Below are 111,161 nucleotides of genomic sequence, written 5' to 3' on the forward strand. Positions count from 1 at the left end.
AAACCTAAAATGGCAGAAGGCGGAAATCCCGCTACATTTCAACAGATGTTTATTCAAATTTACAATCTCCAGTCATATATTTTTTTGAAATTGCTCTCTATTTAAAGTAAAGTTCGAATTTTCTTGAGTGGCAGCTGGCATTGTCCATGACTACAACAGATCCAGCAGAAACAGGATCTAGCAGTTGCTGGAAGTAGTCTTCAAAAACATTCATTCATTTTTCACTTCAGACATTATTTTGTGCAAAGTAGGTATTTCTTTTTTTTAAGTAAAACAAGTCTATTATTCTTCTTTTCAACTTCTTTTCTTCTTGACTGGATGGCTGTCCAACTCCAGAATAATTGTTAAATACTCTAAAACATCTCACTAACTACTAAAGACTTCTAATAAGAGGACCTTTTTCACCGAAAAATTTGACTTTGACAAAAAACTTCCAAGTATTTAAAAATAAAACTTTGACAACCTGTTAAATTAAATTAAATTAAATTAAATAACATATATGCGTACTATCTTGCTAGCAAGGCACTTTTTTATACTGATTCGTCTAACAGACCGGGGAGGCAGCCGCTAATGAATAAACAACAAAGTAAACATTAATTTATTTAAGCAACATTTAAATAAAAATGTCGATTTTTCTTTACAATTATTAACAAGTGTAAAAAAGATAAGGAATCATTAAAAAAACAAATCGATCCGGTGTTCCGCGGCGATCCTTCGGCTTCATTTCGATCGCCGTCTAAATGGCCTTATCGAAATCGACTTATTTTTTTTATACACGCAAATTGTGTAACGGCAAACTTCGCAATTTTTCATGTTTTGATAATGTGTTTTCAAACGGGAGACGAATGATGCCCCTTTTGACGCTACTGGATGTTTAAAAAATTTATTTAATATTTTGGACATTTTACACAGTGCCGATCCGAAAGTACTGCCGGAAACATTCGTTTCCTAGGGACAACTTCCGAAGTCCGCATTCTTTCTTTCCCATAATGTACAAAAATCATCCCTTTTTTAAAAGGGTATGTACGAACTTTCATATGCTGTTCATCAGTTTTTTTTTTCACTCACTGTTCTATAGAGTCCATTTCTCATACAAACGGTGCTCATCTCCGATAGATTTTTTTTGTGCAAACGAATAAAACCTATATACCGGGTGGTTCACGGTGGGATATTAAATTACACAGACGAAGAGACAAAGAACATGCTATGTTGTTTCAACCGGTTTTTTACCCTTACCAAAACAAAAGTTCTTTACATTAATAGAAAACCGAACATACATGAAGGACGTTTCTTACATAATATTTTTGGAAATTCTAAGGGGGCTATTTAGTTAGTTTTCTTAAATAACAGATCCTGCATTTTCTTTGATTTTCGAATTTTGCGAAACAAATTATCCTTTACCGTTTGTGGGCAAAAATCTTTTCATAAATTTCTAATAATCTCACTACCTTTTGATTTTAATTTGCCTGGAATATTCTCACCATTATTTGGTCCCCTATTTGTTAATTAGTTTAGTTTTGTCAATTTTTAAAAAAAACTTCCACAAAAGTAACCAAAACTTCCACAAGCTACTATAATACTATTTACAAATTTTCTGGATTTCTCCTGCATTGGTTAGTTATATATCGAACTTGCTGACGTTTCGCCAATCATGCTGTTGGCTTAGGGCTTATTGGAAGCTGTTGAAGAGTGTGTTAAGCTCTAAAGAAGCCAACACTATTATTGGCGAAACGTCTGCAAGTTCGATTCATCAATAACCGACGCAGGAGGAATCCAGAAGATTTATAAATTAAATTATTACCTTATTCGGAAGGTTTCGCAGTTCTATACTCAAAAGTCCACATTTAAATACTACGTGTTTTGTTTCTACTTTAAACTTTGAAATTCAATTGAATGTTTAAATTAAGTTGTGCTCTTAAAACTGCTCTATGACATAATGGACTAAGTATTAATAAAACTTTAAGTAAATAATTAATTTAAATTTATTAAAGCACGAAAATAATTGTTGAAGCATGTAGTTATTTAAACTATATTCTTGTTTTGAGTTCCATTTCCTTTATTTCATTAATGTAATAATTCTTAATTATTATTATATTGTAATTATTAAGTGATATAGTTTAAGGAAACACTTGGATAAGATTTAAGATTTAATAATAATAATCATTTATTAACCATATCAAATATGGTCATAAATGAAAAATTAAAAAAAATTATTAGTAATATTAAAAAACAACGTTAACGTGATTAATGAACATGTATCCCAAAAAAAACATCCACAAACATCTTTGATTGGGTCATAAAAGTTGCTGATGACAAAATTTAAGTTTAGAAATTAGGATATTTTTACTTCATAGTTGTTTCTGAACCAACCATTATTCCCTGAGATATACTGCGTCCTTAGCATGAATATTGCATAAAATAATTTATAACTCCAAAACAAGAATACTTTTGCCTTCAAACAAGGGTATCTCTTTTTATGAAAAACTGTTTAGAAAATTTTATATCTACACACACTCAAAGGTATTTGTGGTGTAATTTCTTGTCTTAAGCCCATTTCAGAAATATTGAGACACATGTTTATTAACCAAACTAACGTTAATTAGAAAACAACCGAGCGTTTTTGAAACACCCAGTATAGAGGAAGTCCTACCTTTAAAAAAGTATTGCTAGAACTCCCCTAAAATCTTCCACTTTTCAAATACCTCGCGATAAATTATCTAAAATGCAATCTCCACAAACTGTCTTCGGAGATGTTCGGTTTTCCATTAAATTTAAAATTTTTAATTTTTTCAAGGGTTCGAAACGACCCTTGTGAAAAAACAGTAACAATACAGTAGAGTCGGAATTTGTGATACGTCATTTTTGTTTAACTGGCATTGACGATAGTTATGTTAAATTTCAATCTCAACATTATTTGGAAAAGTTTTCAATAATGCTGGGAAAAAAATACAAAATGAACAACAATAATTTTACTTTTAAAAATGATATGTATGCATGCTATGTGCACCATTGAAACTGTTTGACAAAATAATTGAAAAGAGACTACGATCAAAAGTAGAACCAACTTTAACTGAAACAAAAGAAATCATTTCGAGAAAATTGGCAAGACATAAACCGGTATACGTAGTGCCATACTTAGATATGGAAAAAGCGTTTGATAGAGTTCACCGAATAAAAACCTGGAAAAGCCTACAAGCTAGAAAGGTTGACAATGCTTATACAATTAAACAAGAAATTGTGTAATAAGTAAGAACATGAATTTATAACCCAAGACGTGAGGCAGGGAGGTAGTTTAAGCCCTTTAATATTCATAATTTATATGGACAGAACTGCGATCAAAAACTCTTTACGTTGGATACCGACAACTAGAATGTGTCATATCGGAATGGACATAGCAGGCATCTCAAAAGATATAGAGGAAAATCTAAATAACTGGGATCAGATATTGACACAAAACGGCAAAAAAATAAACATAAATAAAACCAAAGTTATGGCAGTATCAAACGAAAAAGAGAAATCAGAACAAGTGGGACACTAATAGAACAAGTTAGTAGGTTCCAGTTCTTGGGAATTATGTTCAAAGAAATAGGAGGCCCGAATACAGAATTAAATAATAAAATAGAAAAATAAAAAACAAATTTTCAAGGAAACTAAGATGAAAGTTTGCAAATCAATTTACAGACCAATCGTTGCATATGACTCTGAGTCGTGGGTATTGTCAGATAGGGACAAAAGCAAAATTGGACCAGCAGGGATGAAATACTTGAGGAGAATAAAAGGAATAACCAGAAGAGACAAAATAAGAAAAGAGTTAAAAGTAGAATCCATAGAAGAATTCATAGAAAAGAAACAATTTGGCTGGTGGGACCATTTACAGAGCCGCACTGTACCGGTTAAAAGAGTTTGGCAGAGTTAAAAGGATGGGAAAAAGGAAAAGAGGAATAATACCCAGAGAAACGTGGGACAGCATTTGGGAAAGATTGTGAAGAAGAGAACGAGGACATGGGTAAAAGCTAAAAATTTGGCCCTAAATAGAAAAGACTGGAAATAGATAGTTAGCTAGACGGCATGTAATGTTTATATATGTTTATAAAATAAATGATATTAAAACGCTACGCACGGAATGTTGCCTTAATATTCTCAAAGTAACATATTTTTGTCGAAGTATAGTGAAAGTGTCCCTGTCAATTAGCAACCTGTAATTTGTGTTTAACAAATGGGTATAATTCCGACTAAACTTCAATCAATTCGCCGTTGTGAGCCACCCGGTACAACGTACAACCACTAAAACTCTTAACACGCCGATACAGTTAAAAAGAATTGCAACGACCCCCCGTTTAGTACCCCGACGTCTCCTTAGGCCTCACACCTCCTACGTCTGTCTGTATGGGTAAAATTTGTCGCTGCTTGGGGCACATATATAACGAAGAATAGGGGGGGGGGGGATAAAATCAGACCTCCCGTCGGAAGCCGATGAGCGACCGCCCCGCACCCCACTATTCGGCGTCCGACGACATCGCCACGTCACCGTTGGTGCTAATCACCAACGCGTCGTCCTCGTTGAAGTCTATACTCAACACTGACGACCTCCGAACCCGCTTGGCGTGCGTCCTCTCCAACTCGGAGTCGGAATCGGTCCGGTCTTGTTCACAAACACTATTCGAGTCACCGTTCGCTCGTCCGTTCGCCATTTTCAAAGTACTGTTCTCCTTTTGCAACACCTGCGTCGCGTCCTTCGCTTTTTTCAATTCCGTCTGCAGGAAAAGGATGGTGCTCTGCATGCCCTCCACGTCCTCGTCGAGATCGGCGAGGAAAGCGTCCAGCTCGTTCTGCGACTGCCTCACCTCCTCCGAGAAGCTCTTCTGCAACGCGAGATCGCTTTCTAGCTTCGCGATCCTGCCCGAGCTAGTGATTTTGCCCAACTCCTCGTTTTCTTGGTACAGCAAGCGACACTTCGCCATCAGCCGTTTGCCGGTGTTGCTATCCGGCGTAAACTTCCACGCTGCCAGTTCGTTTTGCGTGCTCTCGAGTTTGTTTTTCGTCTCTTGGAGCTCTTGCCGTAGCTGGTGAACGAGGCTGTTCACGGCCGGGTCCAAGAGGGCCGTTCGTAACGACGACGACGAAGACGGAACCTGAGAGTTCTTCAATTCGTTGAGCTGACACTGCAGAAAACGAAATCGTCCTTACTTTGGATGCACGCCTATTTGTACAGTGAGCTTGAGGGGTGTGTCCGAAGATAGAGCATTGCGTTTTTGCAGACATTTGACATTTTTTTGTGAAACAAACGATGGCGTTAATTTTCATTACTTGCTTAGTTTTTAAACTACAGGGTCATTTTGGAAATTTCAAGTTTTGTGGCACCCCTCGTATCTCGGGTATCCTATGAAATGTCGTAACGTAGAATTCAGTAGCGTACTCAGTTTTTTTTCTAAATGGTTTCGTTTTTTTTTTTAATATTAAAGAACTTTTTTCATTTTAATGGCACACCCTATATATTGGGCAATTTGATTCCGCTTGGTATGAACTTCTAAAAAATCTATAACAGTATTTGCATAAATGGCTTCACAAAAATTTGTGGTAGGCCTTGGAAAAAGCATTTATTAAATATCTAAAAAAGTTATAATACGGACAATACTTATACAGAAACTTTCGTAATTTGCATGAGGCCAACTTAGTTTGCAGCTTTTCAAAGTTTGCGAATGCAACCTCTTGTTATTCTGAAAACTTTGGAGAGGATCGAAACTGTGTGTAGGTTGTTGTATTTTGAAAAGTACTTTTAACTTTGCAAATACTCGCTACTGTTATACATTTCTCAGAAGCTTATACCAAACGGAAACAAATCAAATCAAATGAAAAAAAAAAGACGAAACCGTTTAGAAAAAACTGACTATGCCACCGAATTCTACATAAAAATCTATATCGAATGCAACCTTTCCGACAGTTCAAAGGATACCAGTGATACGAGGCGTGCCCCTAAAGCTTCCAATTTCCAAAATCACCCCGTATTTTAAAAACTAAGCAAGTCATGAACATTTTGTTAACATCATCTTTCGTTGCACAAAAAAGAATCAAAGATTTGCGAAAACGCAAGGCTCTATCTTCATTAACAACGACCAACCTCTCAGTCGCGACCGAAATGGAACACAGTGTACAGTATGAGTAAAGCTAGCGGGTTGCTGTTTCTTTATGAAACGAAAGGTGACACAAATAGATATGCGTGTTGGTATTTTAGATTTTGAAAATTTTGCATTTGAAGGCACTCTTTGTGGTTCAGTTGTGCATTAACTTATAGAAGTTTAGGATGGGTTATGGGGCTGTCAGTTTTCTTCTGAATGTCCCCACTTGTGATATATAAACCTTTATAATATAATATAAACGAAAGATTTGTTCACTCAGAATATCTTTTATAATACCAGTGAATACTTCGAGATACTTAGGCAACTTTCAAATGAAATATCGTGGTTTGTCTATTCGTTGATTGTATTTGTTACTTCCCTATAGTATTGTCTCAACGTGATTTTGAAAGTACCGTTTGTTCTTATATAGCTTAGGTATCTGATTTCTGGTTAATTCTTTATTCTATTCTATAAAAAATGCTTCAAATACAAGCACATTCTTTTTTTATTACTAGGCAATGGAAAATAGTTGTATTGTGCGTGTGTGCAATATTAAACGCGAAATGATAAAATACCCCAATATCGAAACTCTCATTCATATTTTTTGTTAACATGAGCCATCGCAGAAGGAACAGGATGCAGAAATCAAAACAATAATTACGGAATATCATTACTGTTTGACGGCTCAAGCATATTCGAAAAAGGAAAAAAATAGACCCATGATTTTGATTTAAAATGTTATTTTTAAAAAGTTTAAAAAGTTCATAACATAAATAAAAATTATGTTCCATAAATAAAACACAAATTTAGTTTTAAAATCACCCTGTATCATTGCTCTTTGTGTTCCCTTTCAATTCGGAAAAAAGCACGCTTTATTATCAAAGGAGATAAAATGAAAAAAACATCAAAAATGGAATACACTGGAACTTAATAATGATAACAAGAATTTTAATAATGAGGTTTTTGTTTGGTGCCAAAAATGACGATGAAGTTCACCTACAGCCTTAAAATTTTAAACTTGTTACCTACTTCCGACACCAATACACGATTGCTACTACATTTTTCTGAGTAAGTTCCCCATAACACTTTTATTAATTACTTATAATTTTTTTTATTTTCTATGAAAATCCCCTTCAATAATCGAATATTTATAAAGAAATACTATAATGAAAATAAATTAAAATAAAAAACAGTAAATGAAATGAATAATTTTATGATTTTAGCGGGATAAACTTTTTTCTAAACAAAAAAAATACCAATTTTTAAGTATTGCTGGAACCTAGTGTTGGGGCTGGTCAATTCGTTAATTGACTGGTCAAATTCGATCAAAGTGTTTTAAATTACGTCTTGCAATTGTAGAGTATTAACTATCACTATTTAATAAAAATATGTATTTTATAATAAATTATTGTGCCTTTGTGGCGTCCTATTTACCAAGAAATACCCGAATAGGATACTTTGGGACTAGGGGAATCCCAATAAAAATATCCACTTTCAGAATGAAGTGACGGCGAGGTAAGGCACAATATAAATAAATAAACGTAAATTCCATGGTGTTTTTAAAATTATTTCGGTCAATTGACACAAAAAAATTGACCCGTCAATTCCACAACCCTACTGGTACCCTCAATTCCGAAAAGTTCCCACTAAATGTTTTCTTCTTAAATTGCACCAGCGATGCATAAAAATATTTTAAAAAACATATATCAAAAATCTCTGAAGATTATGGGGAACATTTGACGCCTATAATATGCCTTATACATTCATACAAATGACAAAGTCTCCGGATTCATTTTCGATTTTTAACGCTTTTAATTTCTTTTATTGGAAAGAATTTGGAAGTAATCTGTGTAATTGTATATCATCTATTTGGACAATACCGAAAAATAAATAAATAAAACAAAGTATCATAAACTCCACTCCAACTTAGTTGCAACATATTAAATCATATTTATATTGCTTAGATCAAATATTTTACTTGGGATTAAAAAAATTACCCAGGAAATAAAAGCGCTCTGTACTCTTGCCAAGGAACTGGATAACTCCATTTAGATGAAGGTGTTACTTAGCTTGATAACGCAGATTGTTTAATTAAAAACTTCCCCTAATTGGGTTCTATGCTCAGAGCATCCAATTGCAATAACAAAATTTTGCCTACATCAATAAATTAGGCGAAAAATAATTACATTAATAAATGTCATTTGGTTTTATTACACGTCCAACTTTGAATATTGATAATTTTTTAATTATTTCAAACAAATACCTACCACAAATAATTTATTGATAAAATAAAGTATGTACACATATCACAGATAAATATTAACCTAAGAAACCATCACACCACTCAAATGTTCTTAACTATGTCCAAATTCTGTGTTTTTATTAAACATTGGTCTAGAGTCACAGCATTTTGCGAGGTCTTTCCATTTTGGAACATCAGCATAGACTATCCTTTCTTCTTTCTTGACAGGCAGTTTATAGCTTAAACTTTATCAGTTTTTTACACTCTTGGTATGTCATCAATAATATCCACGGCATTGAATCCAAAAAACTTTGTCATTCATTTCTTATAACAAAAATAAAGTTTGAAACAAGAGAAAGTAAATTGTGCCCGACACCCACTTTACATTATTGATGACATGAAATATACAAAGTGAATCCATCGAATTTAACCTTAATTTATAAGAAAAGGGTAAAAAACTATGTAAAATGTGCACACACCCTTAGGTAGACTTACACAATTACCTAAAATAACACAGCATAATTATTCAGCTTTTACATAGCTTTTTGTTTTTAGTTTGATTAATCTCATTGGAATAGTTAGAATGTGTGTAAAAGACAAACAAGATGGCGGTATCCATTTTAGTTTGATGAGTCTCTTAATAAAAGTTAACTTTGACCAGCGAGATAAACTGGTTCATTGCCAATATTTAATGATACCATACCAATATAAATTATAAAACCAACACACAAATTATTAAACAGTGCTCCAAAATTGACAACTTCTGGCGCAACAATAAATAAATTCTACCTTTTGGATACCATTAGGGCAATGCAACCGATCCGATAATGGAAAACATTCAGTACATTGGTGGACTAGAATAACACTTTCCACTTGGATTAGTGATGAGGGGAACTTGAAAAAATTTGGAAATAACTAGTGGAACTCTTGAAGAACTGGGCACATAATCACTGTTCAAACAAATCGCACAACCGATCTTACTTTCTCCACCGATTGTTAAATTTTAGCTGTTACTTTGTAGACCAAATCATAACTCAGTTGTTTCACTAAAACGCCACATGTCATTCTGAAGCACATAGTTAAGAACATTTGACGACGTTGCTGGCCGATACTGACCACATAATCTTGCGTTTCCTGTTCCTTAGCAGTCAAACGTCGCATCAACACTTTTTCCCGTTGTTGAGCATCGAGAAGCTGCGGCTTCAGGCGGTCTGTTGACTGCCGCAATTCAACAATTTCGCCTGTAATTACACCATGGTTTACTTAAAAAACTAACACTTCACTTTCACTATACACTGCACCCTCTTATACAACGTGGGGCACAACACCAAAACCACAATAATAAGAAACTAACAAGTACCTTCTTGAATGGATAATTTTTTTTCCAAACTCGTTACATATGATTCTTGTTGATGCCATCGGTTCACCCATTCCGTTGGACTTAGGGATGAAATTTCTGATTCTGGAATTACCACCCTCGAAGGAACTTTATCTCGCTCGGCAGGACTGCTGGGTTGTTGAACATCGCCTTGCTCCGACATTTCTGGAAATAATTTAGCTTGAAACCCCAAAGTCGGCCATATTACTTTAGACGGTTTTTAACATTTTTCCGAAATACTCACTTTAACCAGCTTTTACACCGTAAAAAGTTATTTTCACAACTAAACTGTCTTACAGAGACATACAGTAGGTTTATATTTACTAAAATCACCATCAAAACGCAACACCACCGATAGTCTTTTAACGTAAAGAACACCAATCCACCACCATTTCCACCTTTATTGCAAACCATCCAAATCGTTTAGGTCGGTTAGTAAAATGCAAACTGTGTTCTGTGATACATTGACAAGGCATAATTGTTGAGGTAAAAGCCGATGGTGGGCGAATGATCTAGTTATAGGGTCCACATGAAGCCAAATATTTTTCTCTGTTCAAGGGTGATAAATGCGTGAGTGGGTTAGCATTGTGACGCCATTTTTGAAAGTAAGGTTTCCGTTTGCCTGCGAGTTTTATTCATTACTATTCATTACTTACTAGTGTAAGTCCAAGAAGTTTTAAACAAGGGAAAGATGTAGGTGTAGTCGTTAAAGTCATCAGGATTCAATTGATTTATGGATTGCGATTTTTAGGGCTAAGCCAGATGCAGACATAGAGTCGGCACAGAAAGATAAGAAAAAGGAACGGGGTCGAGAACGTAAGAAAAAGTCAGAATCTGGAAGCAGTAGCAGTGACGATAGCCGAAGCAGGTGAGATATTTTCCACTTAAATATTTAGCAACCCTTGCCATAAAATTTTATTTTTAGTTCTTCTGAAAGTAGCTCTTCCAGTTCCCATTCTTCTAGCAGTTCAAGTTCAGCATCAAGTTCTAGAAGCAGCAGTTCTTCATCAGATTCAAGCTCTTCAAGTGATAATAACCGCACAAGACCTAAAAGAAGGTGGCCAATAAACAACAAAAATTGACTGTATGAGTTACTTGTTTTTGTTTATTAGATCCCGTTCAGCTACTAAGAAGGCAAAAAGTAGGAGCAAAAGTCACGACAAAAAAGAAAAATCCAAAGATACCCGAGAAAGAAAAGAAAAAGAAAAGCCTGAAGTAAAAAAGGAAGAAAAGGAAGTCATTAAAAGGAACTCTCCTCCAAAGGAAGAAAAGAGTCATATCAGAAATAGATCAAGGTATACCTTAATGAATCATATAAAAAGTTATTTATTATTGACTTATTTAGATCCCGATCCCCAAGAAGGAAGCGAAGGCGGTCTCCTACACCACGTCCAACAAAAATTCATATTGGTCGATTAACGCGTACAGTAAACAAAGATCACATACTGGAAATTTTCGGAACCTATGGTACAATAAAAAATGTAGAGTTTCCTAAAGATCACACTCACGTCTATTTGGGACGAGGTTACTGTTACGTTGAGTACTCAACTCCTGATGAAGCCGAAAATGCCATGAAACACATGGACGGGGGGCAAATTGACGGGCAGGAAATCACAACAGCTCCAGTTTTAATTCCAAAACCCAAGTATGTATTGCTTATTGTTTATTCATTTACAGGATTTGATAATGTCTCCTATAGGCCACCCCCGCCGAGGCGCTCTCCCCTGCCTATGCATAGAAGGCCCCCAATGCATCGACGTACCCCTCCAAGATTTCGAAGGAGATCCCCACCAAGAATGAGAAGAAGCCCTATAAGGAGACGTCCTCATTCAAGAAGCCCACCTCCAAGACGAAGGAAACCACGTTCTCGTTCGAGTTCCAGCAGTTCCAGATGATTTTTATTATGTTAAGTGTTCATTAAACTGAATTTGTGTATGTATAATCAGCCCCCTGTTAATACCTGGGATTATAATAAAAGTTTATTTGGATTTTCATTTCCAATCTATAAATTTAGTTTGGGTGACAACTTGGAAAGGAGGACAAGGAATTGTAAAAACAACTGCAAATATTCTCAAATATAAAGAATGAGTGTATGTACAATATAATTTAATCGTTATATACATAAAACAACGTAAAATGAAACAGTCAAAAATTGAACAGATACTTTTAGATGGAGTCATTCTTTAAAATCTAAATGCAAAATTTCTTATTCAGTTCCCAGAAAATTATGACACAAAAATGTATGGTGATTCTGTAACAATAAAATGGCGTGATAAATTGTAGATGTATAAAGTTAATATATGTATATATATCATTTTGGCAAAATAACAATTCAAAGAAAAACTTTGATGAGTAGCTTCACTTTGTAAAAAAAAAAGTTTTGACTTAATATACAATTAAATAATCATCGCTACGGGATCTTCCAGGCATTCTTTGAAGGCTTTCAACCAGTTGGCACCTACAGCGCCGTCTACCGTCCTGTGGTCGCAACTTAAACTCACATTCAAAAACTGGGCCTCTTTGAAACTGAAAAGTACAGTAGAAACATGTATTCTGCCTTTATTAAAAATAATTTACCCCTTTTCGGAATCATCCGCAACTAGTCTAGTCGTCGTTGTCCCTATAGCTAAAATACAGCTTTGGGGAGGATTAATTATAGCCGCGAACTGACTTATGCCAAACATTCCCAAGTTAGAAACGCTTATAGTACCACCTTAAATACAAATTCTCTATTAAGAGCACATTGGATCAATACTTTAATTTTGTGGTACCTTGGAACTCATGTGGTTGCAATTTGCCATCCCTTGCCTTAGCTGCCAAGTCCTTCACTAATTTACTAATCTCAGCAACACCTTTGTTGTTAACCTCAAAGATGATTGGAGTTATTAGACCCTTATCAGTAGAAACTGCTACACTGACATCCACATTTTTATATTGTCTTACAAAACTATCCTGCCACGATGAGTTGGCCTCCGGAACCTACAATATGGCCCTCCAGTTAATCCATCAATTCCTGCACTAAATCCAGGATATACACTTACTTTCTGAGAGGCGACAGCAGTGGCTTTAATAATAAAATCATTGACACTCATCTTCACCCCTTGTTTCTCTAATTTCTTGTTGTATTTGGCTCGAACTTTAAGCAAATTTTCAACATTAATTTCAACAGATAGATAATAATGAGGTATGTTTTGCTTTGATTCCAACAGTCTCTTCGCTATGGTGCGCCTAATGTTACTCACAGGAACATCTACATATGGACTGGCAGATGCAGGGGCAGCAATTGGAGCTCCAGGTACTACTTGAGAGGCAATAGGTCCTGCACCTAATATCAAAAATCCGTAACACACATCCAAAAGGAGCTAACTGAATAAGCATTTAGTGCAATGGAAAGGAATAGGCCTATGGCAATTGATAAACAATCCAAATGAGGAAAAAGGATACTTGAATCAGAAAATATATATTAAAATTATAAATTACCTGCTACAGGTAAGTCAGCAGAAGTAATTGACCCGAACAATCCCGTACCTTTGCCTTGAAGCCTGATATTTCTTTGCTCAGCCAATCTCTTAGCCATGGGACTTGCATATACTCTTGATCCAGCTGCCTCAACTTTGGGAACAGTAGGTGCCCCTTGAGCAGGTGGTGGAGATGGAGGATCAGCCTGTGGGATGCTTGGAGCCTCTACAGATGGAGCTGGTGATGCAGCACTGGAAGCGCCATCGTCCTTGAAGTCTTTGAAGGCAGCTATGTCAGATTCATTTTCTACTATTATACAGACCTAGAAAAATCCTTTGTGTCAAATTAGCTTAGATAGGTGACTAAACATTTACAAAAAATTAGCAACACATGAAGTATCCACGAAAGCAAGATCCATTGCAAATATACTATGCTATGAAGGAGAGGCATATTATATGATACCTACCAGTTTCCCAATAGGAACATCTTTTGAACCAGCTGGGATCAAAATTTTTGCCAAGTAACCTTCTTCTGGTGTTTCAAAGCCCATAGTGGCCTTATCAGTTTCAATTTCAGCCAAAAGATCACCCTCATTTAATTTGTCACCCTCCTTCTTTTCCCAACTGATAATACTGCCCATTTCCATAGTGGGAGATAGTGCTGGTAAAGCTACCCTCGTATGAGCTGGAAGACCGCTTGAATAATACTTTACCAAAGCTTTGTCTGTTGTTTTCCATGGCTTTATTATTTGCTTGCTATTAAGTAAAAATCTAAAAATCACAAAAACATTATAACTATGAATTAATTCCTACCATAAAATACATATATAAAATTAAATAACAAGTGGACATTAAGATCAATCATTAAAACTCAAATTAGGTATCACGCCGGTTATGTAAGAGGAAAAAATAATACTTTATAACTTAAATTTGGTAAATCACTTGACTACCTGTGATAATGTTTCGTTCTTATACACTGAATCGAAATATTTCTCAAATTTTGACCGCGTAACGCTCTTTTAACCAAAATTTTGGCCACATCGTTCCTTAAAATTATGTTACGGAACATGACTTAATTTGCTGTCTTTGATTTAGTTAATAAAAGCAGATTTTTTTTTAAAAAATCGAGGGCCAACCACTCACTATCTCCTTAAGGTCATTTAAAAGACTTTTACGATCAAACTGAACGACGATTGCGACTCTATGACGTTAACAAATTGAAAATTGATAGGAATTAAGGAAAATTTTGATAATTTTTGACAGTGATGTCAGGAAGCACTTTTCTATGCGTAATGGTTAATTTAATTCGAGAGACTAAAAATTATTCTATGAAAAATTTTGAATTATATTTTGTTTTAAAATATTGCTTAAATGACTATTTTATTTATGTTAATTTATATTATAAATATATCTAATTAATCCATATTTAAATTCTTACTTTAATAGTTATTTCTCTCATGCGATTTCTTCTAGTATTAGGTAAAACAGTAGATTTTAAAATACTATTTTCTTTTTTTCATCGTCGCAAAAGAAAACAGTCAATTTGGAGTTGAAAGAAAATCATGTCAAATGCGTTTGTGTGGTCTAATTGATCTGAATAAGAATGCTATAAAACAATTAAAATTCCAAGTCATCTCCTTCCTTTCACAAATAATTTGTGATTTCACCTTTGCCATGTCGTCATAAATGTCGTGTAATCTATGGAATTTGAATACGACTTTTTTGTACGCAAGTTTTTAATGATAAAATTACATAAGTTAAAAAGGTAAAGATTTATTATGTTACATTTATACATTGATAATGTTGATCAACAATAAGACAATGATTGATAAATGTGAAGAAAATATATCTGTTAAGGAAAACTGGCAACGTCGAACTGTGTTTACTTTTTTTTTAAGGTAGCTATGCGGGTGGTCTCTAACCTCTCCATTTTTGTTTGTAGTATTTGTTTAGTTGTATTGTTTTCGTCTTATTTAAGAACTTTTGTTACAGCCAAATATAAAAATGAAGTTATATTTTGTTTTTGCGTGGTTGCTTTATTATAACACTTCAGAATCAAAGGTTTTGCCAGAAGAAATAAACCACAAAACTAAACCAAATCAAGATTTGAATAGGGTATCCGATTTTAGAATAGATTCATCTCCATATATAAGGCATAAGGAACGCATTAAACCAAAGGGGGAAAGATTTATGGATACTTCCTTCAACATGAATATGCAATACTGCCAAAGATCTGCAAAATGTCAGACATTAAACCACACAAACTGTATGGGAGCTAGATTGCCCTATTATTCAACTTCTCTGGATCTTACAGATTTAGATAGCCAGTATAAAGTTTATGAAAAACTGCAGTTATACGAGCAGTATTTGAAATATTTACCAAAGTGCTGGGCTGTTATACAGCCATTTCTTTGTGCTTTGTACATGCCTAAATGTGAGGATGGAAAGGTGGACCTCCCTAGTAGAGAGATGTGCAGGATAACTCTACAACCTTGTCAAATAGTTTACAACAGCTCATCATTTCCAGAGTTTTTTAACTGTGAAGATGATAGGTTTTTCCCGCCAATGTGCAAAAATGATATCCATGAAATGAAATTTAACACTACAGGGTATTGTATGGATCCTTTAATAAAGACTGATAAACCTGAATGGTGGTTTAAAGGTAATAATTATGTGGCTATATGTTGTAATTATATAATGACTGTTTTCAGATGTTGAAGGCTGTGGCTTAAAATGTAAAGATTCTCTTTACACAGAGAATGAACATTACCAAATCCATAAACTAGTAACTTACTGTGCCTTAGTATGTATATTACTAAACTTGTTTGCAGTTGCAACATTTATTATAGACTGGAGGAGTGCCAATAAATACCCAGCAAAAGCTATTTTTTATGTCAATATATGTTTTCTTATATCGCATGGTGGATGGTTGGTCCAATTTTTGGGTTAGTTTTTTATTTGCTTTAGTTTAGTTTTAGTGCGGGGTTTACTCTGGTAAAAATTGTGTTGTACAAATCAATGCTTTCCATGTGATGGTGGGGAATATTGCATAATTGTGTGAGATTTGACAAGATTCGGCATGATTTCACATGATTGCACAGCCAAATCATGTTAATTAGCTATCATATTTTTACAGTTACTAAGACTCGTAAGAGCGAAGGATGAACTCCTTGTATATCAAGGCATTTTTGAATTTCTCAGAACTTTACATATTTATATACATATATAGTATCCTATATTTAAATCTTACCTTTGATCTTGCCCTTTCTCAGATATTTTGAATTTAAACATATCTATCGATTTCTCCAGCTGAAAGGCTTTGTTAAAGATTGTTCAGTGACCTAAAATAGCAACACCCCATTTATATAAATTTTTAAAGTTTTTCTTCTAAAAAAATAGTCAAATAATACCCATGTTAGAAGTGTGCATTTTGAATTGTTCACAAGATACTTAAAAAAGACAACGAGAAAGAGAATGAAAAATTTTGGATGCACTGCACATTTGAAAAACATTTCTACCAATATTACCTGTCAAATTATTTTTTTATTATTTAGCACAAATCTAAAATGATAGGTTTCTTCTATTGACTTTCACAATCTACTAACTCTGGTTTCAAAATTCAAATAATTTGTTTGGTCACTCGGGTAGCAGTAGCAGTAGTAGTAGTATTCAAAACTAAAACAAGAAATTTAATGGGCATCATGATGATGTCAGCCGTCCTTTGAAATTTCTCTAGATTCCGCAAATTGCGCCTGATTTTGTATATTTCTGGGATTCCCTCAGTGCCGATTGTGTATGTTTTGCGAAGTGGTTAACCCATCGGATTTACGGTTCGCCTAAGCATAATTATTTTAGGGTATGATACTAAAGAAGACATTGTTTGTAAAAAAGACGGCACTTTAAGAAAATTCGAACCAAGTGCCACGGAAAATTTGTCTTGTGTCATTGTTTTCTTTATGGTATACTATTATTTCATAGCTGGAATTGTGTGGTTTATGATATTCTGTTACGCTTGGTATATGAGCTCTTTACAAGCACTAGGTAAACAGAATTTGGAGACGAAATTGGTTGATCTTTAACTAATTTTCAAAATTTAGGTAAGATTCAAGAACGAGTTGACAAGAAAAGGGCATATTTTCATTTGGTAGCATGGAGTTTACCACTAATCTTAACTATAACTACCATGGCTATTGGGGAAATTGATGGAGACTATGTGACCGGAATTTGTTTTGTTGGGTTTGTGGACACAGCAGCTAGCACGGGACTGCTGTTGGTGCCATTGCTTGGTACAATGACAGTTTCAGTGTATATCATTATAAGAGGTAACATTATGAAAGCCAATAATGAAGTGTGGTCAAAATTAAGTTTTTAAACTTGTTATAGGCCTCATACTTTTGATAAAAGTAAAAATTGACGGGAAAGAAGTGATGTCTCAACATTCAAGCAGACAAATTCAAAAGAACATTGTTAGAATGAGTGTTGTTATGATACTAATGGTGATATTTTCTATTGTTACAGTAAGCTATCATATTTATTTTGCTAGCAATAAGGATTCTTGGAATATAAGTTTGCAAAACTATATTCTGTGAGTATTTGTTCAACTTGGCCAAAGAAAGTGTACAGCTAATGCTTGTATTATTTAAAGGTGTAAGTTGACAACATTTAGTTCAGACTATTCCCATTGTAAACAAACACAAAGGCCCAGTGTTGCGATGTTGCAGTTGTCACTGTTGGCTATATTCGGAAAGGGTATAGCCATGGCATCTTGGGTTTGGTGCGAACCAACCCTCCATGCCTGGAGAAGATATATACGAAAGTTGGTATTTGCAGTTGTGGCTGGAAGATTTTAAGTACTGCGGTTTCTTTGCAGAAAATTTCATTGTGAAGTTGAAGAGCCAATGAAAATTCAGAAACACAAAATCATCGCCCGGGCGTTTGCCAAACGAAAAATATTCAACGAGGGTGGCAAAATCTCGATTTTCAGTCAGAATCACACCGACCCTGTGGGTTTGCAGTTTGAATTAAACAGCGAAGCCAGTAACGAACTGTCCACGACTTGGGCAAAAAATTTACCCCGCTTAGTGAATCGAAGGCACGCGGTCCCCAATGAAATATCTTATTCCGCGACCAGTGATAATCAGTCAATTGATTCGGAGGTTAGTTTGAATGTCCGTCATGTCAGTATCGAATCGCGGAGAAATTCGGGTGATAGTCAAGTGTCGGTGCAAATTGCCGAACTTAAGGCTACAAGGAAAGTTAATTCTAGAAGACACCGTAGACATAATAAGCACCATTTCAGAAGCACCTCGCGAAATATTGGTAATATCTTGCATTGCTTGCTAAAAATGCAGTTTCCGATTTCAATCTTTGACAGGCACCTCATCTAGAAGGCTTTCGGGATGTGCTCCCAAACGGGATAGCACAACCAGTCTCGACTCGTATTTACAAATTCTGGCATTGACCAGCAGTAAAAACATAAAAAATTTTGCGCCGAATTTGAACAGGAGAACTGCCAATGCCGGGCTGGAGCTATCAAACGGGATGATAGCTAGACCCCACAATATTCACAGTGGGTCAGAAGATGAAAATGTCTCCACAAGGATATCAGAAGGTGATTTCATTAGATGCCTGCTTTTTATAAATCCATGTGAATGCACACACCTGCAAAACAAAACATTAATTTAACATCATTACTAAAAAACTGAAAAATTATTTCCACCAAAATAACAATTCAAGTCACCAACATCTACAAAGTACTACTTATTATGCATGCGCTACTAATGAGTCACTTTACTGACCGACTCTTGATCTTGGGTCGCTGGTAATAGAGTAATCCACTAACCCTTCTGTGATCAATTACGCTTGATTAGCTCGTTTATTATTAATTATTTAATTTAATGTCACTACAGTAAATATCCCATATAGTGTGAACTCATAGCAATTACATTTTTTTAGATATGCCTCCATATTTACCCTCTTTTAATCGCTTTTACAATTTTAATTGTTTTGTTTTAAATTCGTGTTCCAATATTATCGGTTACTTAAAAATTATAATGAGTCTATAGTATTTTTCTACTCCCGTCTGTAAAATACCTAATTACACACCAATCTAGCGTGCGGGAAGCGTCGCTTTACCACGTCAGTTTCGTTTCCCACGAATCCGAGGCACTTCGGACATTTCCGGCATTTTACCGCACGGGTTTGGGAGCGGTCGGATGTTTTCGGGGATATTTCCCACGCTTTGAATTTTTAACGTTTGTCAATTCTGACGGTGAAGTCAGTGAATGTATTCGTGTTTTGCGAAAATGTACCCAAAAACTAACGGTCGTAGAAAAAGTATAGTATGCAACACGTTCGGTAAACTTTTTAACTCACTCGTTTATTAAACACTCGCTCCGCTCGTGTCAAATAAACTCGTGAGTCAAATGCTGTTTACCGCACTTGTTGCATACATTACATTACATTACATCGTTATATTGATTTTAGTCATTAATACTTGGCTTTATTTCGATGTACTCTGTACTCTTGTAATTAGTTTATTGAACAGTTAATTTCCAGTGGATATGAGATGCCACAATCGACATTTGGATTTCACCGATCAAATTGCCATGAGACAGTTGACCGATGGTTTGAATTTCCACAAGCTTCCTAACACGGAAAGTGACGAGGATAAAACCAGTAACAAAGACAATCGTCCAGAAAAGCACTATTCCAAGTCGGGCAGAGATTCCCATTCCAGTAGGAAATCCAAGAAGTCGAGGAGATCTAGGTAAAATTTACGGCATTTCCTTTCAGTTTGCTCATATTGTCTACAAAAACAAATATTTGCAAAGATTAGTTACACCAAACTATAAACCAATTATACAGCCAAACAAGAAAACAATCAACTTAAAATTTATAGTTCATTTAGCACCAAAATAACTACAATAAGGTGTAGTTAATAATGCTGAGAGATTTTTGGATTGACGCGACATTTGATAAGAGATAGTAAAGTGGACGCTAATCTGTGTTTCTCCGCTCACTCCTAGCGTCAATTGATTTTTATTTCTCCTCTGTGTAGATTCTTTTTTAAATTGGCAATTGTATATATATCACCAGTATAGCTTAAATGATAATGTTTGTTTCTGCGACCACGTACAGATGTCTGTTACATCGAGGTGGAGCTCGTTTATTATGGGATAGCATTTTTCAGAATCTGTTGAAAATATCAAAATAACTTTGAGGTAAAAGTTGCTTTTAGTTTACAGTTTCTGAAGAAGCCATCAGGATGATTCCTGAAGTATTTTGAATTTTATATCAAAAGTGAGGTTTGAAGTCTTTTTTTCTTCTTATTAAAGTGAAAATATTGTAAATTGGTAATAAAAAATTTTGTCATTTTAAAAATTAAAATGACAACGAACCATGTTGCAAACAAGACTATCGGACACTACATGCAACTTAACCGTTTTATATTGAATAAAAAAATTATATGAAGTCTATAACGCGTCTAACAAAAAACTAAATAATAGAGAAAATGTGAATAAAACATAAATTAATAAATTTTTTGAAATTTATTTAATTTAAATAATTTATTTTTTTAAATAAAAATATTTATGTTAAATAATATAAAATAAAAAAATATTTTTTTTGTTATTCGTTTAAAACGGTGTTTCATGTAGATTTTTAATCACCATATTTTTCGGCAAACGTCTAATTGTTCCATTTTTATGTCTCAATTTTTTAAAATGCCAAATATGACAAAACTATACAAATAAGGCGTTTCCATTTATTTATTTTTAAACCATCAATAAATATCACTATCCCAAATATGTAACAAAGGCTTTGAATCGGAGAAATCGATAGATATGCTTAGACCTGCAAATATAACTTTTGACATAAAATTAAAAATATGTTAGAAACGGTAAGATTTTTGCATACTTTACTATTTATATAAAATATGTCTAGAAAATTCCAAATAATTAAAAAATGCCTGAATGTGTCTAATTGAAAAAATGTTTCTTATCAACGAGAATGCTCTGTATATATATAAATGTAATATGTTAAAAGACAACTGTTGTGTTTAAATTTTGTATTTTTTTTTTTTTTACTGATTCTGAGATAAAGTATTATCCCATAAGAAACGTGCACCCCTGCATGGTTGTAAATAAAACTTAAATTGTAATGACATAAATAAATTAAATTGTGGTCTCTTGGTGTCAATGACTTCCGAAAAATATATTAAAAATTTTCGCCGGCCCTGGTTATTCGGTTAATTTTGGCCGACATTTTAGCTGCTGAGAGCTGCTCAGAATTTCTATGTTATTCTGCTTAAAAAAATATATCCCCTTTTAAACCGCTTGAGTTTTATAATTATTATTTAGAATTTTTTTAAAAATAAAGCTCATGTTCGGAGTCGGACAACAAAAAGCGCCAGAGCGACAGTTCCAGTTGCCTCGAAATCAAGCAATTGGTTAGTTCATTGAATTCAAACGCGAGCGTGGGGCGTGAAAAGATTAACTGCGGCTCGCGGCAGTCGAAGACGTCGATGGACGTGGCGGTACAAGCGAACGGTTACGATTTGGACTTGGAAATACAAAACAAGAGCAACGAAATTGACAGATCCAAAACGAAGCAAACGAAAACGAACGAAAATAAAAGGTACCGCAGACAAAGTCGGTACAGCGACGCGGACAACAAAGGTAGAGAAAAAATTAAACGATCGAAAGAGAAATATAGGATGGAGGGGAGTCAGGAAGAAAGGAAATGCCTCCGCAAAAGTTCTAGCAAAAGGTGTTCCGATGGCAGCGACGACGAGTCTCTTATTATCGATAATCTGTGCAGGTAGGGTACCCAAGACGGATGACAAATTTGAAAGTTCTACCAGTAAGAAGTTTAGTTTTTAATTTTTAAGTGAGGGATTTTTTTGGCAAGTTACCATTGATTTGACATCGGTAATAGACCCGTTAGAGCCCCTCTGCAAAATAATTCAAAAATGAAAGAGTAGATGGTTAACCCAGTGCCGAAACGATTTTCAACAATTTGTTATAACATAATTCAAGAATTGCACAATTTTCTGCTTGATCATTTGCATTTAATTTGAAATACATTTTTATATAACGTCAGTTATCAACCTATTAGACCAAACGGCAGGCTAAAATATGGCATTGCAAAAGTGGCATCTCATGTTTGTCCCAATTAGACAGATTCCTTCTTTATCAAACGAACGAGTTTATCCGAATCTGGTTCTAAAATTAAATTAAAAGAGAGTTATAAATGGGAAAGTCGCAACGTTTTTCGGTTGATTGCAATAGATAAACAAAATATATTTTTTAATTTCACAAAAAGCATGTACTATTTTGCTACAAACAGAATGTAGAAGGTTACTTTCTACTGCTACATGGACAAAGACTTATAGCAAGAAGTGTAAATATTATTCTCTTTGCAGAAGTTTGACAAAATGTATTGGTTTTATGAAAGATTTGGATATCAGAAGTTGAAAACCTGAAAAATAAGTAGATATGTACTTAATAATATTATCCTGGCAAATATAAGTTAAATATTACAATCTCTTTAATGAAATAACACTAACATACTGGATTTTGCAAACAGGGAACTTCTGTTGGTTAAATCCCTTGCAATAAAATGAGAATCACTAACGACGTATGTTCTGTCCACCCTGTTACAACTTTGTTTAACTATTTCTACCTATAATTTGAATAAGTTATTTATTTTTTATTTAAGGAATATCGATTAACCAAAAATAAAATGGGGCAAACATTGAGGATAAAACTGGTTTTTGTTAACCCCTTAATGCACATTTTTTTAATTAATTTAGGTACAACAAAAATCATTTATTTTTTTCGCAAATAATTATTTATACTTATTTTAACTAATTTTTGCAAAAAACTTTTTTATATTAATATTTTAATTGTGTATGGTAAATTTTAAAACATGGTACTACGCAGAGTCCACGTCACACTCACTGCACCAATATCTTGTTTCTTTTCTGATTTTTTTGCCCATGCTGTCTTTTCTTGAACCTGCTGCAAATTCCGAGAATAGCAATAATCTACCACCCAACCTGACAGACATAGGCTTAAAATATTTGGAAAATTATATTTCTATATTAGCCGTCACCCATACAAAGCTGTAATATTTTGAGACATATAAAATTACAGTGACGTAACATTTATGGAGTTTCATAATTCTGCCAGTAAACGTTGCCCCTATATCTCACGGAGGTGTGCATTAAGCGGTTAATACGCTCTGTACATGCCTAAAGCTTAAATTTAAATAAAAAACTTTTTGTAACATCGTTTCCGAAAAGTTAAGGTACAATTTAAAAATATATATATCCAAATGGAGTCAGCAGTTCTCGAAAAAATTAACTTAAATTAACCCAAGTTTTAATACAATTACCGTATACTTTTATTACATTGCAAAATCGTATTTTCTCGAATTAAGGATACCTTTGTAATTGTAATTTTTTATGTTAGTTTCATTTATGTTTAAAGTCATTGGAAGAGCGTCTTTAATAAGCTTTACTCAGTAAAAAAGTAAGCAAAGAAAAATGTAGACACGCACTTTTTGCGTAAATACTGACTGTATGAATACTCATTTCGAACGGCTGTGGCAATCTAATTAATATTATTAAACGACAAAAAAGGTACAAGAAGTAAATTTTGATTGATTTTTCTTGTTATATCCCAGTTTAGAATTAAGAAAATTTGCAGCACCAAATTCGGGGCAATATACTTAAAATTGCGCTCTGCGGCAATAGAACCATTTTAGTATTTTTATTGGTTAGGCCTATTGGCTCAGTAATATTGAGCTCCGGCCGAAGCATAATTTAAAGTGGTCATTAAAATAAGAAAATATATTTTGTTCTTTGTTTTATACATTGTGTACCTCCTGTTCCATTAAGAATAGCTCTCTGCTCTGGGGAAGCATTAATCATATGGGATGCCAAAGAGGCCGTAAGAAATTGTTGGAAATTATTTTCGAGTTATTAAATAGGACTCACAAGAAAGTTTCTTATTTTAGATTCTAACTTATAAAAAAAATATGTATTTCACACTAACAGCCGCTAGGTGGAATTGTCTTACAACTTAACGAACGTTGAGCTTTTTCTTAAAATTTTACAAGCAACGGTGTACTTTTTTTATACTTCTAACCGATGGCAAAGAGCAATAAAAGCTTAAGAAGTCAGCGAAAACCGCATCTTGACATCTTTTCCTAAATGGAAGATATTTACAAAAATATTAACAAATATAAAGATCGTGATCATTCTAAGAAAATATAGGAAAAAAGCTTAATTTACAAAAAAGATGCAACAGGTAGGTGTTAGAAAAAGTGACTTTTGAAAATTGCTTCGCTCTGTGCCCTGCAAAAACACAAGAATTACCACATTGCCACAGCAATTAAAATGTTACCGAATGATAACAACACTTTCTTCAATTAATTGCTATTTTGAAGCAATCAAATGAAACAAAAGTGATACAAATTTTAATCTAACACTTTGATGTTTAAAGTCATACTTTAAATTTACTTTTTTCCAAAACCTACATGTAATGACAACTTACTTATTACTAATTGTCATGTCATGTGACCATTAAGGTATTCTGGTATTATCTATATCCAAGTAAATTAATAATTTTCTCATTTTTTCTCTCATATTTTCTCAGAATTGTCATAATCAAGAGCGCTTTAGACTATTTAAAAAATATGCATGCATTTAAAATTTTAGAAAATGAGCGAACTGTATGTTATGTTATAACGCAGCGTCTTAAAAAGTCTACTCCCAAATGTATATTGTTATAATCCACATTTAACACACATTTAAATAAAAACACATTTAACTTTCCCACCACTTAGATATTGCAAAATCCGAACTTGTGTGATTCATTATTTTTAACAACTCTTTTCTAGGCAAAAATTTTGTAAATTTGCTTTTTCATATTTAAACTAGAAGTTGCGTCTTCGAGCGGCAGTTATAGGAACATAAAAAACTTGAAATTAATTTCTAGTGATTTCTCATGGCATGGTGATCCTTTTTCGTAACAGCCGAGACTGGAACACTCATGGATGGAGTATCGAAGAAGAACATTTATCTTTTCTCGCTTTTCTAATTTTTTTTTTTTTTAAAGATGAGTTTCACTATTTACAAAGCTTTTGCATTCTTCCTGCGTTGTTTGTTTATGGATCAAACTTCTCGACGTTTTGCCAATCATCCTGTTGGCTTCTTCAGAGCTAAACTGAAACTAAAAAAACTAACTGAACTAACTAACCAAAACTGAACTGAAACTTCCAGAAGGTTTGTAAATAGTATTACAGTAGCATGTGGAAGTTTCTTTTAAACACTAAAATGAGTTCTAAAATAAATAGTTATGATTTCTGTTCTTCTATACTCCACTTACTCACACGATATTATAGATATGTAATTTTGTGAGCCATTCGCATTATTTGTAGGTTTCTTTTATATAAGAATATTTTTGTACAGTTTTCTACATTAAATATTAATTCAGTAAAAGCTTTGTAGTTTTAATTTACCTAAATATTGTTTTTTTAATCTTAGTCTTTTAAATTATTCAAAATGGGCATCAGATAAAAGCGTAAGACAATCCAAAAAGAAAAAAATTACAAAAGTTGCGCAAAACGTCTATGCAGATGGCTAGGGACCATAGACAACTATATTATATTGGTTAGTTTCTAGGGATTAGCAATGGGGACAGAATACAACTATTGTGTAATGGTGTTTTATTTGCCCAAAGTCAATATTGCGACTTCGGGCAAATAAGAACGTTATTTTACAGGAGAATGTGACCTAAGATTGGAGGTTCTTAGGCATAGAATAAATATATGAACGATTTTCTCTATGGAAAGAATTTGTATTATCTCCTTATCAGTCCTTGTTGGCATAAACCAACTATGATTGCCCACCCATATGACGGTGTTTGTACGGTTGCCTAATTAATATTAAACTACTCGGGTGCAGAATACAACATAGTTTAGTGGTCTGTGACTCAGGTGATATACATTCCGATCTTTTTGTCTTGCTCCAACTGCAGATTTCTGATATTTTGCTTTTCAATTTTGTTTGTGACTTTCGGATGAAAAGTAATAATCGGTTAATCGGTTTTATGCGCAGGTCTCGCTCGATCTCGTTGTCAAAAACATGGTTAGCGAGTAAATACGTGAAACCGACAAATACCAGTGGTATAAATCAGAAATTCCCTTTCGAGTGGCGTGATTGTGTGACCTTTTCCGTTTTGTGTTAAAATCATATCGATCTGATTTTTCACAAAATATGACTATTTTCTAGTTGACTTTTAATTTAATAGTGGACGGCATCGTGTATATTTATTTTAGTTTTAAGTTCCAAAGTCATGAATTTAACAGGGAGTTTTACAAGGCTGCCTTACTATTTTTGTGGGTTTGTCCTTCTTTGCGTGGCTCAGGTAAGTTTTCATTAGGATCATTAGCGAAATAATCTTAAGTATATTGCGCATTAATGTTTTCCTTTTAAGTGAAATGCATCTACCTACTTTCTCTACAACTTGTCATTTATGAAATGCGTAAGGTTTATAAACATAATATTGATATACATATTTATATATGTTGGCTCTTTGTATATTTTCAAAAATGGAAAGGATCTGATAGAAGGCTGTTGAAAATTTATCTGGTACCTATCTTGACCATAAAATTATAGTTCATTAGTTCATGTAAAGCAATAACTTTTACTTCTTAGGCATTAGATATTAGATATTATGTATATATGTAAAAAACAGTATTGATAGTATAAAATAATTGAGATGATATTCAAGTCAGACAACATAATTGATAGGAGTCACACATGCAAATTGGGCTCAAAAATGTTTAACCAGTTTTATATTACATGGAACGTTTGTGCTTAGAATCTTTATTATTAGCATTCCTCATGAATCATTGATAAATAAAGGATTCATAAAGATGCTTTCACTGTTTTGACTGTTATCTTACAAAAAATATTCAAGCAAATACTCTCGACATAACATGAAGAAAAACATTTGTGATAACCGGCATCTGGTGGATAAAGTTAATTCGAGGTGTCAATATTCATGCCAAAACTTTGCATTTTGTTTAATCCCAATGTCATGAGACAAGACATTATTTTATTTTGGTATATATATTTCTAGATGTTAGAAGGTGAATTTGTATCCAACAAGTTGTGTAATGAAATAATATGTTACAATTTTTTACCTCTCGGTGAACCTGAATCTTAACGTTCCCACCACATATTTTCCATTGTAATTAATTGGTTCAATTGATTTTAATAAACGGCCCTTTTGAACTCTACTAATATAGGTATGGGAAATTAACTGGTGTAGGTAGAAAGCGAAATTGAAAGTTTCTGATTTGTCTTTATCCCAAATACCAATCGCATACCTGTTATTTGACTTATAGGTTCGAAAATATAGTAAATACAATAATTATTTGCAACGCATTTTGCTTTAGTACTCTTAGTTGCTGGTTAAATAATACTCGGAAAAACGTCCAAACAAATATGTAAATTTTATATTTAAATTTTTGGGTCGTTTTATAATCTGATGCCGAGACGGATACCTAATTGATTAGTCACGCAATGTGTTTACTTGAGTTCACAGAATAAAATTTTGATTTTCCAGTCACTGAATACATTTTTAATCGCTTTAAAATGTACCGAGCCTCACAATATTTATGGATCGGATTGGTCATGGAAGCGGGGAGGTCATTTCCAATAAAAAACCTATGATAAGTGAGCACTTACTATTTAATAGTAAAGTAAGATGCCAAATAAAAAAACACATTTAACATTACTCGAAAAAATTACAACAGCGATAATTGGAAGACGCCACTGAATCCGGCAGTTACTTTTAACTTCAAAAGAAAATCACGAGATCTGATAATAAAGATATAAAAAGTTTAGCTTTTAAGCGTATACTTTTGTTTTTAAGATAAAACCATATTTCCAACATACATTTCCGTAGATAAGTCTACATTTCTTGATAAGGAGTTTGTCTTGCTCGATCTTAGTCTCTTTATCCTCGTTAATATACGTATGCATATTCCAGACATGCAATTGTAAAAAAGTGTGTCAACGTGGCGCCTTGGACGCGACTTAAAATATTTTGCACAATGTCAAAGCAAAGTAAAGAATACCAATTTTGTTGGTTACGTCACTTTTTTAAAGGTCAGAAACACGCCGAAATAGCTATCGTCATCATACGAAAAGCTATTTGCCTTATTTTCCAGTAATACGGTATCAGTACATTGCAGTAATTGTATTATATCCCCTGACTAATCTTATAAGCGAGCTTATAAGTGACTTATTTTTTTATGTTTTATGTTAATTTTATTGTACCGGGAATAGAAAAATTAAAAGTTTTGCTCTCACGATATCAATTTATCTTATCTCTACAATTGAGTCTGTAATAGATGCATATTTTCGAAAAAAATTGATATTTATTTAATTAAACGCAATACGCATACCAAATTAACAAATTGGGCAGTAATTTTTAAATGTAATGTATAACAATTTAAAAGCAACGGGCAACTTTTGTCTTGGTTAGTTTGCTCTGCTCAACCCTATTTTGAGCCTCGTTTCCAGGAAGCAAAGTGTATCCACATCCTAATTTGACGTTGCACCTCCACCACCAAAAATTTCTTCTAGGAAAGTACGAAATTTTAAGGCATATTTATAATAAACGTATATGATTTTATTACCTATAACTAAACCGGACAACACAATCGGAAAACTAAATAACACTGAAAAATATAAAACTTAAGAAAACTAAAAATATACACTTTAAAATGTTGAACTTCCAAATTTTGGAGGTGTTAAAATGTAATGCAGTCCTCATTTGCAAAGATTTTAGGTCGTTAATCACTTCTAAAGCATCACTGTACATTTTGACGTTAAGCACAAACAAATTTTGTTCAGTATTGTTTACTGATTCCCATTATAGACGAATATTTTGTTTATTTTTAACAATTGCCGCTTCTTGAGTTTTTCCGGTTTTAAAATTTTCAGCAAGTTTTCATGCTGATAGGTGTTACTCTAAAATTTTAATGACATCCATTTTTTCACGTAAACTAGAAGCTTTTGGTTAGGCTCCATTTCAAAAATATCTTTTGTTGCCTAATATGTAATATGCAGAGTACAGTGTACCCTTGTATTGCCAATTATATGAGCTTGTACAAGGGCTACCTTTTATATTTCGGGATTTGCAATAAAAAACTATAAGCTACCAACAAATATGACTTTATTGTTTCTCAAAATATTCACCCTGACGATCAAATACACTTTTGCATTCGATAATACCAATCATCAAAGCACTTTTCCCACATCGAGTTGGACACCTCCAAAACATGTTTTTTAAACTCATCAATCGCTTCTTCCGGTGTCAAAAATTTATTCTTTCTTTATTCTTATGTGGGCTTTGTCTCATTCTGAAAGACCCACACAATCGACTGCTGCTTACTTTCAGGTTCATCTGCATAGGTCCGTGATTCATCATCTGTCACGATACCATAGACGTGTTTGGAAGAACCGCGATCGTATTTTTTTAGCATTTCCCTCGACCAACCAATACTAGCCTTTTTTTGAGCTGATGTCAAATTGTGTGCAATCCAGCGCGCACAATTTTTTTTTGCCGCAAAATGTTCATGCAAAATGGTATGTATGCTGGTCCCACTAATGCCCAAAGATCTGGTCTGTTCATAGATATAAGAAAGTGACGACTAACTGATACGAATTAAGGAAAGACCCGGGCAAGCTGTAAGAATGAAATATGGTCGAACAGGTCCGTGCTTTGCTTAGAATTCAATTATTTGGGGTTTTGTTAGGTATGATACTAAACAATATTTATTTATGTATGTATGTATTTATGTTTAAATCTAAAATAAAATTGCAAATTATTTTTATTACCTACTTAAATTACTTAAAATTATTCACATAATACATCAGTATCACTATCGCTATCATCGCCTGTTCTAATTATTATTTGTTCTATATTATTTGCAATATGAATATACGATTGTTCTGCTTTTTCTATATGTTTAACAGAATTTGCCCAACTTTGTGGAGGGATGTTAAAAACTTCGGTTTCTATAAGTTTGAGGACATTGGAGTTAACACGGGGAAAACATTGTTACGACGAATGGCAGATTTCAGTTGGTGCCAAACATGTTCAATGGGATTAAATATACAGTGGTAAGGTGGAAGCCTTAAACCTGTATGCCCTATATTTTTTGCATAATTATCACAGACGTATTCCTTTTGTAGGTTCAAGCTTTGTAGAACCTCAATTAATTGCTTTTTGGTATAATTTTCGTGAAAATAAATGTCGTTATTATACATGTAGTTTTGGATTGTTGCTTTTGTGTCACATGAGGAAGGGGTTTTAGTCAACTGTCTACTGTGATAACTTGCATTGCCCATTACAATGACGCTATTAGGAGGAATGTTTGGAACTAGTTTGTTTTTAAACCAACTTTCAAATAAATCCAGAGAAGATCTTTAATATTTTTCGCAGACAGAGAAAGTCCATTTGGAATCCAACCATCTTTAGAGCCAGCATGCAAAATAGTTATTCTTTTACCTCTTTTTGATCAGTTGAGTCAACCCAACCCTTTTCCGGGGTATCATAAGTGTCGAACCAGGTTTCATCCAAGTAAATAATTGGCCTTTGTTGTTCTCTGTAAATCCTATTTTTTTCTAGATATTCCAGTCGCCATTTCCGAATTATTAAACCATTAAAACTGGCCTTTTGTCCTTTTTTTTTTTAATCTAAAACCTATGTGTTGAATACATTTCCATAAAGTAGTTATGCCACATTTAACACCGGTTTCATCTTTTTCAAGCCTACTAATTAAGATATCTAATGTAGGCACGCTTTGTTCCTCGTATAATTGGTAAATTGTACGCCATATTATATCTTGATCACTTTCATCTACACTCGAGAAAATGTCAGCATCGCATCTTTTTTTCCTCGCTGAAATGGGATTATTCACAATTTTCCATGTAGTTGATGTTGGAATTTTCGTCAATGTGGCCGTTTCTTCTAAAGATGCTTGCTTGCTGGCACCACGTTCAATGAGAGTCAAATAAACATTGTTTATAACTTCCTTAGTCTCAATAGAATAAATAGTGTTTTCTACATTTGGGCGGGAGCATCTCCTGAGATACACTAGACTCGCACATATTTTGCAATAATTCGCACACGATTCAACACACGCTCTATTACACACGAAATGAGAATGATTACTAATAAACTTAAGCTAAGTAGTATACCAAACCAAAGAATATTAAACACAGATAGTTATAAAATTATTTTCTATTACGGACCACAATTTTACCTGAATTTAAATTCCGAAACTTTAGGTAATAATCTTGTTGCATTGTATGTTAATGACCATGTTGCATCAGGGTTTTTCGGTGGTCTGTGGTGTTCATATTCTATGGTCTGGAGAGGTTAGAATGTGGGACTCTCGGTCTGGTATCTCGCGCGCTTATATCTGAACCTCATGACGGAGATTAAATAAAGGACTTTTAGTGGACTTCTCTTTTATTATAAAAAACCTCCAACACGACAGACCACGCTTGGATAATCCCATTCAAAAGCAATTGGTCACTTTCTTATATCTATGAACAGACTGTACCTCAATCTCATGGTAAGTCACATGACGATCCTGCAAAATCAGTTTCCGCACTGCATCAATGTTTTCTTGAACAACCACCGATTTTGCACAACTACGACTGAAGTCCGAAAACCAGCGATAAACAGTAGTCCTAGATGCTTTAACTCCAAAAGTCGAATTAAGTTCAGTTAGTTGAGTTGAGTTGAGTTAAGTTGAGTTAGTCCACGTCTAAAGTTGTAAAAAATTATTGCACGAAAATGCTCCCAATTAAGCTCCATTTTTAACCGTCACATTTTTTAAAATTTATCACAAAAAAACAAAGAACACTTTTTCACCAAAACCTAACCTCAAAATGTCAAATTTCCATATAAAAACGTTATTCGCCAGATGGCAGGACTAGTTTAAGAAAATTCCGAAATATAAAAGGTAGCTCTCGGAACTTATTTAACGGTGTTTGTTGGTAATTAGGTCTATTTAACGATGCAAACCAAAAACACACAAAACATAAGTTTTAGAAATATTTTTAAAAAAAGGTCTCTTGGACGTGTCATCTTCATAAATTCTGGAAAATATGTATCCATCACCACTAACCAAATAAAGGGTGTTCGAAATTAATTCAGTTTTTATGGCATATAATGCGTCGAAAATATTCTCTAGTACTAAGCCATAAGCCAAAGTTTCCTGTAGAAATAAAAATGTTCTGCAATCTGTTCCTTTTTTTCTCATAATTTTTAAACTACTATATTTCATTAACATTTTGTTCTTTGCTTTCCAGTTTAAACGCAATATATTTTTTTATGCTAAATATTGACCAGAACTAATTTTTGTTTTTGGCTATTTCGCTTTGCATCAAAATCGTTTTTTTACATTCTTTTTACTTGAAAATGGTGCATTGTTTGAAAAAAAAAATTATTCGAAATTGAATGAAAGTTGTGTGCACACAGGAAACTAGAGCTTATTTTCGCCATTTCATAAAAAATTGGTGCATTAATTTCGTATAGTTGGTTATAGCGTACCTTTGTTCAGAAAACCGTAACTGCACAAAACGATGGTAATGTTTATGTGTTTGTAATTGCTCATGTCCTTGGTAAAATACGCAAATATAAAATAATAAAATAAAGAGGTCACAAATTGTAAACGCAACCCAGAGACTTAAGAGAGATTAAGTAAATACTGTTGGTGGAGTTCATTTAGCAGAGTTGTTGGCAGGTTTCGCTACACAACACGGGATAAAAAAATTAAGAATGTTGCTTTCACGTCGTGCAGTAATATTTTTAAATGCTTTGTCCACAAATGACCATAGCGTAGGTCTATAATTTTATAATTTCGGTTGGTCTTTTCGAGGTTAATTTAAGTCAAAGGAAATCAAATATTTTTTAGTCGCAGTGATTTTGGGCAGGTAATGTGTAATTGTAATTACTGACATTAACTAAAATACATGATCACTTTTTCAATGAAAAACTATTATTTGCAAGCAAGTTGGCAACTGTCGAAAATGCCGATCGTAATAGTCAACTAGCAAGGTCGCCCGGCCAGTTCGAAAGAGCTGCAAAATGATTTCTTCTGCTAATACGTCTTCCTGACGCAGCCATGGTCTGAGGGTCATGCTCCTCTAAAGTCGGTGTATCTAGGGAAAATGAGCAGCCAGGAAGTTATCATTTAGTGGTCACACATTTTTGGTAAAAGAAAAAATATTGTGGTGAAGCGTTTGAAAAAAAAATCTTTTTAAGCTTTACGCAAAATTTAGAATTATAACCCTTAAAACTCGCACTATCTGAAGATTATATTTATGAATTGGGTATCACTTTTTTTATCGTAAATTTGTTGTCAACAAAAAAAGTATCGCATAGCGCTCAAAAAAATCTTTGGAAATGCTTCACGCGAAGTGAGCATTACAATCCTTAAAACTTTTTCTTTTCTAAATATTTTGTTTAAGGATTAGGTGCAACTTATTTTTTTTCGTAATTTGTCTTCCAAGAAAACTCCTTTCGCAACACTTCCTAATTTCAATTTGAATGATTACACGCGCTAATAATTAATTCATTGTAAATTTATTACTTCAATTATACATATATTATAAACATGCTATTCTATGATTATATCATATAAAGGAAAATTCTTAATTTTCTAGATACTTTAGAAGGGCAAAGAGAAACGTTCTGGGGTGGGCTGAGATATCGATTAAATATTATTAGTGTTTGGGCTGGTCAATTGACCACTTCTTAATTGACTTATCAAATTCGATCAAAATGTTTTAAGTAACATCTTGTAGAGTGTTATCTGTCATTATTTAATGATAATATGTGCTTTATAATAAATTGTTATGCGTTTGTGATGTCCAATTTACTGACGCTTTTTGGTTTTAAGAGTAGTTCATTTTTTAAATTTAAATTTCAGTTGGTGCCAAACATGTTCAATGGGATTAAATGTGCAGTGGCCTTAAAACTGTATGCCCTAGATTTCTTGCATAATTATCAATGACGTATTCCTTTTGTAGGTTCAAGCTTTGTAGAACCTCAATGAATTGCTTTTTGGTATAATCTTCGTGAAAATAAATGTAGTTATTATATATGTAGTCTTGGATTGTTGCTTTTCTGTCACATGAGGAAGGGGTTTTAGTCAACTGTCTACTCTGATAACTTGCATTGTCCATTACAATGACGCTATTAGGAGGAATGTTTGGAACTAGTATGTTTTTAAACCAACTTTCAAATAAATCAGCGTTGGTGCCTTCGCGGACAGAGAAAGTCTATTTGGAATCCAACCATCTTTAGAGTCAGCATGCAAAATAGTTATTTTTCTACCACTTCTTAATTGACTAATCAAATTCGATCAAAATGTTTTAAGTAACATCTTGTAGAGTGTTATCTGTCATTATTTAATGATAATATGTTCTTTACAATAAATTATTATGCGTTTATGATGTCCAATTTAGTACTAATTCAAAGTCGGGGCAAATTTGATTTCAATAAAAATATTGTATTTTATAAGAAAACCTGTTCCATTAATATTGCATGTGCCTGTAACTAAAAAATAGGACTTTCTAGGATATCGTTAACAGCATAATGGTTTGTTATAATTTGAATGGCTTCTTTTCCAATCGTGTGTTTTATTGATTTATAAAATGAAGCAAAATTATATTTAATTTTGATCAAATCGTTATCGTTTTTTTTTAATTTTACAACGTTTTTTCTCTGACTGTATAAGCCTGAACATCCGATTCCATTTAGTTATCAGAACGACGCCACAGCGATGTAACGCACAATATGAATAAATATAAATTTCATTGTAGTTTTAAAATTATTTGGCTCGTCAATTGATACAAAAACATTTGACCGGCCAATTCCACAACCCAAAACATTATAACAGATATACGATACATATACGAGAAAGAACACGAAAATAAATGCAATTTCTACAAGTCATTTTTCCCAATAAGTATGAGGGACATCCATCTTTGAGTAGTTTGTGAGGAAAATAAGCAAAATGTAATGTAAAATCTCTTAGTTTAGTTAGTTAGTTTATCAGATATATATTTTTTTATCAAATATACATTTAGTCAAACAAGCAGGGTTCATAGACACACTTGCAGTAATTTCGACGAGCTAGAACCAGTGCTTCGCACTTAGTTCTGATTCAGAATTCAGAATGTCTTTGTCAATGGCACGGTGAATTGACCAGCCCCAACACCAGTTGTAATGCCAATTTCCGCGTGAATTACATTTTTTTTTCTTTCCCGACAAATTCACGTCAACATTAAATCATTGAAAATTTAGAAGTGGTAATAACAACCTCCTGCACGTCAATAATACTGCTTATCGAACCGAATTATTATTAATTAATTATTTTTTATTTATTTTAGTTTTTACTTTCCTAGTTCTCCAAATTTCAATTTGCAACCTTACAGTTAATAAAAATGATGTCTCAAAGGCTTCTAGTTTACTCATAAAACAGGAATGCTGGTACATATTCCATGTCCATTTTTAATACCAACTGCCAACCTATAAGATTGTTAAGACGTTTTTGGACATAATTCCGTTTGTTTGCAGTTTTAATACCTGATAATATTGTTACATTTTTAAATCTGCTAAATTAGTTCAAAGTCACTCACTATTCACACAACAGTTGATTATAATTGCGCGCTCAGCGGTTTTACTTTTTTAACTAACTCTCCAGGGAGCGGTGCTTCGCTTTCATATTATTTTACATATGCGCAATCTCTTTGCAGGTGTATTCCGCTCAAAACAATACGGTTTCAAGTCGATCAGGCGCCATTCAAGATGGGGGCCACTGCATATGGTACGGGCAGTGCAACCAGAAAGGGACGCTTAAACAAAATTGCGCCTACGACGGTCCCCCCAAACCCCTGAACGAGTCGGGAAGTGCTATTTTAGCGAAATGGTGTCCGAACATGTCGTCCGATTTGACTTGCTGTGATCTCGACCAGCTAGAAACTATGGACGCTAGCATTAAGTTGGCTGCCGGTCTTTTGCAACGGTGTCCGAGTTGCATGAGAAACGTGGCCACCCAGATCTGCGCCATGACTTGCTCTCCGGTTCATTCCACATTTTTGGAGGTGATCAAGACAGCTACGAACCCCACCACAAACAAAACCTACGTGGACGCAGTCAATTTTTACATCTCCGAGCAATATCTGAACAACACCTTTGATTCGTGCAAACAGGTAAGAATATTGTGTTATCATTTTGGAAGGGGGGAGGGGGCGAAGTTTGGGATTTCAGAACATACCATACTGTTAGCATACGCCTTGTAGTGACGCTTGAGAGATTGGTGCAAAAATTGGTCCTTATCGCATAGAGCCAAAAACAATTAAGACCTCAAAAAACCTTAAAGCTTCATATCTCTTTCTAAATTTCTAAGGTCAAACAAATTTTGAAATGTAAGTTGGAAGTTACTCCTCAATTTTATGAAGCAGCTTCGTCTCTTTTTTTTGCTTGCACCCTAGTGCAATTGCAATGAAATAGCTTTTTTATGATTCGTACGCCGTGTCTCACTTATTCATAAAGCTAGCTGCTTTCGTGCCAAACTGAAATGTCGTAGCTATCTTGGGTTTTTAGCTACAGGCTGCATGTTGCACTTTTAGACAGTAATTTGTTATGCGTTAACTTATCGAAAAGATGAATACTGGTCTAGATAGGGTTTTTTCTACCAGAGGACAAAAATACCAAATACCAGTTTCTTGACCAATGCAAAGTTTTGCATTGCATAGTTATCCAGATCACATTTTAGTCGTTCACAATGACTTTCAGCTATATATTTTTATACATACATAGCATACAGTAAAATCCTGCAATTCGCTATATATTCTTCAATATCATTAGTGTAACAATCGAACAATAAAGGGGAAAGATGACCGACCACCCTGTGGCACTCCCGAAAGTACAGTGGATATTTGTGGAAATAAAATTTTCTGAGTAAAGTTTGCATGCAGTCCCAAGGCTTGCAGCTTCTTTAGTAAAATTGATCATTATCGTAAAAAAGTAAGAAAAGAATAAGAAAAAGGAGTGTTGAGAACTGATGAATCAATACTTGGTAAAAATTAACTCATCACTTTATATGTAGTTTTGTTTTGAACTTGCTGGACATTTGTTTTTGCGTGACTAGTTATTAGTACACTAGTTAAATAGAAAAAGGAAAAATATTATAACAATTGTACAACAACTATACAGGGTGTTACATAACTTAAATGTTGATTCTTTTAATATGAGGGTAAAAAAGGGATTTCCTCATTTTCATTGAAACTGCTTCAAGTATTTAGTCGATTCTTCGTTAGTGGCCCGCAATGTATAGAAACAATAATTTAGTAAAAATTGTTTTTCTACTTTCATCAGTGGCGGCCTGTGTATGCACGGCACGGCACGGCACTGTTTTTTTTAAATGGTAATTATTTTATTTATTTTTTGTTATAGGACGAAGGATTTGCAACCAAAAAAATTAAAAGTATTTATATCGCTAGATGCCTATAATTTAAAAATTGGTGACCTACGATGTTTTAAAACAGCCATCTTTTTTCAGCAAGGTTTCATTCAAAAGAATTCAATCGACTCAAAGATCGAATTTGTCCATATTTTTTTGTGTATTTAAATTGTTGATGTAGGTAGGTGCACCTATATTTCTCAAATTTCCTACTTAAAAGTTTTAATGTTTTACACTACTATCGCTTACGTTCATGCTAGAAAATTATTTCAAAATCCGGCGATCGAAGTGATTAAAATGTTTCACCCTGATAGCGGGTGTTTTGAATACACTCCGCTTAACTCATAGATTCATAGTAATTCAATAGATATAACTGACCCTTCACGACACAAAGTCAGGAGATAATTTTTCAATTGAATCGATTAATCACGATTTTGAAAATGTAATCTATTTTCGAAAAATGCAGTGGCGTACCATTTTTTTGTTTCAGTCTGAAACCCGGGCACCACTGGGGAAAGTAGAAAAGTAGTGTTCGTTCAAAAGAAAGTGGCGAAAACTTTTTTTTAATTTCAACTCCCTTTATATCAAAAATTGCTCTGAACTCCGATGGTCAAATACGAAAGCGGAATCTGTTTATAATGCTTGTGTCAAAAATTCTGTCATTTTTTGTAATCGTCCTCGTTTTTCTCACTAGGTGTCGGTACCGTCGACCGGGCAATTAGCTATGGATTTAATGTGCGGCAGCTGGGGGGCGTTACGGTGTACAGCGAAGAGGTGGTTCGAGTTTATGGGCACATCGGGTCCTTCGAATCCCTTCGTGCCCTTTCAGATCAACTATATCACCAACGAGGCAGTTAACTACAAACCCGTGGACCTGCCCATCACGCCCTGCAATCGAGGCATCGATGTGAGCATTTTAATAAAAATTTTAGATTAATTTGGAGAAATTAGTGAATTGCCATACCCTTCGAACTATATGAAAAAATTTTCTTTTATATTAAGCGTATCCTGACTTCATTTTTCACAATTTGGTATTAATTTTGAACGCATTCTTTTTTTTTCTGCTTCAAAAACGAAAAAATGGATTCTCAATCGCTATAAACAAAGACAACCAACATTTCATAGCCAAAATCTCCTTATATAACTAAATTATAATAACGTTAATTTCGTCGATTTGTTATCGGAAAACTATGAGTAGCAACAATTTGAAAATTTGGAATTCAACTTGGTGGGGACAATCCGGATGAAAAATTTTTAAGATGGCGGTATATCCGGATTTACCAGAAGTGCGTGTCAACCTTTTTAATGAAACACCCTATATATTATTGCCATTTGTTCCACTTCTTCAACGCTTTCATCAGTTATTGACATGCTGTGGCGTCCAGAGCGAGGTTCGTCATCGGATTCTTCTTGGCCATCTTGGAGCAGCATGAACATTTTTTCTTTTGCTCAAAGTAGATTCACCATATGGCGTTGTCCACGTTTTAAGTATTTTGTTTGCACTGTATTCCACTTTTTAGATAAAATTTTATGCAAATTTTTTGTTCCATTTTTTTTTGACAGCATAAGATCGCCGAGCACATGAAACTCGTCTAACACTTCTGTCTCGCAAAAAAAAGTAAACCTGCAAACTGACCGAAACTGTGAACATATTTTAGGGGCATGTGTACCAATATAACAAAAAAATGTCGAAGATCTAGTATACGTAGCCCGCCCAATTACAAAGTCACCTTACTTTTTGAACACACCTTGTATATAAAATAAGAAAGTTGACACTCAATGTTGGAGTCTGAGTGTAGCGATCAGCATTAGTGTAATTCCGAATTTTCACCTACATATAATTTTCCGACAACAGATCGACGGGACATCCTGTGAGTGAGTGACTGGAGTTACAGCTCCTGCTAATATGATTAAAAAGTCTTGATTAATTAAGAAATTGGAGAACACCTCGTATATAATAGGTGACTGAATTACGATGTGTTTATACAAAGCTTAAAAATTGTGTGAACTTTGTCAATATTAATATTGGAAGTTATATTATTCCAGAAAGATATGCAAAGCCCACAAAAACTTTTAGCATTGTGTCAGAGGATAAATGTAAATTACTGATTTCTAAAATGAATCATATATAACTTTGTTTTAAATTTGTGGAAAGTGTGAACAAAAAACCCAATACATTTTTTTTTATTTTTTGACTAAGATATACTTCTTAGTGCCTTGGAAATCACAATTAAATTATGCGTTAACAGGAAGGATATAATAAGTAGTGCCGTAGTCTAAACGTACAGTTCTAGTCTATGATCGGGGTTTTCATTTGTATGACCTGTTCAAAGTTCGATCGGTATAAAAAAAAATACTTTTATCACGCACGTACGAACCTCCATTTAAAGTAATTAAATGCTTCTTATATTCCGTACTGAACGTTGGTGAACGCAAAGTTATGTACGTTTGACCAGAACACGTACTCGTACATCTATTTTTAGAGTTGTTTTTTTTGCGAATTGTCCATAAACTTGTTTTTTGTTTAATGCGAATTTCCAAAAATACTCATTGTTGTGCTGGAAATTCTCCAACGTTTTAAATCGATCCGACGCAAAATAATAAATGTTTGGACCTTCAGGAACATGTCGGCTTACAAGAATTCGGTCAAGAACGCAATCAATGACGTCTCGTTAATTTTCCGAAAAAAATAATTAATCATAAATTTGAAAACAATTATTAGAGACACGTGTTTCTAACTTTGGGTAACTTGTTTTATGATTAACTTAATTTTAACCAACAAAGAACTTTTTTATTAGGCGCGAAAGGCGCTGTAATAATAATCTTTATATTGATTCAGGTGTAACCATAAAAATTACAAAGATAAACCAAGTGCATAATCTGGGGATGAAGATAAGAAAGTATTGACATAATTCGTTCATACTTCTGGGAACCAAATTATGAAATTTAGGTTTTAGAAGTTATGTTTGTAAAAAATGCGGTACTCTAGCGCTCTCGCTTTGTTCGGCGGTATTTGCTTAACATGCAATCACAGAGTAGAACGTAAATTATAGAGTAGTATAAAGGCTCCTGAGCCCGCATTGAATTAGGGTGTGCTGCATGCGATGAAGATAGGAGCAATTATAGAGAGCATCTCATAAGTATCTTTATTTTAAACGAACCGCCTTGGATATTATTTCATGTTCGGAGCTCTGAGAACTTTTTTTTTGACGAATCTTTATTTAACAATATATACAAACTTATTTAAAAGTCAATTAAATTGGACATCACAAACGCATAATAATTATAAAATGCATATTATTATTAAATAACGACAGATAACACTCTACAATTGCAAGATGTTATTTAAAACATTTTTCGACTAGTCAATTAAGAAATGGTCAATTGATCAGTCAATTAAGAAGTAGTCAATTGACCAGCCCCAACATTAAGTGCCATAGAAGGTACATCTCATTCAGAAATTGTCTGAAGATGATCCAGATCGGCGAATGGAATTTTGTGGTTGTGTTATGAATGAATCGATTTCATTTCCCAATTTCTCTAATTATATCCTTTTTTTGGATGAGGCTATTTTTTATTCTAATGGCTTCGTTAATCGACACAATTGCGGATATTATTGGTAAAAAGAAAATCTCTATTGGATGATGGAACGTCGTACCTAATATCCTCAAAGCTAAACGTATGGGTTGGAATAATTGGAGGAAATATTATAGGGCCTTTGTTTAGTATTCTCACCGTTGAAAAATATTATATCCTTATATGGACACAATTTATGCCCAACTAGCTTTGCTATATCCCAATATCAGAAATGGCGAAATAGGGATGATTGATTGCCGCATATGGTTTCACAAACAACTACTTACTAAAATACTTGAATCAAATGTTCCTAAATTGGTGATGGATGGGATCGAGTGGCCGCCTCGTTCGCCAGATTTAAATCACTTAGATTCTTTGCTTTGGCAAAACTAAAGTGTAAAACACCAAATTCAACACCTTGGCTGGCTTAGAAGAGCGGATAAAAGACGACATCCGAGCCATAACACCAAACGCCCCCTTCGGGAATTTACCGATCACTTGGGATACTGTCCAGTAGCAGAAGGACGTCAGTTTGAGTTTTTATTAAAATGAGCACCTTTTTCTTCCTTAATGTTTAAATATTTTTTATTGTTATTTACGTTTACCAATTCGTTAAAATCATTAATTATGTCGTTCATAAATTGTTGTTGGTCTTTTAACAAATATCTGTAAGCAGTGCTTAGAGGTCTGGTCTCGAGCAAAATTAACTTTGAGTAAGTTATATATAGTGTGGGTATAAATATATAAATAGAATACTATCTATATATTAAGAATACAGTTTTTAAGTTAGTAAACCATTAAAAGATCTTAGTGCATTAACAATTTTAATTTGATATATATTTTTTTATACTTCTCGTCTCATAGTTATGCGCTTGATTAGATAAAATTGTTGATACATTAGATTTTTGTTCAATATTTAGTATTTTAAATATTAACTTAAAGATATTGAGTTCTTTTTATAGTCTAGTTGTGTTAGTTGGTCTGTCGTAATCACGTAATATTTTTGCTATTTTGTTTTATAAGACTTGTAATCTTTGAAATTTTTGTTTTGCTACAAGTTCCCCATAAAACGAGATATAAAAAACATTGTAAATCCTATCCTTAGCAATAACGTCTCGTTGGTTAAATATCTCAACATTATTTATTTGCTCGAAAGGTGTATTATTAACATTTAATGGCAGATTCCTTAATTCCAACTAGTTTCTAAGATATCTAGAATAATTTAAAAAATTTGAATGATGTAACATAATTTTGAACAATACTCCTAAAAACACAAGAATCGTCTTTTCAATGGATTCAAATCGGGTGATCAGTATGGGCAGTTGCAGAGTTTCTTAACTTTTTTGAAGTAAATAAAACCAAGAACATGTCAAACTTGGCCAAAATGAATGCTAACTTTGGGCGTCGATTGACTTTTGATGGAAAATACGAAATAGCAAGAAAACCGTTAAAAATAGGTCGATGTAGAATTAGATTGTGGATCACAATATACAATAATATACAGAGTCGTCGTATTTAAGGAAACGATGTTTTTTATTCTTGGAAATGATGTAAGGTTGGTAATTTTTTTTTACCCTGTAAGCCATAAATCAATTTTCAATACCTATTTCCAAAAGGCGATTCTTGTGTTTCTGTTTACCAGCGATTAAAAATGGTTAAAAAAAATGTTTAAAGTTTTTCAATTAATTACAATATTTAAGAAACATAGATATTAAGTATATATAACCTAGAGGAACCTATCGTGAAATTGTCTCATAAATCCAAAAACGAAATAATATACAAGGTGTTCTGTTTAAAATAAGTAATTTGAGTGCTGTGAGATCCTTATGAGTTTGTGAGATCCCCTACAGTGCATCCATACAACGCGGCAGTAACGAGTTACCTTGAATATGGCTCCTGACGCAAGCCGTTTACAAATTTGATCAAAGATCATGACGAAGAAATTAAAGATAAATAAGAATTTAGGACAAAGATTGAAATTAATAAAATTTAGATGGTCTACTCGTCTACTTTTCTATACACATGCAATGTTTTTATTAAGCAAAATGGACTCGATTATTTAGGTGGAATTTTGTTTTTAAAGGTTGTTTTTTAAATTTCGATACAATAAACGATACATTTAACCATTTGTTAGTGTCAAATGGCTAAGCAAAAATGTTTTTACGACGCGTATAATAACTTGTGAAAAATTCATAATCTCTACACTAGAAACGAGAGAAGTGAGTTTGATATGCTGAATAAAATCCAATTTATACTACTTATATTAATTTATATATTCTCTAAAACTTATTTCTCTTACGTTTAGAGCTAATTTAGGTTACATATTGAAATACAGTTTTTTTAAACAAATTGTTTATGGACTTGCTCTATAAAAGTTTTTAATTTTATTTGTCATATTTTGCAATACCTACAGTTTTTTAAACAAAATGTCTATTACCACAATTGTTAGACTTGCGATGAAGGAATAAGTGTGTGTACAATAGGTTCTACAGTTGCTTTGTTTTCTGCTTACTGAGATCTCATAAAATTATTATTTAAATTGTTAAATCTTTCATGATTTCGGCATTATTACCATTTCCAATAGAGGTTACACCTATAAATTTATGAAAACAAACGCTTTGCACCGATTTACGCCCACAAATTCGGGAAAAATTAGCTGGTAATTTTTTGCAATTTGCTAGTAGACACTTTGAAATATTAACGAGAAGAAATGCATGCAGAAATACATGTAGAAATTGCATCGGATCTACCGGGCTTTAGATAGTGTTTTATCAATCGGAATTTTAATAGGCAACCACACCGGCTTGCAGCTGTGTAGACTGCGAGGCCAGTTGTCCAGTGCCGCCACCCCAACCGCCAAAGCCCCTGCCATTCACCATAGCCGGATTTAACGGCCTTTCATTTCTGATGGTTGTGCTTTGGGTGGTGGGTTCGCTGATGTTCCTAATAGGGGTGTGCGCGTGCACGTCCGGAAGAAATCTGGGTAAGTCTCGTTAGTGACTTGTCACGCTTTGCCCGATTTATTTGGTATCATTTTTTTTTCATTAATCGATATCACTTTATGTTCTCGCGCTATTTTTTTGGCATTCATTCGTTTATTCGTCTTGGGCTAGGTATTTCGGACTTCATGACAGTGAACGATATACATTATACTCAGCCATTAACGGGTGTTAATGAAAACAATGCGGATGGGACGGTAAACTCTCATCAAGGTAGATCCCTAAGTGTCTGTGTATGTGTGCGCGAATGCATCGCTTTTCGTGAATATGTGTTTTACATGGGTGTTATTGCATATATTTCGGCTAGTAACTACTAACCTTGCAGTGCGGAACGAGATCTCGGAAACTTTGAAGGTCGTTGTGAAATTCATTAGATAATAATAGTAATAGTAATGACTTTATTGCAACGCAAAATTACGTATGGCCAAGTTTTAGCTTAGCTTCCCAACTTAACCTAATCTAGCGTAGCCTTATTGCAGCCTTACATGCTAGATAGGCTTTAAAAAAACACAAAAGATTAGAACATACTCTACAAAAGTGATGAGACCATTTCCGTGTTAAATGTACAGCTACTGAGACGTTTTAAGCTACTTGGTACTTCATTATAACAGGTGTAGGCCCGGTAACTAAACGTGGTGGTGGGATTTTTGTCTTAAAACCAGACTATAAGCATCATGGTTACATTTTTTTTATAAAAATTTCCTGGACGTTTGGTGCTAGACTATGAATGTGTCTTCTTTTTTTCATAGGTAGACACCGAATTTCTTTCATCCAAACTCGTCGCCCATTACCAGTTTCAAATTTCAAGCTTTGTTGGGAATACCCAGTTTTTCTCTACCTACAGCAATAGCAACTGACATTTTTTAGGGTTTAATTGCAAGCAAATGTTTCTGAGAAGCGTCCGAGAGTCTTATATGCATATTTAGCTTATTGTTGGTATCTAAAATTTACTCTGACTTAATGGACAAACGTACTGGCGAATCAACGGCATTGTGAATCTGTCAATAATCTGCGTCATTGATGAAATGAACACAACGTGCTGCCAATATAGGCAAATAATTGTTAATAGTGAACTAGTTGATTTCCCGCCCTTTTGGCAATAGAATGTATGTTACATATTGAATTTGAATATTTGGAATAACTTTTTGCAGTTTTTTTGAAAGATAACCAAAGACGTTATAACCAAGAAACCTGACAAACGCTTAATATTTTCGGACCGAAACACTAGTACCCAAACTTTTAATGGTCCAATTATATTCAGATTAAAAAAAATATTTTTATGTGTAAATTTCTTGAAATGGGCGAACTGTTTAAAATGAAAAGTAATACATTAAAACAATAAGATAGAATTTACTTATAACCTGTAAGATGCTTAACCAATCGTTAATACAAGGGATGAAAGTTTGGCTCAATATTATTACTTTCAGTTTAATCGAGGATTGCTTTGTAGCATTCAGTACGGAGCTCTTCGTTTATGAAGCAAATATTAATAATATTTTAAAAATGTACCCCAAAATAGCCTCATAAATTTAAAAAAAATCATAGGAAAGCAACAGGAAAGTCTTGAAACTACATTTGGTAGTCTCAATTCTTTGTAAACCTCACATTAACATAAATATTGCTTTATATACAAAAATACTATTTCCTACTATTAGAGGCTTAAAAAAAAGCTTAAAAAAAACTTTTATAAAATTTTACCTAGAAGCTGACCTAACAATTTAATCCACAACATTCTAAAAATATATTTCAAACTGTATTTAGGGCTCTAATTATTAGAGACTGATTGGTGACAGGAATTTTATGAATTTAGAATATGCCCGGGTTTTATAATTGTTCGGTGGCTGGCCAATTTGAAAGATTTGCCCACAGCGCTGTACTGCCATCATTGTCGGATTTTGACATTGATTATTTTGGGATTTTACAAGTGTTTTTTCTAAATATTAATTGAAAGTAATTGGTGGAAAGAAATCAGAGAAAATCCGTTGTCTCCCAGGCAAGTTTTTTATGTTGCCTGTCGGTTTAGACTCATTTTATTGATGATAACGCCTTTTACGATAACAAATGAAACGTAACATGGTACTGAATTTTTTTTGGAGGTCAATTGACTATTGATCCCAAAATTGAGGTACTTGCAAGCTTTACAATTTTCGAGATCTTTATCCGCATCATCGTATTTTAATTTGCGGATACGTGGCGCTATTTTTATTGAATTGCGCTTCAATTCCGCCAAAATGAAATTCAAACCGTTTCCCAATACACGGTGCATTTCATTTGTTTTTTAGATGTTTTTAATTGGTGAGCTTTTTAATTAAGCACTTGGGAGTTTGCCACGTTTATAACGCGGCCTGTATTTTTTTTTACCTCGCGATTAAATGTAAACAAAACGTCAACCTCCCGTACCCAGCTGAAAATGCAAAGGTCATTGTTACCAAATCAGGTAAAACCGCTATCGCTATTTTTAATGATTTTCTGTGTGCGATGTACAAAAGAAAATTATCTCAGTTAGTCATTTGCAAAATTATTATGAATTTGTTTTGTATCACTCAAATATATTGTCCACTAACTCACATGACGAATCTCGGGAATTAAGATAACACGTATCTCGAAAATTTAAGTTAACTGCGCCTTTGTTTAATTTTAAGTGATCGATGAGAGCCCGTGAATTTGCAGGGTCGGTTAAAAAGCACTGCCAAAATTGATTACAATATGTTTTACCCAGTGACGAGCATGACAGTTTCGGGTTATTTTCAATCACCTTATAAAAAATACAAAGCTGGCCCGGCAATCATCAGTAACAGCTTATCAGCCACATTCCAAACGCACATGCAAACCCTTGCCACATTTAAAATGTATTAATATACCTAATTAAAGATTAATATTATTAATATATTAATTAGGTTTGGGTATATTTTTGGACCATAAATTAATATTTAAGGAACACATTGGTCCAAAATTAAGTTTACGTATTCTTTGTTGGAAATCGTGTACTTGCTAAATCAGGGCACAAAAAAAATGTGAATCTAATGAATATATATAATGGAGATAGTTGAATGCGACTAATTTCTTTAATGATACCTTTAAATGTGGCGTACCGTCATATTTGATTGACAAAATTATTACATAGGTATACTGCGACCAGAAATATAGTGCTTTTACAACCGACCCCGTGATTAAAGAACACCCTGTCGAGCAGACCCTTACGGTCCTAGGAATTTATCTACCTACACTGAGAAGCGGGTTATGAGTATGTTTTCAATTTTTCTCGCCGAGCAATTCTTGATACATGTACATAAAAAAATTAGTACAAAGTAACAATTTATTACGTTCTATTTCTTTTCTTTTTTCTATTTATTTACATTTCCACATAGAATCATTATTAATATACAAAATATTAAATATAATAATAATAAAGTATCAGTCGCTACTGTTCCATTATAAATTGTTTGGAACCGAAAATACATTTTCTTCAAAAAAGTACGCAACGACTCTTTGGCACAACTAGTGTTTAAGCCTGTCAGTACTTCTTTATGCAGTGCTTTTAGGGTGAGTATACTATTCACTTTATAAGCGTCCTAGATTATACGCCTAATTAGATCTGCGTGTTGGTCTTTAAAAACTCTTGAAGTATTTTCTGTCGTTTTCTTCTTGACTATCCCACTTGCAATATTTTTTCTTACAGTTGACTTCGGAACTTTGGTCATGTCACTTGTTTTTATTACTGCTCATACGTCTCTTTCTGAATTTCTTATAAAATTGTAAACATTCAAAACAATTTGTTTAGCATCCGAAGACAAATGGATCCTTCTTTTATTTGCTGAGGTAGTTCGTCTTCTAAATTGTCATTAGGTTCGACCACCATCTCCACCTCGTCTTCAAATTCTGCGTGGTTTCCATGTCTGCTTCATTCCACTTTCTCCACATTTTAAAGTGTTAAAAAACAGGAAACTTAAAAAAAATGTTTAATTTTAAGGTTCTAATAAATATTTATCAATATTCTTATGACGTGCATTTATCTACCTTGAATATAATCTTTAGTCTTAAAAAAGACTGTTGTATACAAATCGAAGAGCTATGTAGAAAACGCAAAAATAAAGAAGAAGAATGTTGTTAATCGACAGGCATCCAAGACAAGAGTGATTATATTCAAACTTACGTGTAAGATAAAACAGTGAAAACAGCCTCGTGGGGTCAAAGCTCGAGAATCAGGTACATAAATACGTACTTACTGGAAGGATCACAGTCAAGTACGGCCGTGATATATACGAATATTAGAATAAACTCTTAACACATCACCTAATGCTAAAATAAACACTTTTACTTATTCGAAAATGCCCCGTAGCATTCGTTACGGTCCATCTCAGGCAAGACCTACTTAATGCAGAATAAACGGCTCTTGGGATGGGTTTTACCACTGTCCTGTGAAGCTCAAATAAGCTCAGCTTAAATAAAATCTTTTAGTTGGTGTTTGGGATTAAGATTGTATATTAAATTCTAATTTTGTGTTTAAATTTGTCTATTTTTCTCAACGTTTTGACCCTGATATAATTGTTTTTCAAGTAAAAAGTAGAGATTTATTATCAAATAACAATATTGAAACATATAACATACCTGAGTAGATGAATAATTTGAATTGATTAAAATAATTGTTTATCCGCGGTGGCATAACTACTGATATTGAATACTGAATATTTAAATTAAAAAAAAAGAATAAATTAAAAAGATTAAATTAAGTGCAATACAATTAAAAAATGCATTGGATTCTTATCAGGACCAATGCACATAGTAGGTTTTCTGTCACTACATATTAAATCGAAAACAGCTTTTAACTGTTGTTTCTTTACTACCATTTAACTGATATCCGATTTTTGTTTAATTTTTGTTTCCGTGTCACTTTTTTATTGCACCATTGCTTATTACTTGTCATCTTTTCTGACAACCATTACCATTATGCTTGTCACTTAAAGCATTCTCCTTAGCTTTTTTTTATAGTGGGTACTTGTGATTTTTTTAATACTACTCTCGTCGAAACTCGTAGCGTTAATTTTTCTGCACAATTCACTAGACAGGCAGTTCCTATGAAACAAGACAAGCTTTTAGTTTGTAGATCTAGCTTATGTCTTTACTATTTCTTATATTTGTTAAATAATAAATAGAAAATAAAATAATATAAATAATGGAATTTCGGAATTTCAATTTTCGTAAATTGGGTTTCATTTTAAATTTCAATTTTTTAACCACTAATAAGTAATGGGACGGTCTCTATATATTAGGGCAACGCAAAAGCATGTACTTACTATTTAATTTTCAACCACACCGATAAATTACCAACGCCTTGAAAAAATTTCCATATAAACAGGACTTTAGTTTTACGAGACTTTAAATTCTCCGCGCACTTAATATTACTTTGTATACGGGCAGCTGCCGAAATTTTCTTCGCAAAGCAGGTCTCCTAATATGTTTTCATAAAGTATTTTTTTTTAAAGTTATTCACGACGATTTTTTCTCCGCTTTTCTCCATATTTTTTCACCCAGTGGATGAATATTATTATATGTAACCAATACAATCCCTTAAAATATTTTTTAAAATAACAACATTGTTGTTTTACTTTGAAAATTATTTATCTACAACATTTTAGACATTAACATGATGTTGTTTGCTAATATAGACGAGTTTCGTGTCTATAACTTTTCTCCCTTGTCCTCTCTATTTTTAGAACAATGAAAAGTGAGAAATAACGGGAGCGTAAGGGTTTTGTTTTTAGCGTAGGTAACCTATTAGTAAAAAGTTCGTAAAACTGCAAAAAAACAGTCATTTTTGCTCGGTGGACGTTCGCAATCGTAAATCGCAGCCTTTAAAAAAGTTAATGAAAAGCGAAACAAATGAATTTGTCTATATTAATATATGTCATTATAGAAACGTGTAAAATATTGTAAATAAATAATTTTCAAAAGCAATTTGATCCGGTGAGTGGAAAAAAAACGGGCGAATAACGAAATAACCGAGGAATTCATTTTATTCGTGAACATTTTATTCGTGAATAACTCTTAAAAGGGGTTAAAAGATCTTTTTTGTAGGGCATTAATTTCCCTTTAAAAGTCAATATTGTCCTTTTTTGTATATTGCGTTGTTTATTAGTAAAAACATTCTAAAATGAAAAAGTTAAATCAAAAAAACATTTAGTGTGTGTAGTGATGAAAATTTCCAATCACACCTTTTTTACAGAGAATTAAATTTAAAAATTTCACGTTATTTAAAAAAAAATCTGTTTGAGATTCTCTATATTATATTTTTCATAAAAAGAATAGTCTTTTTTTTTTACCTATCTAGAACAGTGGCGCTTTTCAATAGCTCTCGTCGATAACCGCGTACAGGTTGAGTGCATATCGCGCGGATTAGCAAAAACTGGGATTGGGATTTACGACCCGTCGTATTTTGCTTTGGATATAACGTGTCATTGGTTACATCTAACTCTAACGGCTTGCACGTTGTTATTTTCGGTTTGCATGTTACGACTACGTTTTTTTGTGGATCTCTTTCCAGTGGGTATGGTGAGTGGGCACACTTCTGAGGAAATGAGGGTGGCAGTCGCGCGCCGTTTGGCCTCGGCCGAGCGCCATTCATCTCAGGTGGCTCTGGGCGAAGCGGGCGAGGACAGTCCCTTACAGAGCAGTAAACGATCTAGTACGTTGGAGATTTCCACGTGGAGAAGTCTGATTTCTGTGGTCTTGTTCTATGTTGCGCCTTTTTAAACCCAGCGCGATTTTTTCGATTCGATTTGATGACTGTCATGAAAGAAAATGGAAATCAAATTTTTCCAATGCTTTTTACTAACGTTTGGAATTTAAATTAACCGAGAAACACGAATAATGTTAACATTGTTTGTGTTTTTAGTTTGTTTGACTGTTTTAAACATGTTTTAAAATTTTGTTTTAAATCCCTTTTACGTTTTTTTATCTTTTCTCTTTTTTTGGGAATGTCAACGTAAAGATTTGATTATTTGAGTACAAGATGTCGCATTTTGGGTAGTTTTCCTTGGTATCTTTGTTTTCGCCACAGAGCTCTATTTTTACGTAAAACCAAAGATGGTCTCATCTCGTATGACCATTTAAGAACGCAGTGGTGTAGACATTTTTTATATAGTATATTTATACCATCTGCAATTGACAAGTATCAATAATAAACTATCGACTCATCTTGTTGTAGTTAAACAGCCTTATAGAAAATGACAATTTTTTTAAAACTGAATTCATAATTTAATAGTACAGCATGAATAACAGTAATGTACCATTTAATATTAAAGAAATGCCTTTAAGAGTCTAGAGTTGTGACTTGGGACACCATCAACTCTGATTTTCTGGGTGCCAGTTGCTGGTATTGTGGCGATTCGAAATGCCCAAAACAACAAGAACAAATTTATAATCATCGTAGAGATTATCAAAGCCATAAAAGCTTACTTATCTTTGGAAATGTAATTCCAAAGCTTTTTCAAAATTTTCATTACTCTGCATAATACATACTAGCATGCCATATTTTTCATAATGTTAATTAAATAAAATTACCAAAAAAAGAAAAGAAAATAAACTGCTTTATAAACCAAAACTCGATAAGATATATTTGACATTTATTTTTATTTCCTTTTATAAAAAATTGTTTTGGTCTACTATTAAATTGTGCATTTAATTTTAGTTTGCCATAAAAGGTGCATAGTTTTAAAAATATCAGAAATGAGAGATTTTATAATATGGGGGGTCCGTTAAATTTGATTTTTAACACCCCTGGATTCGACGGAAAAAATATAATCTATCCTGCAAGAGTTCCCAAAATGAGACTTCGTCTACATATCGCTAATGTGCATTACATCCATTTGATTTGTTTTTTCATAAAGTTTAATACAGTCATTCAAATTCAAGGGGGAATTATTTTTTGGTTTACGGGGCTGAGGAGTGGTGACATTTTTTTGCGTAACTAACTCGTATAGAATATTGGTGGTTAATTACTCGTGTTTAGAACGCAAAGCATTTCCTGTTGTTGAGACTGTATACTGGTATTTTTAAGCGTTTGTTAATAAACTCGAACGTAATTCCCCGCTCGAAAAATAATTTTGGCTTGGTCAAATAGTTTGAGAACCCGAGGTACATATTTGGCAGTTTCACACTGATCTGGCAATTGTATTGATCCATCTTGTTTGGTAGCTTACGTCAATATATGCGTTTTCCCCATAGGTATCTCGTCGGAAGCTGGCCACGAAATGGATACCCATTCGATCAACAAAATGCCCGACGAATACGAAAGTTCGTCGTTTATTGAAAGGTAATTCGTTTGGGTCCAAGTGATTTTTTGCCAGATATGACCCATCCATAGTTTCTATTAAAATTGCTTATATGAAGTTACCAACATGTCGTTAATTAAAAAATGTTTTTAATTATTTTATTATGATTTCTATAAAAAAAGGTGGAACCAATAGTAATCACCCAAAAGTGGCGAGTCATTAAATAATTCATAAAAATCTCCCGTTAAGTGCCTTCCGTTTGTAAATTTCTGATGATAACATCGATACATATAGCCATTACATAATATATTGTTCATACTGTTCAAATTGTTGATGCGCTTCAATTTCAAGAAAATTTGAAACAACTGGTATAATTTCCGCGGGATGTTTCAAAAGTTCTGCGAATTTTGCTATAATTAAATACCGCAGAAGTTATAGGCAATGTTTTGACATGTTGCAACTATCTAGTGTTTTAGTTCCAATTTTCATAGTGCTATTTTTGAAATCATGGAAAACGCTGGAAATATTCGAAGAGCAATAATTTTTTTTTGTGGGAGGAAGGTGTGAAAACATTAGCAATTATTAGTCCGCAAGGAGTACTTTTTATAAAGCTTCTGGATTCCTTTTTGTTGAGTCGAAATTGCTGACGTTTCGTCAATCATCCTGTTGGCTTCTTCAGAGCTTGATTGAAAGTGGCTCGTATTTTACTCTGTACCTGCTTATATATTGTTTGAAGGGGAACGCTAATGAGGGGTATAAACACCGTCGGATGACTGATTCCCAAATTGGTGCCAGGTAGAGACCTGAGTCGCGGTTACGATTGTTAGGTTGTTTATAGATTTCTATAGACTCTTGGATTCTTTGTTGGTAGAAGAACTGATTACATGCAAGGATTTTAGTTTTATCGAATAAAATTTTATGCCCGGTTTCACGAGTGTGTTCGGCAACAGCGTGTTCTTTGAGCCTAGTTGATATTTTTCGTCCGGTCTCTCCAATATATTCTTTCCCGCATATGCATGGAATGCTGCAAACTCCTGGCATCTCAAATGGAATTTTGTCTTTGACGTCTTGGACAATTAAAAAGCATTACATTAGATAAACAAGATATTCTAGTTAGTTTCGTCTTAGAATTCCTCTTCACCAAAGTTCCTATTCCTGAAACCCTCGACATAATTTCAGATATATTAAAATCCGAGAATCTGGAACCAAACCTTCTCATCTTAATTGAACATATTTTTCTTGTAACGGTCAAATGTTTGAACAAACGTCGGGAACAGCTGTGGATTCTCCACTATCACCAGTCATCGCGAATATATTTATGGAAGCCTTTGAGAAGAAAGCTCTCGACACCTTCCATCTAAAACCAAAATTATGGAAACGCTACTTCTATGATACTTTTGTTATTTGGCCTCATGGTCAAGAAACCCTAGTAGATTTTCTTAGACATTTAAACTCGATACACCGTAACATACGTTTTACCATTGAGTTGGAAGCTAATAATAATCTGCCATTCTTAGATATTCTTATCAATAGAAAATCAGACCTAACATTGGGTCATTGTGTTTACAGAAAACCTACGCACACAGACCGATACCTTAGTGCATGGTCACATCACCATCCGGCCCAAAAACCATCGGTTATCAACTCTCTTGTTTACAGAGCCGTAAATCTATTTCAGCCTGAGTCATTGAAAACAGACTTAAAACACCTTACCTCTGCTCTTCTCTCTAATAATTTCCACATTAAAGATATTAATCGTTTCATCAAAAAATACACTTCACCACAACCTTCCAGTGTTTATACCCCTTATTAGCGCCCCTCCTCAAACAATATATAAGCAGTTACAGAGTAAAATACGAGCCAGTTTCAATCAAGCTCTGAAGAAGTCAACAGGATGATTGGCGAAACGTCAGCAATTTCGACTCGACAAAAACCAACGCAGCAAGAATTCAGAAGCTTTGTAAAAAGTATTACAGTAGCCTGTGGAAGTTTCTTTGAAAAAGAAAAATATCCGCAAGGAGTATTTGGTCGGTTTGCAGAATCCAAAAGCCGTGGGTCGGTGGATATCACATCATTAGAATATTATCCACGCAGTGGGCTTCCAAGCACGTCGTTACTGAAAGAGTACTGGGAATTACGTAAAATTAGTGTAGGTCAAGTCTTCTGAAAAACCAGACCGTTAAAATTAATAGACGGATAAGAATGGTCCGGGCCACATGTCTTGAAGAATTAGTGAATTCCCTTTACAATTAACAAGAAAAGTATTTAACTCCCGCGTTATTCCAGCCGTGACATATGTTGCGCAAACGTGACCCTCTACATCTAGACTGAATAAGAAAAACCGAATGTATCTTAGAAAAGACAAATGATAGGAGTAGGAAAGATATCGAACCAGTGCTCTGGATGCTATTAAGCAAAGAGCAAGACTTAAATGGAGATGGACAGGCCACAACGAACACCTTGAGGATAATAGATTGAATAGAGAACTCGGAAAAACTTATGATAGAGAAAACTGGACATAAATGGGAGAAGCCTATATTCAGAGATGGTCTGAGTAGAAAAAGGGCTAAGGTTGAGGTTGGGGTGTCAGAGCTGTCAGAAATTTGACAACGAATTAACCACTGACGAAATATGGATTTCTTATTTCATTCCTGAGACCAAAAGTCGCTGAAGAAGGCACTCAAGGGCTGTTTCTCTGTTGGAAAGTTAATACTTATTCTGGGATTACGAAGGAATGATGTTTTTTAATTATCTAGCGAAAGGTATTACAATTAAACCAGAATATTATTTCAATTTATTGTCTGGACTACTGCGATAGGCACTGGTAAAAAACGACTTGAAAAGTTGCGTAAGGGTCGTTAGTACAAAAGAATAATACAAGACCACAAAGAAGAACGGAACATGTTTTGAACTATTTGCCATGGGAATTGCTTCCTCCTTCTTTTTCAAATTCCATCTCCGAGGCGGAAGTTGGCAATCATCATTGATCTTCTTACTATACTTTTGTTTCCCGGGATCTTTCCCTGTACGATAAGTTGAAGCCTGGCATATGGTATCCCGCGTGTGTATCCCACTTGTGATATGTCCAAGGTACTGTGCTTTTCTGGTCTTAATTGTTTCTATTATCTCCATTTCTTTGTTTTTCCTTCTCATAACAACATTGGATGTTTTTAGAATGCTTCTATACAACCTTAATTCTAATGATTCTAGTTGGTGAGATCCCTTCTACGGACTAGCTTTTTTAATTTCTATTCTTCCATTACTCTTTTTACAATAGTCGTATTGTGGAGTTTATTGCAAGTCCGTATTCTGGACCACATTCGACAATTGCATTCATGAAGATCAGGGAAGAATCTATTCGAAGTATGCGTTGAAAAGGAGTGGTGATAATATGCAACCTTGTGTTACACCTGGCTCTATTTCGATTTGTTTCGAGTGTTTTGATGGCTTCTTATTGGGATATGTTTACATCTAAATGGAGATTATATTGAAAGGCTGCATTGCAATATTGACCAAAATAATACAAAATTATAGCTAAATTCCCAGAACTTTGAAAACATCCATCCTAACATTTATAACAAAATTATTTAAAATGTTTTTAAAAAAGTTGTCAGATGAATTTAGAAAACAATCGTCGAGGGTATCGAAATTTACAAGAAATGTAAAGAGTACAATTTAAAATAAAAAAAAGTTGCTACCTCTTTTTTCAAATTTTGTATATTGAAACTACAGCACATTCTATAGCGAGATACACAATTTCCCTTAAATTAATTAAATAACTAGAACGTAGAAACGGTGCGGCCACATTATTTTCATTAAAATAGAACATTGTCATAAAAATGTGAACTTCTGCTAAATTTGATGAATGTGCCTCTATAAATCCTATTTCAAGTGAATGCATTACAAATACGGTTAAACAACAATATTACTAGCGCCTTACGATCTTTGAACTAAAAGAACTTCAAAATGGAGAAGCTAAAGCTAGAATTAAATGAAAAAAAGCTGAGAAAGCGAACGTTGCAAAAAGCCCCTCGCGAATAATTTACAGTTAAAAACAATTTTAGGTGGGGTGCCAACGCTGACTCCTTCCTGCAAAAGGTCTTCGAAGCTTGGGGCACGTTTTGCGCCGAAAAACCCTGGCTGGTGCTGTTTGTCGGCGGGTGTGTCGTGGTCGCGTTGGGTCACGGTATAAAACAATTGAAGGTACCAAGCGCTACCGTTGATTCGAATTTCGATTCTATTCTGACGTTATATTCTAGGTAACCACCGATCCGGTGGAATTGTGGGCTTCGCCGACGTCACGAAGTCGCGTAGAACGCGAATATTTCGATTCGCATTTCAACCCCTTCTATAGAACGGAGCAGATTATCATAAGAGCCGTGAACATGTCCAGCATCGTTCATCCGACATCGAACGGCAACGTAACTTTCGGCGCCGCCTTCAACGACACGTTTTTGAAGGAAGTGCTGGCCCTTCAACAGCGAATCAAAGCGATCGGCTCGAATACCACTCACGGTTTCGAAAGGATTTGTTTCGCGCCGCTGAGAAACGCCGAAGACATCCCCACTTTGGATCAGTGCGCGGTCCAAAGTATATGGGGTTACTATCAGGACAGTGTCGAGGTGTTTGACGAGACCGACGTCGATCCGGACGGCTTCGAGTTGAATTATTTGGATACGTTCTTGAAATGCGTTGGGTGAGTCAATTGAATGGATTTAGATTTACTTTTCCAAATGTATAGCATATTCGATAGTTTGCACGAGTCAATAATTAGGCTTCTGAAGAAATTAAACCAAAACACACAAAAAAACGAATTATTTGTTATTGTCAAGTAAACAAATTTGTGTTATTGTTTGTGTTAATTTTTTAATATTTCATATATGAATTAGAGTACAATATCCCAAAAACTGCATTTGTTATTAATGAGAATTACTTTATTTCATTTCATTTAAGATGGGAGACTTCACATCCCATACCTTAGACAAGGCTCCAAAAACGGCCAAGCAGTGATTTAAATGAGATAAAACCAAGGAGTCGCAGAGAAGTTTTTTGATTTCTCCCGATAAGCAATTGTCTGCGGGAATAAATTAGTTTTGAACCTGAACAAAATTTCAACAAACTATGGGATTAATTTGAAGGGATCATTTTCACAGTTATAAAAGCTAATTCTAATTCGATGGTTGTCATCAAAAGACGTATAGAGATTAGTGTCGTCGACACACAGATGGTTTTTCAGATGTGTAAGTGATCGATGAAATTGACAAGTATAAATAGCTCCCAGGATGCTACCTTCAGGTACTCCGAATTTAATGCCGATGCTGTTTTGAGGGGCTCCATCAATAACCACTTGCTGATTTCGATCAGATAAGAGTGATTTTACCAGGCTCGTTCGGTCAGGTTTTTATTGGTATTTTAAACTTCGTGTTGTGATTATTGTTAATGGCGCCTAAAATATTTTTTATCGTCTGAAACTAATCACTATTAATTAATTGACTTGCCGCCTCTGGATTTTTTCCGACTTTTGTGAATCATATCACAATTATAGTCACACGTCACAATCTGACAATATTCACTTGTTATCTACATTATGGCCTTGTCGATCAAAGACCTATACCTGTTTAAAATGTAAATGATTGAAAATCATTCAAGGTCACTAATATAAAAAAACTTATTTTTCCGTTGGTAATTATTAAACTAATTGTTTAATTATAGTTTGCATTGAAAACGTTTTGATAGAAACACAAAATTTTAAAATTTCAAAATTAGTAAAGAAGTTGCCTCAATTTTTTTAAAATACACTTTTTTGAAACAAACCACGCTAATATGGTTTTCGTCTATCTTTTTTGGAAAGGGTCGTTTCCCTTCAAAAGTGTCCGAAAACTCTATAATAGGGAAAAAGCAATTCATAATTTGGGAGTTGTTTGTGTAGTTTTTTTTTTAACTTATTATATTTTTTATTTGCGGAACCTTAATAATTAGTTATTTATTCCTTATATTGTGGGCATAGTATACGCATTGATTAGATTAAAAATAAACTGGATGGTATTTTTGTTTATTTTGTTTGTTTGTTTATTTTTCGTTTCTTCTTTTTACTGCAACTGTATTTTCATGTTATAATTTGAACTTGTGCTATATAGCGAAATTGTACTTAAAATTGTACCTTTTACTTTCATAATTTTTATTTCTATTCTGCCTGTTTTTCACGTATTTTAATGAAATGATCCACGGGTGTCCTTTTTTGATTAATACGCACCTTGACTTTACTGCCCCGAATTGTTTTTTTTAGAGTTTATGCAGGGGTTTATTCTGCTTTTTGTAGGCTTCTGAAGAAACTAAACAAAAACACACAAAAAAACTAAGAATGTGTTGTTATTGTCAAGTTAACAAATGTGTGTTATTGTTCGGTGTTAATTTTTTAATATTTAATATATGAATTAGAGTACAATATCCCAAAATCTACATTTGTTATTAAAAATGCACAAAGTAGGAGGCGTTATTAAGCGAAATATGCCCAAGGTCAGAGACCGGGAAAATTTAGAACGCAATAATGAGTATAGACCATCTGTCTTTTCCAGTATTTTTTACTTTCTCTCTTCTAGAAAATTTGCATGAGAAGTATAACTGAAAAGCGAAATTATATGTAATAAACAAACTAATAAATAAATAAATAAAGTCTGTGCTCTAAAATCAAAAATGCGATAATGAAAGTTCCAGCAAAGAAGAACGCATTATTAACGGGTTGACCCATCGTTTCGACTCGCTTTGTATAATATACGACCAAAAATTCTTTTGGTACACATTTCTAACCAACAAAAAGAAAACACAAAATGTTAAAAACAAATAATAAAAGCATCGCTAATCGAGTATCCTTTTGCAGCAATCCGTACAATACGGAATGCCTGGCGCCCTATGGAGGACCGGTGGAGCCCGCTATCGCTCTGGGCGGTTTTCTAAAGCCGGGACAAACGCTGGCCAAACAACCGAGCTACCAAAACGCGACCGCCATCATTTTAACGTTCCTAGTCAATAATTACCACAACAAATCGAAAGTGGTGCCCGCCATGGAATGGGAAAAACAGTTCGTCGAGTTTATGAAGAACTATACCGCAAACGAGAAACCGGATTACATGGACGTAGCCTATACGAGCGAGAGATCTATCGAAGACGAATTGGACAGGGAATCGCAATCGGACGTGATCACCATTTTGGTGTCGTATTTGATCATGTTCGCGTACATAGCCGTTTCGTTAGGGCAAGTAAACAGCTGCTCGAGACTCCTTATCGACAGCAAAATCACTCTGGGTTTGGGGGGCGTGACCATAGTGCTAGCGTCCGTGGTGTCGTCGGTCGGATTGTTCGGGTTTGTCGGTATGCCGGCCACCCTTATAATCATCGAGGTCATCCCGTTCCTCGTATTGGCCGTGGGGGTCGATAATATTTTCATACTAGTCCAGACTCACCAACGGGAAACGAAAAAACCGACGGAAACTCATGCCCAACACATCGGGCGCACGTTGGGCCAAGTGGGGCCTAGCATATTATTGACTAGCGTCTCGGAGAGTTGTTGCTTCTTTTTGGGCGGCCTTTCGGACATGCCTGCCGTCAGGGCCTTCGCCCTTTATGCCGGCATGGCTTTGTTAATAGACTTCCTCCTTCAAATCACCTGTTTCGTCAGCTTACTCTCTTTGGACACCATCAGGCAGAACTCGAATAGGTTCGATATATTCTGTTGCATACGCGGCAGTAAAAAGAACGAGCCCAGTGCCATCGGCGGCCAGGAGGGGCTGCTTTACACCTTCTTCAAGTCGATATACGTCCCAATATTGATGAACAAAATGGTTCGTTGCGCGGTGATGGTCGTGTTCTTTGGGTGGTTGTGTTCGTCGATAGCGGTTGTGCCCAGTATTGAAATCGGGCTGGACCAAGAGCTGTCCATGCCGGAAGACTCATATGTGTTAAAATACTTCAAGTTCTTGAAAGACTATCTCAGCATAGGACCGCCCATGTATTTTGTGGTAAAGTCCGGTTTGAACTACTCTCAGCCGAAAGATCAAAATCTTATATGCGGCGGACAGTATTGCGACGCGGACTCGCTGATCACGCAGGTGTTTGTGGCGAGCAAAATTCCCGAAACGACGTACATAGCGAAACCTACCAGCAGCTGGTTGGACGACTATTTCGATTGGTCGGCAGGGGAGGATTGCTGCAAGATTAACCCGCAAACGGGCGCTTTTTGCCAACATACTGATAGTAAGTATATATATATATATATATATATATATATATATATATATATATATATATATATATATCGCTTTTTTTTTTCAAAGAAGCCCTTTAATGTGCTGATTCAGTACGATCAGTTTGTTGCTACTGATCTGATAACTGTCCTGCGCATGCGCAAGTTAAGAAAAACTTTTCGAGCATGATCAAACGATTCTATTTACATTGTAACCAATTTTGGAATCGTTTTCTAGCGGCAATTTGGGTAGTTGCCATTCAGTGGGAACTGTTTGCTCCGACATTGCACAATTAAGTAGATTATCAGCTGATTGACGTTAGTGTGGAGGTTGCTCGGTTTTTGTCATGCTTCTTCTTGTGGTTTATTCTTTGAAATGTCTCAAGTTTTCTTTTATTTTTGACACAAAACTCTTTTAAAATGTTGCTTTGGTTTGTGCTTATTAATTTTAATTTACTTATTTGTACGTGTTATTCATTATGAATCGGATCTAGTAGTTCAAATGCATCTCATTGCGAATTCTTTGATGCTGCACCGTTATTGAAATATTTCAATCAGAGAAACAATAACTTTAAATTTTGCAGTGTTATTTATTCAACGAAAAATTGTCATATACGCGTAAGAGAATTCTTCTGGGGTTTGATAGGTTATTGTAGTAAGGGGGCCTTCAATAAATTGCCATGTCTATCGGACGTCCCTTCATCTATCCATTGGTTTCTCATTTGGTAGGTGTCGCCTAGTAAAGCCTCTCCAGATGAGCATTCTTTCCACCTGCTCGGCGATCTTCCTCTTCTTCTTTCTTTCAACTGGTATATTGTTTTTTGCCATTCTTGGCAATCTGTCATCTTTCATTAATATTCTAACCCATTTTGTCATGTCTTGGCACTTTGCTCTCTAAGGTATTCATTTTTCACTCTGTAATATAGTGATTTGGTCTCAGAATTATGAGAAGCTTTCTTCATTTGTGCTTGTACTTCCCTTTTGAAATTTTCGTTGCTCATTAAATCTGCCACCCAGATATGTAAATTGATTGACCTCTATGGTCTTTAGATGTCGATGTTCACTATCGCTCAAATTCTTTATTAAAAAGGTGAGGTAACTTTTGTAAATTGTCCTTTTCTGTCATCCATTATTACATTGCAAAAATAGTGGGTTGATGGAATCTCCTCTATTTATATTTACTTCGATAGCCAGTATATGTTCTAAGGGGTTTCTAAAGTAACCACTAGGGGGCGTAATTTGCAATTCGATTTCTAAAACCCGGTTCTGCAAAACTTTCTTACATTAACTATAGAAGAGCGAGTAATTTCTTAAGGTTGAGACAAAGTCTAATCATTTTTGTCAAATGCTCTTCACTTTATCCCTCTAAGGAGAGTGGTGGGGTGTGTTCGAACTTTTTCACAATGAATATCAATAACTAATCAACACCATATCATCCATAAATAATTTTCGAAAAATAAAAACTGCAATGATCTGACTTTTACAACATTATATTAGCCAGCAAATAAAAGGTCCACGACCCACTGAGAACCGTATCTCAATATCTTGATCCCAGTTTAAAATATGAACAAGAGAACTTAATTTTTAATTTGTCAGTGACATACGTTAAATCAAGTTGGAAACCACTAGGCACAAACAATATAATAAAGCAATTAAGTCAGTGGCAAATATTCAGGGATTTGTTTATATTAGTATATTTTCAAGAATTCTTGCGACTTTCGAAAGTAAGTGCAAATATTTTGAATCCTTTTAAATGAAGTTTTTTACCATTTTTGAAAGTCATTGAGATTTTTCTTTAACTAACTAAGGCAACGACCAACAATAAAATAATTTAATAAATTCATTTGTTTGGTTACAAAATTAAACATACAAACACAAGAATGATAAAAAAACTGACAGCATTTAAAGATATTGTTCACAGTTTTAACTTAACTGGCCCCCTTTACGTAAATACAGGGTGACTCAGGGTTTAACTGTCAAACGTTTAAAATGGGGTTTCAGGTATAAATAAGACTTCTTTTTCCTACAGACATATGTCCAACATGATTTGTTTTCGAGATGAAGTCTTTATAAATTTTTTATTAATTATTCAAAAACCTTTTTTTTTATTTTGATAAAATTTGTCGTTTTTATTTACGATAATAATGTAATTAGAAAAAAAATTAATAATTGATGTTGGAATAAATGATTTCCTTTTTTGAAACAAATTTCCTTTATTTTAGCACAGTATTACATTGTAATACAGATGAAATATTTTTTTTTCAAGAACAAAACGCGTTACGAAAAAACTAGAACAGTAGCGAGCAATACATTTTCTAATAAATATCAATTCGAGTACCTTCTGTGATGCCAATGGGAGTAAAACTTTAAAAGTTTAATCAAAACCAATCCGAGATCGGTTCGACTGCATGCCTGAATCAAATGCTCTTTCTTCATGTTGATCATTGTGCTTGTTATAGCATCCTTCAGCGATGAAATAGTGTTATGGAGATGTGTATTGGTCTCTCGCTCAACTGCGGCCCATACGTAATAATCAAGGGGATTAAGCTAAGTGGCCATAAGTTTGGGTTGATGTGGTCATAAAAATTTTCAGCCATCGAATTCTGTGTCTTGTCTCTGCTTCCGAATTTGTGCCGGCATAAACTGTTTTCGACGAATAACGTAGAACTTATAGCGGAAGACAACTGGACCGATTTTACTCTCAGAAACATTAAGGTGCCTCGCAATGGCTCTGATGGAATTTGAGGGAATTCTTGCACTTATTGGACAAATTGTGTAATTCTAGTAGTGTTCGAACATTCCTCGTGTATTGTGCGTTTTGAAACAGTTTCTACATCGCCAATTGATGCTTCCAATTCACGACGAACTTTATGTACGAATGATCGGGCGCAGTTGAGAAAATTGGAGATTTCTAAATCGGTGTGTTTGGAGCAATAAGCGAAGATAACTTCTCATTTCTTCTCTTCATTTCTTGCGTTACTTGATAGTCCTCCATCTTACAAAAAAAAAACAACAAAAATGTTAAATAAATTACAGCCACATATATGGATGTCCTCAAAAGCTCCCGTGATTGGTCTACCCAGGCACTCCATTTGCCAAAATAGTATTTATATGGTAATATCTAAGGATTATAAAAGTTTAACTAAAAAAAAGAAATCAAAAATGGTTGTAACTCGGTAATCATAGAGTAAGCTTTATTCTGTAGATTAATTAAATACCTAATTTTGAATTTATTCAAAATTTCTTAGTGTTAGTATTTTATTTGTATATAACTGTATATCGGGATGTATATATGAAGTAATTTATTATGGTTGAAAATTCTAGTAAATTATTGTTGTTAGAAGGTGCACCCACGGCTTTTTGGATGCAATTATGCAAGTACAGGCAATGATATATTGGTTAGTTTTTTAGTTAGCTATTCTTTATTTGTTCATTCTAAAATTTTTTGTCTTGTTAGTAAATAACTGGACCACTAAAATAAACCCCTCAATGCTTACCAACAGGTTTTACTTATTCCAGGCGAATGCGACCAATGCAGCATATCGTTCCGTCCGGACAATCATCGGCCGATACCGACCGACTTCGAACGATACGTGTCGTTCTTTTTGCGGGACAACCCCGACGACACGTGCGCCAAAGCGGGTCACGCGGCCTACGGCGAGGGCGTGAACTATCGGACGAACAGGACCACGCATTTGTCTCGAGTGGGCGCGAGCTACTTCATGACCTACCACACTATTCTAAAAACGTCGGCCGACTATTACGAAAGCATGAGGGCTGCCCGTACATTATCCGCCAACCTCACCAAAACGGTGGGCGTGGACGTGTTCCCCTACTCCGTCTTCTACGTGTTCTACGAACAATATTTGACGATGTGGCCTGACACCCTGCAAAGTTTGGGTATCAGTTTGCTAGCGATATTCGTCGCCACCTTCTTGCTGATGGGCCTGGACATCTTCTCCAGTTTCGTCGTGACGATAACGATCGCGATGATCCTAATCAATTTGGGCGGTCTCATGTACTGGTGGCGTATCACTTTGAACGCCGTTTCGCTGGTTAATCTCGTGATGGCGGTCGGCATTTCGGTCGAGTTCTGTTCCCATCTCGTGCACAGTTTCGCGGTATCGTTGAAACCGACCCGGGTGGAAAGGGCGGCGGACGCCCTCACCCGAATGGGGAGCTCGATTTTCTCGGGCATCACGCTGACGAAATTCGGCGGCATCATAGTGCTGTACTTCGCAAAGTCGCAGATTTTCAAAGTGTTTTACTTCAGGATGTACTTGGGGATCGTTTTATACGGCGCCGCCCACGGACTGATCTTTTTGCCGGTCCTGCTCAGTTTTATAGGTAAGCGGATTTCGTTTCGGCGAATCGCTATTTTCAATCCGCCCTAATAGGGAACTTGAACATAATTTTTATTAAAAAAATATTGCTTATGAAGTTTAGTATATACTATTAAAGGAATCACAGTTCACAAAAATAAATAATTTTGTTGTTCTATGTAACAAATATTGTAAAATTTAAATTCTCTTTGAAACTCGTTGTCATTGGCTGTGACCCGTTGTGATTTCAATTCGCGACTTCGCGCCAGCCGGGCGGTATCATAAAGAAACCAAGAGAACGACAACGCGTCTTGGTGGTTTTAATAAGTCCAATCTGACAATTTTTCTTTAGTGTATTTAATATTTTTTGATGAGAGACCGCTTCTGATTTTTTTAAGAGTTTACCGTGCAAAATTTTTGGTAGTAAGAAATGTGTAGTATGCATATTCTGATAGTCCTATATATAATCGAAGTCTATTTTGTAACTTGGTAATTGGTTTGCTTTTCTTTATTAAGTTCAATTGCTTCACTAAGTGTTACTCTGTAATCAGTACTTATACTACCACTTCCATTTTCACTATTATTTTGACAACTTTGCACACATATATATTGTTTAGAGAACTTATTGATAACTTCATTTCAATTTTAATGGACTCACTTTTATTCATGATAATGCAACCATAACTCCAGAACATAGTTTACATAGAATAGCATTGCTTCTGACCCTAGGACATGCTTGCATAGAAACCTCCCCCTTTGAATAGCACAGTGTCACTAATTTCCAACTGAATTTCTGTAGGGCTGGGCTGATGGTCAGCTGATCTTAGTGGGAAGTCTGCCCTCTGGTCTGGGGTACTAGATGCAGCTACATGTAAATCATCCTGATTTTCTTTTTGCGGTGTCTTACAAGACAAGCCAGCATTAGGTGCTCTTCTTCACACTAAGCGCAAATACTCGCAATACTAACCTAATAATAGCACTATAACGACCATGTCGGCTCGCCATGTGGATTGAAAAGCAGCGGTATGACGTCACGATCATTTCCGCGGGTTTAGTGTCGTTTAAAAGGAATAGCCGGTTGTCACAACGTGAATTATTTATTGCAATTTAAATATTGGTGTTTAAGATACATTAACAAATTTGAAAAAATGTTCAAGTTCCCTATCGCTGATGCTATAGATGGAAGGAGACCGACAAGCCTTAATAGTTCACAACAACAACAACGAAGTCACATTCCAAATATATGTACTTGATCCATTATAAATGTTAAATTTTTTAAATTTAAAACCGGTATTGACTAAAAATAATATCGTCACTAAGTTGGCCATGCATCATCGCGGAGTCACACCAACATTCCCTCTTTTATTTAACTGTGGCAGTTGTGGCATATTTTCAATATTATTGTTCAAAATTAGACATTTTGTTGTTTATAAAAATGGTAAAAATGGAAATAGGGTTTGACGCGATCATATGAAAATGCACAGGAACCATAGATCTTAAAGAAACAAAACTGACCAACCAAATAGATTAATATAACATTTTAAATTTTTTTAAAAAATGCATTAAATTACATACTCGAAATGGTTATCAATTTGGAGAATTAAAAAAAAAATAATTCCACCCTTTTAAATGTAAGTTCAGCATTCGACTGAGGATTTAGCATTTTGCACCACAGTAGAGATATCCGATAGAAAAAACGTACACTACTGTGTTGGATGTCGATCTTAAACGTCTTTATAATTCGACGATGACGTCAGAAATCTTCTTAAGAATTTTAATAGGAGGAATGTAAAATCATTTAGAAAGCATCACATTCGATGAATTAGTGGAAATTATGTGGGTTGAAATAAATAATATTAATGATTTATATCCTGACCGGATAATTAGCTTCTTTGCAACATTCGCTTTTGCAGTTCCTTTCACATAATTGGATATGACAATTTCACCGTGCTTGCTTTCTCTATTTTAAAGCTATTCAAATATCTTGAAGCACTAGAAAACGTCGAAGGATTTGTGACGTCACTATACACATGGCTGTAAAGGTCGAGACACGCGAGTGCGTGCGAGTAAGTGCGAATCTGTATGTGTCAAAACTCATGGCGCGTTCAGTTCCAAGCACGGCTCGAAGCGAATCAGATTGTGTCTGATTTTTAGAGCAAGTGCGAATGCCAACTTCATTTTTCGCACAGCAGCAGCTCCCACCAACTGACGAACCTCGACGTTTACCTGTATAGTGAATAGTGTGTGGCCGCAATTTGTTTCGCACTTGCTCGCGGAGTTATCTGGACACACTTGCGCGCGGACTTGCCTGCGTGTGTATAGCCCCCATTATATTTTGTAAACGGTGTTCATTGTTTTTATTTTTTTTTGGTAATGTATTCATCACTTGAAACAAGATTTATAAATGTAGATTCGTTAAATTTACCAGGAGTTTACATGTTTGTGGTAATGGGTTATGGTTATATTGGAAATATGGCTAACAGAGACTAAATAAATGCAAGTATGTTATAGCAAATTGAAGGTACCCACTATAAGTACATAGTTTCACGCGATTAATAATAAAATTAATTTAATAAAAAATTGAGCAATTATAGTTTAAGGCAATCAAAAAATTGAGGCCTTTATTCACGTTTCCCTTTTTCATTGTTATTATGTATATTTTGTTTTACCTAAAATGAGGTCAATAATTTAGTTTATGAAATATGAAATTAAACATTCTCATCAAATTGGTAAATAAATCGGCTAGTTAGCTGAAATTTATGAGTTTATTGTTAATTTAACAATTTTTATTTTACGAATTTATAATATGTACTAATTTTACAAGACCCATACAGAAATACATTTTTTAAACAAAAATCACTTGGGAATCTTCGCAATATTATATATTTTTATTACACAATGAGACTTTCTTTTCCTAGATTTTAAATTATTACACTCATACACAAACCCTAAACTACAATTAAAAGCGCTCCTCACGCAACCCAGCTTCTCTCGTTTATTTAATGGATTTAACACTTCGCTATAAAATGTATTCTATTTCCAAAATTTAAAAAAAAATGTGTAGAAGGCCTATTGAAAGCTTTAGATGATTTCAGCATTTAGTGCATTCTTCCGTATATTTTTTGATTCATATGTTCGCCCACCCTATTTGCATTTTTGACATTTTTTTTTATATACAACATCTATATTTCGAATTTATAATCAAGTGAAAAAACGCTATATTTATCACATTTTGAACAATAATAATATTCTAACCACAAGTGACGATTTTATTTTTGGCTAGTTCTGGCCTTAATATGTAAAATCACTATAATGCATATTTTTGAAATCAGGTTTTTTCTTTTTATGAAATAATATGCAGCGCTTCCAATTAAACAAAATGATATCCTATGCTTTTTTGGCACACTTTGTATATAAATAAATATGTTACATTAGATCAACACATTAAACTCTACAACTTTTTTATTAAGCTTTTTTTTTTCTAAAATGTAAAAGAAAAAAAAGTTATATATGGCCACACCCTTACGGGTGTGGCCATTTTTCATTTGACAAAAGATAACCATTTTCAAAACAGCCCTAATTGGCTTTGTTTTTGAGACACATGGTGAAATAAACAATTTGGCCATTTCAATTACCCCTTTATTTTTAACGCCCTCTAAATTGTAATCCTATAGATCCTTTCACGTAGAATCCAATGAGCTACTCACATTTTTTGTAAAAGATATCATTTTTAAGATACGAGCTATCCTTATTTTAACATGTTATTTTACCACCAAAAATACAAATAGATCATCAAAAATAGAAAAAACTGTTTAAATTTTATATTTTAAATAATATATTTTGGCAACAAATACATTTTCCCAAAGCTTCCAACTTTTCAACATATTTGACATTTTGACTGCGCATTTGCGTTTAAATTTATTGAATATACAATAGTTTTGGTGATGCATCCCTTTCTCATTTTAACACACATTCAGCTCTGCACACATTCTTAGCTGAAACAATTTTTAGCCCCTCCACATTATGAAACGCATCCTGACAAGTGGTTTTGAATCAGTAATTTTGATTTGAGGTTTTATTTAGATTGGCTGTTGGTTTTTAAGCCGTTTTGTTTGGTCTCCTTTAGATATGTTATCATCGGCTACCACAAGCTTTTCTGACTCAACCATTTGAATTACATACGCGCTTCCCTGCTTTTTTCTTAATGTTGCATGAAAATCTGCCTGAAAGTTTTAATTTAAGCACTTCAGTGCGTCAACTAACAACTAAATTCATTTATTTATATATTTTTATTTATCAATATATCTTGCAGAATTTAGCAGTCCATTTGGACATAAGCGGTATATTCTTTAATATAGTTCACGACACTCTGAACGGCTGCAAGCTCACATCGACCAGAACTCTGATCTGTACCTTTTAGGAATGGTTTATGTTATTAACGGATACGCAAGATGATTGATAAATCTCCACATCTTACCGGTGAACTGGTTATCGCTTTCCCACATTGCTGATCGATAAGGAAATAAGGCAAAGGATGTTACTCTGCAAGCATGAATCGCTTTCAACTAGATTTTTGTGCAAGTTTTAAACCAATTGATTATTGTACTTGTCTGGTTTAGGGGATTTCTGTTTTATGTACAGCTTTTTTGTTGCGGTCTTCAACACTTAACGCATATGTTATCATTGTATAATGTAATGTAATGTTTATATAATATTTTTCGGCGCAGGAACTCCCATGAATAAGGAAAAATTGGCCAAACACCGGAATTTAAACGGGGAGCATTTTCAGGAAACACATTTGGGCAGAGTAAGGATTTTTTGTCTCTTTTCTTACAGCTTTCTCGTTATTTCGATGTTAGCATATTTAGTCTCAACATTAGTTGCTTAAATTTTTTTTTCTTACTTATAAACAAGTCCTAATAGGTTTTTTCTCAGCTACGCACTCAATAATTATTGAAAAAATTATTCCACATATGCCCTATTGTATTACATATCATTGACGGTAGGTTTATTTAGAAAAGATCGGACAAGTGATATTCGTTAAGCCGCCAATAACAAAATTACATTTTATCACGGAATCAATACCGTTGCTAATTGGTAATAGATCTTTCTCGAAAACAAAGTTGTGCAGTAAACATTGCTCAGAAAAAATTTATTGTATACTGCTGATTTGCATGGAATTTATTAGTCACTTGTCTGGACTCTTTTAGATATAGATATTGTGATTGGAATAGCTTTTGAGAAGTAATTTGGGTGCTTCTGCTTAAATCAATTCGATATGATCAATTTCATTGAAAGCAATTATCGTGGTGAATTTGTTTGCACTGTTCACGAAAAAAAGCGTATTTGACATAAGCATGTGGTATTAATTTAGAAATATTTACTTACATCTTTGCACTAATTTGACTGAGTTATCAATATTGAATCTTGTATGACGATTTTTGCAGGCCTGATGAATAAGAAAAGGTTAAAAGTAAAACGTGTAGAGTCAGATGAGTCAACTGCCACATCGCCCCTGCTGCCCTCAACATCGCGGCAAAACTACGATTCTCTAAGACCAGATTTTTCATAACATTTAGTAATCAATCAATCGAATATTTCAAAGGTATTATTTAAATGTTAAATGTAGTGAAATTTTGTATATCTAGTTACTGATGCTAAATCTCTGTGAAATTTGGTCTTGAGAAATTGTGATATTTACGTTAGCCAATTCTTAATGTATTTAGTTGCTTTTGAGAAATTTGTTTAAAAAAAAAACATATGATTACCAAAGTGAAGTACCATTGAGTATAGAATTCTGTATTGAATTGTTGTATAAAAGAGGAACACAGTAGTAGTAACTAATAGAGTCGATATAGTATTATTTACTTGTAACTAATTTTCAGAGGAAACAAAATTAATAAAAGAAAATAAATGTTTAAAAAAAAATTTCTAACCAAAATACTGTTTGTGTATAATCAAGACTGCACTTTTATACCGTAATATTTTCTATATGTGCAATTTTATAAATACTTGTGAAAAAGTAAAAAAAAATTATTCAAATTTGACTTATTCAGCGTGCTCTTATTTAAAATTAGTGCTAATAATTTCATCTATACCTTTTGCAGTTTTTCAGCAGTGGTTTTTGCATTTGTAAACTTATACTTGTACTTAGAAGTTTTTTATATAATGATTTTCGTTAAATAGTAAAAAATCTCCTCTTTATATTTATCAGCAAAAGCAGTGGAGGCAACAATAGAAAACTTTATTTTATTAACATTCCGTAGCATTGACTTTAATATATTATGTGCAGTGGTCTTATTTCAAACATTGTATACATTGGTTTAAAAATAAATTAGGGTTTTAGTTTAGTGTATTTTTTTTTAATTTAACCTTATTATATCAATATTTCCTTTCCATTTCTTCCCACTCCTCTTATATTTTTTCTATTTAATTCTATTTTTTGAATGATTGGAGCTGCCAAAGTCATAAAAACAAAAATGCTTAGTTACCCTTAACTACCAGTTGGTAACAGCAGTAGTGAATATGGATCATAAAAGGAGCGATCACGATTTTCAGAGGCAAATTTTCTTTAGAGGGAGGTTGGTAGTAATGAGGATTCTCTTCTTCCTCGAACGCAATAAGAGGTTGTATAATATTATTTCTCAATTTTTCTTCTTTTCAACAGTGACGACGCTCTTCTTTCCGTGCAGGTGTTTATCAATAAATATTTTTTTAAAATGGTAAATTCTTGTATAGCATTTGGATGCAGTAGTGTATATATAACCTCTGCAAAAAGAAGTTTATCTTTTTGGTAACTAACGCAAAGTATCTATACCTACTGCATATGACATTCTGATTTTATTTCATAAATAAAAAATAACTCCAAGTTATTATATAAATTATATAAAAAAATGTATTTTCATGTAGGTATACTGGTCATCCATTTTAAATGTTACTCCTCTCTAACTTTTTCATTTTACATACTTATGTATATACCGGGTGTGTCAGAAGCGAATAATATATCATTTTTTTTAATTTTAAGCTGATTTTACATGTAATTACATATTATATTCTAGTTTTGGTTAGTTTTTTTTTTTAATAACAACAGAATTCACGGGGTCACGCCAATGATTAGTCTTTTGTTTAACAATGACGGTTGTGGCATATCTTGAATGTTATGAAAATTTTTATATATTGTATATAAAAAATTATAAAAATGCAATCATACCACCAAACGCGATTATAACATCCAATATGGATTGGATGGATTATAGCCAGCTGATGGCCTAGTTCCTACTCTTCTAGATACCTTTTTGTGGGAATATTAGTTAGGAGCTAAATAAATAATAATAATTTACATGCTGACTGGATAACTAAGCTAAGTTAAAAATAGGGCATCAACTGTATTCAGCAAAATAGAGGTGATTTTCAACATTTGGCGCAATATTACTAATCAATGAATTATTTTTGAACAATTCTGGGCTTAATGTAAAAACTATCAGGGTACAATGGCCTTTCTTTTTATATAGAACTATAAAAACTGTAAATATATTATTTTATGAGTACTATGCTTTTTGGTCACACTTCGTATATAAATAAATATTTAATATTAAAAATATACATTCAATCCTATAACTTTTTTTCTAAAACGTAAAATTAAAAAAAAAAACCGTTATTAACTCTTTAAGTTGTAATTAATTTTACAAGATGTGTGTATTATTTTGAAATAAAAAAAATCAGTATTTTGGTATTATATAAATATTTTGAAAGGAATATATAATTTTTAATTAAATTAATATTTCAGGAAGTACTTCTATATTTTAATTATGTTTAAAATAATACTCTAAATATACACTGCTACTTTGGAGCAATATTTTTTTAAACTTTAGAAAAGATTTCAATCTTTCAAATCTATAAGTGTATATCATGTTTTATGCGCTTTTATAGTTGCTTTTTTAAGAACAAATATTTCAAGATTTATATCGCTGAATCGCATAATGAGAACATCCTATTGTCCTATTTATATAAATGAACAAGAGAATGGCAAGAATCCCCATAACTAACAGTGTTTTTTAAATGTAAAGTTTTTAAGTTTTTAACTTTATTAAGATATTAATGGGCTACTGGCTCTGGCTAGTTTTCCCAAGTTGCAATGATGTCATTTTGTGATTCATCGTCAGTGCTGCCAATTACATCTGAAAACTTGACCATATATGGAGATATCCTTTTCGTTACTGTTTTGGCGTGTTCGAATTCCCTAAGTAATCCCCACCAAATTTGAGATGTCAACGTCAAGTTTTCAACTTTCTGGAACTGTCAAATTAAATTGTTAATAATTATTGTTTTGTAAAAATATTTTTTTAGTTAATATCACTATGGTAAGCAAAATAAGAATTTGCCTTTTTACAATAATTTTGATATTAGCTTGAGCTGAGTTGGTTATATTTGGTTAAATTGTATTGTGGCACACCCAAAATCTGGGCTTTATGAGTCTAAGGTTGAAATAAAATATCAACTACTGTTTTCTATGAATAGCATGTTAAACAACATTAAAATATATTTTAGGGTGACCAGTTTGATTGCGCCCTAGACCTCATGAGGAGGTTGCCTCCTCAGCAAATAGAAAAGAATTTAAGTGACCTAATAGATTTAGTTCCAAGTTTATGTGAAGATTTACTGTCATCTGTAGATCAGCCTTTAAAAATTGCTAAAGATAAGGAAACTGGCAAAGATTATTTACTTTGTGATTACAACAGGGATGGTGACTCATACAGGTAATAACAATATTTTATAGCAATAAATCTAATATTTGTATTATTTTGTATAATTTTAGGTCGCCATGGTCGAACACATACTATCCACCCTTGGATGATGGTCAAATGCCATCAGAAAGATTAAGGAAATTAGAATTGGACGCTAATCATGCTTTTGACCAGTATAGAGAAATGTATTTTGAGGGGGGTGTCAGCTCAGTTTATTTTTGGGATTTAGATCATGGATTTGCAGGTAAGAATTTTGTTTATTGTTGTTAAATGCAATTGATAATATTAATACTTTTAATTGCAGGTGTTATTCTTATTAAAAAAATGGGGGATGGTAGTAAGAAAATTAAAGGATGCTGGGACTCTCTGCATGTTGTAGAGGTTCAGGAAAAAAGCACGGGCCGCACTTCACATTATAAAATGACTTCCACTGCTATGTTATGGCTTCAGACCAATAAACCAGGTTCAGGCACTATGAACTTGGGTGGCAGTCTCACAAGACAAGTAAGTGTAATTTATAGGTAAAAGTAGGAATCCAAAATTGTGCCATTTTTTTTCTCAGATAGAGCAAGATGCGGCAGTTAATGAAAATAACCCTCATATTGTCAACATAGGTCGAATGGTGGAGGATATGGAAAATAAAATTCGAAATACCTTAAATGAGATCTACTTTAGTAAAACTAAGGACATTGTAAATAGTTTAAGATCAGTGCAACCATTGACTGAGAGCAGACAGCAGCAGGCCTTAAAGCAGGATTTGGCCGCCGCTTTACAAAGGAGGCACAATAAAACGGACAACTGATGCTACCAGATTTACCACATAAATTACGAGGAAGGTTGATAAGAGATCCATAGATATATTTCCTTTGAAGTTTAGAATATAAGTGACATTGTTCTTCTTTGGCCTAAGACAAGGTTAAACAAGGTGGCTCAACGATTTTTTAAATGGGATTTAAATAAATTTTGTTTTGTGCAAAGAAAACAATTTATAGGCTAATTGCTTCAGAAATGTAGATATGCACATATGGTTCAAAGAAAATTATCATTAAGCTTTGCTGTAAGCCTTTTATCATTTTCATAAATAAATATTTAGAGATGTGTGTATTAGAATTATTACATCTTCAATTATCAAAAATTGTCACTTATATTTTAAAATGGTACCAGGTATACTACATTTTGAGAATGTGTTGCTCCTTAAGATTTTATTTATTTTCATCATAATGCATCTCAAATTGTGCTATATGGACATATCGAGGAAATTATTTTATTAATATTGGAGACGTGTAGGAAGATGTAATTCATAAAAGAAAATGAATGCCAAATTTTTGGTGGGGTAAAAACCTCTAAAACACTAAGGTTGCAAGGGTTATTCCTCCGCTAGACCAGAGATGTATTTTGTTTCTCAAGTTTAATAAATTATTTTTTATATAGCTCTATAAAAATGCAATATTGGATAACCAAAATTTACTAATAAAATAATTTGTACACATTCAGTTTTATTTTTATCCATATGGCAAGTAATTTTTCTATGTAATATAATAGTTACACAGCAAACATTCATTTAGGAGGAAATTTTTTTGAAAAATTTATAATATGATGGAGTATCTCAGGCAATGAACCATACATTATACAATTTATTTTTGACTGCATTTTATGGTTACTACCAAAATGTCACTAATATAAAACTAGTTTACTAATTTTCCCAAAAAAAAGATTATTCCATACTAAATTGTAGATAGATTCCATCGTTTTTGGCACCCACTTTAGATTGTGATGTAAAAAAGAAACCGAAATTAAAACCTAATAAAGGTAATGAAAAATGTTATTGCTCCCCAGGTTAAACCTCTTATGTAACAAAGTTATGACTATTACAATTTATAGCTTGCAATATACAGCGTGTCTCATTTTTGATGGGCATGAATGTCATAGCTGTCATGGATTTTTAGATACAGGCTGCTTTTGCTATTTTTGAGTTTTTAGACACTTGTTGTAAAGGTGTGTTTGTTCTGTAGGATCCAGTGGAGTACTCAGTTTTCTTTTGAAAATCAAAAATGTTGATACCTACACTAAACTTGCGTTTAATTTAATGATTTTATTAGGCTTGTTATTAGCTTTTCAAAAATATATAATACAAGAGCTATTTTAAATATATATTTTTTATAAGTCGACCATGGAAATTACAAGTTCTTCTTATGTTCATTACATAACAAAAGTTTGTTACCTGCCGATTATATCTAATTTTTCATAATTTTCATATCTTGAGTTAACTTGACACATAGCAGGAGAAAGCTAAAATGTGTTAGCGAAATGGACAGGTTTTTTCTTTCAATAAAAAAATGTAATAAAAGTAATACCCCCTTTGTGTTAGCTCATAATAAACTTAATCAAATTATAAAAATATACTCAGGATGTTCCATTTAAAAGAAAAACTATTGGAAATTTTAGAAGAAAGCTGACTACGACAATGGATCCTACATTAAAAAGTATATCCAGATCAGTTTCCACCACTTTATATATTGCAACATGACTGAACTACAAAGGGTAGGTAAAAATGCAACATATTCAAAGTCACCCTGTATATAAAAATTGAAGTGTTTGTGTCACCTTTCGTTTTGGTAAAAGCAGCCTTGTGTCACGAAAGGTTTATTAATAAGGTACACCCTGTACTAATACCAATGCAAGCATTTTCCCACTTATTGGGTTCTTTTAAAACCTCAGAGCAACTTTATCCCACTTGAGGTAAATCAAAACTTGGATAATTTTGGTTGGCCAAAAGTTTTTTTTGTTGGGGAATTACATAATGATAATATTTTGTTAACAATTGTCTACCAATTACCTCTTCCTTGTGTATTTGTGTGCCAAAATTGAAAAAAAAATCTATGTTGAAATTTACGCGCAGAGTCCAATTTTCCATTGCTTCGCTCCATCCTCAGAAACCAAATATCCGGGTGAACATCGATGTTTGATATTGTTCCTGTCGGTTTTTTTTTTGTATATGCCTTAATTCACTGCTCTCGAGAGTTATAAATTCGGCTCAACTATTATTTTCGTTGAATTGGATATATTGTAAAAAAAAATTAAAGACAATTTTTATATCAGAGGCTTTTATTAAATAATCAGAACACAGTCCCGACCTACGGGTAGATGTTTTATTTATCAAGTACTCAATTAGCTTATCTAGATTAAAGTCACGTCTAAATTTTATACAATGAGTACAAATAAAAATACTTATATTGGTATTGGTACCTCTTTGGCTGTGGCTAGCAAAATTTGTTCAGTTGAAAATCCCACATTTCTAATATTTTTGGAAACCGAACACCACAGCTCTCCATGATGCGGTTCCGCCGTTAAACACCTCTGCTTCACCTCCTCCTGCTTTTCTTTAGTACCATGAAGTTGTTCGAATCGATACCTTTAAAAAAAAATTAAATACCAATCAAACCAAACCGCCCCATTGTGTGTAACCGTACCAATGTGCCCATGCGTCTCCTAAATCCGGATCGATTTTCAGTGTTCTCTGAAACCATTCCCTGCATTTCCCCACCTTCCTTTCCGACCAAAACAGTTTGCTGACCGCCAGCAACACGTGGGGATCGTGTTCGCACTTTTTCAAGGCGTCCACTGATTTCGTTTTCCTTTGCGGTCTGGGCTCCATGAATATCGACTCCGCCCACAGCAACCCGGACGTGGAACACTCCTGCAACGCTTTCGCCATCATGGCGTTCGCGATCTCCTTCATTCCCGCTCTTAGTTCGACCCTGATTGCTTCCAGCCACAGTTCGTCGTTTTTCGGGTTTTTTAATCTCGCTCTTTCGAGAACCGATCTGGCCTTTATTAGGAGACCCCTTTTTTCCTCCAAACGTGACAACAGAATCCAAAGCGGGATGGAATTTGGCGTCTTTTTTATCTGCGATAACCCAAAAAAACCAAATCCAATCACAATGGTGTATATAAAAAAGCTTATTATATGACGGATCTGTACCTCAGCAATTACAATTTTTATTTTTTTAATTTTATTTACTTCTAAACGATAACCTTGCAAATAACTTTTTTCCCAGTCCTGAAAGGTCGAAAAAAATGAGATAAGCCATGCTGATTTGACTACGACTAAGTATTGTTCATTTATCTTTGGGATCAGCCACGTTGCCATTTTTGAAGTAAGTAAGTTAAACCTTTAGGACTCCGTTTGGTTATTGATTCCCTTGATACTCTACTTATTTAGATCAAGATAAGTACTTGAGTGCTCGAAACATCTAACATATTGATGTCTTCGTATAAAATTTGACTTTTACCTCAAACTAAGTAAAGGATAGAATTCGCTACTTATTCACAAAACAGTCGTTGTCATAGTCATTTTTTGTGGTGTGTGGTTTGACGCAAGAGCATTTTACAAAAAAAAAAACATTTTTATCCTATTTCAAATGTAACGTGAAAGTAGGAGTTTTATGGAGAGCATTATTAAAAGCAAAACATGCAATTTTAATTGGGTGTATTGCAGAATCCCATAATAATGGGCAATTTTTTTTACCAATAACGATTGTTATTCGTTATTTCTGGAATAACAGAGGAATTTGTTTTTTGTGTTTGAATCTGAAACCTGTAAGCTTTTCTTTTAGTGTTGAACTTTCGGAGAAATCCATTTTTTAAAACAATACAACCAGTCCCAATTTTACTTGCCATCAATAGTAATATTTTTTCCGTCAGAGGTCTTATTGTATCGAAAAAATCGCCAATTGCAGGTTACTAATTGTGTTGGATTAAATACCATCAGAAATACTTAAACTTTACACGAGAACGGCATTGCAGTACTTTACAAGTTATATAACTGCAATAGTGACACTCTTCAAATTTTATTTCTCTACCAAAGAAGACCAGCGAACACAGACTTACTAGCCCCATGAATCATTCCCTAAAAATATTCCTGAGGATAATACATCAGAGATTGTATAAAAAATGCGATAACGCCATAAGCAACCCACAGTTTGGATTTAGACAGGGACTGGGCAGCAGAGAGACGTTAGTTGCAACGCAAGTATTAGTACCGAATTGCTATGACCAGTGGAAAAACGTGGGTTTATGTTTTATATACTACGGAAAGGCTTTTGACAAAGTACATAAACTTATGCAGCTTCTCAAAATTCTTGATTTGGTTCAAAAAGACATTCGTTGCTTTGAAAACTTATACTGGCACCAATCAGGACAGGTCAGAGTGGCTAACGGTCTGACCAACCAAATCCAAATTCATCGAAGAGTGCGGCAGGAGTGTATACTGTTACCATTCTTGTTTAACCTGTATTCGGAAGCTATTTTTCAGGAGTCGCTCGAGCACAAGGAAATTGAGATCAAAGTCAATGAAGTTTGGTTAAATAACATATGCTATACTGACGACGCTATTCTGATTGCGGACAATATAGATGATCTGCAACAGATTGTTAATATGGTGGGAGACTGTAGCCAGGGTATGGGACAAAACACAAAGAAAACTAAATTCATGGTTATAACATATAAAAACGCCAGCTTAATAGAAAAGTTAGAGAACGCGCGAAAAAATTTGGGTACCTAGGAACTTGGCTTTATGAAGAATGATTTTCAGACAAGAAAATCGAAAGCAGAATTGAAGAAGCCCGAGGCGCATTCCTAAAATTCAAAAAAGTGCTCACTTGTAGCGACTTGGACCTTAGTCTTCGGCTAAGATTTGTGGGCTGCCAGGTTTGGTCAGTGCTTCTGTACCGTGTTAAAGGCCGGACACTAAGAGTAAAACCCATAAACAAATTGGAAGCATCTGAGATGTGGATATAATGTAGAATTATTAAAATACCATTGAGGGCAAGATCGACGGTAAAAGAAGTGTAGAACGAAAGAAGAACTTGAGACAGTCGATTGGCTTACGCCAGAGATAGACAAGCAGAGCAAAAAGAAGACAAAATATCATGTTATCGTGAGAATAAGGCAACATTTCATGTGTACAGTTTCAATTTCACTTTTAAAAGTAGCAACATATTTAAAATTATTGTTCATTATACCTATTGTTATCTTTTTGTGGACATTACTGAAAACTTTTCAAAATAACTTTTGAGATATGTTGGTGGGTAATTGTTTCCAAGTAGAACTTCTTTTATAATTTGAAGGTTTTTCATATTTCATATTCATAACTGTTTATAACCGTTTCTTGTTAACATCTTGCTATTACATTTTAATTTGTTTTGTTTGACATTATACAAAATTTGTCGATCTATACATTTGTTATTTAAAATGTATGTCTCGGGTATAAGTATGTTCTATAATTTTTAGTATGATTAAACCAATAATTGGTGTAGAACCTGAAGATGGCTACTTATAGCTAAAATGTACATTTTAAATAATAAATGTATACATATACAATGATGTTTACTTGAATGAGAAAACCAAAGGAAATCCTACAACTTGTAGAAAAAAGTATTCAGAACAATATTTAGCCAATCGTTTAACTTACGCCCGCGTTGTAGGCGTCAAATGCCTTCGACAAGTCGTTTTTCTGCTCGTAAATCTGCCCGTACATCATCCACAATTTCGGAAAGTCGGGAAACACTTTAAGCGCTTCGTCGAGCAGCTGTAGACCCGCATCCAAATCGTTCAAGGACCACTCCAATTTTGCACTTTTCATCATGACTCTGGGCGTTGGGGCAGACCCTATAAACAATTCCACTTAATTAACCTAACGCGTTGTTTGAACTACTCCACCTCTAGCTTTCGCCAATAGTCTTCTAGCTCTCTCGTACTCCTTATTTTCAGACTCTAATTTCACCGCGGCCAACCAAATTTCTTCGCTGTTGGGGTTCGCTTGGAAGGCAAGGGATAAAATACCCCGTGCCGCGGGTACATCTCCCGCGAGCCATTTACTTTTCGCCCCCATAAGCCACAGAACCTAAAAGTGTTTATGAAAAAATTTTATTTATTGGATAATAATAATACATTTACACTATATATAAAGTCTTATCTTATTTGTAACTACTATTAACTTGGCTGCACGATGGATTTAAATCTGTTTCATAAGTTCATAAGTTCCTTATTATAGCTGAATTCAAGTTGAGATTCTTTATTAGTCCCAAGCAGTACTATATATAGTTAAGCTATAAAAAAACAGACAACAAATATGTTTATAAGAAAAAAATTGACTAACATAAATATATGTGAGTGTAAAACATTACAGTAGAAATAGATAGATTTCAGATACAGATACACAGACGTAGGACCTTTATTTACACTCCAAAACAACCAAAAACTCTCTATTGTGTAAAAAGTAAGAGATAACAACAATCCTTTCAATCGTTTTTCAAAGAAAGTTATAGATTTTACATCCAGAATGATGCGGTGATTTTTTTATGAAACATACTATTATGATTGATCAAACAAATATTTCATTACTTCCGGGTACTATATTCATGGATATCAGAGTTTTCTTTATTTTTTTTTTGGAAAATTTGTAGATGAAGACTTGTAGGTTCCATAAGTATATAGTAACCACCATTAACAGCCTTCCCGAAAAGAAAAATAGATATAATAGACAATATTCGCACTCACATAGTTTAATACTTTGTTTAGACCAAAATTATTTGGAATTTAATGGTCAATTTGCTAAAGAAGTATTAATTATGGGAAACCCAATTAGTCCACTACTTGCAGAAATTTGCATTGACAAGTTAGAGAATATTCCCCTGAGTAAAGGATTTGTCTGGCGGTATAGTAGATGCTGTTTTTGCTTGTTTCACTGGAATGGAAAGACAACTGCAGTCCTTTTTAAATCATATTAACTCCATACATAACCATATAAATAAAACTTTCTGGACTGAACTATAACTAAACTGCTAATTAACTAAACTAAAGGTAGATTTTTCCATTTACCACAAAATCAATAAGTCAATAATTCAAATCACCCTTACACACACAAAATGACTGCCTTTTATGCTTTGATCCACAGACTACTTAATATACCATTTTCCACAGAAAATTTTGAAAAAGAATTAAATATTACAAAGCTAATAGCTTTTAACAATGGTTACCACCCCTGTTTGATAGATAAGATTATACATAAAAAGCAGTTAATAACTCTGCACTCTATCTATTCGATAGTAAACACCGAACCCAAAATTTATAAAACAATAAAATACATAGGAGAAACAAGCGAGATAATTTTGAACCATCTATCTAAATTTGGTCTTAATATTGCTTTTAAAACTGAAAACACCAGAGGATATTTTCCAAAAAACAAACTAAATTACGAAAAACTCAAAAATCCCGAGTCTACAAATTGAAATGTGGATCATATATCGAAAAACAGGTAAAACATTTAAGAAACGCATTAATGAACATAAAAGGGAGTTTAAAAATAAAAGTTCGGATTCTAACTTCATTGAAATACAGTCATACATAACAGAAATTCAGAAATTCACAACTTTGACGATAATTTTGATATTTTAAATAATCAATCAAAAAGCAAAAAAATGAATTTGTTGGACGCTATGAAGATTAACAAAATGAGGAGATATTCCAATCTATTAAATGCGTCGCTGTTGTTAATTTTGAATTTATAACCAACCCTACACCTTAAATAAGAATCTATTACTACCTGGTTGTCTATATAGATGCCGGAATATTGTCATATTTTGTATTTGATAAATGCAGTGTTGCCGAAACAGCTGTCTGAACATTTTTTGTTCTAACTTAATTGTGTTAAATGTATTTTCATCAAGTAAAACCACCTCGGTCCAAAAAAAATATTGTTTGCATTTCCACCTAATTGGCGTAGGGGTGGTAAACTGATTAAATCAGTCTTACGAACGCCACTCGTCATACGAATTGAATGTAAAATTTAGAAGATATTATCTTCGCAATATTTCAACACCCTGTATCGCCGAAGCAAAGCATTTTAGGATATAAGTTTATATGAACTTTTTTAGTTATTTTCACCTGTTGAATGTGCTGTTAAAGTTTCATCATTATAATTTGGATCACCCTTTGCGTAGTAGACAACTTAACCTGTGACAATTGAAAACTTTGGCAGCACACATGTCTAGTATCATTAACACTCACATTAACTCAAAGTGTGATGCTGATTATAGCTTTTATGAAATTATTTTTTTATATATTTTTCTGCATCAAATTCCCAAACAACTAGGCTATAATCAACTTCATTACACAAAGCAGGAATACATCATCCAAAAATTGTCTTTTCTTTTAGTTTAGTCCCTTATGGGTCTAAGGCTGAAAGGTATAAAGTTTGTTTTATTCAGTTTAAAGGGTAATAGACAATCATCTAATCAATTTTTTATATACTGTTATAGTCTGCTAAGCATGCTATTATGTGTCCTTTAATTAAATATTCAAAAGAAAAGGTTCCAGCCCCATAGTCTGCAGGGTACGCAGTTTCATCTCTACTGGACTGCCAAGTCTGTCTTGCTGCATCTTTTACTTAGATATGACTATCCAATTCATTTTTATTTAAAAAAATGGTCAGTTTACCTCGCTTTTCGGGCAATGGGCAACAGCCCGTTGAAGAAGACTTTCCAGACTCTCCCTGGAACCGTGATTCTTCTCCAAATAAGCGGCACGTAACCAAATTGATTTCTTACCGGGGAATGTAGCCAAAGAGATGTTGTATATTGTTCGGGCACACTCATAGGCCCCTTGAGTGGTGCACTGCCAAAAAAAAAAAAAACAGAACAGTGAAATAGCAAACACAAACCTTTTAAAATGCTAACGTTTTCTGCATCTTCCATCCAAGTGTGCTTCTGATCCTCGGGTTCGACTCCGTACCCCAAAATCGCTTTGACTATAGCCCGACAACAGTGAACGTGGCCCCCCTTTTCGCTTTCGATGGCTTCCTTAAACCACTGTTCCCTATTGATCTCTACGCCGTTGGAACTGAGAGATGTGATAGCCCTTTCTATAATCTTCTCCACCATGTGATGGTTACCGTTGGCCTCTTCGAGCTTCGCGGCAGTAGTCCAAATCTGTTTGTCGGTGGGGATATTTTCGCGCGCTTTGTTCAGCACTTTTCTCGCATTTTCGTAGGTTTCCAATCTGGCAAGGGCCAACCAAAGCTCCACTGCCGTCGGGCAACATTCTACCGCCCTGAAACTTGAATTCTGCACCACATTAACTCTCAAACGGGTAATAATTACCTGGAAAGCAAGATCCGGGCGTCGTCGGGGTTTTCCAATTCCACAGCCGCTTTCCACAGCCTCACGGAGTTTGGAATATGCTCCAAGGCTTTTCGAAACACTCTTCTTTTCGTTTTTGTTTCTGACTCCAGATCTGCAGCTTTAATCCATATCCTAACCTTTAACAATCATAAATTTTGATATTTTATGCTAAAATTAAGTCCAAGATGGGTGACTTACTGATGTTGGAATATGTCGCGCAGCTTGTGCAATAACTGCTTTAGCGGTATCAGCAGGGTTTAATCTAGCTGCTTCCAACCACAAATCCTCACTCTGCGGATTGACTTCACACCCTAAGTTCCAAAAATTCCCAATATGTAGCTCTAGCTAGTTATCAGATTGACGTTTTATCATTACCTTTCATTATCAAATTTCTAGCAGCTTGTACTTTACCAGTAACTTCTTCCAGCCTGGCACTAGCGATCCAAGCTGGAGGGTGATTGGGATTCGTTTCTCTCACAGATTTCAACAGGAGCCGGGCTTTCTTAATGTCATTTATGTCACCACCATAAGTGGGTATCATGGACTGCAAATCTGTTAAATAACCTTTTGGATCAACAACTGTCTGTCCCGTTACTGAATCTGAGACCTGTGAACCATATAATTTAGGAAAACAAAAATAAATGCATTATGCATTACTTGAGACAGCTTCACATTCATTAAGGTGTTTCTTGCTTGTCCAATTTTTTTCAAATCCATATCACCTGTAGGGGTAAGCATTCCTGCAACGAATCATCAAATCAAAAATCCAATAGTATTATTTTAAAATCATCAGTTTACCAGGTGTATTTACTCCTGGAACCATACTTGCCAAACCAGAATTAGGATCAATAGCAGTGGAGGACTCTCCACCCAGATTTCTAGCTAAAACACTGTCAGGAAGAGGGGTGAATTTTTCAGCCCTGGGATTTCTTTGCTTCCTGTTTCTTGCATCTCCTACTTCTGGAACATTTTTCCACTCATCATCTGTCACTTTAACCAAATCCCTCTTCAAATCTGAGAACTGTTGCTGAATTTTTGGCCTTTCCTGCCGATACCTTTCCAGTTCTTCCCTAAGACGTTTTTCTCTATATTCTTTACGTTTTTCGTCCATTCGTTTATCTATAGCTTCATAAATAGCATCAGCTTCAGCATCATCTTTATCATAAGGATCTTTTGAGAACAACGAACCACCGTAACCACTAAATTCATCATAATTGGAATCATTCAAATCTTCTTCTTCCTCCTTCTCCTCTTCCTCGTCTTTCTTCTTGGTCCTTTTTGCTGCAGGTGGAGCATGGCGATCGTCTCTTCAGAAATACAAAATGTATGAATAAAAATAGGATTATTATAGAGCTATTCCACTAAAACTTACGAAACGTCATTGGCATCTCGAGCAGGACCAATATCAGAACGTGTTGTAAATCCTGTCGCTCTAAAAAATTAAAATACAATAACCAGCGCTTAACACTTTCAAGTTGTGAAAGCTCACCCTCTTCCAACACCTGCTACATATCCAAGCGGTGCTGGTACGCCCAAAAAATGCTTTTTATTCCTGTTAACTAAAGCTGCCGGAGGAGCGGTCATATTTAATATTTAGTTAATAATCTAGATCAAATTAATAGTAAGACATATTTAAGCAAATTTTGCTGAGGTTACGTTCAAAGGTATGTTTTGTTCTTTTTTCTGGGATGACGAAGTCATTATTTTCATATTGGTAATGCATTCGTAATGTCTTTGCTTTTTTTTGCAATGGGCGCATATACATATATTTATCACCAGTAATATAGATTTCTATTACATTAAGCGTTCATAATTTAAGAATTAACAGTTAATATGGGAATATGGTTCTTGCAATTTTTTCCAACTTGATTCAGTGAAGAAAGAAGAATTTGATATTAGGTTAGCCTCACCTAATTTGAAGAAGGAAATTCAAAATAAATCTAAAACACTTCAGAAAAATATATCTATACGTGTGTTTCTGAACTTGATTAATTAATTAAGTCATTTGTATATTAAAACAAAATAAATAATCAAGAGCTTTTCACACATTATATTATAAATGACTAACTTAATTCGTTTTATGTTGTTATGGACACTTTTTTTGGGGATTCAAGGAACGTTATCTCCGAAAAATAAAGGGTCTAAAAATAAACAGGCAAAAGAATTAAAGAGTAAGATAGGGCCTCAAAATTATTCAGTGTTTGATAAAAATTTTGTTAGCGAAACAGTTTTTGCAAAAGATGTTTTGGCTAATCACAAATCCTTTTATGCAGAAACTGACGATTACAATTTTGATGGCATGGTTCTGGGGTATGTAACACCGGTAAGTTTTAATTCATAAAACCTACAATCACTCAGTGCTGTGTTATTTAAGTGGAATAATCACGGTTATGATATAGCAAAAATATTTGGCAATAAGTTCACTCATATTTCCCCCGTTTGGCTACAAATAAGACGAAAAGGCACAAGTTCCTATGAAGTAACAGGTACGCACGATATTGACGAAGGCTGGGTGGCAAATGTTAAAAATGCAGGCAGGCAGCGCAACACTAAAAGTAAAATCTTGTATCGAGCAATTTATAGTTTCAAAACTGAAAAAATATCTTAGTTGTTCCAAGAATTTTGTTTGATGGTTGGACGTCACAGGACTATTCAAAACTTTTAACGAGTAAAGAGGAAATCAAGGCATTACTACAAACATTGATAGATTCCTGTAAGAAAAATCAATTTGATGGATATGTATTTGAAGTCTGGACACAAATAATACAGATTGTAAAACCAGAAAGTGTAATAAGGCTCATGCAGATGTTGAGTAAGATTGTTTATTAGTAAAGCAACTTATTCTTGATAATTATTTTCCCTAGGTGACAGTTTTACTGTAGAAGGCCTAGATACAATATTGGTCATTCCCCCTAAAAGGGGTAACCATGAATTGTTTAACGGTAACCACTTTGAAGCACTGTATGACCATGTCACTGCATTTTCGTTGATGACATACGATTACTCCAATCCCCAAATGCCAGGCAAGTTGAACCTTACGCGAATACCATTTTTACACAACATTATGCTTCTAGGGCCGAACGCGCCTTTGACTTGGGTCGAAGATGCGGTAATTTCTTTAACGACCAGCACCAGTAAAAGAAAGAAAATTTTAATGGGTCTTAACTTTTACGGCAACGATTTCTCCTCAGATGGAGGTGGTCCTATTGTGGCTCACGAGTATATTGAGAAACTCAGTTTAAATCCCGATAAAAAGTTCTCTTACGATTCGCAAGTGGACGAGCACATATATGAATACAGGTGAGATAAAACTCGAGGTATTCGATGTACAGGATTTTTTATATTCAACTCTCATAGTGGGAGTCTCGGATACAGTAAGAGTGTTAAAAGGAAGTATCTTATGGGTGATTCTGATAACATTCCGCTGACAAATTTAAGATAACATTTTCGGAAATAAGTCGGGAAAATTAAAATTCTTAGTTTTCGATTTTATTCTTTTGGTAATGTCCAAAATCACTTTTAACGATTTTTTTCTTCAATCGACAGCTACATCTAATTTTTTTATATTGATGCCTTATAATTCAAAAATTCGCAAATATTAATTTGATATATGTTCAACGGGTGAGTCATTTCAACCAATAAGAACCCTTATTTGAAATCTAAACTAACCAATAACACATTGCGGCATTCAATAATCAACATGGACGCTGACAGTTTACAGTTTGAATGTGGTATTTTTTCGGCATTAATGTTGCATCAATTAGCGTTTCCGAGACTTCAACGGAATAGTCGAATTTTATGCAATTTATTTTTTTTTAAATTATTTTTAGAGATGTCGAAAATAAGAAGCATATAATTTTCTTCCCTACACTTTATTCTATCCACAAAAGGTTAGAATTGGCCAGGAGATTGAATACAGGTATTTCAATTTGGGAATTGGGTCAGGGCCTAGACTATTTCTACGATTTATTCTGATTTTATGCTAAAAATAATAAATGTTTCTAGTTAAACCGTCTATCGTTCCAACTCTAAACAAAAAAAACTACGCTGCTTCCACTTCTTTGAAACTCCTCATGCTCATCATCGCTTGTGGCAAACGCAACACTCTGTACAGCAACAACCATCCTAATTTGGCTGGTATGTAGCTAAAATCGACGCAAATTTATAATTCGAATGGACAGGAAAGGATTTTTTTTACTTCTTCAGGGGTAAAATATATCGCGAGCTCGTTGGAACTGTGACAAATATTTCTTCTTTCCGAATCGCCGTTATAATGCTTTTCGCGACGTCTTTCGGTTCGAGCATGTCCATCTGTTTCGGCTTGCAGCCCTCAAACATGCCCGTGTTGATAAAATAGGGACACACCATAGTCATTTTGATTCTGTTGTAACCCTGGCTCTATAAATATTGTAAGAGATTTTTTTAGCGTTGCCAATTGTACTTTTACAATTACATTAGCAGAAATATTTTTAATATTATTAACATATGGTGATTAACGAGCCGAATGAGTCCAGCGTTGCCTGCGTTTCATGAAACGTGGGCACGTGGAAATCGGAACATGATTAAATATGTCTGATCTTGGGAAGACGGCTGGAATATTCGACCACCATTGCGAGAATGCCTGCGTTCTATAAAAGCGACGCGTCACTCCGTGGCCAGTCAGTCGACAAGTGATACGGTTGAGCGCGCAAATATTAAAAATCAACGAGTAGTGTGTAAATTATTAGTGGCTTTGTTATTTTTGATGAAATAAAGTTTATGTTCATTGGTATTGGCCTCCTTTACTTCAATTTCTACCAATGGCTTTATATCGCCAAGTCGTTGTTTATAAACTTGAAACTTCACTCTGCCCCCTCTGAAATTTTTCATTACTTCACTGTGGAGGTCAAGCACGCAGAATTTTATGATGGAGTAGTTTATAGATAACATAACATTATAGTTCCTAATAAATGTTCGAAAATTATTGTTTAGATCAATGTTCTAAAATGAATAACAGATGAGCAACCAACTAAAAGCCGATCCATAGTGAAATAAATTACTTCCAGTTTTAATATTTTAATTTCAACTTCATTAATAGGGAACTTGAACAAAATTTTAATTTGAAAAATATTGATTACAAAAGTAAGTCTATAGATACTATTAAAAGAACCATAGGTCACAAGAAACAAAATAATTTCTTAGTTCTATGTAAGAAATATAAACAATTAAAAATTGCAAAATTTAAATACTCTTTGAAACGCGCTGTCAGTGGCTGTGACAATTCGCTGATAAGATTACGCGCCAGCCGGACGGTAGCATAGAGACGCCACTAGAGAACAACAACGCGTTCGTGTTGGTGGTTTTAATTTTAGTATTGATCCTGTTGCTTGCTTTTGTTATCTTGTGTTTAGTATCAAAAAGAAAGTTCTGAAAATGACCGAAGCCGATTTTTTAAAAGGTCAATTTGATAATTTACCTTTAGTGGATAAATTTATGGTGACATCTTACATACAAAACACCAAAAGCTTTTCTTTTGCTGAGGTTCGCGGTGTTAAAGCTCAAAAGTTATGTTCATAGAAAATTTAGTCACTAGTTTTAATACTACTATAATAATGTAATAAAAAAAAACAATTTTATTTAAACTTGTGGAAACCTAAATACTGATTTTAAAGTATCTTGGCATTGATGACTTAAAGTGTTCTTTATTTTATATAGACCAGGAAGTCATTCCTATGGAGATTGCAATACGATGGGTGCAAAATGTTTGCACGATTAAGGTTAAAGTGACATCTGAACATAATGTTTTTCTGGTAGACGAATAAAAAGGTTATCAACGATTTGCAATATTGTTTCTGTGTTGCTATCATTATTATCATGTAAAGCACAAACACAAACTGGCGTAGATTAAATACAAACACACCTTTACACCAGCCAAAAATAAACGTTAATAATATAATTCTCGATAATCTGGGAATAACACTATAACATGTCGCCGTATCGATTGAAAAGCAGCGGTATGACGTCACGATTAGGCCCGCGCACTTAGTATCATTTAAAAGGAATAGCCGAGTGCCACAATTTGAATTATTTATTGCAACTTAAAAATTGGGTTTTGAGTTTTGATATTTTGTATGCGTCATTTGTATACATAAACAAATAAAAAAAATGTTCAAGTTCCCTATTGAAGAGCTTGTATCCCAAAGTAGAAAACGTAGCTCGGGGTAGATTTTTTGTCTATGTGGACATGCTCTGGTTAAGAGTTTTTTAAATGTTGTTAACCTTCAATTCGATCAAGAGGCTTTCGTGAAATCCCACAGTTGCAAATTTAGATCCGCTGTAGTCGGTGCAATTGTATGTTCCCAAAAGACCAGTGAGGCTACCAACAGTGACAATGTGTCCGTTACCTCTCTTTATCATTTCTGGAAGAAATGCTTTGGTTGTCTAAAAAAAAATAATATTAGCCCTTGCCTGGTATTTGTTTCATTTTTTTTTCTTACCCAGTAGCACGACAATGTGTTGACTTTATAAGTCTTCTCTATCATGTAGTCGGGAATTTCGAGAAACGTCTGTCCACAAACGATTCCGGCGTTGTTTATAACAATATCGACCGGGCCGATGTCTTGTTTAACAATTTCCGCGTATTTATAAATATTTTGACGATCGGCGAGATCAACCGGATACGTGTGGATTTTCAGTCCTTCTTTATCCAAGTTGGATTTAAGTTCTTCCATGCCTGTAATGTAAATGCAAAACCAGTTAATATTTTCTGACCAAAAAGACGTTCTCGAGTTAAAGTGTGCGATGATCGCTGTTTAAAAAAAAAAACTACAAAACTTGCAAGTTAAATTGTGAAATTTGGGGGAATACGTGGTTCGAAAGTGTCATGGCCGCCCAACGAGCATCTGATTGTTATTTGAAAAAAAGGTTCGATATAGATTTTTGCTAATATTAAAAATTAAATTACCTTTTTCGTTGACATCCCAAACTACTACAACAGCTTTATTTCTAGCCAATCTAGTGACCAATTCTTGCCCCACTCCGCCAGCTCCGCCGGTGACCAAAACGGTTTTACTTCGCAGGCTTTTCAGGGTTCTCAACGATGAGGGAGTCAGCGTCAATATGAGAGCTTCGCAGAAATAATAAACGGCCAACCAAGAGACTATCAGTAAGTCGAGAAACCGCGTAATCGCTCTGAGACAAGCTTCTTGCAGGGCAACGTAAAACGATTGTAACAGTCTAAAAGTATCAATTTAATTTAAGGTTTCTCAAGCTAGGAAGATTACAAACTGGTTAACAAAAATTGTTGATTGTTTTTGAGGACCATCTTTGAAAAACAAAAAAAGATAGATTCATAAAATGGAGATACTAGACACCAAAATATTATGAATTATCTCAACATAATAATAATAATAATAATAATAATAATAATAATAATAATAATAATAATAATAATATTTATTTCGGAAGAAAATAATACGAAAGTATCACAAAATTAACATTGATGTTTGCAATTACAAAAAGCTCAAGTCTAACTCCTGAGTCACGTACGTCAGAGTATATAAGGCAAAACATTAAAAAATGGATAAAAAACATAAAGAAGAAAGCAAACAACAAATCCCGCTCTGCACAGAGTCGTCTGCTACACACAATTGTTCTCGAAAAAGTACTTTCTACAGAGACGTTTAAATATGTTTTAGCTCAAGAATTTTACTCCATGTAAGCTGTACATAAGCGCTATAAGAAAAAGATGTTTGAAAAAGGGTGGTTTGTTGATGCGGTGACGAAGTGGAGGTGGTGTGATAATAAAAATTGTCAGTTTTAGATTTGTTGACATGATAATTAGGAATTTTAAACTTAAAAATTACAATTTTTATAATATTAATGAAAAAGTTCAAATTAAATGGATGAATGAATTTTCTGCCGTAACGCCTGCAAACAAATGCACAAAGTATTAAGCAACACGCACGGAAACTAAAATTTAATGACACTCAAATTTGACACAAGCCTACCTAGAAGAAAATAGCAACATCATAAATTTAAGTGTATTGTAAAATGTAGGTGGCGGGCAATTCCAAAATATGATTAAAAGTGTTTTAAGTATTTATAACAAAATGGAACATTCTTTCAAATTTTCCTCACGTTTCAACTATACCACGACAGATAAAAAAATATGATCCGATTTATCCAAATAATACGGTGAAACTATGTTCTGTTTATTAATGCTGGATAATTATAAATCTTTATTGAACTGCGAAACTTTGTCGTAGGCGTATTCCATAGGCGTATCTATCATACTTACGATGATTGTCAACATTCTCGAGAGTGGCAGGTAACCTATCTCTTTAGTGTTTAAAATTAGAATTATAGTTACTTTCCGGCAGTTGTTGGCAAAGTTCGTTCTCGACATTGGCTAGTGTTTCTGGATTTGTTGGAAAAAAAAATTATCATTTATTGGGTTCCTTTAAATAAGAAATTTCATTAAGATACTCTGAAAAGGGAGTTACTGCTCCATATCGCTGTAGAATGGTATGGGCCCAAGTAAAAGGGTTTGTAGCAAAGAATAACATCACTTTGAAAAAGAGGGACGTTGAAGCCCTCTCGCATTGAATATGCTAGAAAACCCTGTAGAGTTCCTAATAATTTCTCTGTTATTAAACTACCTGTAGTAACGTCCTTGTGACATTACTTTCATCCAGCAAACTAGTTTTCCCACTGTATTTATGAAGTAAGAGCCCAAATTTGTGAAAATCCTGTCAGAGAACAAATATCTAATCTACCACAGTTGTCGTATTTCAACATAACTGTTTAATGATGTTTGACGATGATAGCGCGCTCTAAGCGGCGTTCAGTAACTTTCAAATTTTTATTATGGTACTATAAAAACTTTTTCAATTAATGAAAAAAATTTTTATATATTATTTATTATATGATTATATTTTGGTGCCTAGTATCTCCAGCTTAGAGATTGCCTATTTTTTATGACTCATTCTGTATGAAAGATATACGAAAGGTAACAGGTAAATTGAACGATTTTGCAATAACAAACCGGTATGGGTTTTCATTCACAATTTCAATTGAAAAGCAGAACTTACTATACTTTGTGGGGTCAAATACGTTCGACCTGATGCGTGTTATTTTTGTGAGGGTAATTGTTATGCTAAACAAATTTCTTTAAAAAAAATATGCTTCGAAATTGTCATAAGGTAAATGAAAACAGCAAAGAATGTAGCGATAGAAGCACGTATCGACTATATACAAGCACAAATTTCTCAAATTCCTTGTGCATTTGATATCTTTTTGAATGTGTTATCTAATTGCTGTAATAAATGTGATTCATATGTTCAATAAACATAGTTTTAGTATGCCGGCAAAATACAGATCGGAAAGGAATAAGCTTAATGTATAAATTTAAATGTTAATGTAAATTGTTTTGGTAGCAAGAGAAGCTGAATTCTCCCAAAATTGTCAAAAAGTTTTTTATTTGGATTATGCCAAGTCCCATTGTGGTTACTTTTTGAAATTTCTTTTAATCGTTCAGGGTGTCCCAAACCTGTTAAAAGTATCCAAATTGATTAATTGAGGCAGTCAATTTTGACTTTTCCATTATTATTCTAATTCGAATCCAGACAAATTCAGATTCGTGACAGATCGGAATAGTGTAGGAATGTGTGGTATGAAAAACAGGCTCATATTTACTCGACTCCAATTTTTTTAAAAGACCTGTGAGTAGTATAAAATTTTTGGAATTTATTTATATCAGCTTCTCGTATTGTGAGAAGTCCTTTGAAATAAAATAAAATAGTTACGTGGTCTCAGTCAGCCGGAGTTCCACCTCGTATCGCGAAGTTCTGGAATTTTTAAATGCCAATTTTGAAAACAGGTAGATTGGAAGACATGAGTTTCATAATTCATAAAGCTCCCTAGAGTTATCTTCACTAGATTTCTTTTTATAAAGGAATTATTTGGCGTTATAGCCTTGATAATAAATTACTTTTAAAGGTTCATGTAATTGTTTAAAAAAACTTATACAGTATAATTATTGTTATTCTTGTTTCTGTATAATCCCCATCTAGTTAGCTTTCAAACATGCCACTAGTTGTAACTTTTAATAATACAATTTACTCTTGATAGGGTTTTAGTTTAGTTTAGTTTGGTTTTAGAGCAGACCATTCAATAAACACACATTACAACAAAACTAGACCCAATTAATCAACCAATAAATTAGCTGCCGTTTCTAAATACGATAGACAACTAGAAGCAATAAAATATTTATTTACCACCAAAACCCATAATCAGCGAAAACGCGACATGTCTAACCTTTCTTCGATTTGCATTGTCCACTTAACGAATGTATTTTTTGGTACCCTGTATAAGATTGTCAGCCTTTTGTAATTGTATTATAAAATATGCTTAAAATAAATAAATTGCTCTTTACTGCAGTTTTAGCTTACATACCTTTTATCTATTTGCAAATATATAAAATATAAATATAATTCAAAAATGCCATAATATATAGGGGTTCCGTTTAAAATATAAAACTTTTACTTTTAACTTTTAACACCTTTGGAGAGTCTGTATAGTATGAAAGTAAGTATAGTATGAAAGTAAGTAAATTTTCAGAATACTTTGCATTTTGGTGACAACATTCCGTGCCATATAGCGTGAGTGGATTTTTCCTACAAAGTCCACCGCCATATGAAATTTGTAAGCGAAACAGAGCGTATTAACCAATTTACTTATTACGTAAATAATTCGATAGACATTCAGAATAAAAAAGAAATAAATAATATATACCGAAATAAGAATTGTTTATTATTAATGCGAACATGAACTTCTCCAATTTATCGTATGTTTTATATCGTATTTGAAAAACCAATCTATGGTTTCTTAAACTTAAAAAAATTAGTGACTTTATTATATATTACAATTATAAAAATGGGTATTAAGTTTAAGAAACAATACTCTGAATGAACTATTCAATAATATTATTAAAACCAAAACTATCTAGTACTGGTTTACTTGTAACTATATTTATTTATTTTCAACATATGCAAATATGTTTTAGAATTTCAGTGGGTTTGTGCTTTACTTATATTTCTTAACATATTTCAAACTTTACGAATTCTTAAAATACGTATTAGAAAAATGTAAAAAAATTATTGTTTCATAAAAAAAAACGAAAACTACTGTTAAATTAATCCGGAAAAAAGTTTGTTATTTTCTTCCAAAAACATCAAAGGATGTTGGCCCTTAGGCACAGCGAAAAGTAAAGCACAAGTAACAGTAACTAGAGATTTCTAAACCAATTCTTTGATAATTGGAGACAAAATTATTAGAAAAAAATCGATGAATATTATCAAATGACCAACGTACCTTTCCGTTTTTTGTTGTTTGTGTGACGCCGGCATATTAAAAATAAGCCAATCCTATGCACTTTCTACGCCGGAGTAAACGTTCGAAATCACTGATGTTGCGTTGCGGACCGGGCCACTTCCACACTGCCGCGAGTAAACTCTCTAAAATGGGGATACCGCCGCCAAATAGACAGTCACATCCCGACCATTTTCCGTTTAATATGGGGCAAAAAATCACTTGACCCGTTCTACTCAGTTTCTATACTTTTCACTTAAATTTTTCCGACATGCCGAGGTTTTTTCGACGCAAGAAACATGGTATGTACATACACTGTTGCTCAGCAATTAGTACCTTCGTTTTTTTGTTGTCCCTAGTGAATGGGTTCAATAAACCCGAGATTTTCTCTCGCACGAAAGACGACCTCAAAACGCGGATGATCGAAACGAACCACTGAAGACATGTAAATATGAAAGTTAATATTTTCTCTGCGTTGTATATGCCCGGATAGTTTTCGTAAAAAGTAAAAGCATCCTAATGCAAATGGTTTTAGAACGGTTCGTACTATCCATTTGGTTACGTTTTTCGAAATTGCGAGCGCGGATACCAATATTTGGGTGAAGTTAGATTTGGATTTGGATTCGGATTTGCGAATATTACGGTGGACCAGTTCGTTACTTGCCTTAATTAAAAAAACGTATTCCTGTGGAAATGCCGGGAAAGTAAGCACGAAAATATTGTAAAGGAGCTCCCAAAAACCATATTTATTAAATTTTTGCTTTACTGAAAATAACCCCTTTACCGTTCGCATCACATCAGGATTTTTTGAGATTCCGAAATAAAAGAAATTTCAAGGTATTTCATTATTGGGGGTAATTTTATATTTTCCCGACCGTTTCGAGGTAGTCGAGTAATACATCATTTTGAAGCTCTCCTGAGTGGCTCTTTAAAGATCTGGTTGAATGTCTGGGACGTCAGATTTTTTCAGATTGCAAAATAAATAAAATATATATTTTGTTATTTTATTATTGGGGGTAGTTTTATATCTTCCGTACCGTTTCAAGGAGGTTGAGTAACACATCATTTTGAAGCTCTCCTAAGTGGCTCTCGAATGGTCTAATTGAATATGTGGGACAACGTGAGGATTTTTTGAGATTCCGAAATAAAACGAATATTTTGCTATTTTATTATTGGGAGTAATTTTATATCTTCCCGACCGTTTCGAATTGGTTGAGTAATACGTTATTTTGGAGCTCTCCTTTAATAGTATTGAATACCTGGGACGTCAGATTTTTTTATGATTGCGAAATAAATATATCGAACTTTTGGGTATTTCATTATTGGGGGTAATATTATATCTTCACGACCATTTCGAGTCTGGTTGAATCTCTGGGACAACGTCATATTTTTTTGAGGTTGCGAAATAAATATATCGAACCTTTGGATATTTCATTAATGGGGGTAGTTTTACATCTTCCCGACAGTTTGAGTAATACATCATTTTGAAGCTCTCCTATGTGGTTCTTTAATGGTCTAATAGAATACCCGGGACAACGTCAGATTTTTTCGTTGTATTAAATTATTTTTTGGGGTGATGCAAGCGGACAGGGGTTATTTTCTGTATAGCAACATTGGATATGGTTTTTGGGAGTTCACTTACGAACCCAGCATGTGCACAGAAATATGTTTTTTAATTATGATAAGTAACGAGCTGGTACCCTGTAATATTTGCAAATCCGAATCTAAATCCAAATCTAACTTCAGCCACATGATACCAATAAGGGCTGGCAATTGTGCCGTGGTCCGTTTATTATATGATGGTACCATCCCTCAGAATTTGTAAAAAATATTATATATATATATATATATATATATATATATATATATATATATATATATATATATATATATATATATATATATATATATATATATATATATATATATATATATATAATTTATTGTGTTGAAAATAACGGTGACTTTGTGTAAGGTTGCGCATTTGAAAAAATTGTAAATGTTGAAATATTAACATGGCAAAAAAAAACAATTGCCCACTACAGAGACTTCGCTAGTTTAAATTTTTTATTACGATGGTTCTTTTAATACAAAAAATTGCTTCAGGTCTATTAAAATGTTTTCTAAAAACCTAAATAATAAAGAAAATACTAATAGTAAATAAAACAAATTCAATAGATAATGTTATTTGTAACATTCAGAAACCCCAAAGGTCCGAATTTTTTTCAATTTTTCAATTATTTAAAAATTTATCTTTTTCTGGGAAACTAAAAAAAATATAATAATTTTTTTTTCTTAGTCACTTTATTACAGGGCATAAATTTCAAAAGGTCTTAATTTCTCCATCGATTTCTCTAAAAGCAATTTTTTTCAAATTGAAATGCGCAATTTTTATAATTTTATTGTATTTAATATTTAAAAAAAGGTGACTTTGTATAAAGTTGGCCGTTTGAGAAAGTTGTAAATTTTGAAATATTAGCAAAAGATAGTTTTTCATTCTAGAAATAGTGTGACGGAGAAATATGGCAAAAAACAAGTGGTCAATTGTTTTTTGCCATATTTCTCCGTCAAAATATATAAAAATTAGATTTTTCATACATTTGTTCAGTTTATAATAAAATAAATTTAATTAATTTTAGGCTTTGTCATTTAATTACAGGGTATCAATTTGAAAAGGTCTAAATATCTCCATAGATTTCTTTAAAAGTCATTTTTTCAAAGGGAACTACCCCATTTTTATAAATTTATTGTATTTTGTATTGTATGCCCATTTTAAGACGTTGTAAATTTCGAAATATTACCAATGAAACGTTTTTTATTGTAAAAATGGTGTGACGGCGTAACATGAAAAAAAATGACCACTACAACAAGGTCGCTATTTTAACTTGTTATGTTTATTTTAATATCAAAAATGATCACAAGTTTATTAAAGGCTTTTATAAAAAACTATGTAATAAAGAAAATACTAATAGTAAATATAACAAAAACAAAAGATAACCTATTATTAGTAACATTCAGAAAAAATATATAAAAGTTTGATTTTTTATATTTATTATGCCTAACCCTAACGGTCTTTTTTTCAATTTTTCAATTATTTAAAAATGATTTTGATAAAATTTGCCACATCCTGAGAAATTAAATAAGTGTTATAAATGTTTGTCTCTGTAGGTGCCACTGTTTGATTGTTTTTTTTTCTTACATCCTTTTGGCAAATGAATATCGATATAGCATTTTTACACTGGATAAAGTTGGGCTGTTTTTCCATTTGAAAAAGTGAGTATGAATACTAATTTAAATGTTTAATGTATTTTATCAATCTGCATTTTTTTTTAAATATCAAAGCACATCATTAAAGTAAATCTCTTTCTATAAGAAAATCAACTTCAATATATAGCAGGCATTTTTTTAAAGCTACTGTATAAAATTTTTGTATGTACAACGAGAGCTAGATGTTATAATAAAGATAGTTTTGGGGTGCAGTAACATTTTAATAAATATATTTCCGGCATATCTCTGTTTTGCATTACATGAAATTGAGTGTTCTCACGAGTATATTAGTTGAATTTCATGATTTCAAAATGCCGAAGTACCAAATGATTAATATATCAGTTTCATTTTTAATTTATAAAAGATAGCCAAGAAATTTAGTTAAATATTAGTGTGCTCTTTCGTTAAACTATTTTAAACGTTGTTACTTTGTTGGTTGAAAGTCGGGGCTGCTGTCCTGTGTCTCTGCTCTTCAGTATATTATGTATGTATTATATTATGTATGCAATGTCGTGTATTGCTGCCCTTCAGTGCCGGTGTAGTTATTTGTGACAGGATACTTCATGTGTCTCTGCCCTTGGTATCTATCCATTGCACGATCGAAATAATCAGCACTAGTGATTAAAATAGGTACTATGTGTGTTCCGTCCTTAGTACCAACATAAACTCAATTCCAGATTTAATACTCTGATCTGTTTTTTCCGGTGATATTAAGTAATATTAAGTTTGTTTTATTATTTTTAATAATCCTTTGGTACTCAGGTTATTATTTTCCTTAGTTTCAGATGCGAACCATGTCATCTCGCTGACGGACTCATCACCTTTCGTTTTGACAAAGAAAGTTAATAATTATTCATTAAAACAATAGAAAAATATATTTTTTATACATTTTCAAATTAAAATTTTAATGTCATACAAGCAAATCGAATCTATCGATAGAACTGCAAACGTCACATAAAGTTCAAAATGTCAAACAAATGGTGCATATTTAGAAGTTTAAGAGGACTTTAAAAATGTCACTACACAGGGCGTTCTATTTAAAATAAAGTATTTGTCCAGGATATATACAAGAACCATGTATATATAAACATAAAACTATAAGTGAATCTGACTAACTTTTGTCTTTGACATTTGATATATGTAGATAAAATATCATATCCATTAGTTTAGTTTTCGCCAGCACAGTATTTCTTTGTTATTTCTTCACGCAATTACAGGACGCTATGTTTACGTTATTTATGTTAACGGACGTGAGACGAAATAAAAAGGAAGCCGATTTGCGGTGGTTCCTGGAGTTCGGGTCTGGTTTTTGATGCGTATCGACAAAAGGTTCAAAGTAGGTCACGACGCTTGACCACGGGCATTAGGTATTAGACGGTTAGTGGTTAGACGAACAAGATATAAAAGATATGGGTAACGCGAAAAGCCGTACCGCTCACTGTTTTTCTTTAAAAATACCATAGACGGGTCATAGACTAATTATTATTCTTCGTATACCAAGTGTCGACGAAGTTATTGTACGAGATACGAATGTCATAACATTAGATAAACAAACCTACATATACTCCATATACCAATACTACCGCATTTGTTTGTAAATAAGTTACAATCGATATTATTATATGCACTGTCCCGTATATATTGGTTCTTTTCTACGAGGCAAAAGCACTTAATTTGCGGTCGTTCGGGATTTCCAAAGGTTATTACTCATAAATTGGATCAACTACTAAGTAATTGGGTTCTTGAATAGTCAAAATCTCCATAATAATGAACGCGAATTCTTAAATCAGGAATGTTTCAATTTATTTGAATAAACGCGGACTTCCTTAAAAATTAAAAAAAAAACAGCGCGGCAGGAAGGTCAAGAACCGAAAGAGTCCCAAACGAAGCAATTCGCACAACCATGAAGGTGGGCCACACGATTTCAGACAAAATAAGAACAAAACAGTTAAAGTGGTACGGACACGTCCAAAGAATGAAAGAACAGCGACTGCCTAAACAAATACTCACCTGGACACCTACAGGAAGAAGGAAGAGGGGAAGACCGAGAAAGAGCTGGAGAGAGGGCATCGATAGTGAAATACAATGGAGAGGACTGGACGAGACTATGGAAGGACAGAAATCGATGGAGATTGGGAACAGCGCTATTGTTCAACTTTGTGAGTTGACTATCAAGAAATTGGAACTATGTGATCAAGAGAAACGCATGGCCACGGAGGTGTTTTGAATCCCATTTTATTGTACCTTTATACACTGTTATACTTACACTGGTCCTAAATACAGAATAAAACATTCCAAAACCAAATGCCTAAATGAGACAAATATGAAAACTCACTTAAAACACAAAATTCTTGGAGTCATCATAAATGAATTATTAGATTGGTCACCTAATGAACTAATAACTACTGCCGTTACTGCCATTTATCGCGGCAGGAATGTTCAACAGAAAAAGAAACAAGCATTTTTATCAAAGAGAAAAGCCGCATGCGCAGCAGTAAGTCAAAGTCAAAATGAAATTGAAACGCATTTAGAATAACTGTTTGTTAACGATGTCTGTAAATCTAATATGGCAACAAGAAGATGCCCCTCATCACAATGTCAACAAATTCCTTTACGATAACTATCCGTTATGGGATAGGAAGGCACCGATCATTAAGATGGCAACTACATAGTTGAGATATCTCTCCGCATCTGACGTCATTTTAACAACCAAATTTACTATAATAGATCAATCCAAATTTTAGAAAAAAGATTTAGGTAGACAACAGCTGATCGAAATCGGAATGTGAATCATTTCGCGTTAAGCTCCGAAACGTCAGAAAGTTCGATTCATCAATAACCGACGCAGGAGGAATCCAGAAGATTTGTACAGTGGCCTGCGTAAGTTTCATTATATCTGCGAAGGCAGTAATAACAAATTTCCAACAATTCTCAAAAGTTTTCATTGAATCAAGGAGGGTTTTCAAAAAAAGATTTTATCTTATTTTTAATAGCGCCTTGAAGATGTAATAAAATAAATAATCCTTCTTCAGTATTTATTGACATTATGTTTCCTTTATTATGATTCAGAAATTAACGAGAAAATGTCATCATCTGTTTATTCCAAAATCCAAAAAAATCATTAAACTTTCGTATTTGAATATTTGAAACTTTATAAATACAGCTTCGAAAGATATTACTAACTTGCTAAGCTTACAGCATGCTAAGGAGATATTCGTATTAGTATTTCGAGATTGATTTAAAAAAACGGAAAAACTGGTTAACTAAACTAAACTTATGTTATTCCCAAATTTCTGAAATACTTGATATATTTAGATTACTATATCTTTTCTCCATTTGTAGGTTTTATATTTGCTGTTGTAGTAAACCTAATATTTTCAAATGACATTTTTTAGTTTTCCAAAAGTGTATATATTGTTCCTCTTTTGTAAAGTAAAACTTAATTAAAATCGAATATAGACCGGAAGAAAAGCGAACTGCAACTGCAAATCCGTCTGCAAATAATGCAACTTAATCGATGTAAACGGTGAGAGTTCTTTAAACGGAACCTGTTGTGAGAACAACGTTCTGCATTGAACTTGAACGCAAATCTTTGTAGGTCAAGTCGCCATTGAAAATACATTGGTTATTGCGTGGTTGATAAATCAGTATTGTCGGTAAACTGCATCGTACTTTCGCAACGTTGCAAAATTGTAAAAAAATATGTGCTTGTGCAAAATTACAGAACACATTGGCGATTGTTTTGTATAATCTGATTTTGGGGAAATTACAACAAAACCGAACCGAACAGATAAATAAACAATTATGTGCTAACTATCTGAGCGGTTTCGTCAGTTTTTTTGAAATGTTCTTTTGCTAGATCCAAAATTTATGTAACCAAAACTTATCAAAAAATACATACATTTTTTTTGTTAATCTTTCTATTCTTGAAAATTCTTGAAAGGATGGGCAAAAAACTGAAGTAATGTCTCCCCATGGTCCACGAATTTCATAAAAAACTATTTCCGTTTCAGAGTTATAGCGTTTTTTGTAAATAAAAAAAAAAACTTTTGTGTTTTTGAAACTTTTTTTGTGCAAAGCAACCCGTTACGTACACGTTATTAGATGATTAGATGAAATCGTCACTGCTAACGGATTATTCATAAAATTTTGCTCGTTTAGATCGTTATGGCAGTCAAAAATAGAAAATAAAATTTCAATAAAGGTTAATACAAAAATAGTTGCTTGACAGCTATCGCCTTGTAAAGTTGCGCATTTATTTGAGCCGTCCTTAATCAAATGAATGTATGTATATAAAGTCTGTGATTAAACAGAAATTGTAAACTAATGACTTAAAATACATTACAATGGCGTAAGCGTAGGACCAAAGATGTTTAAAAAATAAATTGCGGAATGGATGGTAATTTTAGTATTAGGAAATTTGATATAAAATACTATAAATATCATAAAAGTTTTTGTTATTTTTCTATTTATTCATCAAATAACTTCATCACACACTTCATTGTTATTATTATTACTTAAAGGCACAGTGGCGCACACACGTTAAATGATGTTTGCAGCAGAGAATTTGGTATTCCTAGATGCAAATATATTTTTTTAAATATTTTATACTGATATAATCTTACTTGATGACGTAGAGATTAGAGAGCCAGTATAAAATGTGTCAAGCGACTTAGCCTCGTTCCAAATTTACATAAAAACGGTAGTAAAAGCCTCATATGAAAGTCAGTTATCCGGGAATTTCATAATAAGTTAACATATCATTCAAAATAAAGAGGAGGAAATGAACCATGTATGCGTAGGAGTTAGTAAAAATATTAAATTACATATAATTACAATAAACTATTTTATTGTACGTCATTTGAGATCACGGAAAATCTAAAATTACTGAGACTGTAGCAAAACTCGTTTTAGTTTAGGCGTCAAAACTGGACAAATTTAGTGAGTTAATCAAATTGACAATATTATGAGAGTTAAAGTTTTTAAGAACCACGAACTCGCTTGAAATGGATGTTTGATTTTAGTAACATATAATGAAAAGGTGCCATATATATCTTAATGCTATTATGCATATTAACCCATTCCGAAACTTCGAAGTAGTTTTAATATAATAAATTAACCTTAGTCATTAATTATGAAGTTTGCGTTCACGTTTTTTATCCACTGCGTTAATGCAAAGGCCAATGAATGCGCAGCGATCTAATTGAGATAAGTAACGTATGTGGGAGTATATCAGTTTTAATGTACCATAGGCACTCCCAAGCTTATAATGAACATGTTCCCTAAATCTAAGTCTAGATCGGCGGTCGCCAACCTGTCGATCGCGCGCTACCGGTAGCTCTCGGAGGCAATTCTGTTAGCTCTCACAATTATTTTAATTTTAAAAATACAAACTGCAAAAATCAGAGAAGCTTCAAAATTCCAAAAAAAAAAATCAAATTGTCACAATATTCCTTGTGGGTAGCTCACTGTGTATTCCAAAATTAACAAAGTAGCTCAACACATTCAAGAGGTTGGCGACCACTGGTCTAGATTGAGGAACAGGCTTTTAAACGAATTGCAAAATTGCCATTGCAAGTCATCAACTTTATTAAAATTTATTTTTTACCCTCTCAACCTGAATACATTTTCCAAAACGTTTACTTGAAAGTTGGTGTCGGCTGCATATACATGATATTTAAGGTGTTTAAGTGACCGATGAAATTTTCAATTATAATTAGTGCTCAGAAGGGGACCCGCGATACTACCTTGAGGTACTCCTTATTTAATGTTGATATTTGAATGCGCTTAATTAATAAAGGCTTGCTGCCCTTATTAGATAAGATTTCAGCAAGCTCTGGGCAGGCAAAAAAAAATTAACATAGAAAATAAAAAGACATTAACATTAACGCCGTACTAAAATCTAGCAGCAAAACTATGAAAGTTTAATAGGTCCATCAGTTACATTTGAAAGCGCACTCTTACTTTCGGAATCCTGACTGAATTTCGGGTAATATTTCATTTTTGTTAACAACATTTCTTAACTTCAATTTCTTCCTCTAGAAGATCTAACGAATATGACCAAATTTGGATGGATTATTTATCTTTGAAATGGATGGATTTAATTGAGGTTAGACCGTATACCTTCTTAACAGGAGAAGTATAGGTAATAATGAAACTGTAAAAGTTTATCATCATGTTGCATGCTATACACTTATACACTCCCTACAACAATTAGTTTTTGGGTACATTTTTTAAAAACATGTAAATGAAAATGGTTGATCTCGACCTCGATACGATTGATGACGAAAGAGAAAAGGGCAAGTTTCCTACAAAAGGAGAAGTTAGTATTGTTCTACAAAGGCTGATTACACGGAATTGAAAAACCTATATGCAAGGCTGATATCATTCATCTTGAGAACTGGAAGACTGAAGATTAGGTTTCTATAGACTTTAGAATTTAGTTTAGCTATTAGGCAAGGGATCCAAATAAAATACCATCCTATATCTTACGCGACCGTTCCACAATATGTTATGAGGATATAATTGGAAAATACTAAGAGGGAGAATAGCGCAGGCGCAACAACTTGGAACTCAGATCGATTAAAATTAACAGCATGGGACATAGAGAAAGACTGTACCAAACAGATGCCCAAAACATATTTTCTACCAAACATCAGCTGGTTCTTTGGAAGAATGGCAGACCAGGAGCGCAACAATATGATTATGAGACTTTGGATGACAGAAGATCTAAGAATACTAGGAGTTATGAATTGGGGAGCCGGGATGCAAGAGAGACAAGGATGGAGGAACATCTTTCAGCAGGCTAAGACCCAACGAGGATTGTGAACCCAGATGCTTTTTTAAAACAGCACGAATAGATTCACTGAGTGAGGTGTTATGCGACCGTCGGAATTGACAAACGTCAAAATACCATCAGTTGCAAAAATCTATTGAAAACGTTGGAAGGTGTCGCGACGGTTCTTAACGCAGATGTCTTCTTATATATTAGGGGGTGCTGGGGGAGGGCAAAACCATTCAAATCAAATCAACAATCAAAAAGAAAGTGGAGTACAACTTAACCACTGCCGTGCGTATCGGCTATCGCTGCTGAATAGTTGTTATTGCATTTTTTAAATATTTTACACCTTTAAAATGCCTTTTTGCCATTATAACTTGGCGGAATTAACTGACACGTTATTAGTTTATAGTGAAGCGAGCCAAAATGGAAGAGGAGTAAATAGAATTTATCAAGATCCCGAACGAAGAGCACCCAGCAAAAATATTTCTGAAAACATCTACAGACTTTTTAGAGAAACTTAAGCCTTTAGCCTTGAACTGTTGGAGATGAGGAGGCAGTTCTTAATAATAAATATTTCCGCATCATTTATACACAGAATCTGGCAAGAGCAACAATTTAAACCATACCACTACACACGTTTTCAAAAACTTTTAGCTCTTACCTAGGCAGGGATTCTATCAGTGGCTTTTAAATAAGTTTGTGTTCCTTTTACAGACAAATCATCATTTTCGATAAAAGAGATTATAAATTTTCATGACTTACATAGCTCGTTGGAAGAAAATCTCCATTTCCTAAGAGTAGCAAACCCGCGGTATCTGTTTTCTGTAGTATTCAAAATCAAATTATCGGTCCAATTATTCTACCACATAGATTGAATCATGAGAAATGATCTGTCCGAGCAATTACCTGTATAAGTAAGATATATAATCACTGTCCAACATGATGGGGTACATTCGCATTTTGCTATTTATGTTAGGAAGTACCTTTCGTAAACTTATGGTCATCGATGGATTGGTCGCCACCAAGATCCCCTTGCTTGAATTTAGTGTTGCCCACATGCAAGACCAAGACAAGACTTAGCAAGTCTTGGTTTTGGTCTTGGTCTTGATATTGTACTCCCAGTCTTGGTCTTGGTCTTGCAGCAAGAGTCTCGCAAGTCTCGCAATTACCTACCTATTGCTATTTAATAAGTTTCATGTGCTAAGACATGGTTAAACAACAGTGGCAACATTAACTTAGCTGTATTTTAAAGAACATTATCAGTCTATAAATAGATTGGTTGACCCTAACCTTATGTGAAATGGAATAAAAGAGTTGTACTATTTACCATTTATTGAAATGAAAAATATAATATATATTAAATTACAAAACAGTACACAATACTTTTCACATTAGTAGTACTTTATATTAATTCTTTTGACCATGAATTAATGCAAATTAATCATCTGGCTGACTCGTCACTTAATCTATTTCTATATTTTCTAATTACTAATGATGCTTTAGAAAATAATCTCTTACCAGGTACTGAAGTTGCAGCTATTAAAACAAAATCACGGGCCATTCTTTGATAAAACCGAATACTCATGTGTCCTCCACCACTCTAAAATGTCTTCCGAGCTGGCGGCTCTGGGTTTACTTAGGTACTCTTCGTCTTCGTCTTCGTCTATAACTAAGTGTTGAAGTTAAGATCCAGATCCAGATGACAACGAGGCACATGCATACAGATTCTGAAAGCCTATTACGTCGTCACCTTCATCATATTCACGTAGTGTTTTATCATTTTTTGGTGATTCTGGAAATTTATTCACTTAATTTAGACTTTTATATTCTTCATAAAGTACATTAAATTTACGCAGGCTTTCTGTTTTAATTTGCTTCTCCCATACTGTCTTTTCAAAAGTCTGAGCCTTATGCTTTGGGTTAAAGAGGTACAATATATCCAGTTGCTCTTTCTATAATGTTTAAGCATTTTGTCGCGAGCTGATTGAAAACCCAAAATTAGCCTCTCATCCACTACAGATCGATTAGGTGTCTCATCTAATTGTTTTACCATGGACTCAATTTTATCGAGCAAGAGATTGAATGATACACTGACAAGTGATAATGTTCGAGTATTTGCCATTCACTATCTGTGATTTGAAAATCATTCAATTCGGTGACTGAAGTGCAATATGTTAATCCAATCATATCATGTGTAGAATTCCATTTCGTTGGACAGTCGAGTACGGAATTCAGATTTGATGGCACGCCAGCTGCTTTACAAGCAGACTGACACTTCCTCTTCAATATCTCACTTCTTTTTATTTTACAGGAAATACTATGTAATTTTGTTATAGCTGTGCGTGAGTCAGCAATATTTGGCGCATATTTTTCATCTTCCTCAGTTTCGTCTTCATAGTCTTCATATTGCTGTTCTTGTGCGTTACCGTCAGTTTCACAGTATAGTGTTAAGGTCTTTAATAAATCTTGTACACCAAGGTTTAAAATGCGAGCAAAGCACCGGTAATGTTGATTGTCTGAATCAAAGCGTGGCAGCTGTTTTCCCAGCTCATACATAAATTTGTTGTTGTGAACCTGTATTTTATCAATTCTTCTATATTCCAATAAACATTCCTGGAAAATCTTCCCCAGTGTGTCGACCGCGGGATGGTATAAAATCAAGGACTACAGATCGATACTTCCATTGGTTGTCTATATAATGAATAGTAACCCCACTCCTACCGGCAATTGACCGCCAACCTTTCTTCTAAGTGTAGACCTTTTAGGAAACACCATATTTGGGCAAATCGATCGAAAATATACTTGTGTAGGTTCGTTGTCGAAAAATGAGAAGGGAAGATATTTTTTCACTATCCAATCAACTGTAACTGTCATGATGTTGTCACTGAAAAAAAAATCTTTGCAAAAAGTCCTTTCAAACGATATCACAGTCGATATAAGTAGGTACCTAGAAAAAATTATTCCACCTACAATATTTAAGGTACATCCCTTCCATGTAGCATAGTCATGGAACGCGCTGCTTATAAACATACCTAGTACTTGTTTCAAGAGCACAAATTCTTTTGGTGAAAGATAAGAAACTATAATCGGTATATTTAAGAACAATAAATGTTGTTAACACTACTTTTATCTAAATAACTAACATGAAAAAATAAAGAATAGGTTTTTAAAAAAATATTAATCAAAACAAGTTATTTTAAATTAAGTCGATTATAATTAATAGAAGTAATTAATACAATAATTTACCAAAATAAAGTAGTTGTTTCTCGCCGATTATTAAAATAAATTAAATATAGACTTATAAACACCTATTTACTACTATAATTACAATTTACATACCCATATTGTCTTAAGTATATTTTTTCTTATCTCTCCACTTTTCCAACGGTTATTGAAAAGTCTAATTTTGGTTTTTCCAGAAAAAAAATGGTTGTTTCCTTTTCGTGAAAAGATGTTTGGTGCTGCCTTAAGCCTGAATTGTTTCTGTTTTTCATTTTTATTTCAACCTTTACGATTTACACAAAGCAATTTGGGATGAATGAATTATTTCAAAAAACTCATCAAATTTGCTTTTAGGTCTTTTTGATTTATAAATCAAACTCTCACTACTTCGACTAGTACTGTTTGAATCTTCGTCACTCATGTTTAATTGTAAACGTGTTACGTTTTCCGAGAACAATAAGATTTCAGTAAAAACAATTATTACATGAGACTCGAAGCAAAGCTCAGTTGGAAATGACTGCTGGAATTATAATTATTTAAAATAGACACTATATTTTATAATCCTTTCGCTTTGTTTCAAGTTACGTCGAGAATGTTTTGACACTATTCCTCAAGCATACGTCATTTGTTTCGATTTCCGGTATAGGAAAATTGCAAATTTGGAGGTTGCCATGAAAATTTTTGAAGTAAATGATCCAAAAGCCTGCAGCCTATCAGTGTTACCAAGATCCGTATGATAGCAAGAATAAAGAATTGATAGTTTCTTTAAGCCAAAAATTTAAATTATTATTTCTCATTACTTGTCTTGATAACATATTAAAGTTTTATAATTATTATTAAAATTATTAATAATATATAGATATAATATATATAGATATAATATATATATAGATATAATTATTTTAACAACTTGCTTTTAATAATATAGTATCTATATCCTTTGTTATAAATGCAATTTTTTTTAAATTTCGAGTTCGTGTGGATCCTAACTCTTGAGTTTTACATGTAAACATATGAAAAAATATGTCTCGGCTTACGTCATTTAAGTATGTTTACGTATACGTAAGTATGAGGACTGCTTGTATTTATTTTTTGTCTTGTCTTTGTCTTTGTCTTTGTTTGTCTTTGTCTGCCTGAAATGACACTCAAACCTGCAAGACGCAAGAGTCTTGCAGTCTGAGTCTTGTTCTTACTCAAGTCTTGCATAGTCAGTCTTGGTATTGATCTTGCTAAAATTAGGCAGTCTTGGACTTGGTTTTGGGTCTTGCAAAAATGTAAGTACCAAGACCAACACTACAAAACCTATATCATTGGCAACACTACTTGAATCCTCTAGGAACTTGTTTATAAGAAATCGGTGCAAACGCTGTTAGAACGCATAGAACTAGCATTCGTACGAGTTGGATAATATCCTTATTTGAGGGTAATAAGATCTAATGAGGCTATCGGTAACTATTTTTAGCACCCACTGTAATTTTATTTGGAACGTTTAATTATACTTAGTTTACATTTAGGGCCGTAGAAATCTTTAAAAAATAAAGATATTCACCCGTAATGTATGTTTGAGAACGCAAAGGAAAAACGATATTTTCTGTACCCCAAAGGCAATAAATACTAATAGCTCTTAAAAATAATAATACTTGTTTTTTTTTTGTAAAAGTAAAAAAGTCTGTCAATTTATAATTATAACACTTCATGATTGACAATACAACAAATATACTGGACAATGCAATTTTCATAGCGCGTAGGATATTCTTAATAAATTATCGATGCCCGTGCTTTTCATCGGTCGCAGTTTCATGTAAACTGCAATTCCTGCTGTTGAAATGCAACATTTAAAAGTGGTTGTTAAAATATTTCTCAATGTAGGTACACGCACGGGTAGCACGCGATTCGTTTCCAACACGAAATCGTCGGTGCACGAAATGCAGCTTGAATTGTGTAACTTCTACTACGAAAAGCCTCGGCGCGTAAATCGCAATAATGACATGTTAAGTGTCTCACGTGAGGTGGCCATAGGCTTTTCTCACAACCTATAAAAGTTAATCAAAATTTCTTTGTATTTAACGGAATTTTTAGATTATTCACTTTTGGATTATATAGGGTGTCCTAAACCTTCGATTTGGACAGCAACTTTGGAATTTGAAATAGAAAATTCTACATTTTATTGCGTTTAAGCTAACTTTCATCGGACCGACCTTTGTGGTTTTCACACGATTAGGGAAATATTTAAGGTGTTTGTGACTTGTTATTGAAAAGTCAGTTTATTAAGAAAAGCTAGCAAAATATTTATTAGACTAACTAGTAATTTTTGGAAAACGAATATTTAAACACGAGACCTAGGATTAATGAATCTTCGTGATGCTCCAGTCTAGAATTATATCAAGTGACATTTTTAATGTATGGGGTTTTATTCGGTATAGGACACTTATGACATTTCACTT

The 111,161-nt window shown here is 33.8% G+C and overlaps 9 protein-coding genes and 1 long non-coding RNA gene across 15 annotated transcripts; 5 read left to right on the plus strand and 5 right to left on the minus strand.

The window, feature by feature from the left end:
• Window positions 1-584: 584 nt before the first annotated feature.
• LOC132699476 (pre-mRNA-splicing regulator female-lethal(2)D) lies at window positions 585-10,141 on the minus strand. Of its 2 annotated transcripts, none has more exons than XM_060666220.1 (4): window positions 9,981-10,141; window positions 9,719-9,901; window positions 9,475-9,599; window positions 585-5,162 (listed from the first exon to the last, which is right to left on the minus strand). In XM_060666220.1, the coding sequence occupies exons 2-4, from the start codon at window positions 9,897-9,899 to the stop codon at window positions 4,497-4,499; spliced, it is 972 nt and encodes a 323-aa protein (XP_060522203.1). In that variant the 5' UTR covers window positions 9,900-9,901; window positions 9,981-10,141; the 3' UTR covers window positions 585-4,496. The 2 variants fall into 2 exon arrangements, with proteins under 2 accessions (XP_060522203.1, XP_060522204.1); XM_060666221.1 differs by having other exon boundaries at window positions 9,719-9,916.
• A 168-nt stretch (window positions 10,142-10,309) lies between these two features.
• LOC132699756 (RNA-binding protein with serine-rich domain 1-A) lies at window positions 10,310-11,730 on the plus strand. Its single transcript, XM_060666638.1, has 6 exons — window positions 10,310-10,429; window positions 10,488-10,604; window positions 10,662-10,793; window positions 10,849-11,031; window positions 11,082-11,381; window positions 11,436-11,730. Coding segments are annotated over exons 1-6 (930 nt in total). The 5' UTR covers window positions 10,310-10,427; the 3' UTR covers window positions 11,632-11,730.
• A 127-nt stretch (window positions 11,731-11,857) lies between these two features.
• LOC132699755 (dihydrolipoyllysine-residue acetyltransferase component of pyruvate dehydrogenase complex, mitochondrial) lies at window positions 11,858-14,466 on the minus strand. 2 transcript variants are annotated; one of them, XM_060666637.1, is made up of 7 exons: window positions 14,145-14,466; window positions 13,662-13,965; window positions 13,265-13,517; window positions 12,778-13,061; window positions 12,508-12,715; window positions 12,314-12,449; window positions 11,858-12,262 (listed from the first exon to the last, which is right to left on the minus strand). In XM_060666637.1, the coding sequence occupies exons 1-7, from the start codon at window positions 14,261-14,263 to the stop codon at window positions 12,133-12,135; spliced, it is 1,434 nt and encodes a 477-aa protein (XP_060522620.1). In that variant the 5' UTR covers window positions 14,264-14,466; the 3' UTR covers window positions 11,858-12,132. The 2 variants fall into 2 exon arrangements, with proteins under 2 accessions (XP_060522620.1, XP_060522619.1); XM_060666636.1 differs by having other exon boundaries at window positions 13,217-13,517.
• Window positions 14,467-15,108: 642 nt separating this feature from the next.
• LOC132699419 (protein smoothened) lies at window positions 15,109-22,425 on the plus strand. The gene is made up of 10 exons (XM_060666108.1): window positions 15,109-15,856; window positions 15,906-16,139; window positions 17,050-17,235; window positions 17,292-17,516; window positions 17,578-17,779; window positions 17,840-18,010; window positions 18,065-18,513; window positions 18,569-18,805; window positions 19,753-19,963; window positions 21,574-22,425. The coding sequence occupies exons 1-10, from the start codon at window positions 15,199-15,201 to the stop codon at window positions 22,016-22,018; spliced, it is 3,018 nt and encodes a 1,005-aa protein (XP_060522091.1). The 5' UTR covers window positions 15,109-15,198; the 3' UTR covers window positions 22,019-22,425.
• Window positions 22,426-22,574: 149 nt separating this feature from the next.
• On the minus strand, window positions 22,575-25,841 carry LOC132699420 (uncharacterized). The gene is made up of 2 exons (XR_009618506.1): window positions 25,594-25,841; window positions 22,575-25,433 (listed from the first exon to the last, which is right to left on the minus strand). It is a non-coding gene; the product is annotated as an uncharacterized LOC132699420 (long non-coding RNA).
• Window positions 25,842-26,251: 410 nt separating this feature from the next.
• LOC132699073 (NPC intracellular cholesterol transporter 1) lies at window positions 26,252-71,526 on the plus strand. 4 transcript variants are annotated; one of them, XM_060665541.1, is made up of 13 exons: window positions 26,253-26,630; window positions 36,059-36,514; window positions 38,462-38,674; window positions 44,134-44,326; window positions 44,457-44,555; window positions 50,884-51,024; window positions 52,566-52,653; window positions 56,677-56,815; window positions 56,872-57,308; window positions 59,490-60,862; window positions 64,371-65,198; window positions 69,901-69,980; window positions 70,621-70,762. In XM_060665541.1, exons 1-13 carry the CDS (start codon window positions 26,559-26,561, stop codon window positions 70,624-70,626), a joined length of 4,125 nt encoding a protein of 1,374 aa, XP_060521524.1. In that variant the 5' UTR covers window positions 26,253-26,558; the 3' UTR covers window positions 70,627-70,762. The 4 variants fall into 4 exon arrangements, with proteins under 4 accessions (XP_060521523.1, XP_060521524.1, XP_060521525.1 ...); XM_060665540.1 differs by lacking the exon at window positions 69,901-69,980 and having other exon boundaries at window positions 26,252-26,630; window positions 70,621-71,526; XM_060665542.1 differs by lacking the exons at window positions 44,457-44,555; window positions 69,901-69,980 and having other exon boundaries at window positions 70,621-71,526.
• Window positions 71,527-73,379: 1,853 nt separating this feature from the next.
• LOC132699078 (F-actin-capping protein subunit beta) lies at window positions 73,380-76,941 on the plus strand. The gene is made up of 5 exons (XM_060665547.1): window positions 73,380-73,533; window positions 73,721-73,929; window positions 73,989-74,161; window positions 74,222-74,421; window positions 74,480-76,941. Exons 1-5 carry the CDS (start codon window positions 73,531-73,533, stop codon window positions 74,717-74,719), a joined length of 825 nt encoding a protein of 274 aa, XP_060521530.1. The 5' UTR covers window positions 73,380-73,530; the 3' UTR covers window positions 74,720-76,941.
• A 60-nt stretch (window positions 76,942-77,001) lies between these two features.
• Window positions 77,002-85,772, minus strand: LOC132699074 (pre-mRNA-processing factor 6). The gene is made up of 13 exons (XM_060665544.1): window positions 85,588-85,772; window positions 85,471-85,530; window positions 84,897-85,405; window positions 84,756-84,838; window positions 84,474-84,705; window positions 84,297-84,409; window positions 84,078-84,235; window positions 83,655-84,027; window positions 83,416-83,592; window positions 80,638-80,821; window positions 80,390-80,586; window positions 77,388-77,824; window positions 77,002-77,329 (listed from the first exon to the last, which is right to left on the minus strand). The coding sequence occupies exons 1-13, from the start codon at window positions 85,680-85,682 to the stop codon at window positions 77,146-77,148; spliced, it is 2,802 nt and encodes a 933-aa protein (XP_060521527.1). The 5' UTR covers window positions 85,683-85,772; the 3' UTR covers window positions 77,002-77,145.
• A 190-nt stretch (window positions 85,773-85,962) lies between these two features.
• On the plus strand, window positions 85,963-88,073 carry LOC132699076 (chitinase domain-containing protein 1). The gene is made up of 6 exons (XM_060665545.1): window positions 85,963-86,421; window positions 86,473-86,653; window positions 86,707-86,910; window positions 86,963-87,121; window positions 87,173-87,398; window positions 87,929-88,073. Exons 1-6 carry the CDS (start codon window positions 86,158-86,160, stop codon window positions 88,071-88,073), a joined length of 1,179 nt encoding a protein of 392 aa, XP_060521528.1. The 5' UTR covers window positions 85,963-86,157.
• On the minus strand, window positions 88,000-95,604 carry LOC132699077 (short-chain dehydrogenase/reductase family 16C member 6). The gene is made up of 6 exons (XM_060665546.1): window positions 95,451-95,604; window positions 91,042-91,313; window positions 90,575-90,810; window positions 90,357-90,518; window positions 88,297-88,496; window positions 88,000-88,243 (listed from the first exon to the last, which is right to left on the minus strand). The coding sequence occupies exons 1-6, from the start codon at window positions 95,483-95,485 to the stop codon at window positions 88,141-88,143; spliced, it is 1,008 nt and encodes a 335-aa protein (XP_060521529.1). The 5' UTR covers window positions 95,486-95,604; the 3' UTR covers window positions 88,000-88,140.
• Between the last annotated feature and the right edge of the window lie 15,557 nt (window positions 95,605-111,161).

This window comes from Cylas formicarius, unplaced genomic scaffold, assembly GCF_029955315.1.
Source record: "Cylas formicarius isolate icCylForm1 unplaced genomic scaffold, icCylForm1.1 PGA_scaffold_3__17_contigs__length_32017465, whole genome shotgun sequence".
Lineage (NCBI taxonomy): Eukaryota > Metazoa > Arthropoda > Insecta > Coleoptera > Brentidae > Cylas > Cylas formicarius.

Bases quoted from the DNA above. Each gene is read 5' to 3' on its own strand.
- LOC132699476 (XM_060666220.1), bottom strand. From the start codon at position 9,899: ATGTCGGAGCAAGGCGATGTTCAACAACCCAGCAGTCCTGCCGAGCGA. The intron at 9,600-9,718 runs GTACTTGTTAGT...GTGTAATTACAG, and splicing joins AAAATTATCCATTCAAGAAG to GCGAAATTGTTGAATTGCGG. The intron at 5,163-9,474 runs GTCAGTATCGGC...CGTTTTCTGCAG, and splicing joins AGGAAACGCAAGATTATGTG to TGTCAGCTCAACGAATTGAA.
- LOC132699756 (XM_060666638.1), top strand. The intron at 11,032-11,081 runs GTATACCTTAAT...TGACTTATTTAG, and splicing joins CATATCAGAAATAGATCAAG to ATCCCGATCCCCAAGAAGGA. The intron at 11,382-11,435 runs GTATGTATTGCT...TGTCTCCTATAG, and splicing joins GTTTTAATTCCAAAACCCAA to GCCACCCCCGCCGAGGCGCT.
- LOC132699755 (XM_060666636.1), bottom strand. From the start codon at position 14,263: ATGTTCCGTAACATAATTTTAAGGAACGATGTGGCCAAAATTTTGGTT. The intron at 13,062-13,216 runs GTAATTTATAAT...TTTTGATATTAG, and splicing joins TGCTGACTTACCTGTAGCAG to GTGCAGGACCTATTGCCTCT. The intron at 12,263-12,313 runs GTAAATTATTTT...TGTACTTTTCAG, and splicing joins GCGGATGATTCCGAAAAGGG to TTTCAAAGAGGCCCAGTTTT.
- LOC132699419 (XM_060666108.1), top strand. From the start codon at position 15,199: ATGAAGTTATATTTTGTTTTTGCGTGGTTGCTTTATTATAACACTTCA. The intron at 15,857-15,905 runs GTAATAATTATG...GACTGTTTTCAG, and splicing joins ACCTGAATGGTGGTTTAAAG to ATGTTGAAGGCTGTGGCTTA. The intron at 16,140-17,049 runs GTTAGTTTTTTA...TAATTATTTTAG, and splicing joins ATGGTTGGTCCAATTTTTGG to GGTATGATACTAAAGAAGAC.
- LOC132699073 (XM_060665540.1), top strand. From the start codon at position 26,559: ATGAATTTAACAGGGAGTTTTACAAGGCTGCCTTACTATTTTTGTGGG. The intron at 57,309-59,489 runs GTGAGTCAATTG...ATCCTTTTGCAG, and splicing joins ACGTTCTTGAAATGCGTTGG to CAATCCGTACAATACGGAAT. The intron at 65,199-70,620 runs GTAAGCGGATTT...CGATTTTTGCAG, and splicing joins GGTCCTGCTCAGTTTTATAG to GCCTGATGAATAAGAAAAGG.
- LOC132699078 (XM_060665547.1), top strand. The intron at 73,930-73,988 runs GTAATAACAATA...GTATAATTTTAG, and splicing joins AGGGATGGTGACTCATACAG to GTCGCCATGGTCGAACACAT. The intron at 74,162-74,221 runs GTAAGAATTTTG...TTTTAATTGCAG, and splicing joins TTTAGATCATGGATTTGCAG to GTGTTATTCTTATTAAAAAA.
- LOC132699074 (XM_060665544.1), bottom strand. From the start codon at position 85,682: ATGACCGCTCCTCCGGCAGCTTTAGTTAACAGGAATAAAAAGCATTTT. The intron at 84,839-84,896 runs GTAAACTGATGA...GATTCGTTGCAG, and splicing joins TCCAGGAGTAAATACACCTG to GAATGCTTACCCCTACAGGT. The intron at 84,706-84,755 runs GTAATGCATAAT...TATGGTTCACAG, and splicing joins TGAATGTGAAGCTGTCTCAA to GTCTCAGATTCAGTAACGGG.
- LOC132699076 (XM_060665545.1), top strand. From the start codon at position 86,158: ATGACTAACTTAATTCGTTTTATGTTGTTATGGACACTTTTTTTGGGG. The intron at 86,654-86,706 runs GTAAAATCTTGT...AAAATATCTTAG, and splicing joins CAGGCAGCGCAACACTAAAA to TTGTTCCAAGAATTTTGTTT. The intron at 86,911-86,962 runs GTAAGATTGTTT...TATTTTCCCTAG, and splicing joins AAGGCTCATGCAGATGTTGA to GTGACAGTTTTACTGTAGAA.
- LOC132699077 (XM_060665546.1), bottom strand. From the start codon at position 95,485: ATGCCGGCGTCACACAAACAACAAAAAACGGAAAG. The intron at 91,314-95,450 runs GTACGTTGGTCA...TGATACTTTTAG, and splicing joins AAACAACAAAAAACGGAAAG to ACTGTTACAATCGTTTTACG. The intron at 90,811-91,041 runs GTAATTTAATTT...TTTACATTACAG, and splicing joins TTGGGATGTCAACGAAAAAG to GCATGGAAGAACTTAAATCC.